Raw genomic sequence first — 135,025 nt, 5'->3', positions numbered from 1 at the left:
ACTGCTCTTTCTCTCCTTCTCCTCCTGCTACCTCTCACACGGTTCTCTCTTTTTCTTTTTAAACCCTTCTTTTTTTTTTCTTTTTAAAACTCATGTCTACCCTTTTTCCACCTTAACCCTATTTTCAGTATATTACAATTCCATTATTACTATTACCATCACAAAACTAAACCCTCTTAATTAATTACATACTACTAAAATTAATACTATTCTAATATTAATTTCTCCCGATTAAAATTAATAATTTACCCGATTATTAATTAATCGAATGCAGGTGTTACAACTCTCCCCCACTCAGAGTATTTTTGTCCTCGAAAATAAAAGTTTACCTGGTGCAAACAACTCGGGATAGGAGTCTCGCATCTTACTCTCTAACTCCCATGTCATGCTTTCTCCAGCAGCTCCTAACCAGACGACTTTCACCAATGCAATTTCCCTTCCTCGCAGATTCTTCAACTCACGATCTGCAATACGTACAGGCATCGTCTCCACTGTGAGATTGTCCCGCACTTGCACATCATCCATCTGAATCACATGTGATGGATCGGGTATATATTTCCGGAGTTGTGATACATGAAACACATCGTGCAAGTTAGCAAGATTTGGCGGTAACGCCACTCGGTAAGCAACTTTTCCAACTCTATCTGATATCTGATACGGACCAATAAAACGAGGAGTGAGCTTCTTAGACTTCAGAGCTCGGCCAACACCTGTCACAGGTGTGACTCTCAAAAACACATGGTCACCGGCTTGGAATTCCAAATCTTTCCGCCTTTTGTCATGGTAACTTTTCTGTCGACTTTGAGCAGCTTTCATCTTTTCTCGAACTAACCTTACCTTCTCAGTAGTCTCTCGAACAATCTCAGGTCCAAGGACTACACTTTCACCTGATTCATGCCAACACAACGGAGTCCTACACCTCCAACCATACAACGCCTCAAAAGGGGCCATCCCGATACTAGAATGGTAACTGTTGTTATAAGTGAACTCAATCAACGGAAGATAAGTATCCCACGAACCTCCCTGCTCAAGAACACATGCTCTTAACAAATCCTCCAGAGACTGGATCGTCCTCTCGGTCTGACCATCTGTCTGCGGATGATACGCCGAACTCAACCTCAACTTAGATCCCAACGCTTCTTGCAAACTCTTCCAAAAATCAGAAGTAAACCTCGGATCTCTATCCGACACAATACACAAAGGAACACCATGTAATTTCACAATTACCTTAGTATAGATTTCCGCCAACTTGGGAACTGGATATGTGATGTTAATAGGAATAAAGTGTGCCGACTTTGTAAGCCTATCAACAATCACCCAAATCGAATCATGTCCTCTCGAGGTATTCGGTAATCCCGTCACGAAGTCCATCGAAATGCTATCCCATTTCCATTCTGGGACTTCTAACGGTTGCATCAACCCTGCAGGTTTCTGATGCTCAATCTTCGACTTCTGGCAAGTCAAACAAGCATAGACAAACTGTGCCATATCACGTTTCATACCAGGCCACCAAAACAAGCCTTTCAAGTCCTGATACATCTTAGTAGCTCCCGGATGTACGCTCAAACGACTTCTATGACTTTCTTCAAGAATCATTTTCTTAATTTCTTCATCCTCGGGAACGCAAATCCGACCTCGGAATCTCAACACGCCTTGCGTATCTAACTTGAATTCATCATTCTCCGACTGATTAACTCCCATCATCCTATCTACCAACTTCACATCCAACCTCTGAGCCTCTTTGATATTGTCGAGAAATTCATTATTAACTTTTAACATTCCCAACATAACACTTTGCGGTGTCACTTCGCAAACCAAACTCAAGTCTCGAAACTTCTCAATCAATTCCAACTCTTTAACCATCATTGCCGACATATGCAAGGTCTTTCGGCTTAAAGCATCAGCCACAACATTAGCTTTGCCTGGATGATAATTCAAACCGAAATCAAAATCTTTCAGTAATTCCAACCACCTTCGCTGTCTCATGTTCAACTCCTTCTAATCAAAAAGATACTTCAAACTCTTATGGTCACTAAACACTTCAAATCTAGAACCATAAAGGTAGTGTCTCCAAATTTTCAGTACAAAAACAACTGCAGCCAATTCTAAATCATGTGTGGGATAATTCTTCTCATGAGTTCTCAACTGTCTCGACGCATAAGCAACCACTTTACCATTTTGCATGAGTACACCACCTAAACCCATTAAACAAGCGTCACAATATACCGCAAAAGGCTCTCCTGGATTAGGCAAAGTCAACACCGGAGCCGACGTCAACCTCTTCTTCAATTCAGTGAAACTTTCCTCACATCGAACATCCCACACAAAAGCCTTACCCTTACAAGTAAGCCTAGTCAACGGAAGTGCCAACTTAGAAAAACCTTCGATAAACCGCCTATAATAACCGGCTAATCCCAAGAAGCTTCTAATCTCAGTAGCTGACTTTGGAGCCTCCCATTGCAACACAGCATCTACCTTAGAAGGATCTACGGCAATGCCACTACCGGAAATGACATGACCAAGAAAACTAACCTCTTGCAACCAGAATTCACACTTGGACAACTTCGCATACAACTTCTTATCTTTCAAAACTTGCAACACAACCCTTAGGTGGTCTTCATGTTCTTTTTCCGATTTAGAGAAAATCAGAATGTCATCAATGAATACTACCACAAACCGATCCAAATATGTATGAAAAATACGGTTCATGTACTCCATGAATACTCCCGGCGCATTAGTAACACCAAAAGGCATCACCGAATACTCGTAATGCCCATACCGAGTTCTGAACGCGGTCTTCTGAATATCATCTCCTTTCACTCTAATCTGATGATATCCTGACCTCAAATCCATCTTAGAAAACACTCTTGCACCCACTAATTGATCCATCAAGTCATCAATTCTCGGAAGCGGATACTTGTTCTTAATCGTCACTTTATTCAGCTGTCTGTAATCAACACAAAGTCTCATACTTCCGTCTTTCTTCTTTACTAACAATACTGGAGCTCCCCACGGTGATACACTTGGTCTTATAAACTTTTTCTCAAGCAACTCCTCTAATTGCTTCTTCAGTTCGGACAATTCAGATGCAGACATCCTGTACGGTGCCATGGATACAGGTCTGGTACCAGGTACAAGATCAATTGTAAATTCAACTTCTCTTTCTGGCGGTATATCAGGAATTTCATCAGGAAATACCTCAGGAAATTCTCGCACCACTTGCAACTCATCAATTATAGCTTGATTCTCGATAGATAACGACGCCAACAACGAGAACATCTGCGCTTCGTCTTGCATCAATTGCCTTAGCTGTTTACCAGTCATCAAGCCATCTTCTTCCTCTTCCGCAGTAGAAAACCTCAAGGATTTGTTATAACAATTGATATGAACGTAGTTATACTCTAACCAATTCATACCCAAGATCACATCTAGACCGCTTAACGGTAAACAAATCAAATCAACAACAAAGTCTCTGTCGAAGATCGACAAGGGACAACTCAAACACACACGAGAAGTAGTCACCGATCCCTTAGCTGGAACCTCGACGACCATTTCCCCTTTCATAGAAGACAACCCTAGACCCAATCTTTCAACACAAGCAGCGGCAATAAAACAATGAGTAGCACCGGTATCAATAATAGTGATTAATGGCGTACTATTAATGAAACATGTACCTCTGATAAGTCGGTCCTCACTAGGTGTCTGAGTCCCAGCCAAAGCGAACACCTTGCTACCAAGCGCTTTCTTTGGTTTCTGACACTGAGTACTGATATGTCCTTCTTCACCACAATTGAAACAGACAGCTTCCTTATGCCTGCACTCAGAAACTGCATGTCCCGCCTTACCACAACGGAAACACCTCTTCACCTCAGCAGTAGTGCACGCATTGCTCCTGTGACCAGGCTGCCCACATTTGAAACACACAATCTTAGCGGGAGCGTCTCCCCCACTAGTCCTCTGACCTGGAGAAATTCTCTGTTTACCCTTTCCCGCATCATAAGGCTTGCCACGGTTCTGTTGACTCTTGCCTCTCTTATCGGTAACAACTTTGTGATGAGCATTGCTATCTTCTTCAAAGATTCTGCAACTATCAACCAAATCAGAGAAGACACGAATCTTCTGATATCCAACAACCTTCTTGATGTCAGAGCGCAATCCATTCTCAAACTTGATGCACTTAGAAAATTCAGCACCTTCTCCATTGAAATGTGGGTAGAACTTAGCCAACTCAACGAACTTCGCAGCATATTCTGTCACTGACCGATTCCCTTGTTTCAGCTCAAGGAACTCAATCTCTTTCTTACCCCGAACATCTTCAGGATAGTACTTCCTCAGGAATTCCCTACGAAACACATCCCAAGTGATCCCCTCGCTTGCAGCTTCCAATTTGTCGCGCATTTCCAGCCACCAGTCATCAGCTTCGACTGCTAGCATATGAGTGCCATACCGAACCTTCTGAGCTGGGGTGCAATCCATCACACGGAAAATCCTCTCAATCTCCTTCAACCACTCCAATGCTCCATCTGGATCATGCTTACCCTTGAACACTGGTGGATTCTCTCTTTGGAAGGTCGCCAAACTGCGAGATCCAGCATTCTCGTCAGCATTCGGCTGGTTCTGCATAGCCTGAGCCATCGCTTGCAAAGCAGCAGCAATCGCAGCATCATTCCTTCCAGCCATCTTATCACTACAATACAGAAATCAGTTAAAATGAAATAACAATACTCGATTGTTAGACAACTACGACTCGTTAACTTCGCCGGACGGACCAACCTGGCTCTGATACCACTAATGTAACACCCCAATTCTAAACGGTATATGTATTGCAAATATCAGAGTGATAAAAAATTTAACACTCATGAGGCATTACATAATCACTTAAAATATTAACATAATGCTCTTGTAACAGATACATAGCACATAAACTTTGAGATGAACTCATAAATAAACTTAAATGCTCTTGTGACAGTTAATTAGCCTTTGAACTAGTTCACTTTGACAAATAGTTATGCAGCGAATCCAATGTCTTTAAAACTTAAAGAAAACATAGCATCTTGCCCACAACTTAAAACAGAAACAACTTCTCAAATAACAACTTAATTCAAATTATAACAGAAAGGAAAACAAGCGTCCATTTCCCCCCCGAGTGCTACGTATCAGAGCAAGGATTCCAACTCGAACTAAAAGCTATAGACTACTCCTCCTGGTTACCTGCACGTTACCGACAAGGGTAACATTCAAACAGAAGGGGTGAGATATCGAGTAACATAAATAGGAGAATGAAAATTAATATGCTAGATTAAGGCCACACCATTTCCTTTTACATTTACATAGTTCAGTTACTAAAAACAGTCACAAATAACATCATCAACTCGGATACAATTCGAACACAACAATGACTATGCATATGTATGTGGTACCAACAGGGCTTCAGCCCTCATCACTAATTGCCAATTATTGGAGGCACAAGGCATAAGCCTTCATCACAAATCGCCAATACAGGCCATCACAGAGTATGCAGATGCTATGCGACTCAAAAGGACGTATACATCTCATAATCATCACTTCAACATGAGGCATTGCGCCTATATCACTACATCACTAACATCGCTTAAATTAACACAATTCAGCACACATGCACTTTTATCAACTATGCAATTACCCTGACATCTTAGGCAATTTTGGCACCAAGTCAATGAAACAACTCACTTAAGCATGCAATCATGGAAGAAGCTATCACATATGGTAAATAAATTATGGATTTCATGCTAAAGGTGTTCAGCCACATGCATCATCCTCATAGCTAATACATGGCACATAAAGACATTAACTTTCATACAACATGTAAGCTAAATCTAATTATATTTTCAAAACAATCAGGATTTCCGTAATCTGGAAAAACAGCAGGAACACCAGCCACTAAAAGCGGTCTCCTGAATTCGTTACTGAACCAAAAATCATGTATTTTATATGCCTAGAAAGCTAACTTAAAGTCCTACAATTTCTTAGTTGATCACATCTTCATTTGAGCACTCTAACTGGGCGAAAACAGGTCTCGAAGTGTACTGTCCAGCCCAGGAAATTTTTGGACAGCAGCACAGCATCATCAAATCCATGCATAAATCATATAGTACCTAGCCATGTAGCAAAGCTTCCTAAGAATCATCGCATACATTCATAGCATCACTTTTAATTCTTCATATAAGGCAATTGGCATGACATTCATAAACCAGAACCATGCGCCAAGAATTACTAAAATCAAACTACAGGTTCAACTTTTGATTGCATGTTTATCATATGACAGGAAGAATACTAATGAGTTCACAACCCATAATCCATGTACCATGAATCCCATCAATCAGACCACAGGTACCGTAATTGTAAATTCAAAACAGAAAATCATGGCAAACCAGAAATTAAAACAGGAATTCAGTCCAGGATTTCAATCCAGAATCCGTGAACCCAAATTCCAGATTTTTCCTCCCCCATTCAATCACCCAGAATCCCCAAAATCATTGGATTCAATTTCAGATTTACATCCCCAAATCCCACATATCATTCACCATCATCCCATTAGAAACTCAAAACCCCACCCTTACCTTTGGATTGAGTGCAGCTCCGAGTTCCCTGATCAAAATCTTTGAAACGGAACCGTTCTCCTTCCCTTTCTGAGGTTTCACGCACGCACTGCTCTTTCTCTCCTTCTCCTCCTGCTACCTCTCACACGGTTCTCTCCTTTTCTTTTTAAACCCTTCTTTTTTTTTCTTTTTAAAACTCATGTCTACCCTTTTTCCACCTTAACCCTATTTTCAGTATATTACAATTCCATTATTACTATTACCATCACAAAACTAAACCCTCTTAATTAATTACATACTACTAAAATTAATACTATTCTAATATTAATTTCTCCCGACTAAAATTAATAATTTACCCGATTATTAGTTAATCGAATGCAGGTGTTACACTTCCCACCACCACCCATTTACTATGCTTGTGGCACATCAACAAGTGTGTTTTGGCAAAGTGCAAAGAGTATGTTGGCACGGATGATTTTGCTCAAGAGGTTATGGACAAGTGGGCCGAATTGGTAGATGCTCCAACAGTTCCAGAATTTGAAGCTCATTGGATTGAATTGTTTAACATGTGCAAGCTTAAACACAAGTTGAAATTTGCCACTTATTGTTCTACTACATGGTTGGTCCACAAGCAGAAATTTGCCAAGGCATGGACAAATCATGTGATGCATTTTGGAACAACAACAAGTAACAGGTACAAAAATTATGTTATGACTTGTTATATGTATTTCATTTCATAGATTATTACAGTATTAATTCTTACATGTGCGTTGTTGGTTTGCAGGGTTGAAGGTGCACATGCCAGCTTGAAGTTGATGTTGCGGAACAGTAAGGGTGACCTGGCCACATCATGGGATGCGTCGCATAGTTTGACCACCAATCGTCACACTGAGATAGTAGCATCGTTTGAGTGCAGTATGAATAAAATTGATCACCTTTTCAAGACCCCTTTCTACACAAATATTAGGGGATTTGTGTCAATCAAATGCCTGAAACTCATTGATGCTGAACTGACAAGAATGCGAGCCTGCGACGGCAGATGCGATTGCTTATTGAGAGAGACTCATGGACTACCTTGCGGTTGTCAACTTGCAGGTTACCGGTCAACCACTCTCCTGTCAAATACTTCCAATTATTTATATTTGTGATTCAATGTAACATGTCTGTGAACTTGCAGATTATGAGAGGATTCCGTACGAGGTCATTCATCCATTCTGGAAGAGCCTAAGTTGGGAGCATGTACCTGTTGCAGATACTGGCAGCTCAGATATTTGCGGACTAAACCATGGAGAGATGCACCCAGAAGTTGAGGCACTGACACGTTATTTCCATTCTTTGGATACTGGAGGGCAGAGTATGGTAAGGAGGAAGCTTCAGGCGATATATTGTCCTGAAAGGAGTACACTATGTACTCCTGAGCTTCGGATAAAGTTCAACCGCACTCCTAAGTTGAAGGAGAGCAAACAACCCAAGGATCGAGCAATAGGATCCTTGACTCGTGATCCTTCAGTGTTTGAACTTACTGACAAGAAGATTAAAGAGGAAAAGAAGTCTTCACAACCAGCAAAGAGGAAGAAGCGTGTGAAGAAGTCTGATACAAGCCATTTCATGTGTAACTTTCCAGCCTTTCTCCATCCATATATTGACACAATTACAGATGTTGAGGATGATGGTAACTGTGGCTATAGATCCATTGCTGCATTACTGGGGCATTCCACCGGTCAGGACGGTTGGCCTTGGGTTAGGGCTTCATTGATTCAAGAACTTGAGACCAATGTGTTAATGTATAATAGGATGTGGGGCACAGATGTTGTTTATGGCTTACATGATCGTCTCACTCTTCCTCTTGGTGACCCGGCCACCCCTGACAAATGGTTTCAACTGCCAGAGATGGGATACCTTGTTGCCACAAAGTACCAATTGGTTCTCGTATCCTTATCCTCTATGGGTTGTAACACATACTTTCCACTGATAGGAGCCGGCCCACGAGATGAGCATACTGTTATAGCTATTGGACATGTGATAAATCACTGGGTACAGGTATATTTTGATCAAATACACTAATATTTTAGTTGCCTACTAGCTTGTCGATTAATTTTTGTATGTGGAAGTTATCTAATTTTATGGTTATTCTCTAAAATGCAGCTCCAATTAACTCCTGGACATCCTATGCCGACTATTGTTCCCCAGTGGGATTGGCACGCTGATCTTGCCTCCAAATACTGGCGCAACCTATATGGTCCACGTTTAGGCATGTACGCTGCACAATTCCAAGCTTGGCTTGGTGCTTTTAGTGGTCATGCGGACTATGTGGACATCACCACAGATTGAATGTTCTTGTATTGTGTATATTAATTTGTAAACTCTCTGTAATTTGGTAGAATGTGGCCCTTATCACAGGTTGTTGTTAATGACAACTATTTAGACATCATCGTAGATTGGCAGGTTCATGCGTGTACTTTTGGTAATGTTAATTTGATGTACTTTTGGTAATGTTAATTTGATGTACTTTTGGTAATGTTAATTTGATGTACTCTTGTCATTTTCATTTTCATTACCCTCCACCACCAACCCTGACATTACTCTCAACCACCAGCCCCAACCACTCTTCTACCATCCACCAGTACACCTTAAATGTTTTGACCGCACTCCTGAGCTATAAATCTCTGTTGTGTCTTGCCTCTTCTTCTTACTCTTCATTCCTCATCTTCCTGTCTATTGTGTCTTGCCTCTTCTTCTTACTCCTCATTCTACACAATGGAACAAGACCCAAATTCATTCCTCCGCCATTGCAAAGGTCAAAGCAACAACTCTGGCAGCTCTCGTCCTCTCATTCCTGGCCCAGCTGGCGCCATCCAGGCTGCCATGTATGCCCGTAGATCCACCCCTAACACACCACTCATTCCGACCCAGGAAATCGTGAGGCGTGTGCTAGATCATGGATCAACCGAAACCGATCCTGATTTCAACTCACATGCTTGGCTATCAGCCCTGCAAGAGTGGGGAATTGCCACTCCGTTGGGCTCTCTGACAGCGAATGTTGAGAGGGTGGAGAATGTTGTTGCTGTTATCAAATCTTGCACTCCCAATGGGTTTGGAGATGCGAAAGTTACCCTCAAGGTATGTCTTGTCCTTGCTTTTGTAAGGCCTTGTTTTTGGTCCCCCTTGACTAACCGTTCTTATTTACTTCTCAAACGATTTCAAAAATTTAGGACCCCACGGGTGCTGTTGATGCTAGCATCCATCGCAAGGCCTTTACTCACAGTGAATTTGCGAATGACATAACTGTTGGATCTGTTCTCGTTCTCCAAAAGGTCTGAAACCTAAACATGAAACTTGCTTCATTTTTTGGATAGATAAGCATGGTTTAATTAAAGTATACATTTCACTTGTAGGTTGCTGTGTTTGCACCTAGAGGAACTGTTTGTTATCTTAATATAACATTGCCCAACCTAGTGAAGGTATTCCCAAAAGATTGCGGACCCCATGACTTCATCGATATCACAGAGGAATAATTTTGTTTTCGGTGTTGCTTATGTTTAATTTGGTTGTGTAACCGTTTAACTTATTGTCATGGATTACTACATGCTTTGAATTATTTATGTTGTCGTTGTTTCTGTTTTTTTCATTATAAGAGTCATAATATTAAGACTAAAAATATAACACATGTAAATAAAACGAGGCAAGAGTCATAACATAACATAAAAAGTCCTAACATATACATAATAATGGATCCCACATAACAAGTGTAATAAAATCACTCTCCCCGACCCCGCCCCCTGCGACCTCTGGGTCCACGAGCTCTACCTCCATGAACACCCTCTCCAGGATCACCCTCTCCACGAGCTCTGCCTCCACGGGCTCCGCCTCCACGGGGTCTGCCTCCACGAGCTCTCCTCCACGAGCTCTGCCTCCCGCAGCTGCGGCTCCTCGAATAGCAGAAAAGGCAACTCCCTGGGTACCAACGAAGGAACTCCGTCGAAAGAGATCGAGCGCCCTCTCCGTGAGGATTCGGGGCTGTGTCCCTGGAGCAAGAGCACCTGACACCTCCAGTGACTTCTCCAACAACTCCACACCCCTACGTATAGCAGACCGCATAAAAATAATATACAAAAAAAAATTCATTAACAAAAATCATAATTGAATGAATAAAAATAATATACAAGTTTAGAATCCAAACTTACCACGGCACTAAGCTCCTCCCTCCTATCCTCAGGGATGATGAACACATGGGACACTCTGCTATACCACCTCATGTAACCCTCCACCGCCTCTCCCGGATATGTAGCAGGTATCCCCTGAGGGCGGAGGTGCGGCTCAAACTCAGCATAGGTAGCATCTGCGGTCTCAGCAAGGGACCCCGTCGTCTGGATCTCAGAGGGGTGTCGAGGGATGTCCTGTATGTAGCCAAACTGGCGCATAACCCGCTCTGGTAGATGTCGGCTCACAGACCGGCCGTAAGGTGTCCTGATGTAGCCGGAATAGAGGGCCCTGGGATCCCGCGGTCGAACAGCTCGATGGTCCTCAAAAGGGGTCCATGTGATATCATCCACTGTAAGCTCATCGAGCATGACTCGTCTCTCATCGAGTCCTGAATGCGCGATCCGGGACGTGGACCACCGCTGCGCCCTAGGCTGGTCCTGTGTGTAGCCGGGGACCTCCGTCCTGATAATGACGCTGCTGGATATGTACTCATACGCCCATGACAGCAAGAGGGAGGTGAACCCACCGATCTGGGCTGTCTTCCTGCGGGAAGCACGACTCAGCTGTTCGTACAACGATGCCAGCGCAATCGCACCCCACGCGTACTCTGACACGCGACCGAGGTCCTCAAGCATCCCGATCCAGTAGACAGTAGTGTGGTAACCACCACTCTTGCTGGCAAAGAAGATGGCACCAAGCTGGTTCACCAGCCAGATCCTAGCAGCATCCTCATAGCGTCCCTCTACAATGAATTAAGTTAACAGTTATTAATAATACGCTAAAAATAAATACAACTTAATAAAGTAATGATTAAGACATACCATCCATAGCAGACGTGTACATGGTCTTCAGAGTAATGAACCGAATGTTCTGGCCACCCGCCGCCTCAAACTCAGGCAGATAATCAGCAACAGATCCTCCCAGGAGCTGGGCGCAGAGCGCTGCAACCTCATCTCGCTCCCCTCTGCCCGGAGTGTAGAACCTCGACCCTGTGGGAAGATGGAGAATAGCAGACACATCGTCCAGGGTGATAGTCATCTCCCCGAACGGCATGTGGAAGCTACTCGTCTCCTCATGCCATCTCTCAACAAGGGCCAGTATGACAGCTGGGTCCGTCTCCGGTAACCCGCACCAAGGCAGGTGATACAAACCCGTCTGCTGCAGCAGCTGTCGCACATGTGTGTGGGCCTCTGAATCGCCATCACAGGGGAGGTTCCATACCTTCCCCCCAACAGTGGCCACCCTCAATGTCCGACGGTCCACGTACCGCGGGTCTGTGCGAAGAAGTGCCTGCCACGTCCAAGGAGCCTTGTGGTCAGGATAATGCGCAAGAAGCGACAGATCCTCAGGCCCCCCGGGAAACGGTGCCACCCTCTGGATGAGGTCGTCATCCGCACCGCCCCATGCCCCCTCCTCTGGCACCACATCTGGCACGACATCAGCAGCATCAATCTCCTCCTGGAGAATAAGAGGCTCCTCCTCCTCACCACTAAGCTCAAAAGAAGAAGAAGACTCCTCGCCACTAGGCTCAGAAGAAGATGTCTCCTGACGAGGTAACTCAGCCATCGGAGACAACGGAGTAGGATCCAGCTCAGCCGCATCCCTAGTAGCAGACGGAGCGGGGGTAGCTGACGGAGCCCCGACCGGAGTAGCAGATGGAGCCGGAGTAGCTGACGGAGCCTCGACCAGAGTAGCAGATGGGGATGGAGACGGAGCTGAAGCCTCTATTGCTTGAGTGGCTGCAATATGGTCGCCGCGCCTGGTAGAAGCATGCAAGCGCTCGTGTCGATCCGCTGGATCCTCACTAGTAGAAGCATGTCGTGACCTCTTCCTCCCGCCCTTCATTCTCGCTATCTGTGCAAAACAAACAAATTTAACAATACTTGTCATAATAAGTAAAGCATTTTCACATATGAGCATATCATTTGAGTCATTTTTTTACTTAATCAGGAAATTTCCAATCAATCATTTAGCAACTAACCATATGAAAAGGAAAATATAGAGAATTAGTTGTTAGTTTGCATGTGAATGTGATTAAATTAAATTTCTAGCTGTGTTAAGGTCAAGCAACCATCATCACAAGCAAACAAAAACAATAAACAACTTTCCTAATTACAACACATGAAGCATATGATTTGAGCGCTTAATCTTTTCCAATAAACAATAAACAACTTTCCTAATCACAACACATCAAATCTATCTTGATCTTTTCCAATTCTCAACAAATCAGCAAAGTAATCCTGGAAGTTAAATACATGCCATGGTTAAATATTGGAAATAAATTTTGGAAGTCTGCACTGTCATATCGGAAATTCATTTTCCATTATCATATCGGAAAATCATTTTCCATTATCATATCGGAAATTGATTTTCCGATATTACAGTGAACCCAGAAACAGACCCAAATGCACCCCACTCGTGCCCATACTCATTTCATGGAATTTCAGGCAACAAAACACAACAAAACCTACCTCTAATCATCAATCAACTACCCTAGTGTTCAACCATTGACCTAATTCAAACTTGAAATGTGAAAATCATTGAAATCAAAACTTACCTTTTGAATGTAATGGAATGGGTCTTTGTGGGAGCTTTGATGATGATTAGAACCGACCTTTGAGATGATTGAAGTGGTGGAACGGAGCTTTGAGAGAGATTGAAGAGGGTGTGATTTGGGGAGGGAAATTTGGGTTTTGAAAATAATGGGTTTCAAAACCCAAACTATCGAGTTTATATGTCATGATCGGTAAATGATTACCCGTTATAGTGTCGGGTAATCATTTACCGTTATTAATCAACTGGTTTTTTAGTAATTTCGCCCCTTCAGGTGGGGCGTGAGGCCTAATGGGTGGGGTGTTAAACCCAAATCCCCTAGAATAGTGCTTTGAAAATCACTAGATCCATGTATGACACGCCATCAAAATCAAAATCACAATAACTGTTTCCTAAACTAGAGCCAAATTGTTTTGTGTGAGTGTTGATTTCGGTTGAACTAAATGTGGATCAAGTTTAGAGCTAATGTACATGTTAAAATCTCACTTCTCTGATTCAAGTTAAATTGAATGTGTCAAATTGCAACTTCTCCATTAATGCATTAAGATACATAAAATTGAGTTAGCATCTACTCCAACATCAAACTAAACATGCACCGAAACTCACTAACTTTCTCGGAAAATTTTACTAGTGCTACATTTTTTTTGTATTGTCAATGCATCTCCACATCTGACAATTATGAATTTAATCTATTGACGTTGAAATCACATTAAAAGAATTGATATTTTAAACAAATCATTTTTTATGTGTACCGTTCAAGCTCAACATAATGCGGAAGGATCATTATTGTATTCTTGAAGAAAAAAAAAAACACTTAAGGAGCTTGGGTTATTAGTGCTACGTAGTACGCTCTTCATACTATATATATACTCTTAACATAATAATGTTATCGGAGTTTTAGAATCTTGATAGCATGACATATTCTTACATAACAATGTTAAGATTTTAGAATATGGTAGCGTTCTTATGATGAGAGCACACAACGATAGAATGTGGTGTTCGTAAAATACATTCAGAAAAATCAAATAATTTTAAATATGAGCAAACTATTAGATTATGAAATTCTTTATTACCAAGTCGAATTTTAGATTTTAGAACACCAATTATAACGGCTTTTTGGAAAAATGAGAGGTGATATGTTTTGTGGGGCCAATGATATATGTTTTTTTTTATAGGTCTATGTTAGTTGTTAATTGTTAGAAAATTAATTCCTTCGCCAGGATTCGAACCCTGACCTTCACCCTGCAAATCCCTTCATTCTCATAACTCACAAAGTGAGCTACCCTTCCCCCGGTGATATATGTATAAACCTTTCTCAGTTTCTCTTAATAGCTTTCAATCTTTTATATCACAGGAGTAATCAACTTGGACTCGAGTTCAGAAAAACTTGGACTCATTCACACTATAATTTTTTTCTACTTCAAATCCAATTATTTTTGTTTTAATTCCAATTACATCACATATTAAATTTTATATGTTTTCTTTCTTATTTCTATTTTTCTCCTACCTCTTTCTCACTCATCACTCATGATAGATGTGTGCAAAATATTTGCGTAGGAGTAACTTGTTAGTGGCCCGTCTATCATTATCTTATTATTATCATCACATCATTTTCTTTTGTTTTCTTGACGGAATCATCACATCATTCTTGGTTGCAATAAAGATATGGATGTTAGTTACATCATTTTCCTTATTAGGTTTTCCCAAGGGGGTTTTTCCTAGTAAGGTTTTAATGAGGCTTCCTCTCTAAAATCATTTTCCAATGGACTTGGGTGGGATTGTGGAGTGTGCAGGTTCTCTGTTTTGTAACTGTTTATAGTTACATTTAGTCTACTCTTTCTTTCTTTCATCTTTCTCTTCTTCTCTTGTATTGGGTTGAAGTACCCCTTGTACTTTTCTTCAATATAATTCCAAATTGCTTATAAAAAAAAAAGTTACATCATTTATAGGTTTGACTATGGTGGCTTTAAATATTAGATCAATTAAAGATCTTAGCATAAGTTATAGTGATGGCAATATTTAACAACTCTAGTAGGTTTTCGGGTTTTTTCATGATTTTTTTCTTTCAATAAGTATATTTAAAATTATATTACTTTAAGTATTAATATTGAAAATTGAGTAACTATACACACTCCTTAACCACCTATACCAAAAAGAGAAAAGAATAGAGATGAAAGATATGAAAAAAATACAATTGATAATTAAATTTACATATATTAAAAATTATGGATCCGTGAGCCTATGTTGCATGAGCTAGCTATATGTGCAAGATGATATTTTTACCTTTGATATAATGTTAAAATATTAGATGAATGTAATTGAATGAACGAAATGACTAAACTATCCTCTCTAACCCTAGTTCATTTTCTCTACTCTATCACACTAATTTAAAAGGCAGTTTGTCAATTTTTATTGATGCACTAAAAGCTATACTACAAATCCCTTTGTCCATGGTAGCTAAGGATGATGAAATGTTTTGGCCTTTTGCCACGGATGGGCTCTATGACACTAAATCCGGTTATGGTTTCATTAGACAGCAAAAGGTGGCCCGTACAACTTCTTCTTCTAGTGGTGCACAGGTTCCTATTAGTTTTTGGAAGGCTCTATGGAAGGTAGTGTGGCGTGTGGTTAGAGGAATCCTCCCCGTCCGGAAACCACTGAGGGTGAGAGGTATTGATATTGAGGAGGTGTGCCCTTTCTGTCAGGTGGAAGATGAATCGATTGACCATCTTATGGTGAGGTGCATGGTGGTGGTACGATGGTGGTTTGTGATCATGGGAGGCTTGCGAGTGAATTCTTTTTCTACTGTCCAGGAATTATTGCAACAGGTCTTTGAGCTCAATGATCCAGCTTTGGCAGAAAAGTGTGTGAATTTTATGTGGGTAATTTGGGAAGCACGCAACAAGCTAGTGTTTCATGGTATGCAGGTCGTTCTCGACACATTGGTGGCACGTCTACAGGTGGTAGAAGCTCCTCATCGCATGAGTCCGGTGCCATAGATTGACATCGTGAAGATGAACTTTGATGGGTCTTGGGTGGTTGGTCGTGCGTCCGGGTTGGGCTGTGTTGCTCGGAACCAAGAAGTTATGGCGGCAGCGACGACGTTCCCGGTGGATGCTCCATCACCTTTAGTGGCTGAAGCAATTGCTTTTAGATGGTGTCTTTCACTTTCTGCAAATCTTTTCTTCCAAGAGATTGAGTTACAAACTGATTGTCTACAAATTTTTGAAGCTTGGAATAAGTCTATGCCTGGTGCTTCTTATTTTGTTTCTATTATTCAGGATTGTAAGGATTTGGTTTCATCTTTTTCTAGTTTTCGTTTGTCTTTTCTTAAAAGATCCGGTAACTTTGTAGCTGATTACTTGGCTAAGAACTCCTCAAGGTATCCCAACTGCGTTTGGATTGAGGAGGTTCCCCCGGATTGTGTTAGTTTGATTGCGTCTGATGTCACTGCCTCAATGACTTCTTGATTTAATATAATATCCACGTTCAAAAAAAAAAATGATGCACTAATACATCATTTACAAGCCAAGTCGTCACCGTAGGCCGTAGTCACTAGCCATCATCATACCTAGGTCACAAACTTATTTTTTCCTAGTTCCCACTCAACTCTCTTTTTCTCTACTCTTCAATTACTCTTCAATTGATCATAAGCAAGGAGAAAATCATTTATAATATTGTGTTTGATTTTGAAAGGAGTGGTACAAGCGCAAGTGGTGAATGTACATTTCCTTAAAGGATTTCGCCTAGGCTTCTGGCCTGGGTTCGATCCCCTCTAAGGTAAAAAATAATACATTTGTGGTCAGGGACACCACTACCGCATCCCGAGCCAGATTAGTGATAAGTGCCAATTTTACCTATTTTGATGAGAAATTTAGGCATTTATCCTTGTCAATTCATGATAAATCTTGACCAAATCTACTTCTTTTGATTAGAACTTATTGATAGATGAACTTTAGAATAGAATGTGCTTAAGTTTGATTTTCATCTTGATTTGTGTTGAAGGATTGAAGATTCAAGGAAGATGACAAGCTTTGGCAAGAAAAAAGGAGTTTGAAGATGTGTTGGGCGCCCAGCGGGTTGCATAGGCCGCCCAGCGCCCATGGCGGTTCCAGAAACCCAACCTTGAAGGAATCTGGCCACCCAGCGCCCAAAAGAGGCCGCCCAGCGCTCTGTACTGCTATTTTTCAATACAAAAAGCTTCTTTTAAGAATTTGGTGGAAAAACGGGATCAGAACAGAACCCAAACAGAGGGGAAACACAAGAGAAACATGGAGAGAGGCTTAGGAGGCTAGAGAAGATGCTTGGACATCGGATTCGGCGGCGAGACATCGCGACGGTTTTGGTTCTTCTCATTGTTCTTCTCTATTTGTAAAGTTATCCATGAAAATGGATAGCTAATCTCTCTTTTGTTGGGGTTTGATGTAATTGATTGATACTTATGTTTTCTATTTGATTCTCCTTGATATAAATCATGTTCTTTGTTTATGAGTTAGTGATTCTCTCTTGATCTTCATGTTATGTTTTAGTTTGCGCACCTAGAACATATATGCTTGATTCGGCGTGAGAGCGAGAGCTATATCGCCTAGAGTCCGAACTAGAGTTAATCACCTAATAATCCTAATTGCTAGACATAGAGTTAGGTTTGTTAGTCACTTAAACACCTAAGCTTCATGATAACTATCTTTCTTAATCATGTGAGACATCAATGTTCAGGATTAGAGAGTTATTGCTATCCACTCATACGAGACATCGATGATGTAGGGTTGAACTAGGGTAGATGAGTCATAAGCATAGACTTGGTTGTATTTGAATCACTAGAAGGCACAGAGGTCATTCAATGAAATCTCATCCCAACAATTCCTCATACCTGTTGTTTCTCTGTTATTTTACTTGTTTTCATTTACTTTCATGTTCTTAAACAAACAATCAAACTATTGTGCAACCAACATTTAAGCTTGACAACTATTGAACGGCATAAGTATTACACCTCCCTGTGGATACGACAAAACTCTTTACTATACTACAATTGAGTCTTAAGAGATTCAAACGTAGAGTGGTAAAAAATCTTTCAACAAATTGGCGCCGTTGCCGGGGAGGTGTGCCAATACTAATTGCATTGTGATAGTTTTCATTCTTGAATGATTGTAAATACAGTGTATAGTTTTTGTTTTCAGTTTAATTTTCGCTGTTGTTACTAATCTCTTGTGTTAGCTTGTGCTTTCGTTTTCATTCAATCGGCTACTCAAAGAGACAAGAGCAACAAGAAGCTTCTGAGTCACTAACCTCCAAAAATGCAACAACCATCAGTAAGAGATCAGGTAATGTGGTGTGATATTTGTTTTAACACTCACTATGTGGGTTATTGTCCTTTTCAGGAAGTACATGTATCACCACCACCATATCCGTCATACTATTCCCCAGAACAGGATAGGATTGCTAAGCTTGAGGATACCTTGGTACAATTCATGTAGATTTCAATAGTTAACCAAAAGAATACCGAGGCTTCCATCAAGAACCTAGAAAATCAAGTGGGGCAGCTAGCACAACAAATATCTGAATATGGTAAGGCTGTTGTGGAAGCAAAAGAAATTGAGAAAGAAAATGAGGAAGAAAGTGAGGAAGAAGAGAAAAAATCAAAAAAAGAAGATAAGGGTCCGACCCTTCACCACTTACCGACTCCTTCAAGCCCTCCAAAGGTAAAACATGAAGTGGATGAGGTAAGCTTTAAAGATTTTGATAGTGTATCACATCACCAATGCAATGATGAAATCCTTAATGTTGAGCATATAGGCTTTGTGTTCGGTGATAGGTTTGATGAGCATATTGCATCAATTTCTTCAAAGAATTGTAAATTTGCATTCATTCATATGCATGTAAATAGCTTGACATGTGATTTGAATGTAGGTGCACTAAGTTGGACCGTGAAAAGAAAGAAAAAGAAAGAATTTTTGATGGCTTGGAAGGATTTTGGTAGAACATTTGATGAAATCCAAGTCAAACAGCCTAAGAAGAGGAAGGGGTTATATTATAACCCTTGTTTATGGTCACCTTGATTGTGTTTGCGTCAAGCTAATGACGTTAAACGAGCGCTTCCTGGGAGGCAACCCAGTGTTTTTATTGCTTTTGTTATATTTATGTGTTTTCATGTGTTTTTAGAACTAGGGTCGTGATTTTGTGAAGCTTTGATTAAATTTGTGCTTTAAGGTGCTTCACAAATTTTGATAGATATATTGAGTGTGTTTAAAGGTTTTGGAAGCAATGAAAGTGATTAATTTGGAATTTGAGGGGTTGACTTGTGAAAATGCATGAAAACTGACTGAAATATGGATCCTGTAAAATTTTTGTGAAAAACTTGAATTTGAGGTTTGTAGCAGGTCCAAATTATGGTTTAGCATGCATATGGATGGGTGGTTTGTATGGTTTGAGTGTTTTGCAAAATATGAGGTATGAGGTTGTAAGTTCCAGTTGAAAAACTAGTCCCTTCTAGCCATTTACTGCATAAAAGGTGATAATTTTCATTCCAATCCTTTGAACAAGCTCAATTTTGCATTCTCATGTTGATTTGTATGTGTTAGGATAGTTTCATTCGGAACTTGGTGAGTTTTGAGGTCACTTTATGTGTGAATGCTTGAATTAGTGCTTTTCTTGATCATGAGTGGTGATTTGAGGGAATTGTGTACTATAATGTATTCTAAGGTCTTGAACAAGTTTTAAATGATGTTAATACATGATTTTGAGGCTTAGCATAAAGAAAATGTAAGTAGTTCTAAAAATGAGGTGTTGAGTTGTGAAAATAGTGCAAATTGAACCTTAAATGGAACCTCAAGTGATTGTTGTGCTAGATGCGTTGAATTGTCAATTTTAAGCTATGCACAAGTTTCTTAGGGTATTTATGTGTGCTTGGACTAAGCGGCATGTACTAGAAATGAATATATCAAATTATGGCCTATCAAGTTGTGAAAAAGCATGGAAACTTGTCTTTGAAGACTTGGATTGTAAATCTTTGATGAATTATGCTTGATTGTTAAATTTTAGGGCTTGGACAAGTTTTAAATGATATATGAATGTGAGTGAATCAATTGGCATGATCGGTAAGTGTAGAACTCAAAATTGGACCGATCGAGTTGTGGGTTTTGAGTTTACTTGAGTTTTTACACTGCAAAGGGCGCCCAGCGCCCATCTGATAGGGCTCAGCGGCCTCAAACTCTGATGCCGACCGCTCAGCGCTATGCAGAGGCCGCTCAGCGCCACCCCCTTATCAGCAATTCACTCTTTTATTCAAATGAGCATAACTTCTTCATTTCTTATTGGATTTAAACTAATGACCACTCTCTGGAAAGCTCTTGAAATCTATTTTCATATGGACTAGGGTTTGAGTTGTTTCAATGCTTTGATATTCTCATTTATCTCTTGTACTCTAACCTGTTTTTTAGTGACTGTAAGGCAGATTAACAGGTGAATCATGCAATTTGGCCTGAGGACAGTCCAATTCCCATGGAGGGAGAAAGAGATCAAAGATTTAAGTAGAGAGCTTGGTTCAAAGCATTCACATCTTGAGGGAGTCCTTTGCACTTTGTTTTTAGTTTCTTTTTAATAGTATAGTATATATAGCACTTGTGTCCCGATTTCCATGATTCTCTGACTGTTTTCAATACTAGCATGACTTTGTGAGAATTGCTTGATATGTGCTATAAAAACTGAATGGTTCCATGACTGAAATTGTGATTGCACTCATTGATACCATGACTTGATATGATTGCATGATTTATTTGGAATTCTTGAAGCATACATGAAAATTACTTGAAATCAGGGAAATTTGAAACTTTTTAGCCTGTGAGGGAGTGTTCCTATACACTGTGAGTTGAGAGAACATCACTGAATTATATGGTTAACTTTGTTTGAGTCTCTTACGAACATTGGTTGCATGGAATTTATGGGAAAGGATCAAGGCATATTTTGTTATGTACAAATAGCTACTTAGCCAAATAGCCTACCTATGTCAATTAAAATCCATTTGCTACCCCTTTGAGCCTGAAAGTTGAAGATTTGTGTTTTGTTCATGATTATAACCCTAAACCTAAAAGAAAAACAATGACTTTCCTAAGCTTGATAGGCTAAGAGAGCATTTATTAATGAGGGTTTTATGCAAGTTGGGGGGAGAATGCTATTATGGTTTGTATATTGTGTCAATCTCTTTGTAAGTACTTTGAAAAATGTTCATGTTTATATGCTTCAAAATAAATCAAAAAGAAAAGAAAAGGAAAAGGAGAAAAAAAAAAGAACAAAAAAGAGAATAAAGAAGAGATTGATGAAAGATAAGGGTTAAGTTCAATTGAAAATGGTGAATGAGAGTTAGTTTAAAGCAAGTTGAGGGGAGTGAATATAATGAAAGTAAAGTGTGATTGCTCTCTTTTCTTGTTGAGTTTCTTTGCATATCCTGAAAAACCAAACTCTTTGAAGCCTAGCCTCATTACAACCCTATAAAGACCTTAGTGATCCTTGATTGAACATGTAGCTTTGATGATTGTGGAGACAAGTAACAATCTTGACTTCTGTGATTCAGTGATGTACATGAGCGAAACACTGACCTTGCCTGATTTACATGTTATATCTTGGCTTGATTGAGTGATTCCCTTATCAAGAGTAATTGATTGTATGTCTATTGAATTCCAGGTTGAATAAGTAGTTGTATTAATGTTATGCATTTTCTTGTGGGCATCATGTTTCTATTTTGGATCATTGATTCAATCCATGTGAGATCTTGCAAAGTGAGCTTTGAAAAAGTTTTTGTCATGCTTGTTTGATTTAAGTCTTTACCTTTTGTTTGAGGACAAACAAAGTGCTAAGTTGGGGGGAGTTGATAAGTGCCAATTTTACCTATTTTGATGAGAAATTTAGGCATTTATCCTTGTCAATTCATGATAAATCTTGACCAAATCTACTTCTTTTGATTAGAACTTATTGATAGATGAACTTTAGAATAGAATGTGCTTAAGTTTGATTTTCATCTTGATTTGTGTTGAAGGATTGAAGATTCAAGGAAGATGACAAGCTTTGGCAAGAAAAAAGGAGTTTGAAGATGTGTTGGGCGCCCAGCGGGTTGCATTGGCCGCCCAGCGCCCATGGCGGTTCCAGAAACCCAACCTTGAAGGAATCTGGCCACCCAGCGCCCAAAAGAGGCCGCCCAGCGCTCTGTACTGCTATTTTTCAATATAAAAAGCTTCTTTTAAGAATCTGGTGGAAAAACGGGATCAGAACAGAACCCAAACAGAGGGGAAACACAAGAGAAACATGGAGAGAGGCTTAGGAGGCTAGAGAAGATGCTTGGACATCGGATTCGGCGGCGAGACATCGCGACGGTTTTGGTTCTTCTCATTCTTCTTCTCTATTTGTAAAGTTATCCATGAAAATGGATAGCTAATCTCTCTTTTGTTGGGGTTTGATGTAATTGATTGATACTTATGTTTTCTATTTGATTCTCCTTGATATAAGTCATGTTCTTTGTTTATGAGTTAGTGATTCTCTCTTGATCTTCATGTTATGTTTTAGTTTGCGCACCTAGAACATATATGCTTGATTCGGCGTGAGAACGAGAGCTATATCGCCTAGAGTCCGAACTAGAGTTAATCACCTAATAATCCTAATTGCTAGACATAGAGTTAGGTTTGTTAGTCACTTAAACACCTAAGCTTCATGATAACTATCTTTCTTAATCATGTGAGACATCAATGTTTAGGATTAGAGAGTTATTGGTATCCACTCATGCGAGACATCGATGATGTAGGGTTGAACTAGTGTAGATGAGTCATAAGCATAGACTTGGTTGTATTTGAATCACTAGAAGGCACAGAGGTCATTCAATGAAATCTCATCCCAACAATTCCTCATACCTGTTGTTTCTCCGTTATTTTACTTGTTTTCATTTACTTTCATGTTCTTAAACAAACAATCAAACTATTGTGCAACCAACATTTAAGCTTGACAACTATTGAACGGCATAAGTATTACACCTCCCTGTGGATACGACAAAACCCTTTACTATACTACAATTGAGTCTTGAAAGATCCAAACGTAGAGTGGTAAAAAATCTTTCAACAATTAGTCACGTGAGACCCCTTTCCCCGTAGAGACTGGTGCCCAAATGACCAAAATGCATTAACCTCTCATATTATCAAGTATACATTTATATTACCATTAAAAAATTCGTTCATAACTAGCCTGCAATAACAAATTAAACTATACAATAAGGTAGTGACTAAGTACAAATTAAATGAGATGATTCTAAGTGATGATTTGATGCAATCAAATCTTCTCAGTTTGACAAAACATGTTTTTCGGTATAGTGTAGATTTGATGCAATTAAATCTCATATTCAACACAGTCGATTCTGATTAGATTGATAATATATGTTTCCTCTTAAACGTTCCCTAAAAAGTCATGTGTCGCCAACAATAGCAATTTTGGACCATAAATATTGAAAACATATTCAATGTAATGTCTTTGTGAACAAGTTAACATGTTGATATGCGAATGTGCAAGACTTTGATGAGACCCTTGACAACTATGAACTATGTCTCACACAAAGTAGATGTTGCGGGAGAGGTCATACATAGAGTTCCTTTAAGCTACTTATTATAAAGATCACGCTCATGAAAACCTGTACTCTCTAAGGAGATTCTAACGCATGGAAACACTCTTTAATGAAATTTCTTGTCAGTAAATATATAAGTTTAAAAACATTGGATAAATTGCACTCACCTCTCTCTTGAGGTTTATCATTGTTGCACTAATCTTCCCTTCATAATTTAACAAGATAATAACCACCCTTATTTTATTGAAAACATTGTACTAACCACCTTGAGGTTTAAAATTATTGCACTAATTTTCCCTAAATAATTATAACACTCAACACCCCTCTATTATTCAAAATAATATATAAAGGAGGAGAGTTCAATGCATTTAGCAAACTAGATAAAATGTCAATACAATAATGATAAATTTTAGGGAAGGTGAATGTAATTTTTCCTAAATCTTTAAAAAAAAATTGAGAGATTCTCACGGGAAAACCAATAATGCTCTTTTGTTCCAAATCTTTGCACCATATAAAATTTGAAAACCGAAGTGAGGTAGCCCCAAATCCCAAATCCAACTAAATTACAAAGCTAAACTAGTTTAAGTAAGTTGATTGCGTGATCATAGTTAGCATGATTGTATGTATTATATAAAATATAAATAGACAACAAGTCTTGGTAGTATATTTTAACAAGGAGAGGAGTAATGGAAAAGGAATCACATTCTAAACAGATCCCTCTCCCCAATTTGGACCATTATGAGATTCATAATGACATTTCAACATAACAATCACCTTATTTCTCTCAACATCTTCTTCCATAAATATCACAACAAATACTTCAATTTTTCTATCACTCGCTCACTACGAGTTGGATGTCTACGCTACGCGGATGTGTGTCGCCGGTCAATCATTTTCCTTTTCTAACACTCACTAACTGAGTTGGATGTCTACGCTATGCAAATGCGTGTTGCGTGTCAATCATTTTCCTTTGTTAAATACTCTCACTCTCACTCCAATGTAAGAAAGAAGTAAGACAAAGGTCACGAGTTTATTACATTCACTAATCTCCGGGCACGGTTTCAGAGAAATGGGAGAAGAACGACAACAAAAACAGAGACAGACATGCGCACATTAACACCAACAACAACAACAATTGGAAGAAACAAAGAGAGAAAGAACCTTTTGCTTTTCTCTTCACTCTCTCTCTCTCTCTCTCTGAAAAGAACTGATTGAGATTCTTTTCTCTCTGCCACCATCATCATCTTCATCATCATCTTCATTCTTCTTTTTATCCTTTTCCAGAGATCGTGCTGCTTCTGCTTTCAGCTTCTTCCCTCTCACTCTGTTGTTAGCGTATGCAGGGTGAGATGGGTATTCAATGGCGATGCTGAGAATGGCTCAGCCTCAACAGCATAACAATGACAGCAGTTTGAGCCAACAACACTTGGTCCTCCATGATTTTCTGGGCATGAAGCCCTCTGATGCTTCCCCTGATGTTAGGTTATCGGAGGTGACGCTTGCCGCCGCCGCCTCTTCCGCCGCTGCACGTGGTCCCTTTTCCTCCACCTCTGACACCGCTTCTGGTAAGTGAAAAAAAACCCCATTTGCTTCAACCTTCAAAATAAGTACTTTTCAGTTCAAATAATTGAAAAAAAAACTTTCTTTTAGGGACATTACCTCTTGCGGCTTGCCCATGAAACCCTTGTTTGGTTACTTTTGAGTTTTTTCCTGAATTGATTTAATGTTCTATATTCACCTTTTTTCACTTTCTGAGGGGTTTGTTTAGGGAGGTGAGTAATGGGGGTAAGGTTGGTTCTGTTGGTCTTTGTTTTCTTAGCATAAATGTCTTTGTGACTTTGTAGTAGTAATTTTTTTTTTTTAATTTCTCCCTTGAACATTTGGTCCTTCATTCTCTGATGTCTTAAAGACTGTTTTGATTTCAGTTCATTATTCTCTAACCAACTTTTCATGCATTCCAATGCACATTAAATAGAAGCAAAGTACTTTCAACTTTAAAGTAACTCAAATACAGACAGACTTGTCTTTCAGCAAGTGTGGTTTTAGGTAGTAGGAGTTGCTTCTTCTTTCTACTGGTATGCAATTATAGTATCAGGTTTTTTCTGTACTTTGTTTTGCTTTGCAGACTGCAGTGTGGTGTTTGGTTTGATTCTCTGTTTGTCTTCTACAAGTTTCACTCAATGTGATAATTGAGAGTGGGAGATTTCATGGAAATGCTGAATGAAAAGTTCTATTGTTCTGTGGACAGAAACTTTGTCATGCCCTGTCATGTGTGTGCAATGGGGATGATGATCATATGCTGAAAAGTTACATTTTTAGGTTTTTATCATAATTATTGTTATTGTGTTGTCTCTTTTTTCTTTTCTTGGTGTTTTAATCAATAAATGGGTGTTCTTAATCGGAAAAAATCTTATAGTTGAAAATACTTATTATTTATGGAAGTTTCCATTAAGGGTTATCGACTTATCGTTTCTTTGAATGTAATGCACTAATGTTTTTTCCCCTCATCAATTTGGTAGAAAAACAGGTAAGTAATCATCTCGAGGGAGTTCCGTACTATGGCCCGAGGGGTGATTTTTCTGGCACCGAGATAAGTAATAGACTGGTGGGAAACAAGAGAAGCAATTCCGATTCTACTTTTATGGGTTCCTCCAGAGATGCCTTCCAAATGGTCCCTGATTCCTTCCAAAACTCCCATTTGATGAAGGTTACTTTGAATTGTCACTTGATTCCTCTTCACCAATATTCTCAATAACCAGAAAAGGAAAAATCTTTAATTTCATCTTATCTTCTTTTATATTGTGAGTTCTGTTTTTATACAGGTTTTCCGGAATTCGGCTGGCGGAGATAAGTCTAGAAGGCCCAATGATGATGACGGGTTACTTGGTATGCCTTCACTGAAGCCATCTTCTGCTTCTCAGATATTTCAGCCTCCCACCAGCACCAGGATTGATGCTAGCAAATGGGAACGATCTATTCTCATGAACATTGGCTCTTCCGTGCAACATCCACTGCGTGGAGGGCAATTGACACCTTATGCACACCAAATGGCTTCAAACAGGATAAGGGATACCAATGCTGGTCCTTCCTATATCTCTCAGTCAGCTGCTGATGAAGGATCAAGAACTGGAATGAAGGGCCCTGGAATCTTAAGTTCTGTAAATACAACTGCTACTGCAGCCGAGAAAACTCCATCCACAGTGCTGCTTGGTGTAAGCAGGCCAAAGCCTCTACCTAATTTAATAGAATCATCGACACCTCCAAGGTAAATTTGTCGTTACAGTTGCTCAATTGCCCTCGGTTCTTTTATTTTCACTCCCCTTCACATTGGAAAAAGTAGAAGTTGCCTGACATTATGCATTTTGGTATTAATAGCAGTCAACATGGGCTGACATCTGCCAGCCGTCAGATGACTATTTTTTATGGAGGTCAAGCTCATGTTTTTGATGATGTCCACCCTCATAAGGTTAGATCGGATCTTCACATGGCTTATGGGTTTATTGCATTTCGTCAAAAAAGGCCTGAAATTAGTTTGTATTTGTGAATCATCACCGGAAACAATTTATGCCTTAAAATTTAGTTTGTGGTTTAGTCATACGTGTGATTTAACAATTGTTCTATCTACTACTAAAACTGCGGCGACAACATTTTTTTCCCCGAGCCCTACGGCAGCAAAGTTTTAAACTCATTGGAAGTTCTACTTTCATTCTTATTTTAATTGACAGACATGTGTGATATTCTAAGATCTAAGTTGATTTCTGTACCACGTTCATGTTGTGGTATCTACAACTAATTTTATCTGTTCATTGTACAATCTGGTGGCTGTGCTGAACCTGTAATAGATGATAAAAACACTTAGCAGCAACCAACAATAGTTTTGCTTAAGCTTTGGTTCCCAAAAGTTGTCTTTTTCTCTTACTGATTTGAACAATTATTCAAGTTCTGTTCTAGTCTTCCGGAGTACGCATTCTGCTGTTGTAAATGGAATATATTTGACGATTTTTATGGTTTTAGTCAAGGCAGTAGAATTTAAAGTTAGTTTATTTCATTCATCTGGGTGCAATAGCATTCTTCCACATGGATTTGATTGCCTATAGCTCTGTGCATGAAGCATGAATCCGTCAAGGAATTTGGGCTGGCATAAAAATAATAGGGTTGGCAATATTAGCAAAGATCGTATTAGATTTGCATGCAGATCGGACTAGGAGGTTACAGCATTTAATTGTTGTATGTTGTGTTGTTTGATGAAACATTAAATGTACTGTCCTGGCTTGGACATGGAGAAGGGCCAATGTTACCCTGTGTCTTGTTTTTTATGTGTTTGAGGTTTGATCATTTAATATGATATAAAATCATTGATATGGCTTCATCTTAACAAAAGTTTTTGGTTTAGTTGGTTTATAACATGATGTTGGAGCCTGCATGGCTTAAATAGTTTTATTCCATCATTGCTGTCCCTATTTGTCTAAATAATAAAAAAGTAAGTTGAAATTAAGCATAAGTCTGCACTTTGCGCCTTTCAAGTCCAAAGCACTATTGCATGAGCATGTAAGAGATGCAATTTAATATAAAACATTCACTTGCCTTCACCTAGTAGCTTAAACTTTTGGGATGCTTAGTTCATTTCAGTGTGCTCATTTTTGGCTACTCAGTTCCAAAACATGTTACTGCTAGTTTGCTACAATTTCCTCTTCACCTTTTAATCAAACCTTTCACTCTTGAATGTGAAGACCTGCAATATTCTATGGGACTGAATGTTAGGTGGTAAATAGCCTAAAAGAGAGTAAGTTTAGTGTTGAAAAGATGAGAATGTTCAGAAGGATAGGTGGTCAGGAACTCACGCCACACAAGACAAGATAGGGCTAGGTATGAAAGTATTAAGAGTGAAGGTTGGTGTAGTACCCATGGTAGAAAAGATGGTTGCATTTTTAAGGTGGCACAAGTAAGGAGAGATATTAAATGCATGGTAATCCAATAGTTAATGTAGAAAGAGACCGAGGAAAACTATGCGTCAAACCATTGAGTGAGATTTGGATTTAAATGGTATATCATTAAACATAGTTTATTATAAGACATCTATTATGCATGACCTCATCAAGTGTGGGAAAACTGTTTGGCCATTATGGTTGTTACTCTCAAATGTGATGGTTCCCTTAATCTATTATCACATTTTATATGTATTTTTTTATTCCTCTTCAATACTATTGCTTGAGTTTAGTCAAATATATTTTTTTAATTATCAATGTCAAAAGTTAGACTTTCCATAACTATAAATTTGGAGTTCACAAGTTTTATTTTTGACGCATCATATCAAATTAATTGACACCATTGATGACATGCCTTGATTCATGCAGTTTTTGAATAATTTTTTTTACGATTTGAGAGGTTGATAAGTTTCTTGTCTGCAATTTGTGCATAATTATAATGTTGGAGAATCCGAATCTTGTTTGCTAGTTTAAAATAAAAATCTAGTAAGTATCTGTTAAAATTTTATATCCTAAATTCTGATCTGGTTAGCTTTTGTGCAGTTATAATTCTTCTGTGTATCTCTAATAAATTTATTCACAACACCTATATTGTATGAAAACAATAACTATGTGGAGTGGCTACGTGGATCAAGCGATGTCATTGTGTTTTATCAAAAACCAAAATTTTGTTTAAACCATTTAGGGGAAAATCTCTTTTTAATAGTTTCTCCTATTGCTTTCTTCGGTCTGCTTCTGCCCATTTTGAAAAGTAGCTTGGTTTGAATATTAAGTTGTGATCATGCTATGATGTTCTTGGAAGTTTAAAAGAGCATATAGGCTGGCTTGGTCTTCAAAGCTGAAACAGAAGGTCTTTTATTTTGGATCATTCCACTATTCTGAAATTTTACGCCTGTGCAATTTGTCTGGTAGTACTGGTTTCAAATTTTTTTTTATCATGAATTCTTTATGCTCTTTGATGCATGCAGGCGGATGTTATAATGGCTTTGGCTGGGTCAAATGGTGGATCTTGGTCCACAGCGTTCTCGCCAAAATCTACTGTAAAGCTGGTTAATGATAGTAACTTACATAGTGGAGAAAATGAAACTGGTATGATAAGTAATGTGCCATTCCCACAGGAAATTCATGGGAAATTGTGTATTACCGGAAGTTCTAGCCATGCTGGGCTTGGTGATCGAGTATCTACACCAGCAGGTAAACATAAAAAGATTGTGCTTTGTTTGGTTTAGCTACTTTGAGACTCATGGCATCAGAGCCTACCATAGATTCGTTTATTGGAGACTGCCCATGTATGTGCCACCTGCAGATGTTCATTCCTGCAAATTCCACACTTCAAATCTCCAGCCCTGAGCGTGAAGGTGTGTGTTCTGAAGTCCTACATTATATGGCCAAAATAGTTCTTATAAAGGATAAATCAATCCCATCCATAAGCTAGCTTTTGGGTAGAGTTAAGCCAAACCAAAAATCTAAGTAGGAGAATACTGATCCTTCCTATCCCATCCTTGTGTTGATCTTTTACTTTTAGGCCTTGCTTTCTAAATTCAGTCCAATATTGCTCACATCGGTTCCTATAGACCTTGCTTGAACCAGCTCAAAATATTTTTCATGATTTTGGTTGTGACATGATCCTTAGGAAAATGCTCATCTTCTTAATGCCAGAGTTTCGTTTCTTTTGAACTGTACAATTTGTTATCCTTTGGTTGTAGGGGCACACCAAGGAAGCATATTTGCTAAAGATACAAGAAATCCGGGTCAACCAGTGGATCACAGTTCTGAAGACAAAAGAGCACATTGAATAGAGAGTTTGAGGCTGAGAGGTTTTTCTGTTTCTTCTATAAATTCGAAGGCTTAAGAGCTTCTCTTATTCTGGTTATTGCTGGATGTCATATCATTCCTCTTTGTCAAATTTTCTCCTGATCTTTCAACAACCCAAAATTTGTTATCTTATTTTTTTGTACAATATATGTTAGGAGCAAGAGTATGATCATGATGATTGTTTAAAAGGCCTAACAGATATATTAGCTAAGTTTATGAAGTGTTTCCATTTTTCAACGTTAAAAGTCTGATATTACTGTTTCTATACACCAGTCACCTTATCAGGAGAAGCAGCTCCTTATGGGAATACCATAAATGAAACTTGAGTTTAAGCACCTTGCATCTTTTCTACATCTTCTCATTAATGGGTATTTTATGCATTTATGCACCTTGCATCCAAAGCCTTTTAAGTCCGGGGTGACTTTTAGTGTGTTTGAGTAACAGTTGAATTAGCGTAAAAACACATTCATCTTAATCTATAAGTGTGTGTCTGCTTAAGGACATGAAGGTCCGATTTGGTCTGTTGAAGTTCATTGGAGTTGGCGCATTGGAATTGTAAATCACACTTGTGATGAGAAAAATGTGGAATTAACTTGTTGCTCGTCTCTTTGCCTAAATGAAGTCTAAGAAGAGTTTTGTTTATCTTTTTTGTCTCGAAGTAAGTATTAAGGTTGGTTAGTACGTACGCCAACAGGTATTCAAACACAGTATGTTTCTCAGTTTTCATTAAGAAAAAAACTTGGCTTTGCAAAACTTGACAAGAAGTATGGGCTGGGGTAAATTTCAGTTTATGTGACTTAGTAAGAGGGGACCATAAAAATCAATCGGTCTCGTAACCTTAATCTTCTAATCAATTGAGATTATTAATTGTTCTCATTTCTGTATGATTTTAATTCATAGTTTTTACTTTTAACCAAAAAAATGTTTTGAAAAATATATCAAGCTCTGGTGTAGATTCAAGCTGAGCAATAGACAGCTTGAGTAGCAGTAATGTTGTCAACCTCGAAGTCCTGCTGCACATAAAGACAAACACAGTCTCTGATATGACACTCTGACCTCATCAACCTTTTGTTATGTCATGCTGCAAATAAGATTCTTTTTTTTAAGGTTTCGTGGCTCAGCAGTTTTCGTTACACTTGCATAACATGTAAGATTGCACTAATCAATGAGGTCTCTGATTTTTCCTGCAAAAGATAAGCTCAATGACACAAATCCAACAGAGCTTTTGACAAATACTACGTTTCTTTTTGAATTTCCTATTGAAAATTCTGTTTTTCCTATTCATATTATATTCAATGGCTCAGATTTTAGCTTATCTGATAGTGCCTTAAAATGCGTGAAATCACGTTTATGCAAAGAAAAACGATTCATTCACCACTTAAATCCATCTCCATAGTGTGAGAGAAAAAAAAGTTAGAAATATAATATGTAATGTGATAGGAAAAAAAATATACATAAAATAAGTACGTGAACATAAAGATAATAATGGGATCGAGTTCACCTTACGCTTGAGGATAATTATTATACTACATAAGTTCACAGTTAATTCATAAATTCTAGTAGCGAAATTTAGGGATGGCAACGGGTAAGATCGGGTACGGGTTTTATAATTACCAAACTCAAACCCAAATCCCAGAACCCAAACCCAAACCCAAATACAAGCCCTCATGGGCGATAAAATGAAATACATGCCCAAACCCATTGGGTTTTGGATTTATCCGAAACCCAAACCCAAACCCAATACTTTTATAGAAAGAAGAAAATAGATTATTCATCATCATCATCCATCGCCAAAGTGAGACGACAATAGTTAGTTTAGAGTTTACTTTCTCAAACATACAAAAGTAGAATTAATCATCAAACACTAAGAACAAAGTTTATAAATATATATGTATGAGAGTTTTTTTTTGCAATTTAATGTTTCGGGTATCTTTGGGTTCGGGTTCGAGCGGATGTGGGCACGGATTTAACTAATACCAAACCCAAACCCATAAACTGCTACAGTAACGGGCAAAACTCAAATCCAGTCAACTCAAGTTTTATCCGTCAAATCGGATCGAATTCGGGCGGGTACCCATGGGTTTGGGCAAAATTGCCATCCCTATAGCGAATACACTTTAATTAATTATCTTAAAATTGAAATGTATTTTTGATAAGCAAAATATTTTAAGAGTATTTCTGCAGAAGAAAACGTCGTATATTGTAGCTCTATTATCTCACGCTAATGCCCTTTCATTGGTTAATTAATCCTACGATACAAGACAAATGCGTCCCTATTTTAGTCCAAAAGGCCAAAAGCGAACAAAACAAAACTGTGTCCAATCCATCGATATCACTACTTGTTTTTTGTTTCAAAAAAATAAAACTTGCACACCAATTCTTAAGTATTGAAGTCCTAAACTTATCACTTTCAAAAAAAAAGTCTTAAACATGAAGGAGTGAGAGGAAAAAAGTGAGTGATGCAATCATAACAAAGCTATGAAAAAGTTACATGGAGGAGGGAAAAGAAAAAGAAATTCATTGATGCAAATATTGAATGATACTATGATGATAAAAAAGGTTGAATATAGAAAGAGAAAAAAAAACCTTATAATTAAGGATTTTATAAAACAATCATTTTTTAAAGAGAAAAAAAATTAACGCCTTTGCTAGAGAAGTGAAAGAAAAAGAATTGAGGGGATAATAAGAATTATAGGTATAATATATGATAAAAAAATAGCAATAGAGAAAGCATAAAATGTAGTGTGTATCAATATTATATTAAAAATATCGACGGATTTTATGTTGACAGGTCTAACACAACCCTCCTCCGAGCTACGTAAACATAAGCGGAGTTGTGTATGTCAATACCGACCAATTAAAAAATTGAGACTGTTTTTTATTTTATTAGTAATGATACTTAAACCCTCAAATCATTAATATTTCATTAACATCTCATTACTCCTCTATTTCTTACATTTTATCACATCGGATCACATTCATTAAATATTTTTTTTCTTTCTTTCTCACTCTAAACCATTGTGAAGGTGTCCTCCATGTGTTTTCTTTCTTTATACTACTATACCTAGTAATCCTACAAGCTTTTCAGTAAATGTTGTGTCGTTGGTTCCTTCTCTTGTCATTTTCTACTATATATACCTTCCAAAATCACAAACGACACAAGTTAGTCCAAATAGCCACCCTTCTCCCAACTCATGTATACATCATTTTAACCTAATCTCGCATAATATTTATATTTCTAAACACACACATTCACTCACACACACTTAATACTATTATGATCTATCAATAGCTTGCATGTTCATCTTTGAGAAAATGGCCACTCTCTCTGAAGCCTATAGAGAACACCCTCTCAACCTCCATCACATTATCCCTCTGGATTTTTCTTCAGCTCCAAACTTACCAGAATCACACGCATGGTCACTATCTAAAGATGATCATGATGATGATTATCTCTCTAATTCCAATGGATCACCATCCATACCCATCATCGACCTCATGGATCCAAATGCCATGGAACTCATAGGCCATGCATGTGAAAACTGGGGTGCCTTCCAGTTGAAGAATCATGGCATACCCTTGAGTATCATTCAAGAGGTTGAAAATGAGGCAAAGCGCCTCTTCGCTCTCCCTGCTGATCACAAACTGAAGGCGCTGAGATCTTCTGGTGGCGCCACCGGATACGGCAGCGCTAGGATTTCACCATTCTTTCCTAAGTTCATGTGGCATGAAGGGTTCACCATCATGGGTTCTCCATCTGAAGATGTCAAAAAGATATGGCCGAATGACTATGCACGATTTTGGTAAGTACAATACACTACAATCTCATGCACTTCCATAATCCACGCAACGTGGATAGTTATATGTTCAAAAAAATTTGCTTAATTTTGCTAAGTTTCTATTGTGTTCCGCTAGGAATTTGGATCCCCTCATGTGTTAATCTCACATGATAAGGTCATGTGAATGATTTAGACCTTTAATTTATTTTTTAATGAAATCTGATGGTCAGTATTAATTCTCACACAATTTCAATTTTCTCTCTTTATATAACTTTTAAGGGTCCAGATTTCATTAAAATATAATTAATGGTTTAGATCTTTAACACATGAGGGAATCTTCTATCCTCTTAATGAAGCCATTGCTTGAATTTTTAGAATCCGTGATTTAGTTTCCACTCTCTCACCAATAAAATAATCAATGAAAGAAAAATAGAGTAGTTATTTTATCTAGCTATACGTGATTAAATTATATATACACCAAGGAAAATGATATGTAGCATCCGCATACTGCACAGATATTTAGCAGACACTCAGAATTAGATAATATATGTAAGAAGAGAGATATAGAGAAAAAAATGGGATATGCTTGCACTACTCGTAGGTTCAAGTATCATTATTGATATCCAAACTATCACGTGCCATATATAATAAATTTGTTTGCTTAAATGTCGTTTTCCTATGTATTTAAGCAGTTAAATAAAAGTATGGCAAGTACTCCACCTATATATTTCTATATATGCAAGTAAACTTCTAGTATCAAAAGTTGCATAAGTGCTTGATATTGTTAAGGTATTTTAATTTCTCAACCACCTATTAAAGCAAAACTTTATAACAAATTTAGCCAACGACAATACATAAAGAAAATTCACACCCTGTTTTTGAGCTCCACTTTGATAGAGAGAGAAATATAAGAGAGAAGTGAGAAATGTCATAGAAAAACCATCATTTCAAGTAATCAAATTGGATACATGTCCTACTTACGTATACTTACGTAGGTATTAAAAACAAGCTAATTGAAAGTTTACGTAAATGTGCAGTGACTTGATGGAGAATTATCAAAAACAAATGAAGGTCCTAGCGGAGCAACTAACACGCATGATGTTAAACTTCTTGGACATTAGCAACGGAGAAAACAAGTCCCAGTGGGACATTGGTTCATCAAGCAACATGTGTGGAGTTGTTCAACTAAACTTCTACCCACCCTGCCCCGATCCGACCCGAGCCATGGGTCTAGCCCCGCACACCGACACCTCCCTCTTCACCATCCTTCATCAGACCCAAACCGCCACCGGCCTCCAAGTCTTCAACGAAGGAACAAAAGCCTGGGTCCCAGTGCACCCGCATCGTAACCTTCTGGTGGTTAACACAGGTGATCTCTTCCACATCATGTCAAATGCGAGGTTTCGTTGTGCGCTTCACCGTGTCACTACAAACAAGACCGTGCAGCGTTACTCGGTGGCTTATTTCCACTGTCCACCGTCGGATTACGTGGTTTCTCCGCTGGTGGGCGGTGTCAATAACAGTGTTGCTCGATTTCGTGGGGTAACTGTGAAGGAGTATGTTGGGATTAAGAGCAAGAATTTTGGGGAAGCACTGTCTTTGATTAGTACCTCAAACTAACATTTTGTGCTTCTTTATCTAGATATATATATCAATGCTAGTTTTTGTTTTTTCCTTGCGAGTATTGGTTAAGTATTAGGTAGAGATTGTGGTGGATCAAAGTAACTGTGGGTTAGGAAAATGTCATGCATGGTAATGGTAGGAATGAATGAATGACTAAGAACAGTTTTACATCAATCTAAGTGCATATATAGTTGATTGATACCTCCTATGAACTGTTGGCAAAATTTAAGCACACGTGGAATTGTCAAACCTGGTGTCGCGTCATTGGTATGAAGACAAATGTATGTAACTGGCACGTAAATATTCATTTTTGTCGCTCAAAGTGATCCTACATGTCTCGAACATGATTAATTCAGTGGAAGATACATGTAGTTCAAAAAAAAAGATGGAAAGCTAAAGCGAAAACATCAAAACACAATCACTGCAACTTCATGCATCAAACAGCAGATCATCTTCTTGTTCAACCATCACCATGATATTAAGAGTTTGGGAGGAACACAACCAGGCTTCGATGGCGATACAATAATTTGACCGACTCAATCGAAAAGACTCAACCGCAAAGATCTCGGTAATTTCTCACTTGGAACTTTGACACTTTACCTGGACATTGAAGAAACTACTTAATAAATAAAAAATCCAAAGCCATAAGAATTACAGCCGGTAATATTAGAGTATAATGAACAAAGTTTCCAGCTAAAAGCCCAATTCGGGAATCAAATTCTTAAACTAAGGCTTCACACGATTATCATGGCAAAGGAGTAGTTAAGGTGTCATGCTGGGTTTTCTGAATGGAAAGAAATAAATGCAATGAGAGAGATTTGTTTTTCTCCATGAGTTTACCCTGCTCAACTTGCATTAACTAATCAAGACTAAAAAGAACTTCTGGATACCAGTTTTTCATCCAGAAAAATGCAAATATCAACTAGAGATTGAGGGAAAGGATCCATATGAAGATTAACCCTTTGCAGAATTGGCACAAAATTTCACCAAAAAGCTTAACTCTTCCATCCGATGAACAGGGAAGAGGGCAAAAAAGCTTACCTGAAAAGCTTTCATCAAAGAATAGCAGCGCTTTTGCTCACCAATTGCTGCAGCATACCTATCCTTCAAATCATTACGGATTTTCTCTTCTTCTTGAAGACCCACTTGAACCTTTTCTAGTTTCTGCACATATGTACAACAGTTAAAATTCTTAATCATAGAAAGCACATTCATAAACTATTGCTGGTTTGGAAAACCATTCATTTCAGTTGTCGTGAGTTCCAATAAGAAATAAACATAACACGTAAACCAAAATGAAAACGGGAAGTAACATACTTCTCCATAAATTTAAAGCACATTTACTTTTGACAACTACAAAACAAACAGACTCTAAGGCTGTGTTTGCTTTTCCGTTTGAGATCACATTTGAAACATTGGAATTCCCAATCTCACTTCCCAATACACGAAACGTGGAAGAGACTTTATGGATCCATTCACGTTCAGTTCAGTTCAAACTTAAACGTAAAAACAACTTGGCCTAAATTGTTAATTTCCACCCCAAAAAGAAAATATATATTCATCTACAATAAAAATATGTAATTTTCCACAAAAGCATCATGAAATCAAATATGGATTTAATAAATTTATTATCAAAATAATAATCATGAGAACGAAAGTGATAACCTATGCCAATTGGTCAATACAGAAAAGAAAAAAAAAAGGGATTACGCTAGACACTTTACGCATTTATGAAGCCCAGGTAGTCCAAAATTGCTTCAGTATTGATATCACATTCATACCTATATCCGATACGGCAATACCGATGTAACTAATCAGATTGTTCAATGTTCCTAGAATTCTTGATTCAGATCAACACAAGCTGCAGTTAACTCTTCAAAATTTATCATTTACGCATGCTAGGAAGTAGATTACCTGTTGACTTCCATTGACAATTCCTTCCATGGAATGAACAAGTCTTATACGACCATCAGTGCTACTGAAGGCGTCTTGAAACTGCAAAAGCAGGTGAAGAAAAAAAGGAGACAGTTAAAACGTGTTCATAAACCATTCAAGAAACACATTTTTTTCTTAACAAATAAGGGGACAAATAAGCGGATCAAATGTTAAGACAAAACAGTTTTTGTTCCCTGCCAGAATAAACCTCTCAAAGAAAACTTGTGCCAGAATATACTGTAGATTCTTATTGACATTGTTAAAAAGATGTAATAAAACCATTCATGCCTTCACTCAAACATTTAAGATAGCTGATTCATAACAATGCTTGCATCCATCATTCTTCAAAATGAAAATTAAATTTCAGCACTTGGTAAACTATAGTAGGTTAGTGCATTATCCATGCTTCAAGCCCAAAAAACTTACATGAGGGGGTATTTTAAGAGATATCAGATATCATAAAACTTTTCATTTAGATAGTTGGTTTATGATAGACATATCATAGAACTAGCTTTTTGTAATTGAAAAAACCAAAATATATTAAGATATTTCATCATGTAGTATCAAAGTTTCTAATGTATATAAAGATAGCTTTGACAGAAACAAGTTCAAGAATTCATATTGTTAAAATTATATGGTTTAGGTAGAGAAAAAGGACGAAAGAGAAAATGAATACTAAATACAAGATTATTGATATGGTACGTGAGAATATTGTAAAAACAACTGACCCAATGGTCTTACTTTTTATTACTAATCATTAGGTCAAGTTAATAGTGCAGTAATACTAGTCCCAACTCCCAAGCCTACTAAGGCTGTAAAACTACTAGTCAAAATCACATGAGGAAAGAAGGAAAACTAATCATAGGATAAAACTCATTAGATTGCTTCCCCAATCTATCATAGCAGAACAATATATCTTATCCTACTCTATCTTAACAGAATCATAATAGTAATCTATAACAGCAGAACATATCTGAATATATCTCACCAATTCATAAAAAAACGATTGTGATTCTTAATGCAGCCAAGAGTTTAGAGACATAAGTTTCACCATAAAAGGTTTGAAGTTAAAAGAATTAGGCAGATGCAATGAGAAAAAATGCACAAGATCAATAAGGAATATGCAGGCAACAGGAAATACCAATTTGAAAATTAACTACCAAAGAAAATAAAACTTAACAAAGAACAAAAGGACAAATCAGAAGCAAGGACATAACATTTGACCTGCGGAAGAACTGAGCACATATACAAGTACAAGGATAATTGAATAGGTGCAACGATTATTTATCTAACATTTAAAAGAACACTCACAATGAAATCACTAAAGCAAATGCTAACAAAAAGTTTACAGCATACTCCTTATTCTCCAATGAATACCTGTGAAATAATAGAATTTAATAAAGATGTTTCCTTTAACATCATTTCTTTTATTTCCAGAAGAGCATTGTAGGTAGCATAGTATTTACGGGTTTGTCGATGTTTTCCCTGTTCATTGGCAGATACCAAGGACATGATTAGAACAAGAATAAGTATATCTGAGTAACTAACAATAAAAATTATTCTCTCCCCTTCATAATAAACACTTTATCTATACAATTTACAAACCTGGATTTGATCATTTAGTTCTGAGAGTCGGCTCTCGTACCTGCACAGACATGAATAAACAAGATCTTTCTCAGAAAAGCTATATTTGGGACACCTAGGTTTCACATTCTCATCAAACCCATCAAACATGTATGCCATTGCTTTCCTCTCTTCCATATACTATCTCTTCAGTTATTTTATATTAGTTTTAGTTTTTTCACATTACACATTCCATTTCATCTTACACAAGTGTACGTTGCACGGAGATAACTCCCAGATGAAGAAATATATTTTAGGGACTAGTACGATTAAGTAAAAGAAATTGAAAAGAAAACTTCACATCCAATAAGAATGAAATAGAGGATTAATCAGGGATGTAGTTTCTTTCTATCAAACTCCTGTCCTATCCACTTTTAAGCATTGTTGTCTCTTTTTATCCAATAATCAAACCTCCATTAAGGAAATAAAGACTACAGTTTAATATAAAAATTATATTAAATTATAGAGATTTTCACCTAGTCTCTATTTTCCCTGTGTTGAATTGAAAGTGAGTTCTAATTTCACAAAATTGGAATCAAGTCATGCACGTAGTCAACTCTATCCAACATAGAGTGTTAAGGAGTATAGGGGCATTATAAAACATGTGAAATAAAATTTGAGAGAAAATATCCTGGATGAGTTTCAGAGGCATATAACTACCAAGTAAACGTGTCAAATAACCACTTATCCCAAAAGCTTAAGCTTTTGGGTAAAGGCCACATCAATGGTTTTATATTATATTCTAACACGCCCCCTCACGCAAGAGCCTTTTTGGGCTTGAAGCGTGGATAAATGCACAGACTCACCTACCATGTGCTTAATTAAATTCCACTTTTTAATTAGAAAGTGAGGGGAGCAAGGATCGAACTCTAGACCTCTCGGCCATAGATGCTCTGATACCATATTGGAAAATAATAGGTAAATGCTGTTCTGTTTTATTCCTCAGCCAAAGGCTGGTATTTATAGAGAGGATACAATTATTACTCCTTGAATTAAGGAGAGAATTACTACTCCTTGAATTATGGAGAAAATTATTACATATAAAAAAGTCAATAATAGAATCTCTAAAATTGACTGGAAAACAATAAATACTGATATATTTTCCAACAAAACGATATATTCAACTTCATTGAGCAAAGAGTTTTAAGGAGCATAAGGAGGTTGGAAATAACATACAAATAAAAGGGGAAAGAAACAAACATACTGATTGAGTTCTGATTGGCATGGTAGGTCATCAATCTGTCGTCTTATTACTACTATATCCCTTAGTCTAGCTGCAAGTTTCTAACAGAAAGGGAAAAAATAATGGAATTAGCAAGGACCAAGAACTAATAAAAGGAAGTGTATGGTTTTAAATTGGCATTCCCAATCCAAATTGCAGCCGCAAGATTGCAGTTTGGAAGGTTTTTGCAATTGCATCTGCGATCACATAACCCGCAATTTCAGTGATTGCAGCACAACCGTGACCCCAACCACAGTTTAAAGCTTAAAACACCAAGTGTCACAAAATGAGAATATAAAAGAACAGGAGACAAGACCACTAATTGAAATTATTTTACCTTTTTCATCAAATTGATTTTTTCAAGTGATTCACTCAGAGATTGATGTAGCCCATCAGGTAAGCTCTGGCTGTCAGTGTCATTTTCCCTTTTCCTCTCTAATTCACTAATCTCAGCTTGAAGTTCAGAATGTTTGGAATCACGGTTGAACAGAAAGCGACTTTCCTGCCTTTCAAGATCCTGAACTAATAGTTAATAGCATGAGCAACACATATTATTCAATTTTACAGTAATTATAATTGAAAATTAGTTAAATCACATGCACTATAGTGCAAGTTTGAAACATTAACAGTTAAAAAGAAATAATTCACCTTCAAAGACATCATTGAAGATATCAACTTCTGCACCCCAGAATCAACACCCTCCTTACTTATTCTCTCTCGTAGCTGATCTAATTGCTCCACAGCATTCATCTTCCGGTGATTCTATAGTGCAAAGAATAATGAATAGCGAAGCAAAATAAGTCCATGGAGAACATAGAGGTATATAGTGCACAGGATAAGGATATAGCACAAAGAAATAAAGCAAAAGACCAATTTCTGCTAATGTTAAAGCTAAAACTAACAAGCAAAGAAGATTAGAAAACAGGAGAAGTGGAGGGGGCAAAAAGGCATTATATCAATAGAAAAGAGCCAGCTTCATATCTAACATCTTATCCATCTCACCAACCAGTTCATCCAAATTGCCACTCAATGCCTCTATCGAAGTTCCATGCTCATCCACTTCAATAGCATTCTCAGCATCACACACCTATGGTTCCATAGATTACGAAAAATCAGCACTGCATTTAACAAGTATTAAACACAAGGTAAATCAGCAGAAATGTTAATACAAGCATATTCTTCTGCTACTACTATTACTAAATAATCCAAATAACTCAAACACCATACTCATAATTGAATTTTCATCTACTTCATTCTCATCAAATATGTAGATAAGCAATCAATTCCTTCATTTTAGGATCAGAAATGGATGGATATTGAAGTTTCAATTCAATACCTCATTGACATGATGCGATGGAATGCGTGATGTGAGCCACTGAACAACAGGAAGAAGAGCTTCAGTATCAAGATCTCGAATATGGGAGGGTAGAAGAAGGTGCGGGCATCCTACTAGTCTCAACGAGTCCTCGATACTCTCATCGTATCTGCAAGCCAACGGAGGAGATTTCACAATTGAGCGCAGAGGAAAACCCTAATCAATTTGATTAAGAGGAAAGGAGAAAGAGATACTTGCATTGCGGTGGTGGTGTTGGCGTTGAGGGCGGCGACGGCCCAAGAGATGCCGCCGGCGATTATCTGAGACGGCGGTGCATCGGACTCGACGTAGCCGGCGGCGAATAGCAGGTCCAGAATCGGCTGAAGAGATGAATTTGAGTGGTTGTGTTCCGCCATCACTCGCTCTGTTTCTTCTTCTTCTTCCCTCCGCACTACTTTGAGAATGCCGCCTCAGTTGAAATTATATAATTCAAGTCATGGATTTTAATTCTAAATTTTGAAAAAAAATTAAGTTAATTTTAAATTTTATAACTTCAGTTTTACTTTTTTATATAACTGTTACCAACCTTATAATTCAACCATGGTGTCATTACTCACAAAGGAGCGTTACTATTCTCTGACATCATTTATATACTTTTATTGTACGAAAGTCTTTATCGTCACTTGGCCACCTCAACTCTCGTTGTTGTCATTAACACCATCCATCCAACTCACTATTTTCACATGATACGCTCCACCAACTCCACCAATGTCACCACTTGATATCGTTGTCGACTTGTCGTTGTGAAGCTCTTAGGTAATAATGACTTTTGGCGAATGGTGTTAGAAGGTGCACAACTATAGAATGTAGGGTGTTGGTAGGTTTTAGGCGACAGTGACAAAGAAATGGTGGTAAGTGATGGGGAGTAGTTGTGAACAATTGGTGTGTCATGTTCACGGTGGTGACGGTGAGAGGTGAGGGATGTCAGGTGGTCACAATCAGGGCCGGCCCTGAGCTTGTGCAAGTAGGCCCACCGCCCAGGGCCTCCGAAAAGAAGGGACCCAAAAATAAAATTCCCAAAGGCTACGGTTTTTAACGTGTTGCCTAAATATTTTAGCAACAACTTAAAAACCGTAGCTTTTTGTGAGACCTGGGTTCTACCCACACCAAGAGGCAAACCGTTGCCTTTTCAGACTTTTAGCCACGGTTTTTTGACTGTGGCACATGCCCGTGACCTTTTCTCCAAAAACTACCCCACTTTGCTAAATAATTTTTTCGACCCCTTTTTGCTAAATAAATATTTTTTTTACATTATTCAGAAAGAAAATCTTAAACTTTTCAAAAAAAAAAAAAATAAGATTGCCCAGGGCCTCCAAAATGTCGGGACCGGCTCTGGCCACAATAGTGGTTGAGAGTTCCAACTGTTGTAGGTAGTGGAGGGCATTGGGAAGTGGCGATGATGGAACGTGTTAAGTAGTAAGATAGTGTTGTAGGATAATTGGGGCGATTGTAGTTGAGGGTTTGAGCAATGGTGGTAATAGAGGGTGTAAGGGGCGATCATGGTTAAGGCGTTAAGTGGCATTGTGGGGTGAAGGGTGGCGGCAATAAGGGGAGTACTATAAAAAAAAACAGCAACAACAATTACAATAATATATTAAATTCTTTCAATTTTTTTAATAATATAAAAAATAAAAGTACAACTCATAGCGACACACATATTTTTATAAGCCATAGCGACACACATAATTCGCAATTAAATAACAAATAAGTGGAGTTATTTCTTATGTGAAAGTTCTTGAGACGAAATATTCTCCACAACATTACATATAGGAAGTTCTATATATAGCAACCCATGCTACTGCCTTGCTTCTAAACAGAGATTGATCAAACACCTGCAAATGCTTCAAGTGCATCTTCTTTGAGAGTTGAGACATGATACTTGAAGTACTCCCCATATTTGAATGGCTTGTAACGGAGGGGATGCATTTTATCATCCACAAGCTCACGAGGCACCGCAACGACCATCTCATCCTTTGGCATAGCAAAAAGTCCAAGAGAGTACCTCTCTTTATCTCCTCCATTCATCACCACTCTATGCATTGCTGCATGAATCCTTCCATTGCTCCAAGCCTATTCATTAGTTATAATCATCATAATCACAATTATTTGGTAAACATTCTCCTAGGATACCAGTTCATTATAGTTAAGAGCCTACTTTTAGCTAATGTGCTTAGTAACCAGACAATGTAAAAACAAGGGACAGAACCAAACAAATGGGTTTGGGGAGACGAAAATTTAGCATATTAGAAAATATCAACATATGGTTAATAAGAGAAGGGAGTGGGAAAATTTTCCAAGGGGGAAATTTAACATTTGAATATTATTCTGTTAAGAAATTTTTTCTCGGTAAGCTCCTCTGCATTGCACATTCAATCAGAATTCATTATTTTCCCAATAATAAATAATTTAAAGTAAGAAAGTACCAAAAAAAAATAAACATGATAAGATATGATTGAAATATGTGTAGTTGCTGCATATATATTAGTTAATATGAGAAGAAGACAAAAGCAATCCACAATTACATTTATTACCTTCAAAATGTCTCCAACAAAGACCACAAAGCCATTCTGAGGTATCTTGAATTGAGTCCACTTGCCTGTTTTGGTGAGCACCTCTAGACCTTGGACATCATTTTGGCATAGAATTGTTAAGGTGTTTTTGTCAGTGTGAGGTACCAGGGCAACCTCAGAGTTCTTCTCAGGAACTTTGTATTTCATCAACCTTAAATTGCTAGTGCTTGTCATGTTTTCAACATCTGAAATGTAATGTTGTGGGAGGCCATAACCCTCCAGAATCATCTTCATGAAGATGACACATAGTTCTAGCAACTTTGAGCTCATGGACTTCATTGCTTCACTGCATATATACCATCATGCACAGCCCAGCCCACAAAGAAAATAAGAATTTAAAAGAAAAATACATGTATATGGCAAAAAAAAAAGAGAAATACATGTACATAAATTTCACTCATTTTGATGTTGCTTGTTATAAGCTTATTTAATGTCTAACAAATTCTTGAAAGAGAAGGTTGTTTCGATCTGACGAACATGCCTCGTAACGTGAAATTTAACGTTTTGTGGTGATAAAACTACAAAATGTGACAAAGCTTGTTACTTTAGGGGTGATGAAACCCGTTCTTTTTTGTTATATTTTCCGAGTTTCCTGCAAAATTTTATCCTTTAGGAACTACTTTAATTATGCACTGTTCATGCCTTGAAAAACTTACAAAATATTCATCAGCCATCAGTTATATTTAATCCCATAATCATAAATTTGTATTGTCAGATTTAACCAATAACTACTATTAAACATTTAATCTATAAATTGATAAAAAGAAAAATGAAACAACTCATCTGATGAAATAGAATGGATATAATTAAGCCCCTAATAAATATGGTATTGCATGTGTTATATAGGGGGATTAGCGGCTACTATACATAATGTAGTAATTTAATCAAATTCAAGAGTTTAAGTCAAAATCAATTAACAATAATCATTTCAAAAAAAAAAAAACTAATAATAAACCATGGTCAATCAAGCAGATTTTTTTTTCCAGGGTATCTCTATAGCCGGTAATCCTAAAACTAATCACCTGAGACTCTATAGCCAAATATTTGCACAGCTAATTATAAGAAAATGGGCTAAAATTAAACCACAACATCAAAACCATGATATTTGCAAACTCAATGTTTTTGTTAAACTTAATTGGCTTTTGACAAGTACTATAGCCTCACAAAATGGTATATAGCTGTGTTAATGGAGCAAATAAAGAGAAGATGATAATAATGTTATTAGTAATAATGACAATAATGGTAATAAAAAGGGTAAACATTGTTGTTTTAGTATATGTAAAATGGATAAAATTCATTTTAAAACTCGTATTTGGTGGCTTATTTTCTGAACAAATCTCACTTAAATTATTGACATGATCCTTTTTTATAAATAAAAAAGAATGATTACTTTAGGGAAATGAGAAAAATAAAATGATACCAGAATGTTGGGTTTCCTTGAGACCACATGAGATCAGTAAAGGCTCCAGACATAACTTGTAGATGAGCATCATCAATCCCAAAGCTTTCACATAGGGGAATGACTGGACACTTGCTCAGATAGCTCCTATAAGGCTTAGGACTAATGTGCTTTTGTTTGGTTTCTTCAGGCAGATCAAACAATGCTTTCATCCCCATGAACATTTCTTCACACACACCCTTTGAGATTTCATCACACATAAATAGGAAGCAACCATGACTCTCACATGCTTCTCTCACTTTCTTGCTCATATTTTTCCACTCATCACCCCTTTCTGCTAATGGCAGTCGACCCCTACAAAAATCCAGACATGGGATCATCTCGCTCTCATTACCCATTCCCCTTTCTTCTCCTCTCTTTTGCTCTCCCATCTATGGATTGCTCTTACGTACCCAAGGTTTCGCTATATATAGCCGGCTAGTTACACGATAGCTGCAAAAGTAAAGGAAAATATATAAATAAAATTTATTTATATTAATACACAAGGAAACTCATGGAATAAAAGTGACAGCTGGTGGTCGAAATTCCCTTATATAGAGTAATTTTTTGACATTTATTGAATAGATCACTAAGCTATATTGATTTGTTTTTAGATAAAGGAGACGGACTCAGTACTCCAAAGCACAAAAAGAAAAAACAAACAAACTACAATTTCTTACAATAGATAGTGGATGCACTATCAAGAAGAAATGGAATTGAACATAAATAAGGAAGAAAATAAAAAATCTTGCCCTCCACCTCTTAAGCTCTTGTCATGCTTGGCTAACACAATACCAATAAAACTTCAAAAAATATCTCCAAAGATATTTTATTTGATGTTTTACATAAGCTTTATTTTAGCTCATGTAGATTGAACAGAAAAAGAAACATTAAATAATGAATTTTACAACAAAAAAAAGTTATATTAAAAAATATATACGCGTTTTAAAATAATAAAAGATATTAAAAAGATAAGTCTAGGGTCAAAATTGGCTAAAACCTTCAAATATGGCCCTTGTATATAATTATGATTTATTTGAAAGTGTTGTATATACTTATGATGAGTCTAGTGGATTTGAAAATGTGTTTTGGTCCATAATTTGACTGTGTTGTCATGTATGCATGAGAGTACCTATTGGATTTCCAAATCATTCCAAAATCCTCAATGATTTCATGCAATAGCCATTGATTAGTGAAAAAAGTATATATATTGGTCTCAAGCCAGGAAGTCACAACGGTCTCTACCATTTCAAGTTCACTCTAGTAGAGAAGTCTCTACCGTTATCTATTCATGGTGTTATAATGTAATTCTATATAGATCATCATATCCTATTTATAAAGACAGGTGACCCATTTATCATGATATCAAGTGTGAATAAATCTCACATTGAAAAATAAAGACATCTTTGAAAACAGTTTATAAGTGAGATGACTTATAAACCTAATGTCTTAAAGTTTGGGATGAAAGATGTGATGTCACTTATGATTTGCTATTTAGCCCAACATTATAATCCTGTAGTATTAAATTATCTCCTCCTATATTCCAAAGTAGGCTGGAAAATAACCAATTATCAAATTTTAGCCTCTTTCCTATAAAAGTCAGAAGTCCAATTTTAACCTTTCATTTGTAATAAATTAATAAGATTTCAATTTCAGAATCATATCTTTGATGAAACAACACTCTTTCCTTATAAACAATCTAGAAAAATTATGGTTTATCAACACTCACTCATTGGATAAGCTTAACCTCAATTCAACTGCAGAAATGGAAAGAAAACTAACTACACAATCTGCATTGGGGATTGCAGAAGTCCTTCACAATCCCCTACTTGGGCGGTGCGTATGGAGAAGCATTTGTTGGGAGAGGCCTACCCACTTAACGTGATCTTAGAGCCTCGAAGGATTAGTCTCATGGTTGTCGACTGTGGGGATACCTTGAGAAACCAAAAAAAAAAAATCTTCTCTATTTTCTTTCCCTATTCAACCGAATTATAGGATAGGGAGATTCTTTCTCTCTTCTCAAATTTTCTCTTCTCACAGACCAAACAAAGCATAAAAGACTAGTCAAATCTCTAAATCCATGGCTATTTAGGGAACCAAGATCCTCCAACATCTACCGTATGAAATTGAGTCTAACCTCTTCATAAATTTTCCCCGTGTCTCCTAAATTCTAAACCCTACAATATAAAAAGGTAGACACGTCATTTTTTTTTACCGGTATCTCCACCCCCTTTGAAGACAAGACTAATCTCATTCGAGAAACTGTGACAATCTCTCCTAACAATGGCTTTCCTAGAATTTGAACATGTCTTCATCCTTAAAAGGGTCTAGATTGGATACCGCTTATGCTAATACATTGTTGGTAGGTAGGCACATCATGACAATGTATACGACTTTTCTGACATCAGAGAATCTTGCCATATTTAAATCAGGAAAACCTTACCTTCCAACATTTCTTCTCCAATTCCAATATTAGGCAATGACGCTCCTTTAGCCCGTCAGAAGTAGAAGTAGACCAAGACTACAATGAATTTATCATCTTATTTTTACTCTCATTCTTAGACATAATGGAAAAAACTCTAGTTGTGATGGTAAGTAAAAAGTATCAGCAAAAAAGCTGAATTTGAGCAAAAGAAAAATCAAACTTTTTGACTTGATCGCCACCAAACTTAAAAGGGAAAACACACAACATAATAGCCAGCCCAAGTTGCAAGGGAATAAATATCCAAGTAAACATTTAAAAGGGAGGAGTGACAGCAGGGAATAGTTGTATTGCATTACATAGGTTAGTTGTTAAAGATACATAGAAAATCAAATACCCCAAAGGACAAAAGACAAAGAGGTAAGTTTGTTGATCAAGAAGTTTAAACAAAATGGGAAATAAACTACTAACATGTGACTTGATTATCAACACTGGAAGGGAAAAAAACCTACTCTATTACCAGTATTGTTACTTGTTTCTTTCACATTCATTCAAGTCACTTCCAGAGCTTGATAAACTTGTCATGACTGGCAGAAGCAACCAAACCATTTACAGTTGAAACAGCCAAGGCAGTAATTAGTCCATCATGAGCAGATAGAGTCATTGTCTTGTTCTCAGCCATGTTCCACAGCTCCAATGACTGCAACAAAATATGTAGCAAATGGTAAAGGTCAAATTTATTTGTACAGAACCAAATTCAACCACTAGGTTATGGTGAGCACACAGATCACAACAAAAACACAATGGACTTTCTTTATGTATTAAGAATACGATTTTAATAATCAAACTAGTTATCTTCTTTTTATTTAAAAAACAGCTATTATCAAGGCCCACTCAGGGCAGGTGCTCTTAAAAAGGAGAAAGTTCTCTTCAGGAGTCCATTCATTTCTGATAAAGCTCACATAAACCGTTGTTCAAAAACCTTCTTTTTAGTTTCTAATAATAGCATGATTGAACCAGCTTCTCTTTCATCATAACCAATTTTGAAACCCAGAATCTACTCACATAAGCTTCTTCCCAGAATTGAAGATGGCTTCAGAATCAATAGTAGAAAGGTTTTTCAAACATGCACTTAGTTGTGTGCATTGAAGGGAGTAAAATGACAACCACACCATACTCAAAACTGTCGAAAAGGAAAAGAAACGGAAAAGTAAGAATGCAGACTTGCCTGGTAACAGCCAATGACCAGTAATGAAGGGTACGTTGGGTGGAAAACACACGAGTGAAATTTACTGCCATTACAGCTAAGCTCATGAACACATTCCCCATCAGTCCCTGTTCCAAGGTTCCAGACCCTGACAGAGTCCTCGCTCACAGATGCTAGTAACTCTCCAGATGGATCCCAACATACAGAATCTATTGTCTTTGTGTGTCCCTGTAATCATAGTACAATGTTACAATAAAGTAGGTTGGTGAAACTTGTGGAAAAGAATGAAAACAATTACTAAATGAGGATTGAAAAACTATATCGCCAAAATCACCAAAGGCAATGGAAATATGAGTCCAAATACTACGTATATGCCCAAATACATAAACACAGGTTGAATTAAGTTGCAAGATTAATGAAGGCAGAAAGTACAAAAGGGCATAAGAGACATCTGATTATTTCTATAAGCATGTGTTGTCATTTGGCCATAATATAATCCTTTATTGCTAACACGTGTTGATCCAAGTTATTGTCCTGACTAAAATATAACAAACGATTAATATTTTAAGTTTACTTCTGAATCTCTGTTGTTAAGCAGAGATGACAGAAAATGCATATCCGTGACTCTAACTCAAGCAAAATTACAAAACTCACATTGAAAGCATTATTTTACATCCAGTAGAAACTTGTGCACAAATTATGCAAACCAACCTTTAATGAATATCGGCATGCCTGAGTCTCCACGTCCAGTATAGACACGATGTTCTCTGCAGCTGCAGCAAGATACCTCCCTAGCCGAGGTTGAAATCTCATCTTGGTAGTGCCACCCTGATTAGCAAGAAAATTGTCCATTAACAGACAGAAAAAATACAAGCCTGTTGTTTGCTTCACCATTTGAAAAGCTAAAACGGCAGTTTGGAGAAATGAAAAATTTCTCCTCATCATAAAAGGGCCTGATAACACAAAATGATGATGAAGGGAATCCAAAATAAACAGTGTAAACATCATTGCTTAAATATACAAGCCACAAAACAATTAGTTTAAAGCAGGAAAAAAGGCAATCCTAGTGCTATAAAGCAACTCTTTTACAGGGTGAGGTGAAGTTAGCATCGAACCCACTGTGGGTCTTAGTAACTGAGATAAGCATATAAAATAAGAGAAATAGGATTCTACCTTGGAGACTCTAGCACAACTGCCATTGTTTATGCTCCAATATCGTATTTCACCATCACTATCACAAGAGCAGATAAGGTCCTCTTTATTTGGATGAAAATCTAGTGACATAACAGATGCAGAATGTCCCGTAAAGGTGCGAAGTGAATACCCAGGCTGCATATTAATTTTATATTCAGTTATAGCAGAATACCAATTAGAAAAACATGCAATTCATCTTCTTCTAGACAAAGGCAAAACAACTATTCAAGACTACAATCATTAACATCCCAGCATATACATGGATCTACTGTTCAAATCTAAACCCTAAAAACTTCTACTTGCTAGTAACGCTACTAGTATATGAATTCCTTCTTCTGAAGCTCTACTGCACCACACTAATAGTCTTCATCTTTAAGAACAAATATAACCTCCATGCATAACAGCCTTCTAATAATAATTTAAATTTTTTTATTGCAACTTACCATATGGACCATTGCATTATAGAATAGTAAAACCATGTGTAGGAATTCTTTTAACAGAAATACAGTTCATAATATATTTCAAATAAAGTCTATTGAAAGGAAGAGATAGTGTGCTTTTCTTGTATATAATTTCATATAAAACAAGTGCATCAATAAGTTTTATTAGCTCACTGTGTAAAAAAATTCAGTGAGAGAAAGAAAACCATCTATACATCTCTATAACCTCTTAAGAATATAATAGAAACAATATCCCTGAAGTGGAATGTTATTAAAGTAAAACAAGACAGAAATCTACTAACATTATCAACATCCCAAACCCTGACAGTTTTGTCAAATGAAGATGTTGCCAGACGCGGCATGCTGGGGCTGAAACGGACATCAGTGATCAAAGCTGAATGCTCTTCAAGAGTAGCTTTTTGTTTTAGAGAATCCGTATACCATAAAACAGCCTGAATTACAAAATAATCAGGAGTAAAATATTGTTTCATGACTAAACAGAATAAAATAAATAAATTAAAATATATATATTTAGGGGGAGGATGTATCTTATTCTTACGTTCTCGTATAAAAACATATTTCTCAGAAGATACATCCCCCTATATATTAATTTTGTTTATCAATTTCCTTCCAGCAGGACAGTTGCACAAGTTGGCTGCAGATCTCGTGAAAGTTGGTTTAACAAAGAAATTGCTAAAAAAAAATTATTTCGAAGACTAATGCTTTCACCAACCTTTTTATCATGGCCACCACTTGCGAGCAATTTGCCATCAGATGAGAAATGGCAACAGACAACTTTACTTGTGCTTGCACGTACAGAATTTATATCAGAAAATGTGAAGCCTGAAAATAAATCATGTCCTTAGCTTATTTATTTGAGTCACTGCCTCTTTATGCAAGCAAATCAAGGAATTTATAGAGCAACTATGCAAGGTCACATATAAAAGCTAGAAAAACACACCACTTATGAAATATATAACCAACAACATATATTTATCAACAAAAAAAAGGAACTATACACATGTTTATGATAAAATTATTCTAAAGCACATTTGAGGTAACAAGGAAAAATGACATCACGTGACATGAGTCATTATATTATCTTTATTTACTGTTAAGTTTGTAACTCATTGTAAGTCACATTAGCACAATGAGTTATCTTTTAAAAGAAAACAATGAATCTTTTTGCATCTGAGCGAGGGACAATTAGACACACTTGAGAAACTCCTTCGCAAGGATGAAGCTAGAATATTTTATGATCAATATAAAATGGTGTTTACTGCACCTTTGCTTACATCCATACAGCGACCAACAGTATCTCTAGGGTCTGTATCATCATGGTGGGATAAAAATTCCTCCACATTTTCATCTAGTGATCCATCCTCCACAAAGCGATCCACGTCAGCCTGCAATTCAAGATCCTTATCATCCCACTGCCAAAACGGAAGGGCAATGAATGAGTCTACATGCAAGGAACTCAATCATTCCTTCCACTAATTGAACCACACAAAATAGGCACTCACCAACTGGTTTGAAGAAGATGTAAGTGTTCCGGGGCCTTCAGAGCCAAACATCATTAGAGGCTTTGAGGAACTACTATTATGGGGCATGGCAGGCATTGATATCACATCCCCAGGCGTATGGGTTGAGGGAGTTGAGGGTGCTGAACTTGGGGATGGGCCTGTTGTATTTGCTGTTCCTGAACTATTGGCAGGACCTGAAGAAGATACAGGCTGCTTTCTCTTTCTCCCCATCTGGTTTTTTGAAACCTTAGAGTGCATTCAGAAAACCATGTTAGGAACCTAATTCATACTCATAATAAGTTGCATAGACCAGATGTTTGTGATACTCAGGGACAGAAATTTATGATATAATGATACATATCTGTTCAGGAGGTTTCAAAGAAAGAAGTAAAATCCTATTCCAACTACTCAGTTTGGGAAAACTTGAGGTGAAGGAGATTATGCTGTGAATACTTGAACTCAACCAAGAAACGATGAAGGAAAAAAAACCACCATCCCTTATGCTAAAATGCTTTCCAGTCCCACCATATAAAATCTCAAATTCATGGACACACTCTGACAAAAGCTATAAAAACATAATAACAGTAAAATTTATGAGACCGACTAATAAAATAAACAAAAGAATAATCATGTGACTGGGTGTCAGAATTTACCATTTGCAGCAAGATAAATGAATTTTACAACAGAAATTGATGTGCCAATATGTCACTAAACATTTTTCTACAGATCAGAAGAAATCTATTGCCCAATGATACTTTAAGAATAAAGGACCCGAGAAACTAAGTATGTCTTGAGCATGTATGTGGAATTGACAACTGTCAAAGGACTGACCTGATCATTTCCTCTAAATGAGTTTGACATGCTACCATCCATGGTGACACTGCCACCACCTCCCCCTACTTTATCTTGCTGATGCATGCTATGATTTGAAGTCTGAGATTGCGGGTTCGAGAGAGCATGCTGTTGAAGTTGCTGCTGCTGTGCATTGCTGCTTGGCTGTTGTTGATGTTGCTGCTGCTGCTGTAACTGAGCCAGTTTCAACTACACATACAGAAACTTTTAGACAATACAAATCATGGACTTTTGGTAACTAAATAGGATTTATAAATAGAACACTTCAACAAGTAATGCAAGTATGGTGAGGATGAAAAGATAATTAAAAAGGTACTAGCAAGCACCTTCATTAACATATCTGTATCCCCACGAGGAAAAGGAGGTCCACCGCCTTGAAGAGGTGATCCAACATTCGACGACACATCACCAACAGGATTAGAAAGACCATCCTTGTTTAGGCCAATACCCCTATTATTCAATAGCATTCTTAGTCTTCTGCTTTCATCACTGGCAGATGGTGATGCCAAATTTTGTTGAGCAAGCATAAGTTGTTGCTGATGCTGTGGTGTCAACATTTGAAGTTGATGAAACGGCTGAGGAGCCTGCATGAAAGGTTTTTGCTGCTGGAGTATACCAGAGCGCAGTTGCTCCAGACCCTAATAAAGGATAGAAAAAGATCAATAATAAAACTTAACTACGGAATTACTTAGTCCCAAGTCACAACAATTAAAAATGTTAATGACACCCAACTCAGTAGGATGATTGCAAAAGATTTCAGCAAAGAGGCTGCCCTTTCTCAGATGACAAGAGGTTTGTAGGGAGAATATTAATAAAAATAGATATAATATAAAAGATTACTTACTGTGAGCGGCCACCCTTTCAGAGTCAAATTGTTGCTACCTTGATTCGATCCTGAAATGAGAAAATCTCTATTTACTCCATTTATGTGCAATAATAGTAATACAATATCACCCAAAAAAAACATTTAATCCTAAACTAGACTCATCCAGCCATGAAAAAATTACAAAGAAAAAATTGGACAAACATCCTTCAGGAATTGCTAATTTTAAAATCGGCTACAGGAGGGGGAAAGAATGATGGAGAAATACCAGGAATTGCTAACAATGATCCTTCAGGACCAGCGGCTCTGGGATTTAAAACGGGGTTTATCTCACTCTTTATATCCTGGTTCCAAAAGGTAAATTAGGGAAAAACAGCTGATATGAAATATAGGAAATAATGAGAGATCTCTGAAATAAGGTGTACCAGTGTAGACCCTGGTAATTGCTGACTACGAGCTTGAACTTGTGGAGACATCCCACCGGCAGCACCATGCAAAACTTGCCTGAAATCAAGAAATTCGGTGCTAACAAAGTCAATACCCATAAACAAAGAAAATACTGAATTCTAAGGGAATTGAACACCAAACAATTTTGTTAAATAGGAAACAAATTATCATTAATTTTTAAAAGGTAAGAGCAGACTGTCCAGAAAAGACTAGAAGATAATAAAGATAGTCATTTACTCATTTTGTTTCACATTAATAGAGTCAGATTCAACTCAATAGCAGCCACAGACCAATAAAGTACAAAATAATTTCTGTCTCCAGGCTAAAAACAGTAAGCAGTAAAAGCGAAGTTTAAAAAAAAATACCCTGAAGGCTGGCCACTAGCTGCAGCTGACTTCAATATTGAGGCATGGTTTGGGTCTATGAGTTGACCCATATTCTCGCCAAATCTTTGCTGTATAACATACCAAAAGCAAACAATGAACATGTGTCTATCGCAATCATGGAAACCAGCAGTTCATGTTATATAGTCAGATAACCAGAACATTCCCCTACCTTCATTGCTGCCTCATCCAAAGAATCCCTCTGGAGGGGAAGTTTTAACCTCTCCTCATACATTTTAGTTGCAAGTGCATTTGCAGTTCCAGAGTTTCCAACTAACCCATTTGCACTACCATTTAAGAGATGTGCTCTATCCCTACTTTGCTGTTGTGATTGTGGCTGTTGTTGCTGTGATTGCTGCTGCTGCTGCTGCTGTTGCTGCTGTTGTTGTTGCTGTTGCTGTTGCTGGAGAGCTGCATGCCTCTGCAACAGGATCTGTTGCATCTGCATGTGTTGCTGCTGCTGCTGCTGTTGATGCGGTGATTGCTGGGGTTGAGACTGCTGCTGTTGCTGCTGCTGTTGTTGTTGTTGTTGCTGCTGCTGCTGCTGTTGCTCCCTTGTCTTCATTAACTGTGTCTGTAAATTGAAATTCACAAACCATAAACTTAAAGCAGTACCTAAGTTTTATTTTCTCTTATAAAAAATCTAGTAAAAAAGTAAATTCTGGTATGGCATCAATTTTGCAAGGGTACCAAATATAATGGATGATTAGCTAAAAAAACCTAAAGTAATACCCAGACTAAAAAGGCTGGGTTTTTATCACTTTGCTAAAACAATAGTCTATAATTTCTACAGGTTAATGAAGCAACCAAAACATTCATCATTGGACCATATTGCCGGTTTAACACCTAACTAATGCACATCAGGGTTGTTAATAGCAGATAGTGTAGTGTAGCGGCAAGCCCAAAAAATGCTATTTCAAGCGCTATTGCGGCGCTATAGCAGCAAATAGCGGACAATAGCGGTGAATAGTGGAGTAGCGGTGAACCCCCAGGGCGCTACGCTATAGCGCTATTGCGCCGCAATAGCGCGCTATTAACAAGCCTGATGCACATAGGCCCTTCGCAGACTTAAGAGAGACATAAACTGCTTTAAATACAAAAATAACCACAGGTTCAAATAAGACATCATAGTAATATAAATATACTGCTAATCGCAGTAGTCTAGAGCTGAAGAATAAAAATATTTCAGCAATATTATCAAATAAAAATGATTAATTCTTCAAATTATAAAAAAAGAAAAATCAAATTTTTCTTACATGCTTAAATATATACATAAAGCAATAAATAGCTAACTAAATCAATCATTATGAAGGGGAGCAATTAGGTTAGCTAGAGAGACAACCCAAGAGGGGTAGGTTAGTTAGTTGGCAACTAGGCTGAGTGTGGGAAGAGCTCTCCAGTTTGGTCCCCGCACAATACGCCCGTGACAGGGGATGAAGAGCCTTGACTTTGACTAAATCCAGAATCCGGAAATAGTCAGCATCTCAAGGGTGACCGGATACCGGATAGTTTATACCAAAAAAAAAGGTTAGCTAGAGAGACTGAAAAGTTGAACCCAACGGAATGCATGAACTTCCTCATGGAACAAGGGTGACCGGATACCGGATAGTTTATACCAAAAAAAGGCTAGCAAGAGAGACTGAAAAGTTGAACCCAAAGGAGTGCATGAACTTCCTCATGGAACACATGAAAAGGCATAGCGCGACTTTTTCATATGCCAATCACATCCAAAACATATTATGAATATTTCATAATACCGCTTTTGCTTTGCAGAATTTCAAACACCCTCAATCTTACGCAAACGTAGCATGAAAAAAAAAGGATGCAGAACATGAAAGCAATGGAAAAGAAAAAATTCCAACCAACCTCGATATAAGATGCGGCGACCTCCGAGTGCTTCTCATTAGTCCTGGCAATAAATATGTCCCAGAAAACCGACCACCACTCAAACAGGAAACCTCCCGGGGCATCAATAGCTGCAACAACCCCACACAACAGGCACACAAATAAAGCAACCAAATCAATAAAATGGACAAAACCAAAATGAAAATAACACTGTTAAATCTAGGTTTTTCCTTTGATAGTAGTCCAATTTTCAGACATCTCACCAACAGGGTCAGAGGATACTTTTCCTTCAGATTGAAAAGCTTGAGCAGTAGCCTTCAAATCCCTCTTAACTAGGTAATCATGGATGTAAACATCCAACCTGAAATTCCATAGAAAAAATTGAAACTTTACATCAACCAAGTGAATAAAAAAACACACAGAAAACAAAATCCAGTGAACCACCACATAAAAATTGAAGTTCAGCAGCAAAAATTAGCCTTTTCAAACAAAACCCAGTAAACTTTCACAAAACTATGAACCCTAAGATACCAAGAAAGAGAAAGAAGGAAAAAAGTAGGTACATTTACAAGACATGATGTAAAACTGAAATGGAGAAAAAATCAAGATTAACAAATCAACATAGGAAATGAAACAAATTAAGCATGAAAAACAAAACCCAGATGTAAAAATGATGAAAGATTAGAACTTGCATCTTATCAGCTTCCCAGTTAGTCTGAGACATGGTTGAAGAACCAAACGGTGACCCAGAAGAGGAAAAGCGAGATTAATGAGTTGGGGTTTGAGTAGCAGAAGCTGAAGAGTTCGATTTTTTGCTACAGTTGAGGTACAAGGATAACGGAAAAGGTGACTGTAGAAAGATGTAGAAGGAGGCAAAAGAGAAGAAGAAGAAGAAGAAGAAGAAGAAGGGAAGACAATCCAACGGATGAATAGAAGGGTGAAGAGAGAGAAGATAATTGATTTTGATTAATCTTTCTCTTTCTCTCTCTCTTTGGTTTTTTTTTTTTACATCCAATGTTGAAATGATTACTTTGAATAAATCAATATTTGCTAATCTCTATCCAACAACAAAAATATTGACTATCACTTTTTTTTTATGTTTGGGGGTAAATGCCCAAAGAACAAAAAAGCTAAGACAATATAGTGAAAGAAATCCCTATATCATCATCCCTCAAAGAGGGAAGCAGGAAGCATGGAAGGGGGGATATGCTCACTATCAACACATAAATGAGAACTTTCATAGTAAATACAAGCAAGGTGATCAACATACCCATTTGCTTCTCTGAAAATAAGATGAAAGGCGACCCTTTACACATAGTAGGAATCTCCTTTAAATGATTAGTATAAGGATGATACTCAAAACACTTCATATTGTGATTAAGTTATAAGCCGCACTAGAGTTCATTTCCACTTGAATTTTCATCGACTTTAACAAGTAAGTCGTTCTCATTCCCTTAAGGACTCCTTAAAGCTATGCTCTTAACACATTGCAATGCAAGCGAAGCCTTGAACAATTTTGCCTTATGGGAAGAGGGCTAAGCTCAACTGGCGTACTTCGATGACCTCGAGCATGGTTTGGCACAGTCCTTCCTCGATCAAACCATCGCAAGAGGTCATACCATTTTATAGATTCATGGACTCATCAGAGTTAATCTTCCAGAATCCTTCCCTAGACATCCTCCATCCACCCACGTCTCTCTTCTATATGCAGGTTCTGAAACTCGTCCGACTTCTTCGAGAGATTATTAGCAACCTCCGCAACAAAATTACTAATAACAACGATAATATGCTAGGCAAAGTAATATGGTTATTAAAAACCAAATCACTCATATCCTTCCAAATTTGCCAAGCTATAATTCTAAAAATAAGAGACCAATTATATCCTCCTTGATGACAAGACTTTTTCATCAAATTATTAATCGAGTAATTAGAGAGCCCCTCTTCTCCGGAATAAAAGCATCCCAAATCTCTAAAACGTAAGGAGAGACGTGAGTGCATGGATAACTATTACTACTTAAAAAATACTATTAATCTAAATTTTGTTAATATTTTATGTGATTTTTAATTTCTCTCTTGATATTTTTCTTTAAATGATGTCGGTCTACTCAGCCGAGTAGGGTTTTCAGATTTTTCAAGTTCCGCCCAACTGAACATCAGTTCCACCGATACATTTTAGATTCAACAACACATCATGCTTCATTATCAGTTATAAGACGAACCGGTTTAACCGATTGATCCGAGCAAGTTTAAACCACTATTTTTTCTTATTTTATTTATTGGACTTAGCTTTAAAACATATTTACAAAAGATTAATTTTCTTTTATTTATTCAACACTTAGAACTGAATTATCTTTATTTAGTATTTTTGAAATTTGTATTAAATATTTCATTAAAATGCATTATAAGTTTACATATTTAATCCAATAATAAATGATATAATATCTCTTATCAATGAATTGCAATGTTAAATCTAATGCCTCTATTCTTTAAAAAAAAAAATTGAGTAATATAAGAAGATTTTTACAGAAAATGATAATTGTGGAACAATTTATTTATCAAACGTATTTACCAAACCAAAATGTCATGTGAAAGGAAGAGAGAATTAGAGGCAAAATATGGTGTCAATACTTTTTGAATATTTACACTTTTTTTTGAAACTCGAATATTTACATTTATTGGAGAAACATTTGCATAGAAATTGATTTTAACAAAAATTATGAGAATTTTTTCACACAAATGAAGAAATTAAAAAATAAATTAATAATAAACGTGTGAATGAATCTATAGCTAAAGCAACATGTTCTGGGACGATCAGGTAAGGGTGTTACCCGAGTGGGGCCCAATATGGACGACCAGGTAAGGGTGTTACCCGAGTAGGGCCCAATATGGACGACCAGGAACGCTTCCCGAGTAGACTCGGCCACGAGCGGGACGACGCTCACCCCTAGCTCGAGGACTTGGACCCCACCACCTAGGGGTTGACCTAGGCCAACCACCCTACGGAACTAGGGTGGTTGGATGGTGGGCCCCCTAGGCAATCTAAACCGTTGGATCGCTGCAAACCACAGAGGGAGCAGGAAGATCCAACGGCCCTTGACCCACCAGTACGAGCCATGCATGACGTTGCATGGCTCCAACCCTAATGCTCCAACTTGTATATAAGGGGGGCAGCTCACTCATTCTAAGGTACGTTACTCTCTCTAATTTCTGCTACCCCTTTACTCGATCCCTCTACTCACTTTGGCATTGGAGTTCCTTGCAGGAGCCCCACCCGGGTCCGTCACGCAACTCAGTGCACAGGCTTCTCTTCTTCACTTGGCAGCCCTGCTCTCGTGGTCCACCCGATCATTTGGCGCCGTCTGTGGGGATCGAGTAAACTTTTCCTTCACCACGTGCCGTCAGAGACAAGTGCAGCAGCAACGAGCAATGGTAGAAACCCGACAGACCTCTCGCCGTTTCAACCGAACCCCCGAGGGTCATGTGGAGACTCTGGACGAATCCGCGAACCACCAACACTCCCCCCGGCCCCAGAGGACTACCCCTCCGACTCCCCCCCGGGGACGATCCCCGGAGACAAGGATCCTTACCCCCCATGCCGCGCACGAAGCCCTGTGCAGGCTGGAGGCCCGGGTTAGGGCGATGGAGGAGGAACATCCTCTTGAGGAAGGGCAGGAGCGCAATGTCCAAGCCCGCAACACTCGGGACGAGATCCGCGCCCTTCGAGCGCGCCTCCGCCAGCTGGAGGAACTGGAAGATCTCTCTAGACACGAACCGGCGTTCTCTCAAGAGGGGGAAACGGGAAGGAGGCCACCTCCCCCGTCAGACTACCACAACGGTCATGGCCAAGAACAAACCGCTGAAAGGGCTGTGAATCAACCCCCCCCCATCACCGCAGGTACCACTCCCCGCGCAGAAGTTACTTCGGACGGAGGAGCCCCGTTTCCACCAGGGAACCCCTCAGGGATCCGATCCACCCACATGGCACCCTGGTGACTTTACCTCAGACGATCAATGGTCCACTCTCTCCAGACATCATGGCGACTCCTTTCCCCCCAGGGTGGTCAAGGCCCAAAATGAAGCTCTATGAGGGTGACTCCGACCCGACGGAGCACATCAACTTCTTCGTGGGAGCCATGTAGTACGCCGGGGCTACTGACCCGATCTACTGCCGCTGCTTCCCGATGAGCTTGGGGAAGGGCCCGATGAACTGGTTCCAAAACCTCCCCAACAACTCCATCCACAATTGGGAAGGGGTCATGTCCAACTTCTTGACCCAGTATTCCTCGGTAAGAAACATTCCGAAGTCAGAAGAAACTCTGGCTCTGATCAAGCAAGGCGAGAAGGAATCCCTGAAGGCTTTTCTTAATCGCTTCAACAAAGAAGCAGGAGACATTCCGGACCTCCTCCCTCAGGTCCGCCTGATCTTGGTACGACAAGCGCTTAGGCCAGGTCCTTTCCTAACTTCTTTGGATGGAAAGAAGGCCCGGACGCTGGAGGAATTCCAGGCCCGATCAGAGAAGTATATTAACATGGAGGAGGCTGCAACATTAAGGTCCTCCAATCAAATCCCAGGCCATCGACCCTCTGAGAAAACCCGAGAGCCGAGTGAACCTAGGCGCGATCGCGAACAGCGACAGAAAAGCCAGGATGAGAAAAAGCAGAAGCGGAAGAGGTTCGATAGTTACACCCCCCCTGAACTCTTCCCTCTCCCGCATCTTGCGGGAGAGAGCCTCTACCGACCTCAGGGACAAACCCCCCCCCCCCCCCGCTACTCACACGGGGGGATAAGCTGGATTCCAAGAGGTTTTGCGAATTTCATGACAGCCCCGGTCACAACACGGACGAATGTCTGAATCTGAAAGACAAGGTGGAAGAGCTGGTTAGAATCGGGAGATTGTCAAAGTATGTTGCCATCTCCTCAGGCAACCCCCCTCGTCCGCATTTGCCACCTACCAGACGATCACCCAACCCACCCAGGGCCCGGGCCAGGACCCCCCAGGAATCGTGCACGTACACCTCCTCGAGAAAGGAGCCCCCGTCATAGAACCCCCGACCGGCGCAGGAGTCCCGAACGTCGTAGAAGTCCGAATCGGCGCCGCTCTCCAGACCGGCGGGACCAAGATGATGTACGACGACGCCACGGGACCAACCTGGTCGACGTCGGCTCGATTGCTGGAGGATGGGCAGCAGGTGGACCATCAAACAATAGTCGGAAGAAAAGCACTCGAGTTATCATGTCAGCCGCTGGGAGACCTCGTCCTAACTCCCTTCGTACGCCGCAGCAGAAAGTTCCCATCACCTTCACAGAAGACGACTACGGCACAGACACCGGCGAGGAGGACGACCCGATCGTCGTAGAAGCCCTCATCGCAAACGGTAAGGTACGGCGAGTACTCATCGATACAGGTAGTTCTGCTGACATTATGTTTTATGATGCTTACAAAACCCTAGGCTTATATGTGAAAGACCTGATCCCCTATGACCATGACCTGATCGGTTTCACTGGGGACAGAGTTCTACCGTTAGGATATTTTGATGCATACCTCTCCCTAGGAGACCCTAATGTTTGCAGGACTATCAAAGCCCGGTTCTTAGTGGTGAAATGCCCAACAGCCTACAACGCCATCATCGGCAGACCAAGCCTTAATGTCTACCGAGCCATCATCTCCACCCACCACCTGATGTTGAAATACCCGTGGGCCGGTAGGGCAATTTCCGTACGCGGAAACCTAACCATGGCCGGGGGGTGTTATAACTCTAGCCGCAGATTGGCGCGACAGGATCGCAAGAGGAAAGAGCCCGACCGAGGCAAAAGGGTCGAAAACTTCCATCTTCGAGCAGGAGTGTGCTTGACGGACATCGATCCGCGAGTAGACCAATCCAGAGAGGACCAACGTCTTAAGCCGGACGGGGAAGCACGACCAGTCCAGATCGGTCGTGGCCTCGAGCAAACCACCAAACTGGCGCGAGACCTCCCTCAGGATCTGTCCAACCGACTGAACCCTTCTGAGAAGTAACGGACACCTATTTGCGTGGTCGTCCGAAGATATGCCGGGCATCGACCCAGCATTCTGCAGTCACAAGCTATCAGTAGACCGTAGATTCAAGCCAGTGGCCCAGAAGAAGAGGCAGATGAGCGCGGAGAAACAGGAAACAATCAAGGAACAGACAACGGAACTTCTGAAAGCCGGGATCATTCGCGAAGTTAAGTACACCACTTGGCTTTCGAACGTGGTCCTGGTTAAAAAATCCAACGGGAAGTGGAGAATGTGCGTGGATTACATGGATCTGAACAAGGCCTGCCCTAAAGATCCCTTCCCCCTCCCCAGCATCGATGCCTTGGTGGACAACTCCTCTGGGTACGAATACTTGTCCCTCATGGACGCGTATTCTGGGTACAACCAGATTCCGATGTACAGAGACGATGAAGAGAAGACCGCTTTTATAACCGATCGGGGGACATATTGCTATACTATGCTCCCATTCGGCCTGAAAAACGCAGTGGCCACCTACCAACGAATGATGACCAGAATCTTCGGGGCGCTGATCGGGAAGTCGGTCGAAGTCTACATTGATGACATCATCGTGAAAACACCAAAGGGGGCGATCATGCAGCCGATCTGGCCGTCGTGTTTGAACAGCTGAAGAAGTACAACATGCGCCTCAACCCCGAAAAATGCACCTTCGGAGTCAAGAGCGGGAAGTTTCTGGGATATATGCTCACCAATCGTGGGATTGAACTAAACCCCGAAAAGTGCCAGGCTATTGTAGAAATGAAAAGCCCTAGGACGGTCAAGGAAGTCCAGCAATTGGCGGGGCGGATGGCAGCAATCGGACGGTTTCTCCCGAAGGCTGCCCTAAGAGCCTTACCACTCTATGCCCTGCTAAAGAAAGGAGCGAACTTTACTTGGTCAGAAGAGGCCGAACATGCTTTCTCCCGGCTGAAAGAGGTTCTCACCTCCCCACCGATCCTATCAAGTCCAAAGCTAGGGGAGCCCCTTTACTTATACTTAGCTGTCCGAGACAAGGCTGTGAGCTCCGTGCTGGTACGAGAGGAAGCGGGAGCCCAACTTCCGGTCTACTTCGTCAGCCGCTCGCTCAAAGGAGCTGAGCTAAGATATCAGATGCTCGAAAAAGTGGCACTCGCCCTCCTAACCACGGCCATGCGGCTCAGAAGGTACTTCCAATCTCATAGCATCATTGTCCGCACAGATCAACCGGTCAGGCAAGTCCTCCATAAACCAGATCTAGCCGGTCGAATGGTGGGTTGGTCGATCGAGCTTTCCGAGCATGATATTCGATATGAGCCCAGACGGGCGATCAAGGCGCAAGTCCTAGCAGATTTCCTGGTCGAACTCACGAATGAAGAAGACCCGCCGGCGGAAATCTCCTGGGTCGTCCACGTGGATGGCTCGAGCAACAAAGAGGGGGGCGGCGCCGGGATCGTCCTACAAAGCAACTCGGGGATGATCGTAGAACAGTCGCTACGCTTTAATTTCCCGGCCACTAACAACCAAGCTGAGTACGAAGCTTGCATCGCCGGTCTGGTGACAGCGCGGGACCTGGGGGCGCAGGACATACTTGTCTGCTGCGACTCCTTACTAGTGGTCTCACAGGCTAACAGAGAGGCGCAGGCCAATGACCCAATTCTGGAACAATACCTCTCCCACCTGAAGCGGTTGGCTGCCACCTTTCGTAAGGTGGAGTTCCGCCACGTCCCAAGAGCTGAAAATGACCGCGCGGACACCCTAGCAAAGCTGGCTAGCACCGGGAAACCCGGACTGAACAGGACAGTCATTCAGGGCACACTGGCCCTCCCGTACGTCGCGGGCCCCGACCGGTCCACCGGAATCCACACCTTGAGCGTTGGCACGGACGACGATTGGAGGACCCCTATTGTTAAGAACCTCACAACGGGCTGGCTACCACCCGACAAGTCGGAAGCCAAGAAGCTGACTAGGAACGCTTCCTGGTACACCTTGGTGAACGGAGGCCTCTTTAAGAGAGGATTTTCCACTCCTCTTCTTAAGTGCTTATCAAAGGAACGTGCAGAGTATGTGCTCGCCGAGATCCATGAGGGCAGCTGTGGCCACCACCCCGGCGGGCGTTCTCTGGCGAGAAAGGTCCTCCGGGCCGGCTACTACTGGTCCACCCTGGAGAAAGACGCAGCCGACCACGTTAAACGCTGTGACCCATGCCAGAAACACGCCGACCACCGCTTAGCCCCGCCCGAACGGCTCTCGACTATGGTCTCCCCTTGACCTTTCCACCAATGGAGAATGGACCTCTTGGGACCTTTTACAACCGCGCCAGGACAGCTGAAACACCTGGTCGTCGCGGTAGACTACTTCACCAAGTGGATTGAAGCAGAACCCCTTGCAACTATCACTTTGCCCCGCATACAACGCTTCTTTTACAAGAACATCATCAGCCGATTCGGGGTACCTGGAGTACTTATTACCGACAATGGCACACAGTTTGCCTCCCAAGGGTTCAAGGAGCTCGTAGACGGGCTCCACATCAAGCACCACTTCACCTCTGTGGAACACCCCCAGACGAACGGACAATCCGAAGCGGCAAACCGAGTAATCCTTAGAGGGCTCAAGAAAAGACTGGACGACGCTAAGGGCAACTGGGCAGAGCAACTCGATCATGTCCTTTGGGCATACCGCACAACGCCGCACTCTACGACTGGGGAGAGCCCCTTTCGCCTAACTTTCGGCACAGAGGCGGTGATCCCAGCAGAGATTGGAGAGCCGAGCGCTCGTACCATGGGCCACGACCCGGGACAGAACGACCAACTCATCAATGAAGACCTGGACCTTCTCGCCGAAAGGAGAGCCGTTGCCAATTGCAGGGAGTTGATCGCGAAGCAGCATGCAGCCATCCGCTACAGCAAGAAGGTCGTCCACCGCGTGTTCCTACCAGGGGACTTAGTCCTCCGCAACGCCAGCATCGGAGCCCGAGGAACCGAGCGAGGCAAGTTGGCCGCCAACTGGGAAGGCCCATACAGAATAACTGAAGCAACCGGCACCGGCGCCTACAAGTTGGAGAAGCTCTCGGGCGAAAAAATCCCCCGCACTTGGAATGCCACCAACTTGAACCGCTACTACAGCTAGCGCGGTCAATCAAACGTTTGGAATCGGTTTTCTGTTTTTCTTTCATTTTCTTAAGTCTAGGATCAAGGAGCTGCTTTCGATCCTCCTCTTGTAACCGACGGGCATACTTGCGTTATTTAATGAATCAAGCAGGAGCGTTTTGTTTAGTTATTTTCATCGAACCGATCGGAACAAAATAAAAGACCCACCGGGCACCAAACTAAAAGACCCACCGGGCACGAAAATAAAAGACCCACCGGGCACCAAACTAAAAGACCCACCGGGCGCCAAACTAAAAGACCCACCGGGCACGAAAATAAAAAGACCCACCGGGCACAAAATTAAAAGACCCACCGGGCACAACAAATCAAAAGACCCGTTGGCCACGAAGGGACCCACGGGCATGGAATCTTAAAGCCCTCGGGGCACCATAACCATACGACCACACAAAAAAAATAAAAAAAAATAATGATAAAAAATAAAAAGTCCTACCGGGACAATAACAAGACCCAACCGGGCGCGTCAAATAATATAGATCGGAACTAAAGCAAACCAAGTAGTGCATTCATTAACATTGATTATCATTACAAACGATTACAATAGCCCCGCACGGCTCAGAACACTTGAAAAAAAAAATTACAACCCCCTCAAGGAGCATTCTCCTCCGGGAAGGTTGGGGTAAACTTTCCCTTGGAATCCACAGTTCCGATCCGGCCTTCGGAGACCACCTTTCGATACCCGACCGGACCGGTCTCCAAGCCCGGGTTAACAACTGAAAGCTGACTCATCGCATTGTTGAAAGAAGCCTTGTTAATCTTGGACACGGTGGCCGTCAGCTTTTTCTTGTCTGCTTCCAGAGAAGCGATCCGGGCCTCAAACCCTTTCTTCACGACCGCATCCTGTTCCCGCTCTTTCAGCAAGGCAGCCTCTACCTCCTTCGCGCGAGCCGCGCCGGTCTCAACTTTCCCCTCCGCAGACTTCAGCCGCTCCTCCAGATCTTCACGAGCCTTCTCGCCGTCCTGAACCTTTTTCTTCAGCTGCTCATTCTCAAGCTTCAGGCTGTCCAGCAACTTGTTTAACTCTTCGATGGCAGAGCACCCCTCTTCCAGCTCCTTGTTCATAGAGGATATCAGTTGATCATCCTTCTCTGTTTTCTCCCTGAGCTCCTCCAGTTCAGGAAGAGTCGACAGCTGGAGATACCTGACAGCAGATGCGGTCTTGAGCGAGGCACGGAGAACATAATTGAGGAGTCCGGCAGGCTCCCGATCGCCCAAGTACTTTTGGTCATTCTCCGTCAACACGAGATCGTCGATCTGCGCCAAGTGCTCCCGGCAGCTGCCCGCCCTAGGACCCCAAATGGACAGCCTTTCAGGCGGGGGCACCACGGTGACGGGCACGACCCGCTCCGGGTCAGAACCCTGCACTTCACTGTCAACATGACCTTGATGGTCATGATCTTGATGGTCCTCCACTCGGCGCTTCTTCGAGGTCGGGCCCTGGGTACCCTCACCCTCAGAAACCGACCGTCCTTGCTCCTGGACGGGATCGGAGGTCCCCCCAACTACGGCCCCTCCCCCGTCCTCCGGGTCGGGCTGGGGTTGAGTTTCAACATGCCCCTCTTCCCCTTGGGCCACATCATTCCCTTGATCCACCTCTTCATCGGAAGACTGTTCGTCTTCAACCTGTATCGCGTCCAGCAAAGTCCTGTCAATGTCCGCCATGCCACCTGCCCAACAATGAAAACAACATTAGCACTCGAAATAAGAAAAAGCAACGGGAAGGAGTATCACAAGTAAGTAGCTTACGCAACAACTTAGCGTTCCTTCGAACGTTATAAGAACACAAGTCATAGCATCGAAGGGGACGAACCAGGACCTTCTTGTCCCCCTCCATGACATAACGGATAGCGCCCATCAACAACCGCTTGAATTTCAAATCGGTCCCCGACAGGGCCCCCTCGTCCGAGAAACTAAAGGAGGTCACCTTTTCCCTATAGTGGGCCGCGTTCCAGGCCAGCGGAAAACGCGCCCGCATCCCGCCCGTCGGTCCTGGCTCGAACCACCAGAACGGAGGCGGCGAGGTCGGCGCCACCCGGTAAAATTGGTCCTTGAAGTCTTTATACGAATCGGCAAAGGCTTTGAAGATCGGGAACACCGTCCTCAGAGTAACCATGCCGTGACCGCCGTGACCCTGAGTATGGGCGACCGCGAAAAGATGGAAAAAGAGAGGCAGGGATGGCACTTGCCCAAAAAGCTCGCAAGCGGTCTCATAACCGCGCACAAAACCTCAGGCCCCGGGGTGAAGTTGGGAGGGCGCCACCATCATATGACGCAGCACGGAAACCTGAAAGTCGGTTAACGGCATCCGCACCTTCACCTTCTTCATAGTATAAATATGCATATAAATGCCGAATGGGGGGGTCTGCGGGAGCCTTTCGTCCTTGCCAGGTGCGAAAACATCATGCCCCGGACCGATCTGCGTCTCGGATAAATAATACTGTCGCCGGAAGTGCCTCTCGTCCTCATTGGCGTAACAGGACTCGAGCTTCAGTATTTCCCGACACCAATCGTCTAAATGCGCTCGGTCACCCTCCAAATGAGGCCACTTCTCTCGGTCGATCTTCTTCCGTTTCGGAGCATCTTTGCTCATCTTCGGCTTGGAACCACCCCCGGCCGCTTTGCCCCCGACCGCTTTGCCCTTTTTCTTTTCGGCTCCGGTCATACTTAAACCTGCACAAGGGAAAGCGTCGTTTCAATATCTCAAGTTATTGACCACGACTCAAAGGGGAAAACCAGTAGGATCCGCCTTTGTCCCCGGCAGGGAGAGCAAACCCAGCGCCGGAGGACCGGCCCACGGACCGCCCCTCCGCCGCACGGGGGGGGGGGGGGAGAGCCAGCTTTCTCCCTCCCGAAAAGACGCACCCTAAGAACCCCTAGAGGACGGGACGAGGAGAAGAAGAAGAAAATAAAATGCGGGAGAAGTCGAGAAGAACTCACCAAGTAACAAGAAGAGGACGATCACCGGGAAATGAAGGATGACCGCCTGGAAACTGCGCCTCACGACGACGGAATGGAGAGCTTCAAAGGATGAAAAGATGAGAGCTTGAGGTGCAGAAGAAGAAGGAAAACGCAAATGAAATCCCTTCTCCCCTTTTTATAAGAGAAGTTAGGAATGGGAAGCGACGCTTCACCAAACCCTATGTCTGTAATGATGACCCTAGGGGAGGCGGGAAAGCTATCATCCAATCAGCTTCCGCCACGTCAGCAAGGGAAATGAAACGATGTAACGCGTGCCAATTGTTGTCAGACGCATTAATGGCACTGCCAAGACGTCGCTTCATGTTACTGTTACGTAACGTTTGGAATTCGAGTTGTCACCTCGCCGTCCCGAGGTCCACGGGGGGGGGGGGTGACAACCGTCCCATATCATGAGGGTAATGACCGTCCCATATCATGGGGTGACGGTCGTCCCATATCATGGAAGTGACGACCGTCCACATCATGGAGGTGACGACCGTACAATTGACGATCGTCTCGTATCATGGGGATGCCGACCGTCCCCTCCGGCTTCATCTTCACCTTCTTAGGCTCATGCCTCACCCGTGCAGTGAGGCAGAGCTAGGGGGCAACTTGTTCCAGCAAGAGTTGGCAGGTGCCGATTCAAAGGATGTAGGGAAATTCGCATAAACCTGACCGAAAGCTTCTAGCCCACTACCTCAGTGGACTAGAGCTGGGGGGCTACTGTTCTGGGACGATCAGGTAAGGGTGTTACCCGAGTGGGGCCCAATATGGACGACCAGGTAAGGGTGTTACCCGAGTAGAGCCCAATATGGACGACCAGGAACGCTTCCCGAGTAGACTCGGCCACGAGCGGGCCGGCGCTCACCCCTAGCTCGAGGACTTGGACCCCACCACCTAGGGGTTGACCTAGGCCAACCACCCTACGGAACTAGGGTGGTTGGATGGTGGGCCCCCTAGGCAATCTAAACCGTTGGATCGCTGCAAACCACAGAGGGAGCAGGAAGATCCAACGGCCCTTGACCCACCAGTACGAGCCATGCATGACGTTGCATGGCTCCAACCCTAATTCTCTAACTTGTATATAAGGGGGGCAGCTCACTCATTCTAAGGTACGTTACTCTCTCTAATTTCTGCTACCCCTTTACTCGATCCCTCTACTCACTTTGGCATTGGAGTCCCTTGCAGGAGCCCCACCCGGGTCCGTCACGCAACTCAGTGCACAGGCTTCTCTTCTTCACTTGGCAGCCCTGCTCTCGTGGTCCACCCGATCACAACACATCTCAAAGTTTGTACTTAATTTGTAACAAAGACTTGCAACTTCTCAGGTGTTCTTTCTTATCAATCTAAGGTCAGAGAAATAAATATAAACTCTGCATAATGTATTAGAGTTAGACTATATATTGTTAATTTGTTATATGCGTATACAATTGTGTCCTCTATCTCTATGTGACTCTTTTTTGTTTGTTTATGTAACGCCGTGGCAGGCAGAAGAGGTAAGTTAACACATTGCAGGCATTGTAAGGTGGGCAGTACTACCAAGTGGCCATGAGATCAGTCCACGAACAAAACACACATTTATTGTTTGCGTAGCCAGCAACGTTACTATTCAACATTTCAACGTAAGAAAAAAAAAAACGTGTTACTGTTTCAATAAATGCTTTGTTTTCTTGAAAGATAATATCCTTATGATGCTTTTGTTATAAACACCCCAAATGGTAGCTAGCTAGGCCGATAATTATCCTCGGGTGACAATATGCGTTAGCGGGTGGATTATACCTGACTCGATAGCCCGTTAAAATGAAGATTGGGTTGGGTAAGCTCATTCTTGATATTTGAGTTTAAAACCTGAACCCAACTTATATTTGACGGGTTGACGACTTAGCCCACTTAAAGAATGTAGTGAAATAAAATAATTGTTCAATGAGTAATTTAAAAAAAAAATCTTTCACCTTTTTTGACATATGTAAGCCTATAAGTGTCAATAGCTATGTAGAAATTAAAATCATTTGTTCCTTATCTTTAAAAGTTATAAGCTCAATAAAAAAGTCACTGATAACAATATCAAACAAATATTTACCATATGTTGTTATTAAAAAATTGTAATGTAACTTCAATAGTAACTATTAAGTGTAAGTGTCAATGACATTATCAAATTATCGGTAAATGTCACTTTTTTTCTTTGATTGCACTTGCTTAATCTTAAGTCTTTACATTATTAGATATGTTATACAATCATCTACGAGAGTTTACTTTAGTCAATAGTCATATGCCAACAATTATAAACGATAGTTTCATACAATATGAAAGTCTTAGACAAAATATATCCTACAAGTAATGGAAAAATGTGGGAGCGGGCTAAGCCTATTTTTTCCACCTGTAGTTCTGGTCGCCCCAGATGATTTGCAGTCACGTGGATGTTGTGTTGGTCGACAAAGACGATCGAAATAAAGCCTTATCTCATCCAAACAAATAGTCGAGCAAGGTGGAACCAATAGGGTTAATGACTCAAAGATTTCTCAAGTAAAGCAACTAACTCAGTGGTTATCATAGCAATGAATAAACAAATGTTAAACACATTTAGTGCCACTCATGTCGAACTATTTATTCTTTAAATACATGTTAGATCGCTCTATAATAAGGGAATTATTCATTTTCTTACATATTGTTCTTCAAAGACTTTGAGATTTTCTCTCTGATATTGAGTTGATTTGAGAGTCGAAATATACCTTTTTGCATGTACATCCCAATCATAAATTCACATTTCACATTATCTCCCACACTCTCAACTTCACTCGCCATCGAGCCCTACTAGTCTACCACACTTGAAACATATGAACTACTATCTCAATTTCTTGAAGAACAACTTTTAGAATAAAATAATGCAATACATAATGCTTGCTAATTAAAAAATCATCACCAACCCAACAAAACAAAGGAAGAAATACATAAACATCTTCCTTAAACATATTCCACATCAAAATCAAGCATCCAACTATTATTCTCCATCAATTTTCTTCATTACCCTATTCCAGGGTTAATCTACTCTATCAAAACTTTTGCAATGAGAACAATCAAGAGCAAGTCGCTCAGTCATATCAAATATAATATAACTTTATAGATGTAGTTTGAATTCAATCAAAAGGAGGTAGTGAGGGAAGGACAGATGGGAAATACGAGAATGTGGTGGCGGATAGAAGGAAAATGGATGGTATAATGGTAGAAAGATGAGAAGGATATAGAAGATTGAACATTATGCGAAAAAACCTACCTAAAAAAATAAAAACTCTCACTAAGAAGGGAGAAAGCCCAATTGATTAAAAAAGGTTAGGGGACCTTCATCAAGGGGAGAAAACCCAAATTATTGTCATGATTTTTTAATTCATTTTATGGTCAAATGATTTTTGTAAAAAAGTCTTACATTATCAATATTAAATTATGTATTAATTTTATATATTTTTTATTTTGAGACTACTTAAATAGATTTTAAGTGGGTTGACGTAGTGATTCAACACTTCATTCATTAAGTAAGTGGTTAGAGATTTGATTCTCAACTCTTGTGAATGAAAAAACTCAATGATCAACCTATTGAGTTTGGGAATGATTAGTCTCACGATAGCTATCGAGTGTGAGAATGCTTGCCAAGAAAAGAAAAGAAAAACCAGATTTTATATATCATTTAAGAGTGGCTACAATAGGGATGTTAAAAGGATGATATTACTAAGATGTCCTTTTTTTTTGTAATACTTATTCCTGTGTTTTTAGTATCAGCATTAATCAACCAAGCTGCTGGAAAATTAAAGCAACATATATACAAGTGACTCAGTGAGATTATGTGGGGATCGATCTCAATCATCTACATGACAACTTCATATGAAGTTTCAAAATCCCAATCCAAATTTTAAATTCTAATATCTAACATGATTCCACCATTTCTTCATGACAGCATGAGTGGGAAGGGGACCATGACCATCCATTTATATCTTCATCATCATCTCCTCACTGTGCTCCCCAAAACAAAACACAACAGTAAGTACATTCTGATTTTGGCAGGTAATACACCAGGCCAGAAGAAAAATTAATACACTACAGAACAAATTGTACAGGCATACCTATCAGTATATAAAAATTGAGAGATTATATACATGTTTTACAGATCTATTAGCAACACTCTTTTATTGATCGATTAAAGTTCATTTGGGTCCCATAAAATTAGAACTGAAACCCATATTTTTAGTGAACTTCACATGAATTTTAATCTATTTTGAAGTGTTAGCTAGCATAGGGTATGCGTGTGCGTCAATTACAATGAACCAACAATACAACACAAGCAAACTTATCTTTGCTGATGAAGATGACATTCATGAGCTGTGCTAGCTGTAGCAACGAATATTATTGGCATGCATTCTGTATCCGTACACAGCACCAGTGTCTTCCATGCCATATATGTTATGCAAATACATAAGTACATTACCAACTTTAACTTACATTATGAACTTATCCAAATTTGACTTATTATTACTATGCATAGATAAAAGTAGGTGCATGAACTTTATTCCTTCATGTACAAGTGATATATGTCACTCAGATTTATTAAATTTACCCATAAACTAGTTTTAAAATTTCAACACATGTCATTGCATTTTTCCTTCTTTCTATAACTCTCTTATTCACAAATTAGTTTATCACCCGATAGATGCTTTGTAACGGTTTCTAATTGCCACATATTATAGACTTTAAAAAGTTTTGACTATGCAATTTGTGACAGAACCTCCACTACAAATTGACCGCCACCAATCGCAGGTTGGTATCTTCATATTGTTTTCAAACTTTTTTTTTAAATTCATCGGAAAACAATACAAAGCAAGAAACCAAACTAAGAAGCAGACAGAGTCTCTCAACAAGAGAGTTCTCGGCTCTATGGGCGAATCCCCTATAACATTTACACATACAATGGTGAAGCCACTAGCACGCATTCTAGGAAGCTAGTAGCGGTGTTGCAAGAGCGAGGAATCCAGTAAATGATAACGATTCACTCTCAATTCAACATATTTTTATGTCTCTCACAATGGGTAAGAATTTGTTCCTTTCAGCTTTCTCTAAAGAAGCTACCAAGTTTGTGTAGTCCAGCTCGCATTCCACCCTTCTGCATCCAGAACTCCCTACTATGGTTAAACCATGCTTCAACGCCAAGGCTTCCCCACGAGAGGGGGTTGCCTCCATCTTCATGTTCAACAATGCCTGCAATCCAACTAATCTTCTCATCACGTAATAAGGCATCAGAGCCTATATACTTACTTCTCCACGTCTCGATACCTCCCGTCTACATTGAGCTTTACAACACCATAAGGAGGAGAATGACAAGTCAAGCTTAACGACTTAACCTATACTACCCGCTGAATCAACCGTCTCAGGTACTTGGATCATTTTCGCTATTTGAACTAGACATGTCGTATTTTAATAACTATTAATTTTAAATATTGAATGTATAAACCAAAGTTTTTTTTTCTTTTTATTTTTTTGTCAACATTTTTTTTTTCTTTTATTAAGTGAATACAACGAAAAAAGGCCAATGCCCAAATAGCCCAGCAATGAAGCCCAAATCACTGCATGGATCTGGCCCTAAAGGCCAATAAAATTTGAGGGTTTATGAAAGCAAATAAAAACAAAGTCTTTGTCCAACAAATAATAAAAATAAAAGCACAATATAAAGAAGGAAAATGTTTTTTTCACATCTCATTTTAAGGTGGAAGGAGGTGGAGGAGGAGAGAGATAGGAAGAAAAGTAAAAGTAAGAGAGAGAAAGTATGAGATGTGATAGATGATAAGAGGAGAGAGGTAGAAACAAAAATAGGTGAAAATGAAGTGTTTAAAAGATGAAGTGTGTATATATCATTACTCTATAAAGAAAGTGGTGTAGTACAATAAAATTAGTAGTTGAATTGAAGGATTGGAAATTTGTACTACATATATGTACTACAATCATCAACCAGCATAAATCCAAATATTCAATCGAGTACTACTAGTACCATTACATATTTAGTTAGATATTTTTTTTAAGAGTGGAATTGAGTGTAAAAGAGCACATAATTAACCATGTCTGCAATTAATAATCAGTAACTATAACTATTATATACAAGTAATTACAGTTTTACTACATGGAGAAGCAACTATAACTGTTGGATTTAATTTTGAAGGCTTCAGAGAGCGGCGGCGCCGTCTTGGAGGTTGACCGAACAGCCTCGTATCTCCGCCGCGCCGCTGGCCGCGGAAGATTCTCCGGCACGATGGTTTCCAAAGCGTTACCTCGCCAAGGAGGACACGCCCTTTTCTGGCTCCATTTGGCACCGCCACTACCAACCGAAACCGACCATGAATTGTTCAACACCACTTCATCAACCTCTCCGATCATGATGATCTCCTCGTGTGCCATGGATTCATGAGCTGATGAGGCCACCGGATCGGAGAATTCTAGTCCGATGATGGTGCAGTACGACGCTGCTACTCCCATCACAACGAATTGCTTCCTCCAGCAGCCATCTTCGTTAGTTTTCGTCCTGCAAACTCAATTGATTGTGTCAAAATAAACGTGACACCAATCACATGGCATGTAACCAAATAGATGGTAACTTACAGTGGAATTTGAGGTGGCTTTATGGGGATGAGAGAAGCTTGTTTTGAAGATGGTGGAGGGTGAAGACCCAGGAAGCAACTGGTTCTCATCTTTGATCCTCTCTTCTTCTTGTGTGATGTATGTATTGTGCAAGCTAAGCTTTGAAAATCTCAACTACGTACAGTATAAAAGAACCAAAAAGTAATGTGAATTTGTGAATTCATATATTGTGAGGCAAGAAGTTTTTAAATACTATCTAGAATAGAATATGTTTAGAATTTTAGATACATACTACTATATTCTACAAGTTCTGCGCAATGATTATTTCACTTAGTCAGGGGCGAGTCCAAGGGTCAAGCCACTCAAGCAAGGACAATTTTTTTTTTTTTTACTAACTAAAAAAGACCTCCAGTTTTTTAATAAGTAAAAAAGACCCCCAAAATTTTAATAAATAAATATTTCTTTCGGTAAAAATGCCTCACTTTAAACTTTGCTTTAGGCCTCGTTTAGTGTTGAGTTGGCCCTGCACTTCGTGCATTGATTATGAGGTTGAAGAGTTTGATATTCGCCGATAGAATAAAGTGTATATAATGATGTTATTTATCACTTAATGCAAGTATATATGTAGCGAAGAGATTAGTCACCGTCGTCGGCGGCGTACAAAGAAAAATGAGTTATACTAATTAATTTGATTAAACTGATTTATATTTTCAACAATCAAATAAAACTAAAAAAACATATCTAGATCGAGTCAAGGTGATTATTTATTATAGATGAAAATGAATTTTATTATGTATTTAAAATTGAGATTTGTTTGAGTAATGCAAATTATAATTCAAAATGAGAAAGACGTGTAACGTATATGGTAAGACAACAACTTGGTAGTAAATGGTTATAAGTGAAAGGGATCGGTGGGATGGTAGTGGCGGTTCGTGGTTGGTGGCGTATTCCAAATTGTGAGTCTCCGGTCGGTATTCCAATTGCTTGCAGTATTTGCATTGCAGCAATTTCATCTCATCTCGTGTTGGGCAGAGGAAGAAGACACAGGGGTCACACTCTGGTATGGTCATTTGCCTCACGCATTCCATCTATATACACCAAACTTGCTTCAAACTTTGGACTTCCTTATTTCTTGGAAGGTGTTATCTAATTTTAGATTGAATAATAATATTATGATGTTACCCTCACCCTATCCTTAAGGTTTACTACCTCACTTAATTCTTATATATCCAAAATTTACACTATGATCGGTTAAGAACGAAAGACATTCGACGCTAATAATACTAAGACATAAATTTGTAACATAAAAACATTCGTCGCTAATAATTAGTTATAATTTTACTATAACCGTTGAACAAAAATAAACTTTAAAAATAAGTTATATAAATTATATCTCTAAAAATAAGTTTTATAAATTATATTTTTTTTAAGTTTAAAATTTCCACTCACTTATATATTGGTGAATGGACAAAAAAACTTTGTATTTCCAATTTGAAGGATTTAATAAAATTTATTTTCCGAATGACTAATTTATGGGTTAATTAGAAATAGCTCGTCGAGGGTTGCAAAGCATAATGTTGCTTAATGAAAGTTTAAGACGAAACATAACATACAAGTAATGGGTGAAAATATGGGTCGACCTACTTTTAAGATTTGGGTTCAAAGTCTCAACCTAACCCGCACAAAAAAGTGGGCTAAACAAGCTGGCCCAGCGGGCTAAGCCCGTTTTACCACCCATAGTACTGGTCGGCCCAGACGATTCGCAGTCACGTGGACGTCGTGTTGGTCGGTAAAGACGATCGAAATAAAGCCTTATCTCGTCCAAACAACTGATCAAGCAAGGTGGAACCAATAGAGTTAATGATTCAAATATTGCTCAAATAAAACAATTAATTCAGAGGTTATTATAGCAATGAATAAACAAATGTTAAACACCATTAATGCTCCTCATGTCGAACTCTATAAATATAGGTTAAATCGCTCTACAGCAAGGGAATTATTCATTTGCTACATATTTCTCTCCAAAGACTTTGAAATATTCTCTCTGATATTGAGCTGACCTAAGCATCAAAATGTACCTCTTTTGCAGGTATATCCTCGTCATAGATTCACACTATCTCGCCACACTCTGTATTTCAGTCTCCACCGCGCACCATCACACTCGAAGCAGATGAACTCCTATCCCAATTTCTTGAAGAACAACTTTAGAATAAAATAATACAATACATGCTTTGCTAAAAGTTCATAACTAATAAAAACAAAATAAAGAAATACATAAACATCTCCCTTAAACATATTCCACATCAAAATCAAGCATCCAACTAATATTCTCTATCAATTTTTCTTCATTACCCAATTTCAGGGTCAATCTACTCTATCAAAACTTTTACGATGAGAACAATCAAGAGCAAGTGGTTCAGTCATATCAAACATAACTTTATAAATGTAGTTTGAAATCAATCAAAAGAAGGTAGTGAAGGAAGGACAGATGGGAAATACTTTGTCCTAAGAGCGGATTTGTTCAAAGATAGGAAAGACAGTTTAGAAAACAGAGACAGAAACTAGGACAGGATGACTACTCGCTTAGAAAAGGAGAGCAAATTGAAGAAATGAGTTCAAGTCTTTATGTACTAACCCCAAATCGAATTGTTTGGGATTCCGACGTGAAGGAAATTATTTTATCTAGAATGTGGTGGCGGATAGAAGAAAAATGGATGGTAATTGTAGAAAAATGAGATTAAACACTACCTAAAAAAATAAAAACTCTAACTAAGAAGGGAGAAAACCCAAATAATTAAAATGGTTAGGGGACCTTTATTAAGAGGAGAAAACCCAAATTATTCTCATGATTTTTTTTATTCATTTTATGTCAAATCCTGAATTTTTGAAAAAGTCTTACATTATCAATATTAAATTATGTAATTTTGTATATTTTTTATTTTAAGATTACTTAAATAGATTTTAAGTGGGTTGACGTAGTGATTCAATACTTCGTCCATTAAGTAAGCGGTTAGGGATTTGATTCTCAACTTTTGTGAATGAAAAAACTTATTGGTCAGTCTCTCACCACTTATCACGTTAACTGTGGGACGAATGATTAATCTCACAGCTATTGGCTGTTGATGTTTTCCAAGAAAAAGAAAAACCAGATTTTATCATTTAAGAGTGGCTACAAAAGGGATGTTAGAAAGGATGATACTGAGAAGTCCTTTTTTGTTGTTGTTGTAATTGTAATACTTATTCTTGTGTTTTTAGTATCAGCATTAATCAGCCAAGCTGCTGGAAAATTAAAGCAACATATATACCAGTGACTCAGTGAGACCATGTGGCCCCTCAGGAACCTGAATCATTAGGGATCGATCTCAATCATCTACATGACAACTTCATATGAAGTTTCAAAATCCCAATCCGAGTTTCAAATTCTAATATCTAATTCCACCATCTCTTCATGACCGCATGAGTGAGGAAAGGGGACCATGACCATCCATTTATATCTTCATCATCTCCTCACTGTGCTGCCCAAATTAAAACAAAACACAACAGTAAGTAATTCTGCTTTTGGCAGGTAATACACCAGGCCAGAAGAAAAATTAATACACTACAGAACAAATTGTACGTTCATACATAGCACTATATATGTAAAAACTGACAGATTATAGAAGTGTTTTACAGAACTAATAACAACACTCTCTTATTGACTGTTCTTTTGGATTTGGGTTCCATAAAATTAGAAGTGAGACCCATATTTTTTTTAGTAGAGTTCACATGAATTTCAATCAATCAATTTGAAAGTGTTAGCATAGGCCATGTGCGTGCTTTAATTACAATGAATCCACAACACAGCACAAGCCAATTTATCTTTGCTGATGAAGATGACATTCATGAGCTGTGCTAGCTGTAGTAACGAATATTATTGGCATGCATTCCGTATCCGTACACAGCACCAGTGTCTTCCATGCCATATATGTTATGCAAATACATAAGTACATTACCAACTTTAACTTATTATGAACTCATCCAAATTTGACTTATCATTACTAATTTACTATGCATAGATAAAAGTAGGTGCATGAACTTTATTCCTTCATGTACAAGTGATATATGTCACTCAGATTTGTTAAATTTGCCCGTAAGAGCATCTTCAATGGGGTTGCTTAAATCCAGTTGGAGACTTAAGCAACGTTGCTAATTTTGGAGCACCACTGGAGCAACATGACGTGACAGTCTGGTTGCTTAAATTTAAGCAACGGTTGCTTATTTAAGCAACGGTTGCTTAGTTTCTCTCTCCTTACTTTTTGACTAAAAAATTATATTTTCTCTTTCATTCATGTACTTGAATAATGTCATGACCTTGAAATAATATAAATATATGAGGTATAGTGAGACCCAACCAAAAGTAAAATAAGCAACCGTGGTTGGAGGGAATTCTGTTTGGGTTGCTTAAATCCTATGTGTCAGTTTGGGCCCACCAGAATAGTGTTTAAACAACCCAACTAGCAACCTTGCATTGGAGATGCTCTAAACTAGTTTTAAAATTTCAACACATGCTATTGCACTTCTCCTTCTTTCTATGGCTCTCTCTTATTCACAAATTTATCACCCGATAAATATAATTTGTAACGGTTTCTGATTGTTACAAATTGTAGATTTTTTAAAAATTTTGACTATGCATTTTGTGATGGACAGAGCCTCCGTAAAAAATTGACCGCCACTAATCGCAGGTTGGTATATGTAGATCGTTTTTGCTTTTTTTTTTTTTAATTCATTGGAAAACAATACAAAACAAAAAACCAAACTGAGAAGCCGGTACATAGTCAACAAGAGAGTTTCCATCTTTATAGAGGATCCCCTATAACATTTACACATACATAAAGTGGTAAAGCCAGCACCCATTCTAGCAAGCCAATTAGTAGCGGTGGGCAAAGGTGAGGAATCCACTGAATGGTAATGACCCACCCTCAATTTAGCATATCTCTTATGTCATTCACAATGGGTAAGAATTGTCCCTTTTGGCTTCCTCTAATAAAGAAGCTACCAAGTATGCGCTGTCCAACTCGCACTCCACCCTTTGACATCAGCGGTTCCCTACTAAGGTTAAACCACGCTTCAAGGCCAAGGATTCCGCATGAAAAGGGTTGCTTCCATCATGTAATAAAGCACCGAAGCCTATATAATTCTTCGCATCTCGATAGCTTTCGTCTACGTTGCGCTTAATCAGAGGAGGATCCCAAGTCAAGCTTAACCTATTACTCGTTGAATCAACCATCTCATGCACCAGATCATTTTTCGCTCTTTTTTTTTTTTTTTATAAACATCTGGTACTCGGTCACCCTTTGGATGTCGCCGGATTCGGGATTTAGTCACAGTTAAGACTCATTATCCCTCCCCCAGAGTGTATTGTGTGAGGATCAAACCCGAAAGCTCTTCTCACACACTCAGCCTGTGTTGTCATTTGAGCTAGACATGTCATATTTTAATAACTACTATCAAATTTTAAGTATTCAATGTATAAACCAAAGCAAATTTTTCTTTTTCTTTTATTACATGAATACAACAAAAAGGGCCAAAGCCCGAATAGCCCAGCAATGAAACCCAGTCTAGTTCGATGAAGCCCAATAAAATTTGAGGGTTTATGAAAGCAAATAAAAGTTAAAAAAACAGTCTCTGTCCAAAAAAATAAAAAGAAAGTGGTGTAGTACAATAAAATTAGTAGTTGAAGGATTCGAAATTTGTACTACATGTACTACAATCATCAACCAGCATAAATCCAATCGTGTACTACTACTACTACTGCTACCCTGAGTTAAATGCAATTATTAGTTATAGATATTTTTTTTAAGAGTGGAATTGAACCATTCCTATAATTAATAATCGATAATCAATAATTATTATATACAAGTAGTGAGTAATTGATTACAGTTTCACATGGAGAAGCAACTATCAGTACTGTTGGATTTAGTTTTGAAGGCTTCAGCTAGCGGCGGCGCCACCTTGGCGGTTGATCGAACAGCCTCGTATCTCCGCCGCGCTGCCGGCCGCGGGAGATTCTCCGGCACGATGGTTTCCAAAGCGTTGCCTCGCCAAGGAGGACACGCCCTTTTCTGGCTCCATTTCGCACTGCCACGACCAACCGAAACCGACAATGAATTGGTCAACACCTCTTCATCATCATCAACCTCACCGGCGATCATGATAATCTCCTCTTGGGTCACGGATTCATGAGCTGACGATGCCGCCGGATCGGAGAATTCTAGGCCGATTATGGTGCAGTACGACGCTGCTACTCCCATCACAACGAATTGCTTCCTCCAGCAGTAATCTTCGTTTTTCGCCCTGCAAAATTCAATTGATCATTATGTACGTGACACCAAATAGTAAACACATGACATGTAACCAAAAACTGGTAGAACACTTACAGTGAAATTTGAGGTGGCTTTATGGGGATGAGAGAAGCTTGTTTTGAAGATGGTGGAGGGTGAAGACCGAGGAAGCAACTGGTTCTCATGTTTGATCCCTCTCGATCTTCTTGCTGCGTGTGAGTGATGTGGTATATATTGTGCAAGCAAAGCTTTGAAAATCTCAACTACAGTGTAATAGAACTACAAAGTAATATGAATTTGTGAATTCATACATAGGGGAGGCATAAAGTTTTTTAATAGGGTTAAAAACTATAACCGTCCCTGAACTTTGAGCGAGATTTGAAAACCGTCCCTCACCGGAAAATTATCTGAAAACCGTCCTCAGACTATTGAAAACTAAATTGACCCGTCCCTCCGGCCACCATCCCTCCGGCGAGGCACTTATGTGGCACGCCACGTCATTTAATGAGGATTACGTGTAATTTTTTTATTATTTAAAATTAAAAAATATCTCCAAATTATCTGAATTAACCCAATTATCCTAAATTAACCCTAAATCCCCAAATTAACCTTAAATCCCTAGTTTCCCCCCCTAAAATAACCTTAACCTTCACCTTAACCTCATCCTTAACCACCTCCTCCTAAACCTCAACCTTAACCACCACCACCCATCAGATTGGAGATAAGAGGAAGAGATCCGCTGGGATTGCAGAAAGATCTGTTGTGACATGTTCTTCTCAGTTTCTTTGTCTCTTCGAGTGGGTTTCATTACAGGTTTGGGTTTCACTCACCTCAATTTCGCTCACAAAACAGATCTGTATGTCCTGGTTCTCCTCCATCGATGCTTAATTCTGTTACCCCAATTTTCCTTCCCTTTCACCATAACCATCGTTCCTAGATCCTCCTCCTCAGTCGCCGGAGTCAGTGCTCGATCTGCATCCACAATAGTGCGGTGGTGAATGGGTTTCCGTGGTGAGTGGGTGTTACAGTGGCAGGGTCTTTTTAATTGTCTTCCCTTGTCTGATTTGATGCAGGTTTCATTGTGAATGGGTTTTTTCTGGGTTGGGGTTTATATTGATGTTGTTTGTCTAGATTTGATTTTTCTTGTTGGGGGAAGGTTTTGGGTGAGACCGTGAGAGGATGGATGAGGTGAGGAAATGGGGTTTGAGCTTTTAAGAAGGAAGAAATTGATTTTTTCCTCCTGCAGTATGTTGATGATGTTCACGGTTTGTTTCTGGGTGGGTTGAGAAGATGAAGATCTTTGAAGAAGATTGAACCCTAACTCATGAATTAGGGAAAACAGAATCATATTTGGGTGTTTTGATTATGTGTATCTTTAGGGATTTATGTTTAGGGATTAAGGTTTAGATTTAGGAATAAAGAAATTAGGAAATAATAAAAAAATTACACGTAATCCTCATTAAATGACGTGGCGTGCCACATAAGGGCCTCGCCGGAGGGATGGTGGCCGAAGGGACAGGTCAATTTAGTTTTCAATAGTCTGAGGACGGTTTTCAGATAATTTTCCGGCGAGGGACGGTTTTCAAATCTCGCTCAAAGTTCAGGGACGGTTATAGTTTTTAACCCTTTTTAATACTATCTATAAAATGTTTAGATACCTTCTATAAGTTGTGGCACACTGATAACTTCATTTTTTGCCTTGAGGTTAAGAGTTTGATTTTCACTCATAAAAATAAAACGCATGTAATGGTGCCGTTAACAAGCATGAAGAATTAGTCACTGCAGTAAAAAACTTATTGGATTCAAAGGAAAATTATTTCAATTTTCAACAATCAAATAAAACTAATTCAAGTCAAGGTGATTGTTTATTGTAGATGAAAATGAATTTTATTATGTAATTAAAATTGAGATTTGTTTGAGTGATGGAAATTACAATCCAAATGAGAAAGACATGTAACATATATGGTAAGATAACTTCATTGTAAGTGGTTCTAAGTGAAAGGGATCGGTGGGATGGTAGTGGCGGTTCGTGGTTGGTGGCGTGTTCATTCCAAATTGCGAATCTCCGGTCGGTATTTCGGTTGCTTGCAGTATTTGCATTGTAGCAATTTCATCTCATCTCGTGTTGGGCAGAGGAAGAGGACACAGGGGTCACGCTCTGGTCTGGTCATTTGCCTCACGCATTCCATTTATAATTCCATCTATATACACCAAACTTGCTTCAAAATTTCGACTTCCTTATTTCTTGGAAGGTGTTGTCTAATTTTAGATTGAATAATAATATTACGATGTTACTCTCACCCTATCTTAAGATTTACTACCTCACTTAATTCTTATCCAAAATTTACACTATGATTAAGAATGGAAAGACATTCGACGCTAATAATACAAGGCATAAAAACATTCATCGCTAATAATTAGTTATAATTTTACTAGAACCGTTGAACAATAATTTAGTTCTTTAAAAATAAGTTTTATAAATTATATTTTTAAGTTTAAAATTTCCACTCACTTATATACTGGTGAATGGACAAAAAAAAATTTGTATTTCCAATTTGAAGGATTTAATTAAATTTATTTTCCAAATGACTAATTTATGGGTTAATTAGAAAGAGCTCGCTGAGGGTTGCAAGAAGCATAATGTTGCTTAATGAGTTGTTATATCAAACGCTATAGTTAATAGTCGTCGACTATTTAGACTCTCCACAAAACCGTAGCCTTCTGGCATAGTTTTAGTGAGAACACCAGGCGTGACAGATGTATCTTCTGGATAACAAAAGAACATGAGGTGAGGGGAAAGTTCTATTAGTCCCAACAGCCGACGCCAATTGATCGGTCGTCTAACACGTCAAATCACCAGAGAGGCGTTGATTTATGAAGAAACGGTGGAACTCCGGTCAAGGTGAGCTTTATCCAGTGAGATAGGGGGTATGTCGATGCCGATCACCGTTGCCAAGCCTAGGAGGGGTCCCTCCAATGACACTATGATGCCTAAGTTAGTGGCGGGGGAGTTTAGGGAATTTTTTAAGACTTGGAGAAGAAATTGTATACTTGTCTTCAGCATGTCATGGTCTTTTATACTTGCCAATAGGTGAAGGACGATCTAGGAGGGGTCGTGAGTGCCTTGCCATCAGGTAAATGTTGAGCGTCAGGTCCTCCTATGTCTCCAACTGTCCGTAGGGATCCAAGAGTCAGGAGCTCCTCGTTAGTGAGGTATGTGTTTCGAGCTCCTCACCCACTCTTGCTGTTAGGTCGTAGGTCGATCCAGAGATGGGGCAAGTGAGGGGATGAGGATGTTAGTCAATGGGAGGCTTAACTGATCGGGTGTTAGCGGTCTTTGCTCGATCAATTAGGGGAATGGTGAGCTCATCCAAAGGTGCTCTGCAAGGTCGCTTCCCCAACATTAGTCTCTTAGATCTGGTATACACAGATTTTGGACAAAGAGGTACAAGCAAGGGTTTAGCGGCCAGAGACTGTTGACCCGAGGATATAAGGGTAGTTTTGTGGGTCTTTTATTTTATTTTTAATTTCTTTTCTGAGTTTTATGGTATTTTTATTTAATTTTCGGATTTTTATTTTTTTTAGGATTTTATGAGTTTTTATTTTGATTTGCTAGATTTTAATAGCTTTTATCTATCTTTAATTGGTATATTTTGAATTTTAAATTTGGTTAGGATTTAGGTTGTTATTTTTGGATTTTTATATTTTTTTATCTTGTTTTTATTTAATGTTAATTATAGGAAAATTCAGGAAAAAGAGAGTTAGATCCGGTATTGATGGTCCACGGACCTACCATGCATATGCGGAAATTGAATGGCTGCTGTTTCGCTCCTACCACGTGGCTTAATCATGCCAGGGGTCTACCATAAGACCGTACCCGCGAAGCACTAGAATCTACACTTAAAGCTTGGTCCACTTGGTAGATGACACGTGGCACCACTTTTGGATAGATTTTGAATTTGGCTTTTGTGAGATAGAGCCATAGAGGGATCACGTGAAGAAAACAGAAACAAAATGGGATATATTGGAAAACAACGTACAGAATGTGCTGAACGATTGAGAGTCATTAGAGAGCAGTTCTTGAGCCCTTTTTCCCAAGAGATTAGCCCTAGAACTATTAGTAATTTAAAGAACCAATTATTTTAATCATTTATTGGAATATGAAAGTCATGTTTGGCTAAACCTTTGTAGGTACTTGAGGTTTTCAGGTACTTGAGGTTTTCAGTTTGATTCTTTCGATCGTATGTTTTGAATTACTCTTAGAATCATGATTTCTAGTTTTATTTATGAATTTCCCATCTTTTATCATTGAATCTTAATGCATGAAGGTTTATCTTGCTATTTTGTATGCAATTGAGAAATCGGTAGGAAATACAGATCGAATTGATTAAGAACACATACGCCTTACAGATAAGGGTAATTTTTAATTGTGTTAGCTGGTAACCGGACTTTAATTCTCCAATTGAATTTGTTTAAGAACTAAAAGATTAGTGTTAGCAGTTTAATTGGAAGTTCTCCATAGTTAAGAGATTATCATGTAGAAACATAAGAAAACACCATAAATAAGTGAGATAATTCATGAGTTATTTAGTCTATTAAGAACATAAGTGAGATTGATGAAATCTTACCCTAGGTACTTCCCCTTTTGATTGCTTCCAATACATCATACTTGCTTTCCTCTCAATTCCGCAACTTTAAATTACATTTGTTTTCAACAACAAATTTTCATCCCAAATCTTTTTACTAAGTCTTTTTATTGATTATTGATTTAATAGGTGAAATTAATTTAAGCATCATACAACCTAAAATCAGAAACGGGAGTGAGAAAGTTAAAAGCTTAATTGTGAGTGGAAAAGTTGGTAGTTAAACAAAAGAATGAAATCAACATACAGCATATTAATCATAAATGTGAGTGAAAAAGTTGGAAACTAAATAAAAAATGCATTAAACATAGAATATAGAAATCAGAAACATGAGTGAAAAAGTTGTAAGTCAAACAGAAAATGCATTCAAAATAATAAAGGATCGTGGAGCAATCCTTAACTCCTCCTGGAATAGTAGTCCCCTAACTCCAGTCCACAAGGATCATGGAGCAAGGTGTACAAGCAAGGGTTTGGTGGTCGGAGACCAATCAAGAATCTCCTCCGGATACAAATATGAACCTGATTTATCTTCTCCACAACCTTTACGTGTCAATCCTTTTCTAGAAGCTGTCATTTTTACTTACGTGAGTTGTTCCAAGGCCAGAGCCTTCAACTTCTTTTTCTTGCATAGTGAGCTTTATCCATCCTGGTTGGTTGTGTTCTAATATGTTTAAATTCTAGCTCACTTTTAAATGCTGAAAAATAATGTTATTAGTAGGAGACATAATTTGACTAAGAATTTTTCTTGGAGAACATGAAGGCTCACAACCTCTGTTCCTCTTAAGCGTTTTATGTAACTTTTCACCCCCTAAGTTTGTGTTTGGATGGGGTAATTTTTGGGGGGAATGTGATTTTAGAGGGTATTTACAATCCCTTAAATTAAAATACCCTGTTTGGATGTCTAATAGGTGGAATTATCAAATTATTGATAATTAAATGAGGTATTTTAATGAATGGAATATAGGGTAATTAGAATCACCTCAAAATTGGAAGGAATATTAAAATCCATTTTTCTCCTTCGCTTTCATTCTCCCTCTCTCGTTCTCATCGATCCACCTCTCTCGTTTTCTCGTTCTCACCGATCCACGATGTTTCCTTCTCACTCGCTCGTTCTCTAGATCTCTCTCGATTTTCAGATCTCATCAGATCCATCAGTGGCTCTTTCTTCTCCCTTGATTAAGGTAAAATTTCTTGGTTCTCTTCACCAATCTTTACATTATTGTTGTTGTTGTTTTTTCGAATCTGCTTTTGCTTTTGGAGTTGAACATTTTATGTGAATCGTAATTATGATGGAAGATTTTGCAGATCTTGTTAGACCATGCCATGGGTTGCTGTTTGTGTTACTGAGTCTTGTAACTTGCTTTTCTATTATGTATTCGGGGCTTTCTATTGGTTACAAATGTAGAGTAGTGTATTATTTACTTACCCAAACTACATGGTATTCTAGCAAGCATAGAAAGGTGGAAAAGTGGTGCGTGACATAAGGTTGCGTGAATATCATTGTCCTGTACAAACGAAATATCTAGAGATAAAGAGGTGTCTACGTAAAATAAGCTGATATTTTGTTGTTTAGATATACCATTTTTTTTTTCTATAGCAAAGTAGTTGTAGTTGTAGAGATCGAATTGATTAAGAACACATACGTCTTACATATAAGGGTAACTTTTACTTACGTGAGTTGTCCCAATGCTAGAGCCTTCAACTTCTTTTTCTTGCATAATGGGCTTTTATCGATCCTGGTTGGTTTGTGTTCTAATATGTTTGAATGCTAGCTCACTTTTAACTGCTAAAAAACAATGTTGTTAGTATGAGACTTAATTTGACTAAGAACTTTTCTTGCAGAACATGCAGACTCACATCCTCTGTTCCTCCCAAGTGTTTTTTGTAATTTTTCACCCCCTTAAGACTTTGGGATTTAATTGTAGTTTTATGTATTTCGTGTTTGCCTATATGTAATTCATGATTTATGTTGTGTTCATCAGTTTGTCACTGCTCCCAATATTCGGAATGTTGCTCAGATAAAAGAGACTTAGAGTAGTTTGAGAGTAAGGGGCGCAATGATAACTTGAAGAAATCAACATAAACATAAATCATGGATTATATATGTAGGCAAATAGGAAAAAACACAAAAATACAACTAAATCCCAAAGCCAAGTTACAAAAAATGCTTAAGTCTACAACAAAAACATAGTTTTTTCCATGTTAAAATAAAAGTGAGGTAACATTCAAACGAAGCAACACTCAACAAAATGAGAAATCAAACAAAGTTTGCAACTAAATCTTTCTTGTTAAAAGTGGGCTAGCATTCACAAAAACAACAACAAAACATAAAAATGCATTCATCATAAAACCTAAACTCAGAAACTGAGTGAAAAAGTTAAAAGCTTAAATGTGAGTGGAAAAGTTGGTAGCTAAACAAAACAATGCGTTCAACATACAACACATTAATCATAAATGTGAGTGAAAAAGTTGAAAACTAAATAAAAAATGCATTCAACATAAAATATAGAAATTGGAAACATGAGTGAAAAAATTGTAAGTAAAACAGTAAACGCATTCAAAATAATAAAGGATCGTGGAGCAATCCTTAACGCCTCCCGGAATAGTAGTCCCCTAACTCTAGTCCACAAGGATTGTGGAGCAAGATGTACAAGCAAGGGTTTAGTGGTCGGAGAACAATCACGAATCTCCTCCCGATACAAATATGAACCTGATTTGTCTTCCCCACAACCATTACTTGTCAATCCTTTCCTAGAAGATTCCATTTTTACTTACGTGAGTTGTTCCAAGGCTAGAGCCTTCAACTTCTTTTTCTTGCATAGTGAGCTTTATCCATCCTGGTTGGTTGTGTTCTAATATGTTTAATTCTAGCTCACTTTTAAATGCTAAAAAACAATGTTACTAGTAGGAGACATAATTTGACTCAGAATTTTTCTTGCAGAACATGCAGGCTCACAACCTCTGTTCCTCCTAAGCGTTTTATGTAACTTTTCACCGCCTAAGGTTGTGTTTGGATGGGTTAATTTATTTGGGGAATGTGATTTTAGAGGGTATTTAAAATCCCATAAATTAAAATACTCAGTTTGGATGTCTAATAGGTGGAATTCTCAAATTACTGGTAATTAAATGAAGTATTTTAATGAATGGACTATAGGGTAATTAGAATCACCTCAAAATTGGAAGGAATTGTAAAATCTCTTCTTTCTCCTTCGCTTTCATTCTCACCGATCCATCTCTCTCATTTTCTTGTTCTCACCGATCCACAATGTTTCCTTCTCACTCGCTCGTTCTCTAGATTTCTCTCGATTTTAAGATCTCATCAGATCCATCAGTGGCTCTTTATTCTCCCTTGATTCAGGTAAAACTTTCTTGGTTCTCATAATCAATCTTTGCATTATTGTTGTTGTTGTTGTTGTTTCTTCGAATCTGCTTTTGCTTTTGGAGTTGAAAATTTTCATGTGAATGGTAATTATGATGGAAGATTTTGCAGAACTTGTTAGATCATGCCCTGGTTTGCTGTTTGTGTTACTGAGTCTTACAGTGTTGATAACTTGATATGCTTGACCTTTTGAACTATGATGGTAACTTGTTTTTCTATTATGTATTTGGGGCTTTCTATTGGTTACAAATGTAGAGTAGTGTATTATTTACTTACGCAAACTACATGGTATTCTAGCAAGCATATAATGGTGGAAAAGTGGTGCGTGACATAAGGTTGCGTGAATACCATTGTCAAGTACAAATGAAAAATCTAGAGATTAAGAGGTGTCTACGTAAAATAAGCTGATATTTTGTTGTTTAGATTGACCATTTGTTTTTTCTATAGTAAAGTAGTTGTAGTTTTAGAGATCGAATTGGTTAAGAACACATACGTCTAACATATAAGAGTAACTTTTACTTACGTGAATTGTCCCAATGCTAGAGCCTTCAACTTCTTTTTCTTGCATAATAGGGTTTATCCATCTGGTTGGTTTGTGTTCTAATATGTTTGAATGCTAGCTCACTTTTAACTTCTAAAAAACAATGTTGTTAGTTGAGACTTAATTTGACTAAGAATTTTTCTTATAGAACATGCAGGCATGCAATCACCATTCCTCCCAAGTGTTTTTTTGTAACTTTTAACCCCCTAAGGCTTTGAGATTTAATTGTATTTTTATGTATTTTCGTGTTTGCCTATATGTAATTCATGATTTATGTTGTGTTCATCAGTTTATTACTGCTCCCAATATTCGGAATGTTGCTTTGATAAAAGAGACTTAGTGTAGTTTGAGTGTATGGTGCGCAATGATAACTTGAAGAAATCAACATAAACATAAATCATGAATTATATATGTAGGAAAATAGGAAACAACACAAAAATACAACTAAATCCCAAAGCCAACTTACAAAAATTGCTTAAGTCCAACAAACAACATAGTTTTCTCCATGTTTAAATAAAAGTGAGGTAACATTCAAACGAAGCAGCACTCAACAAAATGAGAAATCAAATAAAGTTTGCAACTAAATCTTTCTTGTTAAAAGTGAGCTAGCATTCACAAAAACAACAACAAAACATAAAAATGCATTCATCATATAACCTAAAATCAGACACGTGAGTGAAAAAGTTAAAAGCTTAAATGTGAGTGAAAAAGTTGGTAGATAAACAAAACAATGCGTTCAACATACAACACATTAATCATAAATGTGAGTGAAAAAGATGGAAACTAAATAAAAAATGCATTCAACATAAGATATAGAAATTGGAAACATGAGTGAAAAAAATTGTATGATAAACCGAAAATGCATTCTAAATAATAAGGGATCGTGGAGCAATCCTTAATGCCTCCCGGAATAGTAGTCCCCTAACTCTAGTCCACAAGGATTGTGGAGCAAGATGTACAAGCAAGGGTTTGGTGGATGGAGTACAATCACGAATCTCCCCCCGATACAAATATGAACCTAATTTGTCATCTCCACAACCTTTACTTGTCAATTTTTTTCTAGAAGATTCCATTTTTACTTACGCGAGTTGTTCCAAGGCCAGTGCCTTTAACTTCTTTTTCTTGCATAGTGAGCTTTATCCATCCTGGTTGGTTGTGTTCTAATATGTTTGAATTCTAGCTCACTTTTAAATGCTAAAAAACAATGTTACTGGTAGGAGACATAATTTGACTAAGAATTTTTCTTATTGAACATGAAGGCTCACAACCTCTGTTCCTCCTAAGCGTTTTATGTAACTTTTCACCCTCTAAGGTTGTGTTTGGATGGGGTAATTTATCTGGGGAAATGTGATTTTAGAGGGTATTTAAAATCCCTTGAATTAAAATACACTGCTTGGATGTCTAATAGGTGGAATTCTCAAATTACTGGTAATTAAATAAGGTATTTTAATGAATGGAATATAGGGTAATTAGAATCACCTCAAAATTGGAAGAAATTGTAAAATCTCTTCTTTCTCCTTCGCTTTCGTTCTCACCGATCCACCACTCTCGTTCTCACCGATCCACGATGTTTCCTTCTCACTCGCTCGTTCTCTAGATTTCTCTCGATTTTTAGATCTCATCAGATCCATCAGTGGCTCTTTCTTCTCCCTTGATTCATGTAAGAATTTCATGGTTATCTCCACCAATCTTTGCATTATTGTTGTTGTTGTTGTTGTTGTTTTTTCGAATCTGCTTTTGCTTTTGGAGTTGAAAATTTTATCTGAATGGTAATTATGATGGAAGATTTTGCAGAACTTGTTAGATCATGCCCTGGGTTGCTGTTTGTGTTACTGAGTCTTACTGTGTTGATAACTTGATATGCTTTACCTTTTGAACTATGATGGTAACTTGCTTTTCTATTATGTATTCGGGGCTTTCTATTGGTTGCAAATGTAGAGTAGTGTATTATTTAGATACCCAAATTACATGGTATTCTAGCAAGCATAGAAAGGTGGAAAAGTGGTGTGTGACAAAAGGTTGCGTGAATACCATTGTCATGTACAAATGAAAAATCTAGAGATAAAGAGGTGTCTACGTAAAATAAGTTTATATTTTATTGTTTAGATAAACCCCTTCTTTCTCCTTCGCTTTCGTTCTCACCGATCCACCTTTCTCGTTTTCACGTTCTCTTCGATCCACCTCTCTCGTTCTCACCGATCCACGTTGTTTCCTTCTCATTCGCTCGTTTTCTAGATCTCTCTCGATTTTCAGATCTCATCAGATCCATTAGTGGTTCTTTCTTCTCCCTTGATTCTGGTAAATTTTTTTGTTTCTCTTCACCAATCTTTGCATTATTGTTGTTGTTGTTGTTGTTTTTTGAATCTGCTTTTGCTTTTGGAGTTGAAAATTTTATGTTAATGGTAATTATGATGGAAGATTTTGCAGAACTTGTTAGATCATGCACTGGGTTGCTGTTTGTGTTACTGAGTCTTACTGTGTTCATAACTTGATATGCTTTACCTTTTAAACTATGATGGTAACTTGCTTTTATATTATGTATTCAGGGCTTTCTATTGGTTACAAATGTAGAGTAGTGTATTATTTAGATACCCAAATTACATTGTATTCTAGCAAGCATAGAAAGGTGGAAAAGTGGTGTGTGACAAAAGGTTGCGTGATTACCATTGTTCTGTATAAACGAAAAATCTAGAGATAAAGAGGTGTCTACGTAAAATAAGCTGATATTTTATTGTTTAGATAAACCATTTGTTTTTTTTCTATAGCAAAGTAGTTGTAGTTGTAGAGATCGAATTGATTAAGAACACATACGTCTTACATATAAGGGTAACTTTTACTTACGTGAGTTGTCCCAATGCTAGAGACTTCAACTTCTTTTTCTTGCATAATGAGCTTTATCCATCCTGGTTGGTTTGTGTTCTAATCTGTTTGAATGCTAGCTCACTTTTAACAGCTAAAAAACAATGTTGTTATTTTGAGACTTAATTTGACTAGGAATTTTTCTATTAGAACATGCAGTCTCACAACCTCTGTTCCTCCCAAGTGTTTTCTGTAACTTTTCACCCTCTGAGGCTTTGGGATTTAATTGTATTTTTATCCATTTTCGTGTTTGCCTATATGTAATTCATGATTTATGTTGTTTTCATCAGTTTATCACTGCTTCCAATATTCGGAATGCTGCTCAGAAAAAAAAAACTTATAGTAATTTGAGAGTAAGGAGCGCAATGATAACTTGAAGAAATCAACATAAACATAAATCATGGATTATATATATAGGCAAATAGGAAAAAACACAAAATTACAACTAAATCCCAAAGCCAACTTACAAAAAATGCTTAAGTTTCCATGTTAAAATAAAAGTGAGGTAACATTCAAACGAAGCAACACTCAACAAAATGAGAAATCAAATAAAGCTTTCAACTAAATCTTTCTTGTTAAAAGTGGTCTAGCATTCAAAAAAACAACAACAAACATAAAAATGCATTCATCATACAACTTAAAATTAGAAACGTGAGTAAAAAACTTAAAAGCTTAAATGTGAGTGGAAAAGTTTGTAGCTAAACAAAACAAATCGTTCAACATACAACACATTAATCATAAATGTGAGTGAAAAAGTTGGAAACTAAATAATAAAATTCATTCAACATAAAATATAGAAATTGGAAACATGAGTGAAAAAGTTGTAAGTCAAACAGAAAATGCATTCAAAATAATAAAGGATCGTGGAGCAATCCTTAACTCCTCCCGAAATAGTAGTCTCCTAACTCTAGTCCACAAGGATCGTGGAGCAAGATGTACAAGCAAGGGTTTGGTGGTCGGAGACCAATCACGAATCTTCTCCCGATACAAATATGAACCTGATTTGTCTTCTCCACAACCTTTACTTGTCAATCCTTTTCTAGAAGCTTCCATTTTTACTTACGTGAGCTGTTCCAAGGCCAGAGCCTTCAACTTCTTTTTCTTGCATAGTGAGCTTTATCCATCCAGGTTGGTTGTGTTCTATTATGTTTGAATTCTAGCTCACTTTTAAATGCTAAAAAACAATGTTATTAGTAGGAGACATAATTTGACTATGAATTTTTCTTGCAGAACATGCAGGCTCACAACCTCTGTTCCTCCTAAGCGTTTTATGTAACTTTTCGCCCCTTAAGGTTGTGTTTGGATGAGGTAATTTTTGGGGGAATGTGAGTTTAGAGTGTATTTAAAATCCCTTAAATTAAAATACTTGTTTGGATGTCTAATAGGGGGAATTCTCAAATTACTGGTAATTAAATTAGGTATTTTATTGAATGGAATATAGGGTAATTAGAATCACCTCAAAATTGGAAGGAATTGTAAAATCCCTTCTTTCTCCTTCGCTTTCCTTCTCACTCTCTCGTTCTCACCGATCCACGTTGTTTCCTTCTCACTCGCTCGTTCTCTTGATCTCTCTCGATTTTCAGATCTCATCAGGTCCATCAGTGGTTCTTTCTTCTCCCTTGATTCAGGTAAAATTTTGGTTCTCTTCACCAATCTTAGCATTATTGTTGTTGTTGTTGTTTTTTGAATCTGCTTTTGCTTTTAGAGTTGAGAATTTTATGTGAATGGTAATTATGATTGAAGATTTTGCAGAACTTGTTCGATCATGTCATGAGTTGCTGTTTTTATTACCGAGTCTTACAGTGTTGATAACTTGATATGCTTGACCTTTTGTACTATGATGATAATTTGCTTTTGTATTATGTATTGGGGGCTTTCTATTGGTTATAAATGTAGAGTAGTGTATTATTTACATACCCAAATTACATGGTATTCTAGCAAGCATAGAAAGGTGGAAAAGTGGTGTGTGACAAAAGGTTGCGTGAATACCATTGTCATGTACAAATGAAAAATCTAGAGATAAAGAGGTGTCTACGTAAAATAAGTTTATATTTTATTGTTTAGATAAACCATTTGTTTTTTTCTATAGCAAAGTAGTTGTAGTTGTAGAGATCGAATTGATTAAGAACACATACGTCTTACATATAAGGGTACCTTTTACTTACGTGAGTTGTCCCAATGCTAGAGACTTCAACTTCTTTTTCTTGCATAATGAGCTTTATCCATCCTGGTTGGTTTGTGTTCTAATCTGTTTGAATGCTAGCTCACTTTTAACAGCTAAAAAACAATGTTGTTATTTTGAGACTTAATTTAACTAGGAATTTTTATATTAGAACATGCAGTCTCACAACCTCTGTTCCTCCCAAGTGTTTTCTGTAACTTTTCACCCTCTGAGGCTTTGGGATTTAATTGTATTTTTATGCATTTTCGTGTTTGCCTATATGTAATTCATGATTTATGTTGTTTTCATCAGTTTATCACTGCTTCCAATATTTGGAATGTTGCTCAAATAAAAAGACTTAGAGTAGTTTGAGAGTAAGGAGCGCAATGATAACTTGAAGAAATCAACATAAACATAAATCATGGATTATATATGTAGGCAAATAGGAAAAAACACAAAAATTCAACTAAATCTCAAAGCCAACTTACAAAAAATGCTTAAGTCTCCAACAAACAATATAGTTTTTTCCATGTTAAAATAAAAGTGAGGTAACATTCAAACGAAGCAGCACTCAACAAAATGAGAAATCAAATAAAATTTGCAACTAAATCTTTCTGGTTAAAAGTGGGCTAGCATTCACAAAAACAACAACAAAACATAAAAATGCATTCATCATACAATTTAAAATCAGAAATGTGAGTGAAAAAGTTAAAAGCTTAATTGTGAGTAGAAAAGTTGGTAGCTAAACAAAAGAGTGCATTCAACATACAACATATTAATCATAAATGTGAGTGAAAAAGTTGGAAACTAAATAAAAAAATGCATTCAACATAGAATATAGAAATCGGAAACATAGGTGAAAAAGTTGTAAGTTAAACAGAAAATGCATTCAACATACAACATATAAATCAGAAACCTGAGTGAAAAATTTGAAAGCTAAACATAAGAATGCATTCAACATACAATCTAGAAATAAAAAAATTGAGTAAAAAAGTTTAAAGCTTGGGAGCTTGGGAGCTAAACGAGGCTCCACTTGGAAGCTTGGGAGCTAAACGAGGCTCCACTTGAATATGGATGAGTTTTTATTGCATCCAGTGTTTTTAAGTCGGCCTTGTCCAAAAAGACCCTAAGAGCTAACATTCTTGGACTTGCCAGCTACATAATTAAGTTGCGACTACTTGCCTCAGTATTGGTCCAATGTTTTGCATAATCATAATCATCGACCATATTTTAATGTTGTGTTGCTGGTGTCGGGCCTCATTGGTTTTCTTTATGGTTTGTGGGCTGTTCACGAAGATACACTCTTGTATCATATACTACTCTGGTGCTGCACTCTTCGAGTTGTCTATTATGTTGGTTATCCTTTATTTCTTGACAAATATGCATTCATTCAAAATATAAATCAAATAAAAAAGAAATGACAGAGAAACCTAGAAAAATTTGAAGGGATGAGCTTGAGAGAAGCAGAAGGTGCGCTCATCCTCATCCTGATCAACATCATCATCTTGCAGTTCAGGTTGGAGGGTTAAGAGCAGTTTGGATATTTTAGAGTGTGAAGGGAAAAAGAAAAGGCAAAATGAGAGAGATGTAAATGATGAAGAAAATCCAAATGGGTAAAGATATGCTTGCATGTTGAATGGGCTGAGCCAGATTTTCACCGTGAATGGGCAACCTCCTCTCAAAGTAAATCAATTATTAAAAAAATATACCATAGCATACCAAACCAGATATCTTGTGATTGACTAATCGATACTAGCAAAGTATCTCTAGAACCTTTCTAGTCCCCTAAAGTATTTTAAACGACACCGTAAACTTCCATAAAAAAACAGCAGATATCTTTCTTCGAAGTACGCATAAAATTCTTGATGAAGAAGGCCTGTCGTAGGCTCTGTTGTTGGACAATGATGCTGACAAGTGCTTCTCATGAACCTTAATAAAGACTTAAGCTTCATACGATCATATTTATTTTCTTTGATCTTGTCAATCAAAACTTGCGATTCAATCACCGGAGTCCAATCGTTGTTAGTGAAACCTTTGTACCACATAGTTGTAAATCCGCTACAGAATGAGAGTCATAAGGTTCAACATCGAATGTATTGCTAGCTTCGTTCAAGAATGCTAGTCTTTTTTCTGAAGACCAAAACATTGGATGATTGATAACTTCATTTACTTTCAACCTTGACTCATATTTACGAGATAATAAGCCATCTATTAGGTCCATAGCTTCATTGTTACTCTTGATTTTGTCAAGAATATTGTCTCTTCTCAGAATTTCCCATTCACCACTAGCAGGGTTGTCACCATATGTATGCTTTTCGGCACTAATACAATCAAGAAAAATTCTTCCTACATTGAACATGCCTCTAGCCTTTAGATTTCTAGGTTTCTTAATTGAAGTGTTCTGACACTAATGCAACTTGTGAAGTTTGACAATTTCCCGCATAATTCTTTTTTCCTTTGCTATGAGGATATCATTGGCCCTAAAATTTGTATGCACAATTGCTTGACGGTGTAACTCGCTTAAGCCACTGACAACATCCCTCATTATTTTTAAAAGCTGATTATATGGGAAAAAAAATTCGTCCACAGTCTTTCTCATCCCTCTCCAAGTCCAACTGAGACAAAAACCTTGCACTCAGTTGGTTGCCAGGCACTGATCCATTTTCATACCATGAAATCAGCTGTGATAAATTGCAACCACACCTTTCTAGGACAATACAATATTCTTATGTAGTACGAATTCGATTATAAAATCGTACTATGTTCAGGTAGTGGTAGTATCGCTTAAAATTTTATGTTCTAATTTGGCTGATTCAGCGTAATTTGAGGCTTTAACCGCTATTTTGTGGTCGCAATGAACCCCCTCGAATATTATAGCTCCATTCATGCATCTCAAAATTTCTATTCTTTCATCCATAATGTGTCTATCTTCTTTTGTTTTTGCATCCTTATTTTTTGTAAACTACACCGTAAACTTCCATCAACAACAACAAATATCTTTCTTCGAAGTACACATAAAATTCTTGATGAAGATGGCCTGACGTAGGCTCTATTGTTGGACTATGATACTGACAAATACTTCTTATTAACCTTAATAACAACTTAAGCTTCGTATGATCATATTTATTTTCTTTGATCTTACCAATCAAAACTTGCGATTCAATCACCGGAGTCCAATCGTTGTTAGTGAAAACCTTTGTACCACATAGTTGTAAATCCACTACAGAATTAGAGTCACCAGGTTCAACATCAAATGTATTGCTAGCTTCGTTCAAGAATGCTAGTCTTTTTTCTGAAGACCAAAACATTGGATGATTGATAACTTCATTTACTTTCAACCTTGACTCATATTTACGAGATAATAAACCATCTAATAGGTCCATAGCTTCATTGTTACTCTTGATTTTGTCAAGAATATTGTCTCTTATCAGAATTTGCCATTCACCACTAGCAGGATTGTCACCATATGTATGCTTTTCGGCACTAATACACTCAAGAAAAATTCTTCCTATATTGAACATGCCACTTGCCTTTAGATTTCTAGGTTTCTTAATTGAAGTGTTCTGACACTAATGCAACTTGTGAAGTTTGACAATTTCCCGCATAATTCTCTTTTCCTTTGCTATGAGGATATCATGGCCCTAAAATTTGTATGCACAATTTCTTGACGGTGTAACTCGCTTAAGCCACTGACAACATCCCCCATTATTTTTAAAAGCTGATTATATTGAAAAAATTCTTTCGTCCACAGTCTTTCTCATCCCTCTCCAAGTCCAACTGAGACAAAAGCCTTGCACTCAATTGGTTGCCAGGCATTGATCCATTTTCATACCATGAAATCAGCTGCGATAAATTGCAACCACACCTTTCTAGGACAATACAATATTCTTATGTAGTACGAATTCGATTATAAAATCGTACTATGTTCAGGTAGTGGTAGTATCGCTTAAAATTTTATGTTCTAATTTGGCTGATTCAGCGTAATTTGAGGCTTTAACCGCTATTTTGTGGTCGCAATGAACCCCCTCGAATATTATAGCTCCATTCATGCATCTCGAAATTTCTATTCTTTCATCCATAATGTGTCTATCTTCTTTTGTTTTTGCATCCTTATTTTTTGTAAACTACACCGTAAACTTCCATCAACAACAACAAATATCTTTCTTCGAAGTACACATAAAATTCTTGATGAAGATGGCCTGACGTAGGCTCTATTGTTGGACCATGATACTGACAAGTACTTCTTATTAACCTTAATAACAACTTAAGCTTCGTATGATCATATTTATTTTCTTTGATCTTACCAATCAAAACTTGCGATTCAATCACCGGAGTCCAATCGTTGTTAGTGAAAACCTTTGTACCACATAGTTGTAAATCCACTACAGAATTAGAGCCATCAGGTTCAACATCAAATGTATTGCTAGCTTCGTTCAAGAATGCTAGTCTTTTTTTCTGAAGACCAAAATATTGGATGATTCATAACTTCATTTACTTTCAACCTTGGCTCATAATAATCCATCTATTAGGCCCATAGCTTCATTGTTACTCTTGATTTTGTCAAGAATATTGTCTTTTCTCATAATTTGCCATTCACCACTAGCAGGGTTGTCACCATATGTATGCTTTTCGGCACAAATACACCTAAGAGAAATTCTTCCTACATTGAACATGTCTCTAGCCTTTAGATTTCTATGTTTCTTAAATGAAATTGTTCTGGTACTAATGCAACTTGTGAAGTTGGACAATTTCCCGCATAAATCTCTTTTCCCTTTGTTTATGAGGAGATCATTGGCCCTCAAATCTGTATGCACAATTTCTTGACAGTGTAACACACTTAAGCCAATGAAAACATCCCCCATTATTTTTAAAAGCTGATCAGATGGAAAAAATTCTTTCGTCCACAGTCTTTTCTCATCCCTCTCTAAGTCTAACTCAAACAAGAACCTTGCACTCAGTTGGTTGTCAGGCACTGATCCATTTTTATAGCATGAAATCACCTGCGATAAATTGCAACCACACCTTTCTAGGACAATACAATATTCTTATGTAGTACAAATTTGATTATAAAATCATACTATGTTCAGGTAGTGGTAGTATTGCTTAAAATTTTATGTTCTAATTTGGCTGATTCAACGTAATTAGAGGCTTTAACCGCTATTTTGTGGTCGCAATGAACCCCCTCGAATATTATAGCTCCATTCCTGCATCTCGCAATTTTTATTCTTTCATCCATAATGTGTCTATCTTCTTTTGTTTTTGCATCCTTATATTTTGTAAACTACACCGTAAACTTCCATCAACAACAGTAGATATCTTTCTTCGAAGTATACATAAAATTCTTGATGTAGATGGCATGTCGTAGGCTCTATTGTTGGAGCATGATACTGACAAGTGCTTCTTATGAACCTTAATAACGACTTAAGCTTCGTATGTTCATATTTATTTTCTTTGATCTTACCAATCAAAACTTGCGATTCAATCACCGAAGTTCAATCGTTGTTAGAGAAAACATTTGTGGCACGTAGTTGTAAATTCGCTACAAAATGAGAGACATCAGGTTCAACATCAAATGTATTGCTAGCTTAGTTCAAGAATGCTAGTCTTTTTTCTGAAGACCAAAATATTGGATGATTGATAACTTCATTTACTTTCAACCTTGACTCATAATAAGCCACCTATTAGGTCCATAACTTCATTGTTACTCTTGATTTTGTCAAGAATATTGTCTTTTCTCATAATTTTCCATTCACCACTAGCAGGGTTGTCACCATATGTATGCTTTTCTGCACAAATACACTCAAGAAAAATTCTTCCTACATTGAACATGTCTCTAGCCTTTAGATTTCTGAGTTTCTTAAATGAAAGTGTTCCGGCACTAATGCAACTTGTGAAGTTGGACAATTTCCCACATAAATCTTTGTTCCCTTTGGCCATGAGGAGATCATTGGCCCTCAAATCTGTATGCACAATTTCTTGACGGTGTAACACACTTAAGCCACTGACAACATCCCCATTATTTTTAAAAGCCGATCAGATGGAAAAAATTCTTTCGTCCACAGCCTTTTCTCATCCCTCTCTAAGTCCAACTCAAACAAAAACCCTGCACTCAGTTGGTTGTCAGACACTGATCCATTTTTATACCATGAAATCAACGGCGACAAATTGCAGCCACACCTTTCTAGGACAATACAATATTCTTATGTAGTACAAATTCGATTATAAAATCGTACTATGTTCGGGTGGTGGTCAGTATCGCTTAAATTTTCTGTTCTAATTTGGCTGGTTCAGCATGATTAGAGGCTTTAACCCCTATTTTCCGATTCGGGTGGTGGTCCATCTTCTTTTGTTTTTGCATCCTTAGTTTCCGGATCCTCAATTTGTCCACCTCCAAAGGCCTACACTACGCTGACCAGTAGGAGAATAATTAGTAGGAATGTCCACAGAAACCACGCACGAAACCATGACTCCTTTGATGGATTTGAAGGCGGTGATAAGGCAGTGTCTTCTCCTGTAGCTCAACATGTGGCACATATATTTCTTAATATTAAATTGCATCGTTGGAGTTTGAGACAATGCAGAATGAGCAGATTATATAGAATACGAAGTAAATAACAACAACCTTCGAGAGCTTGATGTAATCGCAGAAGATGTCAAGAGCACAAACAATGAACTTGCGGTATGAAAAATCATCAATAATCTCATTACTTCGTTCTATATGGAAGCAGCGACTATCCTTATAGATAACAGGATGCCATCCAACCTCAGGGGTCATCTAGAATGATGTCCCCTTGCATGAGTTAATGTCATTTAATTCATTTGCCTCTTTGTGTGAAGTCTTCATTTCTCTATTCCACCAAAATTCAAATTGTTTTCTGTCCATTTCTTTCTTGCTCGCAATTCATCTCCATTCCACTTTACAATTAAGAGTTTTTCAGCACCAATGCAATCCTAGACGATCCATTTCAACCCGGGTTCTGCTTGCTGGTGTCGACGGGGATTTGAACGCCTTCGATTTCAACAGGCTCCTCCTCGACGGCGTCGACAATCACCATTGGATATTTCTCCGCCACCCACCGGTAGAACGCCGGCACTCTCATCTTCTTCTCTCAGATCCCAAATTTGACACAGCAAGTAGAAATTGTGAACCGAGAATTGATAATCTAAGCCACAAAGGCCATTTCCAGATCGAAAAAGAGATGGTGATTGAGATAATCAGAAGTGAATCTAGTTCGATTGGTAGAAATGGAAGAAATTAGTGAAAACACGTTGGGATTTTCTGCTACTTGCAGCTCCAATTCCTTGCTAGAAGGTTCGATTCACATAGGGATTTGGGTTTAACACCCCACCCATTAGGCCCCCGGCCCCACCTGAAGGGGGGAAATTACCAGAAACCCAGTTGATTAATAACGGTAAATGATTACCCGACAATATAACGGGTAATCATTTACCGATCGTGTTTAAAAATATAAACACGGCAGTTTGGGTTTTGAAACCCATAATTTCAAAACCCAAATTTCCCTCCTTAAATCGCACCCTCTGCAATCTCTCCCAAAATCCGGTTCCACTACTTCAATCTCCCTCAAAGCTCCGTTCTAATCATCATCAAAGCTCCCTCAAAGACCCATTCCATTACATTCAAAAGGTAAGTTTTGATTTTCAATGATTCTCACATTTCAAGTTTGAATTAGGTGAATGATTGAACACTAAGGTAGTTGATTGATGATTAGAGGTAGGTCAGGCCAACAATCTCGAGCAAGGGTAGTTTGTATTTGCTGGTCTTGTATGTGCAATCCATGATCACTACATATGGGAATGTGTTGAAAAGTTTGACAGCATTCGAATGAGCCCAAAATATGTCTCTAATCACTTCCAATCCGGGTTCATTTCTTTCAAAGTGAACATACTTCTCACCGTCCAACTTCTTCAGCAAGTATTGCATCTCTGTCATTGACCCACGAACGGATTGTCTGAACCGCTTGCAAACACCGTAAATTTGTTGGATGGTAGTCAAGTTTGAAGGATATTTTTCCTTCAAGGACGCCAACATCTTTCTAGGTGGAACCCAAGTCTTAGCCTGATTTATCACGTCCTCCTTCGCCTCACTATTCAGTCGACCAGCGTAATTGTGGCCAAGTAGTGACTCAGCTGCGAGATGGATGTGTCTACCATTCATCACCTTCAACCACCAACCTTTACCATCTTTCGTACGTCGTCCTTTTAGCCTAAAAGGACAACCTGCATTTTGTGTTGACGTTCCTTCAACAAGATCAGGATCTCTGTAGGGAATATACACACTATGCTTCTCACACCCCAGAATGACATATTCTTTTCTTCCCTTCGCACCACTATCAGACTTTGTTGTCACCAAAACAAAATTATTTGCCATAGAAATGTCGCGAACCCATTTCATAAGATCATCTTTCAAAGGGAAACGCTGTTTCAGGATAAACAAGACATAAGGCATAAAACAAGGCATAAACAAAGCAAAGCATAAACAAAACATGCAAAAATTTGTGCAATGAGTACCTGATTAGTATGATACAAATGAGAGACATCTATAGTTATAATCGGAGGTTCAGCAGCATGTATCAATTGTGATTCACCAAAAAGAAAGGAATCTGTCATCCCTGGAACCCAAACGGTAAATCAATATCCGACACAATAACGGTAAATCAAAATCCGATCCTATAACGGAATATCATAATTCGACACCATAACGGTAAATCATTTACCGATATAGTTCACGATACAGCAGCCTAAATTACCAACTTAACTAACTAAACTAACTACTTAAACTAACAACTAACTACTTAAACTAACTATAAATAAAGTACCAAAAGCTAACAACACTTACCAGAAGTTTAAAGCTTTCCCTTGGTGGTGGTGGTGTTGGTGGTGGTGTTGGTGGTGGTGGTGGTGGAAATGTGGAGATGGTGGTGGTGGTGGGAAGGTGAAATGTGAGGGAGGAGTGGAGTAATGGTAGAATAAGGTTGTGTGGGCGAGTTATGGGGGGCTGGTGGGGGGTTGTTCATGGAGGAGTAATGGTGGAGGGGTTGGTGGAGGGAGGAGTAATGGTGAAAAGGTGATCAAACTGTCAGAAATAAAAACGGTAAATGATTTACCGATTCATATTTTGAAAACGGTAAATCATTTACCGATGGGTACTTTTGGGATAAAAAAAAAAGGCAGGGGCGCGTAGACTAAAGGGTGGGGCGCCAAACCCAAATCCCATTCACATACCTTTGAAGCTAGGGCACAGCAGCACCAATGCCATGGCAGAGAGAAAGAGAAATCGCGTGAGTGAACTTGGTTTGTTGGAACACGCTAACACGCTCAGTATCGCGAAGTGCAAATGCATAAAACGTGAAAACGCTCAGTATTCTGAAACAAGTTTTAAAAACCACAGTTTGCGAAATGAATAAAATAGTGATGATAAAGTTACATCACTATTTTCATCACAAATTTCCAACGGATTCAGTGACGAAAATATTTAATGAAAGATAATTTCGTATCAAAATCCGTAACTATACACAAAATGAAAATTTTAGTTACGAAATTTGTGATGAAATGTTTCGTGGCCGAAATTTCCGTCACAAATTTTGTTACTAAATACCTGCAAAATAATTCCGTCACATTTTTATCAAATCCGTCACTAAAGTCGTAACTATTAGCCATGAACTATAATCCGTCACTAAATTCCATAACTAATTTGCACTTTTATAGTAGTGTAGTATGAATGAAGAAGTGCAGCCCAGTGTGGAGTCAAGTACTAAATATAGTGACGTAAAGGTATTGAGAGGGATGAATGCTTTAGTAAGGGATCCCAATGGTGGAGGGACATCGGAAGGGTCAGTGCTGGAAGTCTAGAGGGTAATTAGTTTGAGAAGAATATTAAAAGAGTGGTGGGAGATGGGAAAGAGGTGGCTTTTTGGATGGAGCCTTGGGTGGGGGAGGCAGGCCTAAAACAGAAATATGGGAGGCTGTTCGAGATTTCTGATCAAAAAGGAAGGTGCGGTGGCAGAAATGGGTGAGGAGGGTTGGGAGTGGCGGTTTAGGTGGAGGAGGGGTTTATTTGTGTGTATTTCAATACCTTTTGCAGGATCTGGCGGTGGTACAGCCAAAAAGAGAACATAAGGATGGTTGGAGGTGGCTGCAGGACCCTCAAGGGAAGTACACAGTTAAATCTGCATACTTATTCTGTATTTTACAAATTAGTCACTTCAATGAATTGTGAAATAGCTATGAAGTTCTTGAGACCCCATTGTTGTGTTGTCACTTGAATTGTTTATATTTCGTCAAAGTCCTTGATGGAAACATTTCACTTCAAATCATTATACTTGTTTCTTGACTATGGAATCCTATCAGCTTCAGTTTTATGAGTTATTCCACTAATCCAGACCTATCAATGGCAAAGCCTGCTTATGCAGGTTTGAAATCTCTCTCCTTTTCAGTTTTGGAGTGAATAGAGGAAGTTCATTTTCCAACTTCTGACTGTTCACTGCTTTGAAAAATTATTTAAGTTGAAATTATTTGAAAAGTGGAGAAGTTTTTATAGGAGATTCATTCAACAGAAAAGACAACATAAGAGATCATTAAAAACCATACAACTAATATTTGCATTTTCTTAAACTCTGTCATTTTGCTTCAGGGTTTGCAAAGTACCAGATATCAAGGAAGAAGAGCCCTTGGATTTTGAGAAATGAAGCTCCTTAATATTTTAATAAAGACAAGTTTTCAAGTATGGACCCTGCCAGTAAGCATTTTAATTGTGAAACTTATAAAGCATAATTATATTTGCACTTCAAAGGTATATTAATCATTTAATTCAAAGAAAGATAAGAATGCAAAACCGGAACAATATAAGCTCATGGTTAGGTTTAAGCTTGATGCATTCATAGAGTCAAAAGAAAATGCAAAACGGATTTAGGACACCATAAAGTGGATATTAGTCATGTAAGGTTCAATATATAAGTAGCAGGCTCTTTGGTGGTTCAAGGGAAAAAGGTAAGAATGGTTATGACTGGTGTAGGTTTTCAACATATTTGTTTTAGAAGAATATACTCCGCATGAGTGTTCATAACTTCATATCCTTTGAAGAAGGTGCTGTTACCTTTTCCCTATTTTGCCAAAGTTTGTCCTTTATGAACTGAAAAGTTTAAGGCTATTCTTCACCTTGCAATTTTTTTAAAGGATATCCTAGAAAGACATTGCCCCATTTAGGTGCGCTGTTCCAAGTGTTGTGCATCCTTAAAGAAAGAATATCTTAGTTTTTTAAAAACAAAACAAAAAATCAGTAAGGAAATTCCTCAAAAGTCTGAGATAACATGTTAAAAAAAGATGTTAAGCAGCGATTTCTACAACTGAAAGATTAAACACACCTTAGAGAACACAACATTTTGTACAACTAAATAAACGTAGTGGTCACTAACCTCCCAACAACTTCAACTAAAAGATAATGTTCATATAATACAGCTAGTATAATTATGCATAAACTTTAATTTAATCAAACTAAATCTTAACACATTATCACTATCAAAGAATCCCAGAAAGGTTTTGGAATGGTGCAAGGAACTAATTAATGCCTCTATTTTATACAATTATCAAGCTTTCCAGTTTCCACCTACCTAAGAACAAGTGGCTCATCCTTACCACCCGCCTAATAATTCTTTAGCCCATTCTAATCAATTTTATAGTGTTAACATCCTACTGCAAGAGTTGATAGAACATCATATGCATATTGAGGCAAAATTCCTCCTGAAGTCAACATCTTGTTTTTAAGCATTGTTATACTATCGTTTTAAGGATTGTAAAACCTCTTGATTTGTGTTGTTGGTTTCCATCAATGTCTTGAGTTGAAGAACCAACGCGCTGCAGCAATGCTTGGCCCCTCGTAAGGTTGGCAGGTATACATAGCCAAATAGAAGTTCATCTAGCTTTAAAATGAGGATAATGTCTAGAAATCATGTTATATAAGCTACAAATAGTAAAAAGTTAATGCAATGTGACTAAGATTTTGAAATAACAATAAGTTAGAAGGAAAAAGTCACACAAAATATGAAAGATGAAACAATGACAACATAATACTGATCTAACTCCAAGAGACCTGCCTCATCAAAAGCAAATCCTGTGTAGTGACAATGTATGCTTTTTTCTGACAAATCTGACAAGAGGGTATACCAGCCATGAAAATGCAACAAAAAGATTTGCATTCAATAAGGGAAAATTAATTATTGTGGGAAGCTAATGCAGGCAACTGTAATTTTAAGAATTCTTGCAAGGCTATTAATATCCAATTAGTGAATATTTTTATAAAATAACCAAAAAGAACTAACTCATAATGCACTGTCATGGAAAGCAATACCTGGAACATACTTCAGCCAAACAAAAAATCACATGAAAACAACATAAAAAGAGATCTTTAAGAATTAAGTTTTTTTTTTTTTGAAAGCTAAAGATATTATTGAAATATAAAGCTACATGAGAGCAAAACTCTCATGAGAAGGGGAACACTAGTTCAATACAAGCAAATCTGAAAAAAACAAACAAACCCCATTACAATGACCATACTTAAGAAAGTGTCTCATTAAAACCTTACTAGGCAAAACCCATTGGGACAAAAACCTAGTGAAGAAAAAATAGTGCACAATTCTAAAGCAAGCCAAAATACAATGCCACAAAAAACCCACCCATCTTTAAGAATTAAGTTAGCAGTAATGTCGCTTTCCATTATGAATGAACAATCTTATGCTTATTATTCAGAATTAAAAACTGAATTAATTATATTTGTTTATTCACTCAAACAATAAATTAATGAAACTACTACAATATATCACTTAACATGTTGAAATTCCACCCCACCACAAAATATTGAAAACCCTGTGTCTAAAATAAAGACTTCATACTTGTACTTTCTTGATCAATAGGAAAATCTAAAAGCCACTTTAAAGAGATAGGAAAATTATAAACAAAGTATCCAGGTATACATTGTGAAACAAATAAATCAACATTAAAACTCCACCATATATTTTAAAAACATTTCATGTACAATAGCTTTAAAGCCAATAATAAAATAGCAAAAGCTATGTTTCTAATGTACAACCAACCAACTTGAGGACATGAGTTAAATAATAACATCAGGGCAAGGTTGAGGGTAAATATTAAATAAAGTAAATCGAACTGGTACAGTTACTAAGATCAATATACCAGGACTTAAAATGAAGTCAATCCTCATTGATCCGAAATAGTGACTCCTAGCCTAACACCCCTAAAAACAACTTGTATGTCATAATTAAATTACAAATTAATACAAATGAACATAAACTCAGTTGGAATAAAAAGAGGGAAGAAAGAGTTCAAAAAAAAAGAGGGAAGAAAGATAAATTATTCAAGAATTCGTTAGTTGAACCATGTGTGTGGTATTGGTTTACAGCCAACTCCTCTTTTACACTTCTCAACTTCAGCAGTTAGTACAATTTTCTGACCACCCTACTATCTATTTCTACAACACATCTTTGACATTTGTAATAACAGGTAAGTTAATGTATGATATGGCGTTATTAAGCAAAGAAGCCATCACCGATTTCAATTTTTTCTGGGATGGCAACCACTCCTATAATCCTAGCTCCCTCAGTAACCTAGGAAACCAATCAATTGCAATGAGCATTTCAATATAGAGATGACTAAAAAACACAGTCACAAAGAAGACAAAGCCATGTTCAAAGAGTCCATGCCGCTAATCCAATAGATCCAATGTCTAATAATAAAAACTTACAAATTATAAATTGAATGAAGCAACTGGAATTAAAGAATTGTAATTAGATTAGTCACCAGTACCACAATTCTTGGGCTGAGTCAATGGCTCCTTGCTTATATACATATTTGGTTAAGCTGGTGAATAATTCACATAAGGAATCTAAACATAGTTGCAGTTTGAAAAAACTCTAATAACCCTCTCTTGCCCTGTTAAATATTAACCTCACATGCTATTAAATATAGCCACATAAGATTTCATTTTAAGGATGAATTGCATTTCAAACCATAACTTTTACTTGGCGTCCTAATTGCATCAAAAAGTGGTGATGATTTAGCAGGTGATCATTTGATGCAGTTAGGCAGCCTATATCACCACCTGATAAAATGATCTCTAAAGTTCATTAAATATACCCACCTCCCCTCATCCATACTATTTTGTAGAAGTGTGTGTGTGCTCCCACTCTCTTGAATCACCTGCTAAAATTAGCAATTGACGCATTAAATGTTTGTAGTTCTAATCACACTTGATTAAATGGTAGCAGGAAAAAAAATAGACAAAGGTAATATAAATACTCATGCAGCATTATATTAATAGACCAACTGTGGAAAATAAGAATATTAATAGACCGACTGATATATGATGAGATATAAGCTATACATACCACATGTGTTTGAAATTGTAAATAAAGTAACTTCTATTCATTCAAAAGCATGACTAACCATTTACAGGAATAAAAATCCACACCTCTTTTTGCACACACACCATGTCTTTGCTTCCTGCCATCATTCAATCCCAAATCAATAAAAAAATAGCATGGAAAACTTGGCATAACATTGCAATTATTCAAGATACTAAAAAAATCATTCACTGTGATACACTCCCAAACTAAAAAGAAACAGTGAAGAAGAAAACATGAGACAAAACCCCTTACTTCTAAAGTTTGCCATGGATAAGTTCTAAAGTCCTTTTATCAGGTAATGGAATCCCAAAATCAATCATCATACCAAATTTATATTATACCTGTGCGATGCCCACTCATATCTCCAATACAGATTCACACAAAATAAAATCAACAGAAATACAGCAAAGAGAAAGAGAGGGCACTGGCTTGAGACCACAAAGTGAAAATGAAAGTACAAAATGGTTCAATTTATAGCAACGAACTGCTCATGCTCCAGATCAAATTAGAGGGGAGGTAGGGTTTAGACGCACAACCTGTAAAGCATAAGCCACAGCTGTTTGGAAAGGTTGATGGAGATTGAAAGTACCATTGGAGATAGATGATAGCTAGCGAGAGCAAGTACGAGATGAAGCAATACAACTGTGAATGGAAGTGGGAGCAGTAGGATTTCGAGTCTAGGCAAGAAACTGGTAGGTTTGTATGTGGTAACCCTAGATGAACAGTATCGTAGTCTTCTTAGTGTCCAAGATAGCAAACTAAGCAAATCATCAATGGAAATCTTTAATAAAACTTGTGCATAGTTGCACAAGCTACTTTTTACCAGTTAGTGTAGGTTAACCGGTTTTTTTTATAAAAAAAATAAAAAATTTATTTTCTTAATTAAACATTTATTCTTTAATCTTCATAAAATTGGAATTTCACATGACTATTTTTAACTATTTCAATTGTTAATTGAAAATCTGTGGAATTGTAAGTAAGAAGATCGATGGATCTTGGTTGCCTTGAAGATGACTGGTAAGTGATGATGGGTTGATTTTTGCAGCGATGATGGATATGATGGCGGTGGCACTGTTATGGAAATGATTCAGGGTTATGGGTTGATTTTTTGGTTTGGGAGGAGTTGGCCATAGAAGGTTAGGGATGAGGATGAACCCAGATCTGATTAAACTAAACCCTTGATTAACTAATTTACTAATTTATTAATAAATGTTTTTTGAATTATTTTTTTAAAAAAATACTGGTTGACCTACAATAACAGGTAAAAAGTAACTTGTGTAACTATACACAAGTAAACTTGTGTATATTAAAGGGCTCCATCATCAATAGACTCCAAATTCTAACACTAACCTGACCAGAAGCCACAATGACAGGATCTCTCATGAACAGACAACTTGTTTCATTGCTATATGAAGGGAAAAGCTCAAAATGGGAATACATAAAGCTTGTTTTGGAAGGATTGAAAGGAGGATTACAGCTTCCCGAGTCTATTCATGCGGGACTGATGGAATGCATTGAATTTAATTGGGAAGAGAACTTAAAGTTTGAATTGCAAAAATTATTTGGCCTGCACATGGGAAACAAAGAAAATTTTGAATTTCCAATGGGAAACAAATAAAGTTTTGAATTTCAAATTCAAAATATATCTGGGATGAATTATGCAGTGATGAGAATTTGTTCAGGAGAAAAACATTGATTGACCATATTGATAATGGATAATGAGAGAAGGGGCGGAGCCGAGATTTTGACACCGGGGGACCAATTAGATCAAAAAAAGTATTTATATACGTATATTTAGAAACACTGCTAAAAAACTATAAATGACAAAAGCAAAGTGAAGTGTTTTTTATTCACCACAATTTTGGTTCATCGTACTTTGTATTGTTTATCCAAATTTACTATGACTTAAAAGAATAAATAATATTTTTTACCTCACAAATACAAGAGTATATTTTGATACGAATCACATTTTTCATGAAGTATGTTAAGGGAGCAAAATGTAAACGTAATCAAATATGTTATGAGTCTGAAAACGTAATTAATGAAATTTTTAGTAATTTATTTAAAACCGATTTTACACTACTTTATCCTAACAACATTCATTTTTTAAACTTTTGATGTGATTATCATACACAAATTCAACATTTTGTCCTTCATTTTATCAAACTTCATTATATCAAGCATAATTTTATCGAACAATATCCAAAAGGTCTCCACGTGTGCAAACCAATTGATATAATCGACTTTTTATAAGTAGAAGAAATATATAATTAGTTTGAATATAAGATATGTTAACCAACTTATAAGTTTATCGAAACTAAAAGTCTAAATAAATAATAATCCAACAAATGTGTGTTGCCATATTAAATCGTATTATGAGCACAATGGTTTTACTTAGTAGTGGTAAATTAATATGGTAAAGTCTTATTTGACTGAGATTCAAATCCTCCTAAAGACACTCAATGGGGTATTATTTAAATTTATAAATATAATAAATCGTATTATGAGTACAATGGTTGTGCTTAGTTTAGTGGTAAATCAATATGGTAAAGTCTTATTTGATAGAGGTTCAAAACCTACTGAAGACATTTTCTGTTTAATATGGGAAGCTGAGATTTGAACACGCGACAAGTAGATGAATTTGGACAGCAAATCCGCTACGCCACCTCATTTTTTATGTTTCATTCTACCTCCATATTTATATATAATTTATTATAGGGTCCAAATGAAAAATTGCATAGTATCATGATAAAAATTGAAAAGATGTCAGGGGCTGGAGCCCCGGTGAGCCACCACGGTGGCTTCGCCCCTGAGTGAGAGAATCATGGAAAATTTGAGAGAGAGAGAGAGAGAGAGAATCATTGGTGGGATGAGAGAAACAGAATAACGTGATTGGTGGAAAGAGAGAACCAATGGATTAAGGCCTTTTATTAGATAGGAAAAAAAGAAAAATGGAGAAGATGACACGTGTACTTTCTTTGGAGGGAAGATTTGTGGTGTTGCCACCTGGGAATTTCACTCAGATTTTCAACTAATGAGAGAACCAATTGCATGAGGAGCCAACATCTAAAAGCAGCAAAATTTGCAACTAATGAAATGCTGAAGTTTGAGGTTTGGGAGGTGGTTCGAATCCACGTTTTAGTGGTAAATGAGGGAATGTATATTCGAATAAAATCTAAACAATTACTATGAAATCTTTTATTTGTATGAAAATAATTTGGAATAACATAAATTTTGTAGATTAAGGAACCTAATTCATTTATTATTTTTAAAATTGTAAAAAATAATTTTGCAATTTGAGTTTGAAATTTAAAATGAGTACTAAATAATTGTAATTTTATCCAAATTTTTACTAGGATTTTAAATTATTTTGCTTAGACACATAATACGTTCTTTTTCACCCTAAATCATTTGTCAATTCATTCATAATAATTAATTGAGTTTCTTTATAATTTATTGAATCATATCAAATTTAGTCCCTTGGTTCGGATGAGGCGTTGCCTTCCTCTCCTCTGCAGCTTCTTTCATCTGTAGGGGTTAGCGAGGTTGGAGAGTTTGGAGAGGGAGTTAATCTTTGGGAGGCGAAGGTCGGGGCCAGTCATGGGCAGGAGGTGCTCTTGCCTAGGAGACGCGAGCGCCCTAGGAAACTGGGTCCCAAAGCCCGGTTAGCTGTTGGCATTGTTGGTAGAGACCCTGAAGAGAAGAATGTTCGTCGTCGAGGTCGGCCTAGGAAGAATGAGAGCATGGTCATTCATAAGGGCTCACCTTCCTCTAGCCCGTAAGCAGAGGACCCTTCTCAAGGCCGTTAGTTGATGCTCTTGCCACCAGAGTTTTCAGATTCACGAGGCATTTTGACTATAGCAAGGAGTGCTATTCAAATGGGGAAACAGTTGGGCTTAGAGTACTCTTGTTATGATATTGTTGCCTTGAACCAGATCGTGGCCCAAATTTCAGCGCGTTGAGCTTTGTAGGGTTGGTCTTTCTGGTTGCGGTTGATGCTCGACCTCACTGTTTGGTTGTTTTGTCCTTGGGGGTTTTGTAGGGGGTTTTCTTTTTAGGTTTGTTTGTTATGGTGGGCTTTTTGTTATATAGGGGAGGGTGTGCATTTGGTCGGTGTTGTATAGGGCATTCGTGATTTTTTGATAGACATGGTGCTCTGCTCCCTCTGCTGTTTTTGAAGAGGGCGGGTAGCTTCTCCTCTTCATGAGGTGGCTGCTCTCTTGTTTTCCTCTCTTTTATCATATATTATATATTTTGCTTTTGAAAAAAAAAAGATTAAGGAGTCAATATTTAATTTAAGTTAATGCGTTTCTTTTTTTAAAAATTGTAAAAAAATTGTAATTTGAGTTTGAAATTTAAAATTAGTACTAAATAATAGTAATTGGGGCCAAATATCAAGTCAGATTTTTAAATATTTTTCTTAAATTAGTACTATATACTTATATTTAGATCACTTGGTAAAAAACTTCCACGGAGAAAAACATTTTACATAAAAAATAATTCATGTAAAAACTAATAATTTTTGCTAGCTCTTCATTCTCCTTCAACCCTTATGTCTTATAGCTCTTACCACTTTTGTAACTCTCGGTAACAACTTTTCATCTGATTTAAGTATGTTTATCACAATTTTAAATATATTTACGATTAAATGTATATATGACGTTTTTGTCAAATTTTGCAAGTTGTGTGATACTCATTGTGATTTTGCTTGGTTGTATGTCCATTTTTGCGAGATCGTCGATTCATTATTACGTACCTAAATAATAAGATCAATATTCACCGTGTAACGCACGGGGTAAAAACGTTAGTTAGATAGGAAAAAAAATAAAAATGGATAAGATGACACGTGTTCTTTTTTTGAGGGAAGATTTGTGGTGTTGTCACCTTGGAATTTCACTCAGATTTTCAACTAATGAGGGAGCCAATTGCATGAGGAACCAACACCTAAGCAAACATACCTTATAACCTTATTGTTTTAATAAAGATATAGATAGATGATTCATGATTCATGATTAAAATTGTCATGTCAACTGCCACGTGGCACTGTTGGCTTTGACTTTCATATGCCACGTCAGCACTTGAGGGAAGTCACTAACGACAAGGATTATTTTAAATAAATTCGTTAAAGTTGGGGACTTTTTGATATAAATTCATTTTGCGGGGACGAATTCCAATTGACCCTTGGTATGAAAAACATATTTAAATAAAAAAATAAGTTACCTTTTTTTTCCTTTCAAAAAAGGCTTAATTCCACTTTTCGTCTCTGATCTATCGTGATTGTGCAATTTTAATCCCACTATTTTAAAACGAACAATTTGCATCCCTCATGTTTATGCCATCAACGATTTTGGTCCTTCCGTTAATATTCCGTCTGAATAGTGACGACATGTGCTTATGTGGCTCACATTTAATGACTTGGCACTCCAACACAGCATCCACATAGATGCCATGTCAATATACATAATTAAAAATTAAAAGGAATTATTATTATTTACAAATAAAATAACAAAACATCACATAACTCAAAAAAAAAAATCAACCCTAATCCTAAACAAGAAACCTTATTCTTCAAGGGTCTTTTACATAATCTCAACAGTTCATTAGTTTGGAGATTTGGATCTCATATCTTCTTCCCCTCTCAGAATCTCAACAGACCTGAGACCTTCTTCCCCTCTTAGAATCTCATCTGAACCAGAACATCACAGAGCCAATTTCAACAGAACCCCAAATTAAGAAGGAAGAAGACGACTTTCTAGATCTTAAATCTGGGGAGGAGAATGATGCAAGTGCTCAGTGAGGAAAGAACAAATCAAAGTGCCACCGTTAACCCAAGTTATAGCTTAAAGGTGAAGGAGAAAATCAAAGCCACAAAAAAAATCCTTTTTCCACTTAACAAACCCAAGTTCTAGCTTGAACCAACACCGTCAAACACCTATGCAGCCGGCGACCTCAATGCCATCACACCATCCACCGTCGCACACTGCAATAGCCACCGCTTGATCTCTCGCCTTCGTACCAGAACACTGCGAGGTACAAGCCTTGCGTCGTCTGTCTCGCGATCTCCTCGGTGTTGGCCTCGAAGCCACCACGCTGTCGGATTCTGTCACTGCTTCTTCCACTATTCCTCCTCGGATGCATCTTCCCCCTCTCTCTCTGACCTCGTTCTCTCCTATTCCCATTTGTATGTGTGGCGACACTGTGTTCTGAAGGTGAAGGGGTTCTCACCTCTTGGTCAATTCTGGTATGGTGTTGGGTATATATGATGAAGGATTTTTGAAGGAGAGAAGGAGGAAGAAGATGAAAACCCAAAAATGATGAAACAATGTATTTTTCTTTTCTTCCTTCTGGATTTCACGAGATGAAGAGGGTTAGGGATTTCACATTTGGTTTTTTTAAAGTGTTTTTCCTTTTTTTTTAAACCTAATAATTATTTTAATAATTATAAAATGGATCTACATGGCTCACATGTGGGCATCCAGATCATTTAATGATGGCCACATAAGCGTATTCTGTTAGTTTTTTAACAGAAGGATCAAAACTGTTGACGACACAAACATGAGGGATGTAAATTGCTCGTTTTAAAATAGTAGGAGCAAAATTGCACAATCGTGATAGATCAGGGACGAAAAGTGGAATTAAGCCTTCTAAAAAATCTCCTTATCATGTTTTTCTTCAATAAAAACGTTACTTATTTTTCAAAGAGCTTATCCTCAAATGTGTTTGACCTACCTTTTACTTTCAAGGGGATTTTAAGTAAAAAAGAATACAGGAACATTAAAGATAAGAAGATACATAATTGGAATGAACGACCTCTTCTTTAGATAGGGTTGCTTTGTGCACAAGCATCATCGGCCAAATTAACCACGGCATCCGAATGAACGGCCTATGGTTCTTCAATAACTATGGAGCCAAAACGAGCGGTATATGGTTTTGCAAGAGCCTCCTCAACAACATGGCTACCAGCATCTTCAGTGGATGACGGTTGTGTAATCGTCGGCTACGTCGACACTGGTTTTGATGAACTTCTAGCTTCCGCAACATCAATGTACAGCTCGAGCTGAACCATATAAGAATGCTGACTAAATGCATCCATCATGACACTCGCATCTATATTATCAACTACCTCAAGAGGCGTAAAATAGATGGGATTTGGTGTAGTCATAAATTTGTAGATGACTCTTGAAATCATCTGGATCCTTTGCAGTTTCAACATGTCGTGAAATTTCTTCTTCAAGCGGTCGAAGGTAATGTGGTGTTTGAGATGCATGGACTTTCTCTGACCTTCAAATATGAAACCTTGGACTTCATTGAAAACTCTACCATTGCAAGGGTTTTTTTTTTGCTTACAGAAGCATTATGAAATACTGAAGTTTGAGGTTTGGGAGGTGGTTCGAATATATAGTATAATGAATTCGCAACTAAATATTTTTAATCTTCCGATGTAAAAAAATAAAAAATAAAAAAATCCAACACCAAACTTGAAAGCCCAGTTCTTAACATATTGGGCTCCCTATTCCCCGGTCCATAAGAAGGAGTATACAACTAAAATGTTTGGATGCTTGTAAAAAAAAAAAACTAAAATGTTTGGATTCTTCTTCAATATCCCACCAATAATGATGAGATGAGATAGCATTTAAAAATTACTGTCGTAGATTTTAAAAGGGCGATAACATAGGATAGGAGAGTACCTAATTTCACAAGTCGTTGATTTTAGGGTTTCAGTCTCATTTTGGAGCGATGATGATGAGGAGGCATATTCTCCGCTGCAAGAGTTTCTCTCCTTCTTCACCGCTTCTTCGACAAGTCTGTGAATTTTCATCATCTTCTCCTTCTCCTCAGCCTCAGCCTCAGCCTCAGCCTCAGCCTCAGCCTCAGAGCCGCTGTGACGACCATTTTAATTTTTTTGGAATCCATGTGAGCCGGGAAAAACTTTCTAACTATGGAATCCACCTTCCTCCCAATGGTTCATCTCTCACTATATCTGTATCTGTGTTTTAATTTTCTTTCGTTGTTCTTAAATTAAATTCTTGTCATCGCTTGTTTGTTTGTTGTATCAGTATCATCATACTTTTGTGTTTCAAAAATTTCCTAAATTTTCATTTTTTATTTATTAATGGGCTCCTATATTATGAGATTAGGGGTCAGAGTCAGGGACCGTGTTTGATTCTATTTCTAGTCCATATAGCTTCAGGACTTTCTCCAATGTTTCACTGATCTAATCTTTTCTTTTTTTCTTTTTTAATTCAAATTCAGCTGTGGAGAAGAAATATGATACTGAAGAAGAAGAACACATCCGAAATGAGAAGATGATATTTGATACTATTATTGAAGATAACAGACACGGGGACGGGGACGGGGACGACATCCAATACGCCCACCCATACCACGCCGACCCATACCACTCCTACAAGAACTCTCAGAAGAAATATGATACTGAAGAAGAAGATCACATCCGAAATGAGAAGATGAAATTTCATACTGAAGAAGACGATCACATCCGAAATGAGAAGATGAAATTGAAATTTTATACTGAAGAAGAAGAAGACATCCGAAATGAGAAGATGAAATTTGATACTCTTTTTGAAGATGACACACTCTACTACAAGGACGACGACGCCCACCCATACCACTGAGAAGAAGAAATCCATCCACGTCGGCCACTATGAAGAAGAAATCTCTGGAGGACATGTCTGTGAAGAAACTGAACATGTTTTGACTAAACTCCATGATGTCTAAGTTTTTTGCTTTGATCAAAACTTGATGTTTTAATTTTATGCTTTCTCAGTTTTATGGTGTTTGTATTTAGTACATTATGACCTATGAATTATGAGTTATGTTTTATGACACTTTAGAAATTTGCTTTTCTCTCATTGATTGATGCTGCTTGGTAGAGGGTGAAATGAAAAACCACTTTTATTCTATAGGAATGAAAGTGCTAAATCTTAGCATAGCTATGAAATTTTTTAAGCACAGCGGTTTCTGCCAAAAATTGCCTTCTATACCTATCCGTAACGTTAGGTCGTTATCTGGGCATTTCGGTAGGGTTGTTTGCTTTTGAATTGGAAATATTGGAGGTAAGCTTGTTGGTTTGATGCACAGACTGGTATCATCCCTGGACTGCTGCTTGTTGCTAAACATATGTAGCGCATGTTTTCTTCTTTTGCTTCTAAATGTATTAGACACTTAACACTAGGCAAGAAATAACTCATCAAGAACATGATATTAATTGGATGTATAATGGCTAATGAAAGACCTGGAAAGGTTGTGTTTCTATGAGCATTCTTTTTTGTTTCTCTAGTTATGCCTGTTTTCTACATTTGTGTTTGAAAGACCTGGAAACAATCAACTGTTGCCCTTTAGCTAGTGTTTGCTGCTCTTACTTTCAACTTATGTGGGGAAGAGACTTTGCTGCTCCCAGGAGAGATTCCAATCAAGCTATGTTGGTATGTGAAGCAGATGAAGCCAATGAAGTTGCTCATCTTAAAGAACTTTACCATCGAAATGAGATCTTGAAGCTGTGATCATAGCATTTCAAAGTCAGCCATCTCTACATGCTAATCCTTCAGTGCTTCTGCTTATCGCCAATGCCAGCGTGCTGACCCATTTTGAATTGCAGTTACTGGGTTGCAGATCTTATGGTTTAGAGGAATGGAAGAAAGTGAAGGTGTGAATTGTTGTAGTGAAAGCAGAAGCTCCAATGAGAGTCGACCTCCGAATCCAAATCCCAATCTATCGATTGCTTCTGCTTATCGCCAAAGCCAGCGTGCTGACCCTGCGGTTTTGCCTTGCAGGAAATCGCTTGTTCGTCATGCTTCTCTTATAAGGTTCTCACCTCTCAATGTTTTCCAAAGAAATGAGAATTTTTTATATATATATTAAGCAATAGCATGTTCATTGTGCTGATTGTTTTACTAGAAATAGAATAGTTACAGGATTTGGTAATTTCTTATTTGATTCTATATCTGGAAGTTTTATCATTGCTTCCCTTTTCTGTCCATTTGTTACTTTGATGCAATGATTGATTGTCTTTGGAATGCTGTAGCAAAAGAAAACATGTTGAGATATGAAATGAAAGCATTTTAGCTTATGGTTTACATTTCTTTCATTATATGTAAAATATAGGATTAGGATAGGAGGAAATTTTGTTGGGAAAACAGTAATGCTAAACAAGGATGGTGAGTTGGTGTGGTCAGATTAGGGAAGTAGTAAATTAGACAACAACATTATCATGTACGATTTATTAATTTTCTTTATCATAAAGTTTACAGCCTAATCATGGTTATTGATGACTGCTGTGATAGTGTTATTTATGGATTTCAAGTTTCTTTCTGCACTGATTTTTTTTAAAAAAAATCTTTGTCAATTTTTTCATTTTTAAATGAGTTATTCTGAATTTTTATGGCAAAATCAGCAGACAAATTAAAAATCAAGCTATCTGAGGTAGGCTCTGAGCCAGGGAATGTTACTGAAGATTGCCAGTCTGATTTCCTTCCAAAGCTTCGTTCTGGAGGATGTGCTGATATGGGGTTCCGGTCAAGTATGGAAGACGTATATGTTTGCGTTGACAACTTTATGCAGGACCAACAGCTCAAGAGCCATATCGATGGGCCTAGTGCTTTCTATGGGGTATATCTCTATTGGCCCGTAAATTGATTGGACTACTGATTATTTTGCGGATGAATTTTGGTTTTTCTGTGTCATGTTGTGCTATTATTTTCTATTCTCCCCCCTTTGAACTCTTATTTTCTGCACGCCTGATGTTGTCTGTTTTATTGTTCTTTGCAAATCTTTGTTCATATGCTACTGACATATGTGCCATGATATAAGATAGTCAATTGATTGACATTGCATATATTTTTTTTATTTGATTTAAGTTTTGTTAAGATTTGCTAGATTTTTTAAACGAACTTTCATTTTTTATCTAGATTTTCAAATTCTTCTTCATAACTAAGACGGATTAACATTATCTCGTGTTATATGACAGTATCATGTGAAACTGAATGTATATTTTTTTCTTCATGGATAATTAGAAAATCTCAACTACTGGTAAATATAAGGAAAGGGGTAAACATAAAATTTTAATAGTCTCGTGTAAATTATCCACATGAGAGGCTTAAACTAATGGTAATGGTAATGATTTTTTAAAATGTGGTTTTACTTTTGTTGGTTCAAACAGATTTTGGATCTGAGGCTCAAAATCGGACCTGAAGCTGTAACGTGGATCATTGATGCAAAATTGATGTTTGGCTACTTGTGTCTGAGAACCGATTCAGGGAGGGAACGCGGATCTGGCTGAAGCGTCCCAGTGTTGCTTCTTCGTGAGAGAGAATCGATTCTTCTTATCTGAGTAGTTTCCAAAAATCTGATTCCATTTATACCCTTTCCTCCTTGCACCTTGGCTCTGTTTGTGAAGATGAGAAGAAGAGATGAAGATGAGAAGGGGATTTGTGTTGATAAGAGAGATCGAATCCGAAAACTGAGACACTCCTTGCAACGTGCCAGAGCCGCCGCACCACCCGTACAAGCCTCCGCTAGCGCTACTCTAGCCTCAACCGCATGCCATCAAGCCCAGGTCGTCGTTGCTGCTCTATCACGCCCCTAGATCTCTCTCTGCCATTTTCCATTTTTTTGATTTTCTATGTTATTCACATTTTTGGTAATCAATTCAGAAAGGGGATTTATGTGGCTCTGTTTCCAAGTTGAAGAAGAAGAAAAATTAAAGAGAAAACGGATAAGAAAATGAAATTTATAAAATCCTTTTTTTAAAATGATATTACAATGCTATTTGCTTACTTGTGTTATACATGCAATGTGACAAAATTCTACTGATGTGAATTCTATTATCAGTTGATGTAAATTCTCCATAGCAGTAGCAGCAGGGCAAATTGAGTTTGATTTTTTTTTTCTTGTGATGTGTGGCTCTGATTCCCCTTCCTTTCTCAATATTTAGTCAATTGAGATATATTAAAATGTAAACATTTTTTATAAATATAGTTGAATTTTAATCTTAATAATATTTTAATTGTAGAGATAAAATTATGAGAGATAATGAAATAAGATAATATATTCATATCCATTTTAGTCATTACATACTCAAAAACAATTCTAATCAATGATATCCAAACAAAATTTTATTACAAGAATCACGTTTTCATAGCTATATCCAAACGTATATTACAACACTTTATTTTCAACCATTAGATCAAAACCAACGGCTGAGATTAAAACTTATAAAATAACAATCACGTGCCTCCAATATTCACAAACCCTATTTTTCATTTGTTCAATCTTCTCCATCATTCGTATACTGTTCGGATCTAACGAGATGGGGATATCACAGTGGTGCTTTTCGAATTGCAAAGTCACAGCATCCTAATCCAAAATTGAAATTAAACAAAAATAACAGGGTGCGATAATAAGAAATACAACACATTGGGGGTCTTTACAGAAGCTTTTGGTATCAAATGAAACCAAAATCAAAATTCTTAAAAGTTAACTTTTAAACATATTGGATTAGAAGAGTCGAAATTCATCATGTGATAGGATTTGAATCGTTGGATGGGTTTGTGTTAAAAACAAGTGAAGGGGTTCCAAATTGCAAACTAAAACTGTGAATGCCAATGAAAATATAGAGAAAGAAGCATGAGATTGTTTTTTACAAGTTTTACTAGTGTTTTTCCCCGTGCGCTGCACGGCGAAGTTTATTATTGTATTTGACACATTAATAAATACTTTGATAATAAGTAATTTAAGATACTAAAAATGAAAGAACAATCATGATAAAGATGTAGATATTCAAAAAACATAAATTCGGATGCTTCATTATAGTGTTTTGTACATATACACCGATTTAACCAATATAAAAATTTCAGAAAAAAATAAATTAATTAGCCAAAATCTTCAATTCTGCATATGTGACGTATAAATGATTTTTTGCGTTAAAGATGTAAATACATATATTTGGATCTATTAGGTTTAAGACTTACAAAGTGAAACTACAACAAAAACACACATACACACACACGCACACATATATATATATATATATATAATTGCTCCTAAATTTATTTTAAAATTATCAACAGTGCACTTAAATTATTTGAAAACTATTTTTTCTATTAGCTTTAACATCAAAGTGTTTTCAAGTAGAATGTCTTTACCTGTGCACGGTGGATTTTGCTCTTATTATTTATGCATGTACCAATACAATGATTCAAAATAAAATTAATATAAATCAATATTGTTATATGTTTTTAATAAATAATTTTTTTCTAATCATATTAATTTTATATATTTATAAGATCTTTTATTTTGTGTGACATAATTTTACTTAACATTAGATAGAATTGAATATATTTATTCATTAAATTATTTAATTTATTGTTATATTTTTATTTAACATTAGTTATAATCTTATATTTTTATTAATGCCAATATTTTACCAATTTTAAACAATCAATAAAAATAATAATATATTATTACTTGATTTATTAGAAAATTATTTATAATTAATTGAAATTAAAAAAATAATAACTTTGAAGAGCGTATTTTTTCTAAGAATAAAATCTTAATATACTCGATTGAAAAATGTTCATTCTCGTGCTTTTTAATTTTAATATATAATTTTGTATCCCAAGCTACATATAATCATTTTAAATTTTTTAATACTCGTACAACGTGTTTTCACTCTTTTTTTAAATTGCTTTACTAATGAATTTAGCAAACCTGAAGGGGGGGCGTGTGGAAGGGATCATAGGAAAGAGATGAGGAGAAGGGAGGGTTGTGTGGAAGATCCATGAGGAGTTTCAACTCAGAATAAGAATCTGATAAGAGCTTGTTGGAAGGAGGGAAACTTGAAAGTGGTGTCAGTTCCCAATGAATGTTATGCATTTAGTTTTTTTTTAAACATTAAATTAAATACAATTTTTTAATTAACTTATTTTATAAAATCATAACAGAGTTAAAAAAAAAAATAACTTTTTTTAAAGAAATCTAGCTCCAATATTATATATATAACGAAATAACCTTGAATTATAATTTTTTTTAAATATCGCATTGAAGAAAAATAAACATAACTAAACTATATCAGGTTGAAAAAAAATAAACAAAACTAAACTTTCATATGAATAAGATTTGTTAAAACAAATTAACAAAGGGTCCAAGTTAGGAGCTAATCACAACCGTACAACCTTCACAACAATGGCCCAAGTTTCTTTGGAAGCATCAATCTTGGACACATCATCAACTCTGAGAGCCATTTCAGAAGGCAATGCAGAATAAATTGGGAGGAAGGAAAACACTTGATTCAGAAGGAATTGAGTTTCAGAGCATCACAACACAGCTAGTTATATAGAAGACTCTACATGGGTTGAAACCTTTGGATTTCCATTTTAAAAAAAGAATTTGAAACAACAAAATAAGGGGGAATTAACAAACCATTATTGGGCACAAATAGAGAAAAACAAAATACAAAGTCCCAAAACCCATTAATGGGACGTGAAAAAAATATAGGGAATAGAGAAGGAAAACCATCAATGGAGGCTGAAGAATTTGAAAAAAATTAAGATAATAAGGAAGAAGGGATCGGTTATAAAAGGAGAAAGGGGAGGAACAGGAGAGAGAAAAGGAATGGAATGGGATATGAGAGTTAAATAATTGATAAATCTATTAAACAAATAGCAAAATATTGGGTTATTAGGTTATTATAATTCCCCAAAAACATAAAAATTACATATAAGGTTCAGGTGAAAACACACATGAGGGGGGGGGGGATTTTTAACTTTTATTTTTAATATTGGATATTAGGGATTTATAATATTGAAATACTAAATATTAAATAATTTAGAGAGAGGAAAAAAAGATAAATCTATTAACTCAAATAATAATATTGGGTTATTAGGTTGTTATAAAAACTGAAAATATCAAATTAGTTAAAGTTAACAAACTTATAATTTAATAAAAACTAAAATCAAATACAATATTTTAATCTGACATATCTATCTATATCTATCTATTTATATATTATATAAAAGCAAAGTTTGGCAACAAGAAGGGTAAAATAGTCATGCAATAGACTATAACTCATGAATGAATATTTTATCATGGGTCTTTATGTAATTTTGTAGAATAATTTCTAGGAAATCAATCATGACCGTTGATTAGTTTTGATCTTGACCGTCCTTACAATTTTAAATGAACTTATTATTATGGGATGTTATTAGTTGTGGAATTCCATAGGGCAAACATACTTAGTTTTCATTTATTAAATTATTAATTCAATCTTAATTAATATTAATATTAATCAATATTAATAATCCTTTAGAAGGGAAGTTGAAGGATTTTTTGGTGACAGGAGGAAAAAGAAAACTTAAAAGAAAACTAATTCCATAGGGAAAACATAATTAGTTTTGATTTATTGAATGAATTAAATATTATGATTTCACTCAAAAACCACTAACCTTTTCCTCTTCCATCAATATCATCTTATATCCATTTACTATTCACCTTGCAATTAATTTAAATGGATTTATAATTACTTAAATATTATGGAGTATATGTTATGGAATTCCATAGGGCACATTATATATTATTTCACTCAAACAAAAGAAAAACACACCACTAACCTTTTCCTCTATAACTATATAAATTAGTCATAAAGCTCATTTAGAATGTGTACTTCACATAGTGTGTGTTGAGGTATTTGCTTTAATTTTTTCAAATGCTTAAACTTTGAGTCATTTTGCAGGTACTTATAATGTCTTTTTCAATGATTAGCTTAGTTTACCAGTTTGATATTGATTTTTCATCTTGATTTCCTCATAATTTTTTTCTTTGATTTCATCCCACTTTTTCATGAACAAGAATCTCAAGGACCCGTTTTTCTTCAGCACGAAGTTAGTTGATCGAGAAAGCAAGGACTCATATAGAGAAAGGCCATGAGTAGATCGAAAAGGCCTCGCGAAGTCGATAATCCTTTGTCCAGGCTCCTCTCGGACTGAAGAAGAAGTAAAAAATCTTTGTTAGTCTTTCATCTTTCTCTCATGCATCTATTAATCAATATCTATAACTATATATTATATAAAAGAGAAGTTTGGCAACAAGAAGGGTAAAATAGTCATGCAATAGACTATGACTCATGAATGAATATTGGGTCTTTATGTAATTTCGTAGAATAACTTCTAGGAAATCAATCATGATCGTTGATTAGTTTTGATCTTGAACGTCCTTACAATTTAAAATGTATTTATTTTTTTTGAAAACAAAATCATAAAAGAGAAGTTTTTGCAACTTTGAGTGTAAAATAGTAACTCAATAAATCAATGTACATGAGTGAATATTTTTTTATAGGCATATATGTAAATTTGTGAATAATTACTTACGAAATCAATCTTTACCGTTGATTTCTTCTAATCCTAACCGTGCATTTTTTACAAAACCCTTTAAACAACATTTTCACATTCTTGGTTGTTTTGTAACTCTTGATTGTGGCTACAAAAATCAGCAATAGTCTCTTCCTATTTCTCCCATATATGAAACGTCTTTTCATTCCCCTTACAAATTCTTTTAATATTTCTCATCTTGATCTCCAAAGCTTATATTTGTATGCAAGAAATCTCACTCATCTAGATTCTCCAATAACACCGTCCTTGCACAAGAAAATCTTTCATCAAGTTAGAAAAATTCCTTCTTAATCTCTTCTTCTTCATTAGTCACTTCTTCTTCATCAATTTTCATTTCTAGGGGTTGATGTTCTTCAACATCATCGTCCATCCGGTAAGAGCCCCATTTTTCTTTTCCTTTTCTCTCTCTTTTGAATTATTTATTATGATTTCAACAACATTTCTTCTTCACATACATTTGTTATTTCTCAACATGTCTTCTTTTTTCCATTCATTCTTCTCATTCCTCATTTTTCACTGTCGTAAGATTCAATGTTTATTCGTAATATGTATGTTGTTATCTCTAATTCAATCGGTGAAAGTTACCCATTTTGTTTCACTTTTGTCATTGATGCATGTTTTGATAATTTAATCTTTAGTTAATGTAAGTTTCTTGCTTTTTTTCCATTATTTTATTATCAACTTAATCAACCAAATGATTGTATTTTCTTCTAATGTAGTACAATGGAGTCTTTGTTATCCTCTTACATTTAACTGATTTCGTTTCCATTTTTTTTCTTGCAGGTTTTGCCGCTATTGTGTCCATTCTTTCAATGTACTATCTTGAAAACATGTAAGTTTCTTGCATTTTTTGTACTTTTTATTGTTTCATTGTCGAATTGGTCGACCAATGAGAGACATCTTTATTTTATTTAACAATTTTATGTGGTGTTGTCATCTTCACCGAGGTTCTTCTCTTCTAATACATTAAGTTTAATTCAACTTATGACATTTTTAGGTGCCACTTACACTATGAATGTGGTCACTAATTTTACATTATTTTTTCAATTTTTGATTTTGTTATGCCTTCTTATTCCTTTTATCTATCAACACTATTTGGTGAGTGTACTTAATTTTTGTTTATCTTCTTATTGAAATCAAATCCTTAATTTTTTTAAAGAAATTGAAGGAATAATAACATTCAAGTTAAATTATTTGAATTGTTCTTCAATTGACCACGACTCATGAATATATTTTTTACCGTGGATATTTTTTTAATTGTTTAGTTATTTTATAGGAGACCAATCATGATCGTTCGTTAGTTTTCATCTTAAACATTCTTTGTAACCTTAATTAAAAAACCAATTAGGAGTTAGATAGAAATTGTAAATTTCAAGAATGAATTTATAATGTCAATTCAAAGTGTCAATACATCATTAAAATAAAGAACTAAATCCATGAGGCAAAAAATTTTCCCTCCCCAACTCCATAAAACATGTGTAACATTTACATAAGTTTAATTAATATCTAAAAAAGCATTATATTCTGACGAGTGTAAAATAAAAAAATAAAAATTAACAAATTAAAAAAATAATCTCATTTTAAAACTTAACAAAAGGAAAATTTCAAAGAATTGTGCTTCATTTTGTTCGTGGATAAACAAACATAAAATACATAATTTTTATATATCTATTAATTTAAATTAAAAAACTAAAAATAAAATAAAAAATAACAGTCATAAATTATGAATTTGAAAAGTACAAAAATGAAAAATATATCAAAATTTTATTAAAATAAATCTTAAAATTTAATATTGTGAAGGCCTTATAAATTTACATATCTATTGATTACAATATATAAAACTAATGGTTAATATTGTGCATTTTTTCGTAGAAGCTCAAAAGGTAAAAATATTAAAGATTTTTGAATTTAAATCAAATTTCAAAGTACTTAATCATGACACAATTCAACGTTTAAATTCATGAGGTAATTTTTTTTTCCACTTCTACAAGTCCATTTACATGTGCTTACTATTATACATAATTCATAAAATTAAAATCTATTCTTAATGTGGTACTTCCTTTTATTTGTGAATTAAAAAATAAAATTGAACAATAAATTAATCTCAAATTTTAATTTAAAATAAAAAATATAGATTGAAATGTTTCTGAAATTCAACTAAACAATATATATTAGCTACACATCATTATCATAAACATAAATAAGTATTATTTGCTTTACTCACAAAAAAGAGCGGTTACATATTATGAATTAATGTCATTAAGTAGTTATATAGAACTTGAGAAGTTTATAACTTTCAAGATTGTATTTAAATCTCACATGAAAGTATCAAATCATGACACCAAATTTAAGGATTAAGTCCAAGGGGCAAAAGTTATTTCACTTTTACATCTTCATTTTCATTTGCTTACTATATAAATGACTGAGATTGTTCATCCATTTCAATGTACGTATAAACTCTGTGCTCTCTGAAAAAAATTTCTCACATATAAATTATTTATCAATTCAATATCTTCATTAAAATTTGACATTATTTCTCAGCATCTACAAGCATTCAACAAATTAATATTACTAATGGTATGTTTCAAATAAAAAATCATCAAATTAAAATTTAGTTATATTGTGTCAGAATTCAATTAATTATATTGTTTTTTTATATAAATATTTGTAGGAGATACGAGAGGGGATCAAAACACACAAGTGCGTCTCTCTCATATAAAGTCTTAAGAGAAGGTAGTTTGAAAAATGGGAGGATATAATAGTCATTCAGTTAACTACGGGTCATGAATTTTTTTTACCATGTATATCTTTCTAACTCTGAAGATTTTTTTATAGGAGATCAATCATGACCATTCGTTAGTTTTCATCTTTGTTGTTCTTTGTAACCTTTTAAGAGTTCTATAAAAAAAAACGTTTAGGATTTAAATAGAAATTAAGAAATTTTTAACTTTCAAGAATGAATTTAAATCTCACTTCAAAGTGTCTAATCATAAAAAAAGGAATTAAATTCATGAGACAAAAAACTTTTCACACCCATAACTCCATATAACATGTGCAATATTTACATATATTTAAAAAAAAAAACAGGATTCCACATTATGCATTAATATCATTTAATAATCATAGACCAAATATAAAAATCATATTTTTATGAGTGTAAAAAAAAATGATCCAATAAAAAGTAAACAATGTCATTTTAAAATAAAAAAAAAACAATTCTTATAATGGTGTTTTATTTTGCAAGATTGAAACTTACTATGTAACGTAGAGATGAGTGCATTTATAACAAAGATTATATAAAAACAATACTATTTATAATGCAATAGTTTTCTTACACTATCATTTATAATGTTGTAGATTTAAAACTTACTAAGGAGCAAATAAAGGTTTTCGAATTTGCAAAAATAACCACTTTATTGCAGAGCAACAACATATCATTAGACGGTTTCCCATAAATGACTCAAATTGAGAACTTTTATTTGGAGAGCATTAACAACAGTTATAAGATCAAAGGTCGAAGAACCTATTACTCACAAGCATTATTTTGAAGTTGTAGACTTAATACTCGGAGATATTATAATATTTACTAATAAGCATAGTTTCAACCAACCTTTTGGAGGAGAAGTTGTTGTTGTGGAATGACAAGAACAACTGAAAGTTTCAACCTATGTGAAAATATTGTATCACAAATTTCAAGAAAATATTAATTCAAAACAAAAATATGGATGCATATTGTATCAAAGTTGACCTTCACCACATCTGGAGGATGTCCAGCACATGCCGGGGAGGAAGCTCCCTGGAGGTTGGGCGATTATGAGGTATTTGTTGTCTCCAAATATGGACACAATGCAGCAGCATGTCACAACAAAAAACTCAATGTGACGAAACATATTATTTGGATCCTCCCGAATAGTGTAGAAAAAAGACATGAGGATACCTGCACTACCAACATCAACCAAAGTAAAAAAAATACAAATAATCCTGCATATAGGTAATACAATCCAATATATATATATATAGGCAACACACAAACGACAAACGACAAGGGTTGTAAAACAAGACAAGTTAAAAGTGTGTGTTATGTCATCTCAGGGGAGACAAGACACCACAGACACACTAAATCCATTATCATGCTACGACCGAACAAAAAAAACACATCTATAAAAAAAAAACTCTAATATAAAAATAATATATTTACAAAAATATATTTTAGAAAATAAATCATAAATACACACAAAATAAATTAAAATGAATATCCCGTGCATCGCACGGGTAAAAAGTACTAGTTTATAAAATCAAATACATGTCGTGAAAAAAAAAAACTTACGGTTATAAAGTTAATAACTCAAATATAAATTTTGGGTTATTAGGTTGTTTTAAAAACTGAAAATATCAACATACTTATAATTTAATTAAAACTAAAATCAAATTCAATATTTTACATATAGTGGGGGAAGAGGGAGAATGAACACATAGAAAACAGGTTGCATTTATTTCTCATAATAAATGAATGATGAGGCCGAGTAAATGGGGGAGAGAAAAAGGGATGGAGATTGTAGGGGAAGAGGGAGAAAGAAGAATGGATGAATAAATTTGAATATAATAATACAAAGAGGACACATGGCATGATCTGGTTCAGAGTTGGGGGAATAAAATATTGCAAAATATTATAGAAAATCTATACTAGATACAAAACAGAAGCTGGTTTGGAAGACAAAATTCCGACGTGTCTTGCTTAGAGCAACTCTCCACGTGTCAAGGTTTCAGGCAACTATCTTCGGCAGACGTTATAGGTAGTAAGTTTAAAAGATTAAATAGCTGGACCTGTTATCTCTTAAGTAGGGTAGATAGGTAGGTATCGTTTTCTCTTGGGGAGGGCACATAGTTGCTTCTGCACTCTGTAAGCATTGCTCCAGTGTCAATTTATAACGCAATGTGTTATCCCTGTTTAGTTCAAAGTCTACCTTATCAGCCCATGTTTCTGATAATTTTGCTGTGGCTGAACCACATAATTGATGGCTGTCCATCCCCGTATTCGCTGGATCCTTTGGCGGAATGAATGTTCGAATTTCCAGTCTATAAATTGACACCAAACATGCATATCAACCACAACCATCCACAAACAACCCATTTCCGGTCTATAAATTCCTTCCCCGTTTTCTCCTTGCAAGAATCACAGAACTGCTAACAATAATCTGTTGTAATTGGGAATTCCGGGTCTATAAATTGAGCAGAAAAATGGATAGCCGCCACGCACACCAAGTCTCGCCGTCATTAGGTGAATTGCCGGAGAGCTGCGTCGCTTTGATCCTCCTCAGATCTGCCAGCTAGCGACCTTGAATCGCGCCTTCCGTGCTGCTTCCTCCGCCGATTTTGTCTGGGAATCCAAGCTCCCCGCCAATTACCGTGCGATTGTCAGGGAAATCTTCACCGATTTTAACTCCGATTCGAGCAAAAGAGCCACTTACGCCGCCCTTTGCTGCCCCAATAGTCTTGATGGAGGCACCAAGGTAATTAATTAATGGTTTGGTTGATTAATTATTTGATTAAATCATTTTTTAGAGGAAGAATTAATGTTTGAATATATGGGTTTTTTTTATTGCAGAAAGTTTGGTTGGATAAAAGCACGGGGAAAATTTGTATGTGCATATCATTCAAGGGACTATCCATAACCGGGATTGATGATCGGAGATATTGGAAGGATATCCACACTGAAGAATCTAGGTGGGTGACCTTCTTCACATCCATTTTCTCATCACTTATCTTGAAGATGATTTTTTTTTGGTAGGATTAGATAAGATTTTGTTCCAAAAAGAGTCACTCATGACGTATATCTTGAGATTTAAGACATTTTAGTTAGGATCATGAGCTAATCCATTTGGTGTCAGATGAAAAAGATCTATCAAAAGATCTTCCTCCGCATAAAATGCAGGAATCAAAAAGTATATATGTATGTATCAACATAAAACAGGTTGAGAATTTCGCATAGATATTGGAAAGATTTCAAGTTGACAATGCATTACAAGTAGTTTAGAACTTGAGCATTTAATGATCTAAGAGGACCTTGGAAGATTTATTTGAGGTCAGACAGATTCTTTTGAACCTCATCTAACTCATCAAATCTAGGTAAATACCCGCAAAATCTCCTAAAAAACTGCCTCGTGCTTCTTCAGTTTGGTATTGTGTGGACTTTTTACCTCAATCAGGATAATGAAGAAAAAAAAACTATTTATAGTTTCCTTCAAGAAGACGTGGGAAGAGGAAGCATCCAGTGAGATTCATATCAAGCCATGCTCTTGAACTACACATCATGCATGACAATAATAAGTGGTTTATAGACAGACAGATATAATTCCAATTATTCTAATCTATTTCCAACTACAGAGAACAGAACAACAGAGAGAAAAGAGCTTGAAGCCGGAAGACAATGAACTGCGAAAGCAGATTTGTTAGGCTTAGCATCAATGCAGCATCTAATAGCAAAGAAAGTATCGAGAAATGGAGGCTGCAGAAAAATTCTGTTGCTTGCTTGACTACTTAGTTGCTGAAAGGGCTGTGGTGAGTTTCAAATGAAAATTATTTCTGCATTATGTTTCCTTTAAGTTGATGTGAGAGTGACGTTAATATATTGTTTACCATTCATCCATGTATGATGCATAACCAAGTTTTTATTGACATCCTCTGCAGCTGCAAAGTTTAAAAAAGTGTCCTGGAAACTACTTGCAGGCTCTGAAAGCTATTCCACAGACTTTGAGAATGATGTGAGTTATAATTATCTGAAGAGGTTAATATGTTGTGTAGTAAATGTTTGGGTAAAGTGGGTTTATATTGTGACTGGTAGTAATTTTTCTTAGTTGGAGTAATTATATATGTAAATTGTGATGTCAAAGTTCATTTCTCTCATCAGTTTCTAGCATCATCTGTTGTTGTGTAATGAATATCTTTTATTTGGATACTGGATTATGTGCTTATATTTCAATTGTTTCTTACTTAAAGAATCACAAATGTTTTCTTTCGCATATTTAACTTCTCTTTTAAATTGATCTTTTTTTTTTTCATTCCATTTCAAACTAAAGATATAATTGAATGTTGTGGCTGAGGCGGCGGCCCTACCCATGCCCCACCATACTGAGTTTGAATTTGACATAATTTTATTTGAAATTTGAAATCTTGGTAGACATCTGAGTTCACAGTAAATTTTTCATTGAGCTTGCTTACATTAGGTTATTTTGCTTTATGATAAAATGTTTTAGTGTTTTAATACAAAACAGTGAAGTCAACACACAAATGAATAAATAAAATTTGAAAGCTAGGAAAATACGAAAGAAATTCCTATGAAGTTTCTTAGTGGGCTATATAGGTTGTCTATCTGGTGATCTTTTACTGTGATGTGCAAAGACGAGTGTGCTATGAAAACAAATAGAGATGTTATTTGAGATGGAATATTTGAAGGATAATATTGATCTTCTTCATCTTATAATTCCATTGCTTCTGTATTTTTAGGTATGTACATAGTTACCAAAGCTATTTGTGGAACCATGTAGCAAGTACAAGGGTGCAAAAATATGGGAATGTGATCTTCAACAGTTTTCTAGATCTGCTTGCTTTGTGTGGCAATTAACTTCTAATGAACTTACATCTCCTTACATCCTTACTTCATTCAATACACTCTCCTTACCTTGAATAATTATTATGGTAGTTGAAGCCAAAATATTCATTTATTCAGTTGAATTTGATTCTACCACGTGCAGGAACTGAACAAGTAGTATTAGAAGACTTAGTATATTGTAAAGAAAATCCTTGTGGAAATGTTAGAGAGCTCATTGGACCTGAATGTGACGAGGAGTACAGTGGTAGGCATGATTCTAATAATGAAGATGAGGTCTCTGCAGATGTTCATGAAGGAATAAATAGTCATGTCAAGGTTAGTCTTATCATTTTGGCCCGGAAAGCTAATATACTCAACCAATGTTGCTGCTTTAGGAGTATGTCCTCTTCATATGTTGAGAAGATCTATGGTTTATAGAAGCACCAATAAAGAGGGTAGACTAAATGGATATCCAATATTTGGAGGTAGAGGGAGATAGGGAAAACTAGAAGTCAAACCATTAAGAGAGATTTATATTTAAAT

General features: G+C 37.3%; 11 protein-coding genes and 1 long non-coding RNA gene across 18 annotated transcripts; 6 read left to right on the top strand and 6 right to left on the bottom strand.

Moving 5' to 3' along the window:
- The first annotated feature begins 15,784 nt into the window (after positions 1 to 15,784).
- On the top strand, positions 15,785 to 16,333 carry LOC130710343 (uncharacterized). The gene has a single exon (XM_057559569.1). It carries the CDS (start codon positions 15,785 to 15,787, stop codon positions 16,331 to 16,333), a length of 549 nt encoding a protein of 182 aa, XP_057415552.1.
- An 8,457-nt stretch (positions 16,334 to 24,790) lies between these two features.
- LOC130727426 (protein TIFY 8) lies at positions 24,791 to 30,965 on the top strand. 2 transcript variants are annotated; one of them, XM_057578554.1, is made up of 6 exons: positions 24,791 to 25,493; positions 26,448 to 26,635; positions 26,751 to 27,193; positions 27,304 to 27,394; positions 29,882 to 30,107; positions 30,620 to 30,965. In XM_057578554.1, exons 1-6 carry the CDS (start codon positions 25,289 to 25,291, stop codon positions 30,706 to 30,708), a joined length of 1,242 nt encoding a protein of 413 aa, XP_057434537.1. In that variant the 5' UTR covers positions 24,791 to 25,288; the 3' UTR covers positions 30,709 to 30,965. The 2 variants fall into 2 exon arrangements, with proteins under 2 accessions (XP_057434537.1, XP_057434538.1); XM_057578555.1 differs by having other exon boundaries at positions 24,792 to 25,493; positions 27,307 to 27,394.
- A 3,003-nt stretch (positions 30,966 to 33,968) lies between these two features.
- On the top strand, positions 33,969 to 36,181 carry LOC130727425 (gibberellin 3-beta-dioxygenase 1-like). Its single transcript, XM_057578553.1, has 2 exons — positions 33,969 to 34,531; positions 35,545 to 36,181. Exons 1-2 carry the CDS (start codon positions 34,026 to 34,028, stop codon positions 36,125 to 36,127), a joined length of 1,089 nt encoding a protein of 362 aa, XP_057434536.1. The 5' UTR covers positions 33,969 to 34,025; the 3' UTR covers positions 36,128 to 36,181.
- Positions 36,182 to 36,412: 231 nt separating this feature from the next.
- Positions 36,413 to 42,689, bottom strand: LOC130727424 (uncharacterized). Its single transcript, XM_057578552.1, has 11 exons — positions 42,484 to 42,689; positions 42,247 to 42,394; positions 41,917 to 41,997; positions 41,559 to 41,672; positions 41,248 to 41,427; positions 40,893 to 40,972; positions 39,671 to 39,710; positions 39,443 to 39,550; positions 38,045 to 38,125; positions 37,172 to 37,294; positions 36,413 to 36,730 (listed from the first exon to the last, which is right to left on the bottom strand). The coding sequence occupies exons 1-11, from the start codon at positions 42,639 to 42,641 to the stop codon at positions 36,707 to 36,709; spliced, it is 1,137 nt and encodes a 378-aa protein (XP_057434535.1). The 5' UTR covers positions 42,642 to 42,689; the 3' UTR covers positions 36,413 to 36,706.
- Positions 42,690 to 43,929: 1,240 nt separating this feature from the next.
- Positions 43,930 to 46,798, bottom strand: LOC130732173 (probable 2-oxoglutarate-dependent dioxygenase AOP1). Its single transcript, XM_057584281.1, has 3 exons — positions 46,276 to 46,798; positions 44,817 to 45,141; positions 43,930 to 44,355 (listed from the first exon to the last, which is right to left on the bottom strand). The coding sequence occupies exons 1-3, from the start codon at positions 46,683 to 46,685 to the stop codon at positions 44,110 to 44,112; spliced, it is 981 nt and encodes a 326-aa protein (XP_057440264.1). The 5' UTR covers positions 46,686 to 46,798; the 3' UTR covers positions 43,930 to 44,109.
- A 2,189-nt stretch (positions 46,799 to 48,987) lies between these two features.
- LOC130727423 (transcriptional corepressor LEUNIG-like) lies at positions 48,988 to 58,407 on the bottom strand. Of its 3 annotated transcripts, none has more exons than XM_057578550.1 (18): positions 58,122 to 58,407; positions 57,693 to 57,790; positions 57,451 to 57,560; positions 55,757 to 56,158; positions 55,567 to 55,655; positions 55,180 to 55,258; positions 55,023 to 55,098; positions 54,776 to 54,825; positions 54,258 to 54,569; positions 53,911 to 54,120; positions 53,080 to 53,310; positions 52,842 to 52,989; positions 52,290 to 52,399; positions 51,859 to 52,008; positions 51,096 to 51,251; positions 50,634 to 50,750; positions 49,944 to 50,150; positions 48,988 to 49,415 (listed from the first exon to the last, which is right to left on the bottom strand). In XM_057578550.1, the coding sequence occupies exons 1-18, from the start codon at positions 58,151 to 58,153 to the stop codon at positions 49,272 to 49,274; spliced, it is 2,721 nt and encodes a 906-aa protein (XP_057434533.1). In that variant the 5' UTR covers positions 58,154 to 58,407; the 3' UTR covers positions 48,988 to 49,271. The 3 variants fall into 3 exon arrangements, with proteins under 3 accessions (XP_057434533.1, XP_057434532.1, XP_057434534.1); XM_057578549.1 differs by having other exon boundaries at positions 53,080 to 53,325; positions 58,122 to 58,405; XM_057578551.1 differs by having other exon boundaries at positions 52,842 to 52,962; positions 53,080 to 53,325; positions 58,122 to 58,405.
- A 3,203-nt stretch (positions 58,408 to 61,610) lies between these two features.
- On the top strand, positions 61,611 to 63,446 carry LOC130710332 (uncharacterized). Its single transcript, XM_057559559.1, has 3 exons — positions 61,611 to 62,101; positions 62,254 to 62,308; positions 62,352 to 63,446. The coding sequence occupies exons 1-3, from the start codon at positions 61,611 to 61,613 to the stop codon at positions 63,444 to 63,446; spliced, it is 1,641 nt and encodes a 546-aa protein (XP_057415542.1).
- A 639-nt stretch (positions 63,447 to 64,085) lies between these two features.
- Positions 64,086 to 65,690, top strand: LOC130710314 (uncharacterized). Its single transcript, XM_057559535.1, has one exon. It carries the CDS (start codon positions 64,086 to 64,088, stop codon positions 65,688 to 65,690), a length of 1,605 nt encoding a protein of 534 aa, XP_057415518.1.
- Positions 65,691 to 75,611: 9,921 nt separating this feature from the next.
- Positions 75,612 to 76,416, bottom strand: LOC130727422 (protein CHLOROPLAST VESICULATION-like). Its single transcript, XM_057578548.1, has 2 exons — positions 76,178 to 76,416; positions 75,612 to 76,100 (listed from the first exon to the last, which is right to left on the bottom strand). Exons 1-2 carry the CDS (start codon positions 76,264 to 76,266, stop codon positions 75,698 to 75,700), a joined length of 492 nt encoding a protein of 163 aa, XP_057434531.1. The 5' UTR covers positions 76,267 to 76,416; the 3' UTR covers positions 75,612 to 75,697.
- Positions 76,417 to 81,645: 5,229 nt separating this feature from the next.
- On the bottom strand, positions 81,646 to 82,803 carry LOC130727421 (protein CHLOROPLAST VESICULATION-like). The gene is made up of 2 exons (XM_057578547.1): positions 82,573 to 82,803; positions 81,646 to 82,489 (listed from the first exon to the last, which is right to left on the bottom strand). Exons 1-2 carry the CDS (start codon positions 82,659 to 82,661, stop codon positions 82,078 to 82,080), a joined length of 501 nt encoding a protein of 166 aa, XP_057434530.1. The 5' UTR covers positions 82,662 to 82,803; the 3' UTR covers positions 81,646 to 82,077.
- Positions 82,804 to 107,423: 24,620 nt separating this feature from the next.
- LOC130727420 (uncharacterized) lies at positions 107,424 to 111,254 on the bottom strand. Of its 4 annotated transcripts, XR_009015282.1 has the most exons (3): positions 111,031 to 111,254; positions 110,535 to 110,591; positions 107,424 to 110,288 (listed from the first exon to the last, which is right to left on the bottom strand). It is a non-coding gene; the product is annotated as an uncharacterized LOC130727420 (long non-coding RNA). The 4 variants fall into 4 exon arrangements; XR_009015281.1 differs by having other exon boundaries at positions 107,424 to 110,291; positions 110,535 to 111,254; XR_009015280.1 differs by having other exon boundaries at positions 107,424 to 110,591; positions 110,836 to 111,254.
- A 6,868-nt stretch (positions 111,255 to 118,122) lies between these two features.
- On the top strand, positions 118,123 to 119,340 carry LOC130727417 (uncharacterized). Its single transcript, XM_057578545.1, has 2 exons — positions 118,123 to 118,457; positions 118,748 to 119,340. Exons 1-2 carry the CDS (start codon positions 118,232 to 118,234, stop codon positions 119,125 to 119,127), a joined length of 606 nt encoding a protein of 201 aa, XP_057434528.1. The 5' UTR covers positions 118,123 to 118,231; the 3' UTR covers positions 119,128 to 119,340.
- The last annotated feature ends 15,685 nt before the right edge of the window (positions 119,341 to 135,025 follow it).

This window comes from Lotus japonicus, chromosome 1 (genome assembly GCF_012489685.1).
Source record: "Lotus japonicus ecotype B-129 chromosome 1, LjGifu_v1.2".
NCBI classification, from domain to species: domain Eukaryota; kingdom Viridiplantae; phylum Streptophyta; class Magnoliopsida; order Fabales; family Fabaceae; genus Lotus; species Lotus japonicus.
This window is presented reverse-complemented; position numbering and strand designations above follow the sequence as displayed.

Coding starts and splice junctions, on each gene's coding strand:
- LOC130727422 (XM_057578548.1), bottom strand. CDS start 76,266: ATGAGAACCAGTTGCTTCCTGGGTCTTCACCCTCCACCATCTTCAAAA. Junction 76,101..76,177: donor AAGCCACCTCAAATTCCACT/GTAAGTTACCAT, acceptor TTGAGTTTGCAG/GACGAAAACTAACGAAGATG.
- LOC130710314 (XM_057559535.1), top strand. CDS start 64,086: ATGCGCCTCAACCCCGAAAAATGCACCTTCGGAGTCAAGAGCGGGAAG.
- LOC130727424 (XM_057578552.1), bottom strand. CDS start 42,641: ATGGCGGAACACAACCACTCAAATTCATCTCTTCAGCCGATTCTGGAC. Junction 40,973..41,247: donor AAATCAATTTGATGAAAAAG/GTAAAATAATTT, acceptor CCTTTCTGTTAG/AAACTTGCAGCTAGACTAAG. Junction 39,551..39,670: donor AACTAAATGATCAAATCCAG/GTTTGTAAATTG, acceptor GCCAATGAACAG/GGAAAACATCGACAAACCCG.
- LOC130727426 (XM_057578554.1), top strand. CDS start 25,289: ATGGCGATGCTGAGAATGGCTCAGCCTCAACAGCATAACAATGACAGC. Junction 26,636..26,750: donor AAAACTCCCATTTGATGAAG/GTTACTTTGAAT, acceptor GTTTTTATACAG/GTTTTCCGGAATTCGGCTGG. Junction 27,194..27,303: donor GAATCATCGACACCTCCAAG/GTAAATTTGTCG, acceptor TGGTATTAATAG/CAGTCAACATGGGCTGACAT.
- LOC130727423 (XM_057578549.1), bottom strand. CDS start 58,153: ATGTCTCAGACTAACTGGGAAGCTGATAAGAT. Junction 55,099..55,179: donor AATTACCAGGGTCTACACTG/GTACACCTTATT, acceptor TTTTGGAACCAG/GATATAAAGAGTGAGATAAA. Junction 52,009..52,289: donor GTGGTGGCCATGATAAAAAG/GTTGGTGAAAGC, acceptor TTTGTAATTCAG/GCTGTTTTATGGTATACGGA.
- LOC130732173 (XM_057584281.1), bottom strand. CDS start 46,685: ATGGGAGAGCAAAAGAGAGGAGAAGAAAGGGGAATGGGTAATGAGAGC. Junction 45,142..46,275: donor CAAGGAAACCCAACATTCTG/GTATCATTTTAT, acceptor GTATATATGCAG/TGAAGCAATGAAGTCCATGA. Junction 44,356..44,816: donor TTGTTGGAGACATTTTGAAG/GTAATAAATGTA, acceptor ACTAATGAATAG/GCTTGGAGCAATGGAAGGAT.
- LOC130710343 (XM_057559569.1), top strand. CDS start 15,785: ATGGTAGCTAAGGATGATGAAATGTTTTGGCCTTTTGCCACGGATGGG.
- LOC130727425 (XM_057578553.1), top strand. CDS start 34,026: ATGTTCATCTTTGAGAAAATGGCCACTCTCTCTGAAGCCTATAGAGAA. Junction 34,532..35,544: donor AATGACTATGCACGATTTTG/GTAAGTACAATA, acceptor GTAAATGTGCAG/TGACTTGATGGAGAATTATC.
- LOC130710332 (XM_057559559.1), top strand. CDS start 61,611: ATGAGCTTGGGGAAGGGCCCGATGAACTGGTTCCAAAACCTCCCCAAC. Junction 62,102..62,253: donor AAAAAGCAGAAGCGGAAGAG/GTTCGATAGTTA, acceptor ATTTCATGACAG/CCCCGGTCACAACACGGACG. Junction 62,309..62,351: donor AAGACAAGGTGGAAGAGCTG/GTTAGAATCGGG, acceptor CCATCTCCTCAG/GCAACCCCCCTCGTCCGCAT.
- LOC130727417 (XM_057578545.1), top strand. CDS start 118,232: ATGATGATGAGGAGGCATATTCTCCGCTGCAAGAGTTTCTCTCCTTCT. Junction 118,458..118,747: donor AATCCACCTTCCTCCCAATG/GTTCATCTCTCA, acceptor ATTCAAATTCAG/CTGTGGAGAAGAAATATGAT.
- LOC130727421 (XM_057578547.1), bottom strand. CDS start 82,661: ATGAGAACCAGTTGCTTCCTCGGTCTTCACCCTCCACCATCTTCAAAA. Junction 82,490..82,572: donor AAGCCACCTCAAATTTCACT/GTAAGTGTTCTA, acceptor TGAATTTTGCAG/GGCGAAAAACGAAGATTACT.